At 46.4% G+C, this 106,941-nt stretch overlaps 1 pseudogene; it reads left to right on the forward strand.

The window, feature by feature from the left end:
- The first annotated feature begins 6,583 nt into the window (after positions 1 to 6,583).
- LOC147737785 (protein-L-histidine N-pros-methyltransferase pseudogene) lies at positions 6,584 to 80,333 on the forward strand (annotated as a pseudogene).
- The last annotated feature ends 26,608 nt before the right edge of the window (positions 80,334 to 106,941 follow it).

Here is a 106,941-nt window from a genome sequence, read left to right on the forward strand (position 1 = left end):
AAGTTTGATACTTTGCTCACCATAGCAAAGTGTCTTGTTACAATATTTGCACACGATTTTGTAATTGGCAAACTTAGGTTGAATAGTAGCCAATGTGTCTCTTGCCCCCGGACCCGATGGAGTGGGTTGTTTTGATGTTGAGCGTCTAGAAGTTGATGGGGGTAGCTTACTGCAGAGGTCCCTTAACTCTGCATTAGAATAATTGTTTGGATGCAATCATTGTATGATTCCCGAAGTAATACTTATTGTTAGGGTTCCCCCTGGACAACTCAGCATCACAAATTAAACAAGTCACCTTTGCAGCGTTGACTTTTTTAAAACCCCTTGGGATTTTGTAGAACTCCCAAATAAAGTGCTCTTTTGGTTGGTAGGGCTGTTTATTTTCAGGCGGGAATTCCCTTCTCTGTTCCTCCTCTTCATCATTCTCCTCCTCATCCTCTTGACCGCCAATGTAATCTTCTGGTGGACTTTTAGATGGTGGTGGTGGTGGTGGTGGGGCAGATCCTCCAGCTGCTGCTGCTAATGTAGCCATTTCAAACTAGTAAAGAGTAGAGATAGAACTCCAAAAAGGTCTTCCTCAGTCAAAAGACAAAGTCAGAATAAGGAAAAAAGGTGGGGGCTTTCATCATTTGGAAAACAAAACTGTTCTGGACCAATGAAAAGTGTTATTTTCAAGTCACATGACACAGGCTTTCATCATTTGGAAACCAAAACTGATCTGCACCAATGAAAAGTGTTATTTTCAGATCACATGACCTGACGCGCTTACGCTACGCGCCCCGGGGCACGCGGCGTAAGCGCATCGAGACGTTGCGCGATCGTATGCGATTGCGTGCTTCAGGGTGCGCTTACGCAGTTCGTCATATGGCACATCACGCGACTGCGCGAAACGTCACAATGTTGTTTTCGTTCGCGGGAATAGCGCTAATGGGACGCTCCCCGGTATGCGCCCTGGGGCGCGCTGCAAAATTGCGCTGACCGGGGCGCTCCCCGGTATGCGCCCCGGGAGCGCTCCGGGGCAAATAAAAAAAAAATATATATATATATAAAAAATATTATTACATAATTATACAATATAAAATTTGTTATGAAAAATATTACTTTTCATACCTATAAAGATTTGCTATTAAAAAACCATTGAAATTCACTGAAAAAGCCATAGGTTTCACACCAGTTATAGTTAGGAATTAGCATTTAAAAAACCTATTAAATTCACTGAAAAAAACATAGGTTTCACACCAGTTATAGTTATCTGGAAATTTTACTTGCATAAAACAATTGAAATTCCCACGTTATAGTTATTTGGACTCACTATAACTTGCGCGTGCAATGCACTGCTGATGACGTCACATATTACATCACTCATGACATGGTCAGTGACATCACTCATGACATCACTGATGACACCATCCTTGTGAAAGAGTGACAGACCTCCTTTCACTGTAATGTAACTCTTGAAACACATATTCAAAAATAGAAATTTAAATTTACAAAAAAATAGACATACAGATATCAGTTACAACAACCAATTTAGTAATTCCACCATCTATATACACATCCACTCATTCACCAACAGTTCTATATAATCACTCATACGTATACTCACTCATCATATGTAGTGATACACCTATACATCCTGTTACACACCGACAGTCATCCATAAGTTACTCACACACATACTCACACATGCAACTAAACTATTGAACATCCATTTATTTGCATATAGAGCAATACACACACTACCACCTTACTTCTATGGAAATTTACACATATTTATTCTCTTAAACAATCACTTATAGAAACACATACTTATTTAAACAGGAACTCTTACAATCTCTTACTATCACATATACTCACTTATATGTATCAATATTCACATATTCTAGATTAAAACATATGTAGTTACTGATAAAGACACTAGTGAGACAGTCATCCACTCACTAACATACACATATACACACTATTCCACCATACAGTCCTGCACATATGCCGTCTTCAAAATACATACAAACAGAGAGTCAGTCACTCATGCATCAATGTTGTAAGTAATACCCACACTAAACAATACAGACCCTCATACTGATACTAAAAAAACATCTAATAACTCATATAGATACACATGTAGTTACTCACCAACCCATGCAGCCACGTATATACAAAGTGAAACACTAATACATATATTTAAATATTTAAACATTACTCACTAATATTTATTTTTCAGAAAGACACACATTCACTGGATGGTGTCATCAGTGATGTCATGAGTGATGTCACTGACCATGTCATGAGTGATGTAATATGTGATGTCATCAGCAGTGCATTGCACGCGCAGGTTATAGTGAGTCCAACTAACTATAACGTGGGAATTTCAATGGTTTTATGCGAGTAAAATTTCCAGATAACTATAACTGGTGTCAAACCTATGTTTTTTTTGTGAATTTAATAGGTTTTTTGTAAATGCTAATTCCTAACTATAACTGGTGTGAAACCTATGTTTTTTTCATATATATATTCACTGAAAAAAACATAGGTTTCAGGCCTTATATAGTTAGGATTTAGCATTTAAAAAACCATTGAAATTGCTACTATATAGTTAGTTGTACTAACTATATTTCGCGCACCCGCAATCCACTGCTGATGATGTCACATATTACATCATTCATGACATGGTCAGTGACATCACTGATGACATAATTCATGTGATAATATGATGCACCTCCTTACACTCTAATATAACCTTTGATACACCCATATATATATATATATATATATATATACATTTTAACCTATAAGTCACTCCTATGGCAGGCCTCGAAAATCCTGAAGGCAGAGTGCTTGGTTTTGTGTGAGAGGGTGCCCTAGCATGAGCTGAGCCCCTCTGCAGCTTTCGGAAACCCTTCCTTATAGCTGTTCTATGATACAGCCATGGTCAACAGTCAGAGATGTGCGTTCTATGGAACAGTCATTGACGCCAATTATTTGTAATATAACTAGTGAGGCCTGGGTGAATCATTTTACAACTATTTACTGTGCCCCACCGGAATCTGAATTGACTCCTATCTCTGGCGACCCTAAACCACTAGATATTGACATTGCAGAGGTAACGGAGGCTATAGACCAAAGTCTTGGCAATAAAGCGCCTGGTCCCCACGGGCTGCCGATAGACTTGATTAAGTGGATCCCGGCATTCTGGGCCACCTTACTTTTGAACATTTTTAATAACCTGGATTCCTGATACATGGGCGAGAAGCATATTTGTACCAATTTGTAAAAAAGGCGACAGATCACTACCGTGTAATTATCGCCCAATCTCCCTAATAGACAACACCCTTAAAATATTAGGTCGAGTTCTTTAGTAGAATTCCACCCTTCTAGAGGGAGAAGACATGTACACACTGGTATACCCGGTAAATGTTTAAAAGAGCCTCAGCATCACAAAATGGATCCTGCTGCCACAGACACGTGTCTGACCTCCTGCTGCTGGACAAAACTCCGGCAGGGTAGGCCTGGTCAATAGGTTTCCTGTCCAGGGAGTTGCCTGCACCTCCCCAGACAGGCTTTAGTGTATTTGGGCAGGGTGGGTTGCATTCAGTGAATGCTTTTCAGACACTGCCTGGGGCACACAAAGTGGCCCATGCATTTCCCAGTTCAAACCGGTTGCTGGGGCACTCAGCCCCAGCTCTGGCGTGAAACTGGACAAAGGGGGATGGGAATAGCCACCCCTCCCCAGGTCCTCCCATAGGTGGGACCCTAGAGTTAGTCCAACCCCTAAACTTAGTATAAATATCGGAACCCAGTCACTGAGACTTTAGATTACCCTGGACGAAACTCTGAAACATATATCTTGGATTTGTGACATTCCATATCGACTGGAAGATGGAAGAAATCTCCCTTAGGATCAAGGAGTGACTCCCCTGTTCAAACAGTCACCAAAGAAGCATCTTGCCGGTCTGCATTTTCAAGGCTCCTCACGGATCCCGAAGAATCTGTGACACAGGACACAGACTTCCAGACATTTCCTGAAGTTGTGCATTGGGCTACTTGTAGTCCAAGCCCTGAGCACCTTTTGCTTTGAAGATTGTGGGCCTACACTCCACGAGTGTTCCGTGGGCCCGCTTTCAGCATTTCCGCTCAAGGTGCATTCATGATCCCTAGTCCGTTGGCTAGTGGGTCCCCCTGAAGGAATCTACTTTGTTTCTACGGCTTCCCTGGTTACCCCAGATGTGCCCTGACTCCCCTCCAAAGGGTGAGTTCCTCAGACCTTGCTGGTCTGCACCGAAGCCAATCTTGTCATCTTGTCATCTTGCGTGGGTTGCTGTTGCCAAGGCTTGTTAGGTTCAATCCAGATTTGTTGTTTGTTTCTTTACTCCTGGGTGGAGTAAACCGGAGCAATGAAATTCTGACATTTCAATTTCACTTATAATTGGTGATCATAACTAGCTCACTCTCAATAACTCACTCGCTAACTCTCTCACTCGCACTAACTAAATCTCACTCTCTCTCACTAACTCAATAACTCTCTCTCACTAACTAACTCACTCGCTAACTCTCTCAATCTCACTAACTCTCTCACTCTCTCTCACTAACTTAAAAACTCTTTCTCACTAAGTCACTTGCTAACTCTCTCACTCTCACTAACTAAATCTCACTCTCTCTCACTCAATAACTCTCTCTCACTAACTAACTCACTCACTAACTCTCTCATTAACTCTCTCACTAATTTTATCACTCTTACTAACTCTCTCAATTTCTCACTATCTCTCACTAATTAACTCACTAAATCTATCACTCTCACTAATTAACTAACTTTCTCTCTCCTGTTATTTATACCCACCCCTTTAACAATAAACACCATAAAAAGCAACGATTGGAACAGGCAGATACAAGTTGCCAGCATTCAAACATAAAAAAAAACCTCAAATCATTACTTCTAATTAATAGTTTTTTATTATATTCATTTTGTGTCATAACTAAAATAACAAAAATGCTTTTCACACGTCTTTATTATAACATTTCAGCATACTGCAGACTTCTGCACATCACAACTTAAATACAAACACAAGCTCAATATCTCTGCCTTAACACTTATTAGTTCCCAAAGGCAAGACCTATTGGCTATGCCAATGCTTGTTTTCTTTATTCCAGCAGCATTACTTCTAGTGGGTCTTCTAGTGTCACCTTTTGTCACTATTGAATTAGCTTCACACATTCCCTTTATTGCTGGATTTTGAGACTCTTCTCAGCCTGGATCCAGAGCACAAGTCACCATGGGGCTGCTGCAGGAGCCTTGCTGTCACTGAGGGGGCGTGCCTAAGCACCATCATTTGCATACCCAGAAGCCTCTGCGGCAAACTCCCGATTAATTACTACAGGCGACACAGGCGTCTGTTTAACAGGAGAAGGAGCGCGTGTAGCTGTGCACCAAGAAACATTCATGAGAGCGACTGACACGTCACCGGTGTAAAGTCACCCTACTAGTAGTAAGTTATATTTTTTGTCATGATTGCGCGAACCAACCTCAAATGTAATGTTTCAAATGAACTCGTTTTCGCTGGTCACGCGCACTTCGAGGGGCCGTGAGAAGCGGAGCTTTCATCAATTTTTAGAGGGTTTCTTTACAAGAAACTCCGTACTTTGTTAACATGTGAGTTTACTGGGACAATTGGGCCTCCTCGGCAGCTGACAGGAGCTAGAACCCGCAGGCGCTACCGGAAGGCGTCACATGGTCACGTGACGCAGTACGAGGCGCCTGCGCGAAGGAGCGGGAGGTGCAACGCTCCCTCCTGTCGCTATAGGTCGGGAGGCTCGAAGGAAAGAGTCAGCGCATCATTCCTAATCTGCATACCCACAATCCTGTGCGCGCCTCATAATGCTGCTTTACTCTCATTCTAAATGCAGGGCTCTTTGTGGCATTTGAAACGATAAAGAGCGGACATTTAAGAACGAAGAGGCCAGAGTATCAGTCTTCTAGTGGGAAGGCATGAATCATAGTCAGGCACACTACTCTTCTAAGGGAAGTTAATGGGTAATTAGCTTCTTTCAATAAGCATCGGTCATATTAGTTAAGTTAGTCAATGGCATAATGTGTAAGTTTCGTGCAATAGGGCGGATCGGCTGCCTGCTCGGGATGTCGCCCAGCTCCTGCCCTTCATTGAACAGATGAGATTGCTCCTGGGCCGGTTGCTCGGCTGTTCCTGGGCCGGTTGCTCGGTTGTTCTGTTCCTGGGCTGGTTGCTTGGTTGTTCCTGGCTGGTTGCTCGGTTGTTCCTGGGCTGGTTGCTCGGTTGTTCCTGGGCCGGTTGCTCGGTTGACCCTGGGCCGGTTGCTCGGTTGTTCCTGGGCTGTTCCTGGGCTGGTTGCTTGGTTGTTCCTGGGCTGGTTGCTCGGTTGTTCCTGGGCCGGTTGCTCGGTTGTTCTGTTCCTGGGCTGGTTGCTTGGTTGTTCCTGGGCTGGTTGCTCGGTTGTTCCTGGCTGGTTGCTCGGTTGTTCCTGGGCTGGTTGCTCTGTTGCTCCTGGGCTGGTTGCTCGGTTGTTCCTGGGCTGGTTGCTCGGCTGTGTTGTACCGCTGCTGGCCCTGAAAAGGATGTGGACCACCGGAGGAGCCCTGTTAAACTCCCGCTGGCCGTCCATACAACTATATCACTCTTTCATGCCATCTGTTTGTAGCATGTTTCTTTCTAGGACTTCAATCAATGGGTTGCTTGGAAGTGGCTCCATGTTTGTGTTTTCGCCAGAACAGTTTCAAAGACTTCTTAAAATAAATCCAGGCTGGAAATCTTACAGGCTTCTTGATTTAGGAGATGGAGAAGTTACGAAAGTCATGGGCCCTCATTTCGAAGAAATCTACGTAACAGAGATGTCGCAAACTATGATATGGCAACTTCAGAAAAAAAAGTACAGGGTACTTGAAATAGACGAATGGCAGAACACAGGATTCCAATATGAATCTTCTCGATCGCTGCGATCGACCTGTGACTTTATTGAAAGAAATCCCAAATGTACTGGAGCCAACTAGGGGCCGAGTCATTCTGGCACTGGTTCTTCCCTTTCACCCATATGTGGAAAAGGATCTACCGCAAGCTGGAGACAGAACACCGCCCACATGTGAGGCACCTGAAACAGCAGAGGATGAAGATGCGGATGAAGCAGCGCTCTCATTCACTTGCACGTGGGTCATCTCCAAATTCAAGTGTCCGAAGTTATGGAAGTCAACGGGAAGGTTTGGGAGGAGCAGGTGAACAGCCTGACTGAAGTTTTCCATGAGGCAGTATTCCCCATCGAGGCAATAAAGATGTGTTTCCTCTTAGTGTGCCTGAAGGACATTGGGGCATATTATCAAGGGGGTTTATCTCCGCTTTTTTGGCTTTAAAAGCCAAGAAAGCGGAGATAAAATTATCTCCCTATTACCTAGCTGCCGTTAACACCAGTTAGAGACAGCTAGTAGGAGATAGCGACCATCTTGGGCCCCACTTTGCATGTCAGTGATATTTATCACTAATGAGATGCAAAGTGGGCGTGCCAAGATGTTAGAGACTGAAAACAGTCGCTAACATCGCTATCTCCTATTACCAACTTTTGGAGATATTCGCGCTATGCGGGAATATCTCCAAAAGCTAACACCTGCCCTGAGCAGTTCTTAGCCATGTTATCCAATGGGAGGTGGATAACATGGCAAAGAGCATTAGCTCGCTCATGCATGAATATCGCGGACTTTTCAGCGATATTCATGCTTTGCGGCGATTTTTACCGCATTTGCGTTAAACCTTGGTAATACCAGTGTTTATTTGCGGTAAAAATCGCCTCAGCGCTGCGGTAAATTTTTGTCTCTAACCAAGCAATAGCGATAATTATCGCTATTGCTTGGTAATATGCCCCATTGTTTTATACGGAATCATCATTTTTATCAGCTCGCACCCCGACAGTGCAGACTGCGCTCCCGACAATAGTGGACATATTTTTTATACTTAACTGCACTATAGACCGTAACCAAACAGAATCAATACAGTTGATACAGTGTGACAGATTGCTTTTTGCTTTCTTTTTTTTTTTATTATGGAAAACAAGTGAAGACTGGCACTTACTTCAAAGCATTGTTGAATATATAGGGGCAGATTTATGAGGCCCTTGCGCCACGTTTACGCCGCTGTTGCGTCACGCAAGGCGGCGTAAACGTGGCGCATCCCTACGAACGATTTACAACGCGACGCATCTAGGCAGATGCGTCACGTTGTAAAGCCCTGCGCCGCTTGTGGGCGTTCCGGCGCAGGGTGGGCGTTCCGGGGCAGGTGCGCCTCACAAAAGTGGCTCAGTGAAATCTATGAGATTTCACTCAGTCACTTTTAAGCCAACGCTGCGTCAAAAGCCTGCGCCTGCTTGAAGCAGGCGTAGGTCTTGACGCAGCATTGTTAAAATGGGGCACCCCCGAGCCTTGCTGGAGCTGCGTCGCGCTTGCGACGCAACTCCAGCAATGCGCCACATTTGCGGCACAGATGCGTCACGCATCTGTGCCGTTTTTGCACCATGGTGCGCCGCATTATAAATGCGGCGCACCATGGCTGGTGGAGCTGTGGCGCATGTTAACTGGCGCATCCCTGGGGATGCGCCAGTTAACATAAATCTGCCCCATAGCGTTTTGGCAAATGTTCTTCTATGTTACAAAGTAGTATTTCTGATCTTCATTCTCAAGCACATGTTTTTAATTATGCCAATAAATGTTTTGGAGACGAGAAAAAAAAAATTGTATCCATTTAGGAATGTTTGGACGCCGCCTCGCTATTCACTGGGCAATAAAAACAACAACAGAAAAGTGGGGAAGAAGGGATGGAAATCGATTGGCCCCGCTCCACGTCTGCTGGAAAGCGTATTTCAGAGATCTGGGGGCAGATTTACAATAACTGCTCCATCCCTTTATGTTCGCAGGGGTGCGCCAGTTATTGTGCGCCACGGCTTCGCCACCATGAATGCGCTGCCACGGGGCAAAAACGGCACAGATGCGTGACGCATCTGTGACGCGTCTTTGCCATAAAGGCGGCTCATTGCTGGAGTCACGTCACAAGCGTGACGCAGCTCCAGCAATGCTCTGGGGGCCCTATCTGTCCAATGCTGCGTCAATCCTTTACGCCTGCTTCAAACAGGTGCAGGCTTTTGGCGCAGCATGGACGTAAAAGTGACTCAGTATTTCACTCAGCCACTTTTAGGAGGCGTGCCTGCACCAGAACGCCCCCCCACCCCCTTGCGCCGGAACGGCTCTTTCTGGCGCAGGGCTTTACAATGTGGCGCATCTCCCAGATGCGTCACGTTGTAAATACCCAGCACCATGGTGCATCTTTTGCGCCGCCGCTGTGTCACAAAAGTTACGCAACGGCGGCGTAAAAGAGGCGCAAGGGGCTTGTAAATCTGCCCCTTACTCTACAAGGTGGAAATGTAACTTTTTTTGTATAAATGAGGAGGCATATAATCAAGGGCTTATCGCCAAGTTAGCAGCCAAAGTAGCATGCTAACATCCGATAGCACCAATTTCTCTGCAATAGCAATCGCAAAAAGCTTCGCCAAAGATGAAAACCGTCAACTTGCTAATGAGATGCAGAGTAGGCGTTCCCGTGCAAAAAGACGTGACAACACCACTTCATAACATTCTCAACGACCAGCCAAATCCGCCATAAGAACACAAAACATATGATAAGGTGCGATAGCAGCAGGAATTTAACATCTGCTCTTACCTGGTGTAATGTCAGACGACAACCTGAACAAGACAGGGAGCGAGAGAGAGAGAGAAAGAGGGAGAGAGGGAGAGAGAAAGAGAGGGAGAGAGAGAAAGAGAGGGAGAGGGAGATAGAGAGAGAGAGAGAGAAAGAGCGAGAGAGGGAGAGAAAGAGGGAGAGATAGAAAGAGGGAGAGAGGAAGAGAGAAAGAGAGGGAGAGAGAGAAAGAGAGGGAGAGGGAGAGAGAAAGAGGGAGAGAGAAAGAGAGGAAGAGAGAGAAAGAGGGAGAGGGAGAAAGAGAGGGAGAGAGAGCCAACACTGAGGACCCAGGCCTCACTGCTCACCTGCTACCACCGGTGCGTGTCCAACCACGTGCCGGTTTAGACTGCAGTCCACCAGGTCCCTTATCTGAAACAGAGTCCAGAGTCATGAATGGCAGAGTCCATACAGTTGCACATGCCATCATCGCTTGCCCGCCCCTGCGCACACTGGCTGCTGCACCCCAGCCCCTCCCACCGCCCAGCGACAATTGCACGCCCTTGCGCATCCAGGCCTCACTGCTCACCTTCCGACACCGGCGGGTGTCCAAGAGGGCCCACCACGCGCCGGTGCAAGCTTCAAGCCTGAGGCCCGTGCCCATGGCAGCCTCAGCATCATCACCCCGCACCACAGGCCACCAAGGCACCCACTTGAGTCTGGGTCTTGATTTCGCAATGGCAGAGATCATATCAGTGCACACGGCATCATCGCAGGCTGCACACCTGCTCAGCCCTTTAGGTGCCACTACCTCTGTTTGCCCGAGAGGCAATGCCACGTGGCAGTAGACCCTCACTGCCCGCTGGCTCAGGCCTACACTGCAGTCCAGCAGGGCTCACCAAATCCTTACCAGTCCAGACCGCCAGGATGGGGTATCATCGCAGGATGCACACCCGCTTAGCTCTTTAGGTGCCCCTACCTCAGTGCACTGAAAGTCACCATCCTGAAGCGGTGGGCCTGTGCCAGCCGCAGTGTATCCAGTGCCACCAAGTCTGTGCCCCACAAGTCATGGACCCTTTATGATTGAGTCTTGTGGTGCGGACACCATCATGTCACCTCCGGCACTAGGGAATGTGATGTGGTAGGGCCCTAGTCCCTCATGCATAAATAATAACCACACGGATACGCCCAGATAGAGAGTGGAAATGGTGTCCAGCACGTGTGCCCTGCCCTTTTAATTGGCAGGGCCACATGTCCTGTGAAGCATGTCCCGGATGGGTGTGGGGTGGGTGTAAACCAGCCATGAGGGAGTGGCTTTGACATGCTGACAACTAGACCTGTGATCAGCAGATCACTACAGGGAAGACCTGGGACATGAAGCGTTGTTGCCACGCCTGTGAGCGTAAGAGGAGTGGGCTGGCCTAGCGTATGCCAGTCCAACGCAAGGGTGTGAACAATGACCCCGGGGCTCTGGACGTGGTTCCATCCTGGGCTGAACAAGGAAGTAATTAATGCGTGTATCTCTGTTTTAGTGTCGCGCCACCCGGACCGCAATTGGCAATGTATCTCCCTGTGACCCAAGTCCCACAACATGAGTAACATGGACGTAAGGGGGAACCACTGACCCTACATCATCCGTACTTCCACACGTGAAAGATCATAGACATGACACATCTGTTTGAATATGAATGTTTAATGCACATTCAGTGGAGTGTTGCAGCTGGAGCAAGACAGGGCGATGCAAACCCCACTTTACATTTTTGGCCCGTGGAGGGCCAGCCAGAGTCATTTAGGGAATGTCAAGTTCATCAGAAGAGAAAGAGTACAGTCCGCAGTCTGAATGCAGTGTCATTGGTGACCAAACAGAAAATGGCAGTCCATGTCAAAGGTCCACGTTGAGTGTTGCAGAGTGTATCGGGGGACAGTGGAAGGTGATGATGACGAGGGCAGAACCAAGCACAATCCAGCCATATGGCGGAGATGAATGCTACTGCGTCCTGCTTACCACGAAGGCAGATCATCCGCATCTTCATCCTCTGCTGTTTCAGGTGCCTCACATGTGGGTGGTGCTCTGTCTCCAGCACTGGGTGGCAGTGATACCTCAGGGGCTGGAGGTGGAATGTCTGCCACGCTGCGTGGCACGGACACTTCAGGGGGCGGAGATGTGGATGTAGTCGTAGCAGCAGCATATATTATCGCAAGGCCTTGAGGCAGCAATGTCATGAGGAGGGTGTTTAGTGTAATGAGGATCCCAGATACCTCTCGCTGGTGTGCAGCCATGGCAGCCGCTCTTTTCCCCTGCATCCGCTTCATGGTCTCCATTATCCTCCGCATGTGTGCCAACTCCCGGTTGACATCGCTAGATCCACTTTGACTAGACAGTTGTTCTTGTCTCTGAGTGAGGACTCCAGCGATGTCAGCCATGGATCATTGGAGGACATGGAGGGGGCTGGGGGTGTCCGTTAGGGACTGTGAGTGGTCCCTGATGGGACTTAGATACCCACGTATGGTATCTAGTTTGGCTGTCATGCGGTCGAACCCCGCCCACACCTGGTCAGCCCGTTTCTCCTGGTACCCCAATACACGGCGTTGGAAGGCCAGGTGTTCCTCGTGGGGGTCCTGGGAGGCAGCTGTGGTGGTGCCTGCTGTGTGGTCTGTGCAGGGGGTGGGGTCTCCTAGATGCAGCTGGGCTGCCCTGCTCCTGGAGGTGGGGTGCGGGGGCTGTCAATGAACTCTTGGATGGCGTCTGTGTCGAAGGGTTGGTGGTCCTCTTCATCATCAGAGAACAGAGGTTCTGCCTGCTCTGCAGAGGTGTTGGTTTGCCCTCTGCAATGTGAAGGGGAGATGTAGTTTAACATTGTGTTCACATGTATGTTGATGCATGGTGATGTGCTCTGCATGTTATGTGTTTGTGCTGCATTTTTTTTGATAGTCACCCCTGAAGCTCTGATTTTGCTGCCCCTTCTCTCTTTCATGCGGTGTGCCTTTCACTTCTCTGCTTATACAGTGCTGAGATGTTGCAGACTTGGGTACATTGGTCTCTTGCTGGGAGTTGGGGGTCTGGGACATGGTTTGTCTGTAGATGTGCTATACTTAGTTGTGCATTTGTGCCCATCTCTAACATCCCCCCAGTCTCTGGTTGTTACTCATCCTGGTGCTGTTGTGTCAGGTCATGTTGAGCGGTGTCCGGTCCCCCAACTCCTGCCACCGTCTCCCCACTGATGACGGTGGACACCATTTCCTCTATCTCGTCCAGCTCTTCCTGTGGCATTGGACTCCCAACTCCAGTCTGCATTGCTGCCTTCTGGTTGTTAGCGAGTTTCTGCTGCGTTTTGCGCTTCACATTTTTCCAGCGCCTCTTAACCTCTTCCATTGTCCTCTTCAGCACTCCGACTGCATTCACCTTGTCCACGATGGACTGCCATATTCCATTTTTTGTTGCCAATGACGCAGTGGAGGTGACAAAAAGTTGTTGATGGTGTTCTACCACCTCCGTTATCAGGATCCTGTTTGCCTGCGGACTGAACTGCGTCTTCCTCTTCTTCTTGTCCTTGGCCTTCCCTGACCTCAAGGTCCCAGGCTGGTCCTCCGCGGGGCTTGTGGGGCTCTGGTTTTTCTCTGTACTTGCTCCGGCTACCTCGATTGTGCTTCGCTGATGTTTTGCTTTTGTTTGTATGTTTTTTTTCTACTTTTATAGTGATTTTTCCCACCTGCCGTGTGTGACTTGCAGGCCCGGTGAAGATTATTGCTGATTTATTTATCGCGGTTGAACCCATCGCAACTTCATTTGCATTGGGGTTTACATTTTTATCGCCGTCCTGGAGACTTTATCGCGGACATTTGACACGTTATCGGGAACATATTGCATGTAATCGCCGTGTTGGAAATAGAACGTTAACACAGAGTTATTTTCCCATGAAGGACCGCGATAGGAAACATTGCGATAACCGATTTCGCCGATGATTATCACACGTTTTTTAGAAGATCCCCCTGAGATGCGAAGAGATAAGCCCTATACCAAGAAAATGGACGAGTACATGAAGTGGGGTGGGCAAATCAAAGACCTACCTAACCCAACTGATAGAGTACCAAAGCGAGTGACTATCATGAACGCAGCCAACGTGGATGCAGGGGACAGAGGCAGGAGGGACCAACCTCTGGCTCTAATGAAGATAATGAATGAATACAGTAAACAAATGCACAGCTCGAACTGGGCTCCCCTGCTGCACCTCGGTTAGACAACATAAAGTATGCACTCTTCACACTCTTACAACTCTCAGAGTTTCAAGATTTATTGCCAGTCACGTAAGGAAAAAACATTTTACTTTAACATTTGATCTAAGCCCGGCCTTTAAAGTGTTAGAGGTTAAAGTGTGCAAAACATGTTGGCAGAAGTCAGTGGATGTCCTTAGCAGACTAACACCAGCTGGACAGGGCATGGAAAGGAACAATGTGCAGCACAGAAAGTCCTGAAATGTGTGTTGCTGCCCCACAGACATCCCTGAGTGCACGCACAAATAGCTAAAAAGACTGGGCTTCATTTATGTGTCTGTGCGTCACTTTTACGCCACTGGTGCGTCACTTATTGTGACGCACCAGTGATGTAAAAAATGCACCTTGTTGCGCCATATTTACAAAGTGACGCATCTAAGTAGATGCGTCACTTTGTAAACCCCTGCGCCACATTATACCTGCACCAGGTATAATGTATGCATGGGGTCGTATTGACGCAAGAAAGGGTCGTAGAAGTGATGCAGTGAAATCTATGAGATTTCACTGCGCCACTTCTAGGACACAAATGCGTCAATTTCTTGAGCCTGCCTCACAGCAGGCGTAAGACTGACGCAGGCCCTTTCACATGGGGCTTGTCCCATGTAAAAGGACACATTAATTGTGGGTTTGTAATGCGCTAGAATCGACTCCCGAAGGAGTATCTCTGCGCAGTAGACCGCTGGGGAACCCGTCCTGGCTTTCCCTGTGAGATGGTCCCTACTGGGTATCTCCAAGGTGAAACCAGGCATCCCTGGCGTATGTGGGGGGCCGTTGTGGAGATGAGGCAAGCTAATGCCCAGAGTTGCCGAGTGTGATCCCTGGTTAGAGTAGGCACCGAGATGAGAATTATCGAGTCCGCTGACCCTGGTCCACGATCCTGCTGCGTCGGGAATTGAACCCTGGTCCCGGGCCGTCCTCTGCTGTCGGGTCTGCCGCCTCTAACCAGTGAGCCACACCACTCCACATTGCTGGAGTTGCGTCACTTTTGTGACACACTCCATCAATGCGTCACTTTTGCACCCTACAGATATGTCAGAAATTCGGACGTATCTGTAACTCCTTGCGACATGATGCGGCATATTATAAATATGACGCATCCAGCATGTCGCAAGTAGGACGCAATGAAAAGGGACGCATCGCTGTTTTCACGCAGTGATGCGTCACTTTTCATAAATGAGGCCCACTGTACATTTGAAGGAACAGTTTGCACAAAATGTATCTTATTGTGGTAGGCGGGTGGATTGGTAGGGCAAATGATCTTGACAGTAGGGGAGATGTGGCCACCACTATGGCTCAGCAATCCTTGCTGCTGACTCAGGGAGCTGTAATCCGTCCGTGTAACTTTTTCATTAGTAGATTCACACACACTGAGCTTTGGAGATTCAGGAGTGATCCACTGACTGCCAGTGGCTAGGATTTTCTGGATTAAAATGCGCAAAAACTAATGTCAGATATTACACCTTTAGATAACAGAAGCGTTTCCGAAGCCATTAAAAAAATACTGTTCAGGGATTAGTATGCCAATTAGGGATGGACTGAACTGGGACGCCAATGGCACAGAACTGGATGGTGCCTCGGGCCCCAACTGTGCCACATATCACTTTGAAAAATGCATTTTTGTGCATTTTCAATGCATGTGCAAATTACCATCAACTTGAAGTTGAAGGTAATCAGCGAATTCTAAATGCACAGTTCGCATTTAGGCTACGCGCATCGGCATTAGGGAATGACCAATTGCAATTTCCTGAATGCATTCGCCATATAGGTAATTTTAAAAAAAGCAATTACCTAATTTGCAAATACAAAGCCTTTCATGCTTCAGAAAAGTCCTTTTTGCCCTCGCGAGGGCAAAGATGCTTGATGCATGTGGCTCTTGGTCCCCTAAAGCTATAAGTCTGGAGGTGACCTGTGTGATTTCCGACATGTCCATTGAGAGTGTTTTAAGTAGCATCAAAGGTAAATATCCACAACATGATGTTCAGAAAAGCAGTAAACTGAATGTTTTCATATGTGCTTGAAGTGAAATTCCCAAAACGTGCGCACAGAAAATAACAAGAGACAAAAAGGGGTTCCAAATCCCCAAATAGCAAAGAAAGCTTTGGGGATTTATGGCTAGGTTAACAATAAAACACTTTAAAATATAAGCTCTTCGTAAGGAAGAAAGAAAGGAAAGAGGATAAAAGCATTCAAGCAGCATGCACAGGGCTGCTCGATCCAGAGGCAATACTCCATGAGAGTTAACTTGGCCCTGCCAGGTAGGCCGCTCCCCCTCCGCACAGCACCGCCTGTGTGTCCCTGCCCCAGCTGCCGCTGCTGAGTACGTTTGAGGCCTTCCTCAACCCGCAGGCAACCACCTGTGCCTCATTCCTGGTGGCCAGTGGTAGGTCATAGGTTTGTTCATCTCTGCTATTTTTCCGCTATTTATTGTATTGTATTTACTGTATTGCCTTTATTATCATTTTTTTGTGTGCCTGTGACTGCTGTTCTCTTTCTTCCCCTGCTGCCGGTACTTGATCTGTGCCATTTTTTCCTTCTGTTCGCCTCGATATCCCAGTGTCTCTCTGCCCGGTTATACCTTCTGTACCCCTCGCTGTCTCTGTGTCTCTCTGCCCGTCTTTGCCTTTTGTTCCTTAAGCTGCCCCTGTAACCCTCTGCCCATTTTTGCCTTCTGTTCCATTTGTTGCCCCTGCATTTCCATGCCCTTTTGCCTCCTGTTCCACTCGTTGCCCCTCTATTTTGTGCCCTTTGCCTTCCGTTCCTTTAGTCGCCCCTCACCGCTCCTGCTGCTGCGCCCCCTGCAGCCCGCCCCCTGACTGCTCCCGCCTCCTGCCTCCCAGCTTCTCCTTCCTCCCACCTCGCCCTATATGCAGCCGCTGCCCGGTGAGGAGAACGACCCTTGACCCTACAATCAACGTCTCGACCAGCACCGATGACACTCTCAGCACCACCAAACACATGCATTTCCAGAACCACACAGACCCCTACTCCACCCTCAGAGGCCCCCTCATCTATCGACCCCCACGACTCCGCCCCCAGTTCAGCGACTCCATCGCCGACTTTATTAGCACGCACACCCTGACCTCCTCAGACTACATCCTCCTCGGAGACCTGAACTTATGCTTGAGAACAACAAAGACAGCAACTCCACAACCCTGATCGATAACCTCACCAACCTCGGGCTGAGACAACTCGTCACAATGCCCACCCACTACGCCGGCCACACGTTCGACCCCGTCTTCTCCTCTAGCCTGCACGTCTCCTTCAACCACAACACCAAACTCCTCTGGACCGATCACCACTGTATCCATTTCACCTTACAGAAACCCACCACTCACCACCGCATCCAACAGATCCCCCACCGCTGCTGGAGCAATATTACCGAAGACCAACTACATGCAAACCTTACTCTCAGCCCACTCACTGTACAATCCAACACCGACGATGCTGCCCACAGCCTCAGGCGCTGGATTGAGGACTGCGCCAACACCCTCGCCCTGCTGAAGAAACCCCCCCCACAGAGACACCAACAAGAGGGCCAGCTGGTTCACCCCAGAACTCGGCAAAGACACCTGTCTCTCTCTCTTTGACCACCTCTTCCCCTCCCTACTCCCCTCCTCTGCGACTGTGTTTTCCCCTGACTCTCCATCTAGCTCCACCCATTACTCCCTTTCTCCTCCCCTGACCCTCCACACTCCAATAGGCTACACCCTCAGGGGGCTCATGTCGGCCCTCTTCCATCCCCCTCCCTTGTGCCCTCCTCTCCCTTTCCTCACACTTCACAGTATGCCCCCCTTCATCACGTCATCCGTACCACTAGCTAATACGCTCCTCGTCCAATATGCACCGTCCCGGTACTCCAATCTCATCTTCTCCCCCCTATTCCTACCTGCTACTCCCTTTTTTAGTCTACCCCTCCTCCAACCTCCTCCCAAGCTAACTTTCCTTATGCTCCCCTTATTCCTCCCTCTCCCCCTCTTCTCTACCCCCTCCTCCCCTCGCTTCTTACACTGATTTCTCCACATTCCTACTGCATCTCTCTCCTTCCCCCCACTCTGCCAGCAATGCTGTGCTACCCCCTCTCCCCCCTTGGTAACCCTTTCCCTCTCCACCCATCGGGCCCAGCAGAACCATTTCCTTTCTTCAACTTCCCCCTCTCCCAACCCCCTCACTCAGCCAGATGCCCATTCCCTCCCAGCCAGCTCTCCTAGCCAACAGGACCTCTCCAACCACCTCCCCTCTTTCCCCCCAAACCTCCTACACTCCTATGACACCTCACAGTCCTCCCGTCTCCCTCTCCTTCTATCCCACCGCCTTGATCCACACCCATCTCCCCCTAAATATGTCCTTAATTAATTTCCTTCGTGCAACGCCAACAAAGACAACTCTCCCTTGACCTCTGATACCCCAACCCCCGCTCTCAACCTCCACCTTTCCCCACCTTTGAACCCTATACCCCAACTCTCCTCCTGTCCCCCATCTCTTCCTGCCTTCCGCAACCAATTTCACCCCCTCCTTTTGCCATCGAGACACCCAAACTTCCGTGCTCGGCCCTACTCTCTCTTGAAAATAAGCTTGGCTCTCTTATCTCCTCCATCTCCCAGCTTGTAGCTTCCATTTCAGTTTTAAGCTCCAAGATTTCCACTTGGGACGCCAAGGGACCCTACGGGTAAGTAGTGCGCTATATAAATGCCTATACATACATACATACTTTCCAATTCACCTCAACTCCTTTGGAAAACTCTCATCGGTCCTTGAGATGCACCTCACCCCCTCACCCCACAATAGCCAAGCATAACCTGTCGTCTGCAAACATCGTTCACTCACACAAGCCCTTGAACGCCACCCTTCCTCAACTTGCATCCCTGAGTAACCCAACTATCTACACTATTCCGACCATCTCCTCTGTCAGAACCAAGCATCCACCTAAACCCTCCCGTGCACCCCGTATAAGAACAACATCCCTATCCCCCTTCTTAGCCCATGTGCCCCGTCACCAAAACAGTCTCGACAGAGCTGCGATGTTTGCTCCACAACTGCAGATCTGCAATAAAACACAAACTCAAAATCTCTGATGTCATCACCCATCACAATATTGACATGTTCTTCCTAACAGAGACCTGGTTCAATGATACCTCTCACTCTATGTTTGATCTCCTATTACCCACAGGCTATTCTATTTTTAGGAATGACAGAACTGACAACATTGGGGGAGGTGTTGCAGTCATCTTTAGAAACTTCCTTCAACTTAAGTCTTCTCCCATCAGCGCCTTCCACACTTTTGAATGTCTATCTCTTGAGCTTCAACTACAACACCGCTCACCCCTCAGATTCCATGTCATTTACCGCCCACCTGTCAGCGGCCCTTTGCTTATGGAGGAACTCACAGACTTCATCAGCCACCAATACTCGCAAAGTGACAATCAGACCTTCGTGGGTGACTTCAATCACCACTAGGGCTCTCCGCAAGTCTCTTCCGCGAATTTGCTGGCCACCTTCCTCTCTACAGACGATCTTATCCAACACAGCACAGAATCAACACACTCTAAGGGCTCAATAATGGCCCTTGGTATTTCTAAAGCAAGCATGCTTTCTATCGCTACCCCTATTCATGTAGACTGGTCTGACCACCTCCTCATCCCATTCTCTCTTCACCTATCACACTCTATAACTCTTGGCCAACCTAAGAGGGCTACCTCCTGGTTCCGTGACACTAAAAATATTGACGTTGGTTCCCTCTGTGAATCAGCTTTGCTGTCACTTCCAAGGCTAGACCCAAACCTAGATGTTGACATCCTCACCTCCCAATGCCTCTCAGTCCTTGCAGTCGAAATCAATAACGTCGCTCCTCTCCAAAGCAAAAAGAAAAGGCCCATTCCCTCAGCACCTTGGTTCAACAAATCCCTCTATGAAGAAAGGAAGCACCTAAGACTCCTGGAGAAACAATGGAGACAAGCGCCCTCCACCGATAATTTGGCCACGCTTCGCTCAGCAAGATCCAAGTACCACAACCACAACTTCCTTGGGAAAGCGTCGGACTTCAGAACCCTCCTTGACTCAGCCAAAAATAGACCCAAAAACGTTTTGATCTCATCAAGAATACTAACTGCTCTCCCCAAACTCCAAGTTGGAGGAATCTACAAAGAAAGCTGCGGATTTCACTGTATTCTTTGATGAAAAAGTGAAATCACTTGTGGATCAGGTCGCTCATCCTACCCCTCCAGAGGAGCGCAAATCACTAACTATTTGGCAAAACTTCGACCCCATCTCTGAAGTTGTCCTCCTCAAGTGCATCCTAGAAACAAAGCCCTCCAACCATTCTCTTGACCCCATCCCCAGTGCCATTGCCATTGACTTCTATACCCTTTCTCTTCCCTATTGGACCGCTCTGGTCAACCTGTCCCTCTGTCAAGGATCCCTTCCTCTTCCCTTCAAAACTGGGCAGGTCACCCCTTTGCTTAAAAAACCCACTGCTTATGCGAATTACCTCAACAACTTCCGCCCATCACTAACCTACCCTTTCTTGCGAAGATCACAGAAAGATGTGTTGCGAAACAGCTCTCTCGTCATATCAAGGACAATGATCTTCTTGACAATTTTCAGTCCGGCTTCATCCAAAACTGCAGCACTGAAACAGCCCTGCTGCAAGTGATTGATGACGCAATGCGGATACTCGATTTGCGGTGGTCCTATCTTCTAATTCTCCTTGACCTTTCTGCAGCCTTTGACACTGTCAATCACAACACCCTCCTTAACACTCTTCAACAGAGAATGGGCTTGGAGGGCACTGTACTTAAATGGTTTGCTTCCTTCCTCTCTGATAGATCCCAAATGATCAAAATAGCGGACAGTCTTTCATCGCCTTTGGCGGGTGGTCAAGGTGTTCCTCAAGGCTCTATACTTGCACCCACACTGTTCAATCTCTATTTGGAACAACTGGGAAATCTCCTAAGTAAATCTGGGGTCCACTATAATCTCTACGCAGACGACACTCAAATTTACCTCAAGGTTACCTCCACTCACGATCTCTCCGTCCTAAGCTCTACTCTGGACTCGATTCAAAACTGGATGTCAACACAGCAAATGATTCTGAAGCCCTCCAAAACGGAATTCCTCCTCCTCTCTGTAGGAAGGTGGATATCTGACTATGGTTACCCCCAAACGTTTTGCCTGGTGTTTAGCTGGTTTTTGACTTAGTTGGCCTGGGATCCTGCCATTCAGGGCCCCAGGCTAATTGCTCTCTCCTTAAAATGGACTCCATGTGCCTTAGGTGCATAACACAATTGGAATTGGTTCACCTTATAGGCCCCTGTAACAGTGTACCATAGGTACCCAGGGCATAGGTGTTTCCAAGGCCTACCAGGGGCTGCAGCATGTATTGTGCCACCCCTGGCCTGGCCTCCATATTTGACACAACTGGCTGATCACTCAGCTGGGGTAAGTTGGTGTAATCACCTCTTACTTAGGTATAGTATCCCTATATCTACCCTTAAACTGGACACATATGTTCCTATCAGCCACTCCTATGGAAGGCCTCTTCAACCCTGGAGGCAGAGTGCTTGGAAATATGTGAGATGGTGCTCTAGCATGAGCTGAGCCGGTCTGCAGCTGTCGGGAACCACTCCCTAAGCTGTTCCGGGATATTGCCATACCATATACTCTTAAGTGCAGTATAATCCTCGCGGTTATATGCTATCTTTGGTTTGGCTTTATCAAAACATGTCGAGTAAGGTGTCATACGAATTGGAATACTATCCCCTCGACAGTTCTGTAGACGGGGATAGCATTTCACCCTTCTAGAGGGACACGACATGTGTGTAGCCTTAACCCCGGTTAAAGTTAACCAGAGCCTCAGCATCACAAAATGAATGCTGCCACCACAGACACGAGTCTGACCTCCTGCTGCTAGGAGTCCTTCCAGCGAGGGAGGCTTGGACAAAGGGTTTCCTGCCTTGGGAGGTGCGAGCACCACCCCAGACAGGGTTTTGTGTATTGGGTAGGACAGGGCTGAATAGATTGAGACATGCCCGGGGCACACAAGGTGTCCCCGTGCGTAAGCCAGTCCAAACCGGTCCTGGGACTTTCCAGACCCAGGCCTGGCGAGGAGCTGGACAAAGGAAAGGGGGTGTAACCGCCCCCCTTCCTGGTTCCTCCCAGAGGAGGGACCTAGTAGGTGATCCACCCCTCAGATTTGGAATAAGAGTGGGAGCAGCGCCATTGCACAGCAGATCATCCTGAATCAACTTTAAACAAGAAGAAGACTGGACTTCGACATTCTGCTGCACAGAAGACTGAAGAGAATCTCCCTTGTGGCCTAGGAGTTGCCACCCTGTGAATACAGGCACCAACCAGCAACTCGAAGTCTGCTTTGCCGCCGCCTCCCGCCGGAGCCCGAGCCCAGAGCCCAATAAGAACCAGACTCCCAGACCTCTCAAAGCCCGATCCACAGTCCGTGCAAAGAAGGGACCCGTGGAGGCACCGAGTGACGTGGGACCGGACCTCTTGGAAGACACTCGAAAAGCTGACTGCGCAGCATCTGAGGCATCCTCGATGTTGTGCTTTGGGGACTGAGAACCCTCACCACCGAGCAGCCCTTGCACCGAAGATCAGCCCCCCAGCATCTCCACGTTCTGCGTGGGGCCCTTTTGCATTGTGCCACTTGACGCGCCATCCCGGCCACTAGCCACGTGGTCAGCGGCCATCTTGGCAACAAAACCGACGAACTACACAGCGGGTCTGGTTGCTCCAGACTCACCCAAGCTCCTGTGAAAAGGAGCACTCGCTCTGACCTTGCTGGTCCGAGTGTTAAGCATCTTTCAATTCCTGCGTGGCTTGCATTAGCCAAGGCCTGTTTGCTCCGATCAAGTTGCCGACACCGCCAACAGTGAGAAGCCTGCATGGAACAGCTTGTGACCGACTCCTGAACGTCCTCGACCCCCGGTGTCCACGTGGCTGCAGAGAGAAGCTACACAACAACGCCTGTTTGCACCCGACATCGCCTGGTTCCAATCTGGTTCCACGGTAGTCACTGGCTAGTGACTTTGAACATTGTCCCCTCTGCTTTCAGGTCTTCACATCTTCAGATCCACCCTTGGATCCACCGGAACTCTTCACATCAAGCCGCCTGCAGCATCTTCAGCTCCAAGCACCATCGACCAGCGTGACGAAACCCGACACTACTTCGACCCTGTGCACCCGCTTCCTGTGGGTGAGGTAACTCAGCTCCGCCGGTGTTCCTACACTGGTACACATCTCTAGGGCCTGTGTCTCAAGTTTCAGCTTTCTAGGTCACTCGGAAGGTTCCGAACTAACTAACTTTGTACTTTTTACGCACCATAGACTTTACATTGGAAAGTGCGTGCACTTTGAACACTGCACCCGAGTCCCGCGGGCCTTTCCCGACTTAGTATGTATGTATGTATGTATAGGCATTTATATAGCGCACTACTTACCCGGAGGGTCCCAAGGCGCTTCGACCGCTGCGAAACCCTTCCTGGCTTCCCTGGGAGATGGTCCCTTAATGGGTATCTCCAGGGTGAGACCAGGCATCCCCGGCGGTCTGGTGGGGCCGTTAGTGAAGATGAGGCAAGCTAATGCCCAGAGTTGCCGAGTGTGATCGCTGATCAGAGTGGGCACCGAGGCGAGAGAATTATCGAGTCCGCTGACCCTGGTCCAGAAACCTGCCGCGCCGGGAATCGAACCCTGGTCCCGGGCCGTCCTCTGCTCTCGGGTCTGCCGCCTCTAACCAGTGAGCCACACTACTTCACTAGTCACTGCTAGTCTCGAATAGCTCCAGCGATTCCCAAGGCCCTAGGCCTGTTCCCATTCCGATTGGTATCTCTTATACCACTTTCTTAGTATATGGTTTAGGTGGCCCCTAGGGCTCATCCATATTGTGCAACTTTTGTGTATTTTAAACTGTCTTGTGATTTAACGCTTGTGCTTCTGTGCTCATAAAGAGTCCAGGGGATTTTATAGTTAATAAATCAATATATATTTTCAATATATATCTGTGTGGTGTCCTTTCATTTGGTATTCAAGGGGGTTGTGTATGGTAATACAGCTGGCTTCACATGCCTTTCAGAGTTTAGCCTAAGACTGCTTTGTCCACGTTACCACTAGGATAACTGGTCTACAAGGTTGAATTACAACCAATCATCATAAGGGTTGCTTGGCATGGTACAAAGTGATCACTAAGAATTAGTGAGCATTATATACCAGGCCAACTTCTCACACTCTCCTCCTCACTTTCTCCTCCCCCGGTTCAATCATGGATGGACCAGATGAATTTACTGAACAATAAACCCATCATTGTGTAGTGTAGTTCCTATATTCCCAATAGGCTCTGCGCATTGGAATAATATAAACAGCAGTGTAGACGTAGGACTGAGGTCGACTAGGTATCTACTGACTATATTAGACTTAATTAGTTTTGCCAGGTAGTTCAGAGGTCACTAGAAACTTTCTCGAATGTTCAGGAAAGAGTTAACTCTCTGGATTTAGACAAGAAGGGATTAGCTTCTGACAACCATACAAACATGACACCTTTGCTCCCTCAGAAAAGAGTGTATACCTTGAGTCGTGTGAAAACAATAGGCAGCTATTTCACTCAGTCAACCGTGCATACTTAGTTTCACCAGAGTGCAGAGAAATAGAGAGACGGGCGTTTTCAATAAAAGGTGGTATTTATTGAGCAGTCTTCTTTCTCATGCAAGAGAAATGAATTGCCACAATTGCAATACTTATCATAAAGTTAAGTGCGTACAGTAAAAGTAGTATTATGAAATAATACTGTAAAAGCATTGATATGGTTTCTTAGCCATATGATACTTTAAAATGGATAAAATACATACATACATAAAATTATTGACTAGCGTACTCAACTGGTGCTTCTAACTACGCCTACCCCGGTGTACCTGACCTAAGCCTAATACTTGGGAAGGAGTAAGTAAGTAGCAGTTTAAGTTAAGTTAGTTAAGATTGTTTTGCCAAGAATCTGAATCAAGAATTCTCTTAAGGGTTTAGTCAGCCCCGTACCTTGGTAATAGAATGTGGGAGGTCTGGTATCTCTTTCTTCAGGACTCGATCTCCCAGCAACCCGCGAGGGTGACTCGGGAACACCGGAGCTGGATTTTCTCGGCGTGATAAAAAGCAGCTTCTCCAGCGCGTCAAAGGGGAGGGGCGGCTTCCGTGGGCTCTCGCATCAGCTGGGCTCTCGGGCAAGTAGATAGCCGCTCTGCTCCAAACCACCGTGTGTTTGCTTAAAGCAACTGTTGGTATATTTATACCTGAAAGGTGCCGGGTTTGACGTAAGGTTGGACATAAGACGTCACTAAGAACTAACAGTTCTTTCTGGACTCCAGTTCTTGTTCAAATCAAATCAAAAGCAGGGGGGGAATTCCCGGGCTGCTGGAGGCTTGGTTTGTTTAAAGAACGCGTTGTGCTTTCTAGGAGTTGATGGGAGTAGCCGAGCTGTGCTTTGGACTGCATGGGCTACTACTGAATATGGATATGATTCTTATGCCTTTATAAGGATATTATTACTTATAACCACATAAGGGCATGAATCAGGAATATCGAATTAGGGTCCTAGATAGAAATACAACAATTGTCGACAGCGCAAAATCCCTTGGTGTCATACTCGACACAAAACTCAATCTAATCTCCCACATTGATTCAATTGCAAAGTCTGCTCGATACCAACTGCGCCTTCTTTGGGGGATTCGTCCCTTCTTCCCGGAGCAAGACCTTAAAACCCTGGTCCAATCGCTGGTCCTCTCCAGACTGGACTACTGCAAGTCTCTTCCCACCTGTCCCCCCTTAAGTCTGTTCTCCATTCAGCAGCTCGTTTCATTTATGGGGCCAAAAGAAGCGACCACATCACCCCCCTGTTATCCACCCTCCGCTGGCTTCCCATCGAGGCAAGATCTATCTACAAGACTGCCTGCATCACCCACAAAGCCTTGCACTCCTCCTCTCTTCGCTATCTGGCTAATAAACTGAAACTCTCTGGAGGCTCTAGACCATCACGTAAAGCGGAAAATCTACTGCTTGAACCTCCCACGTTCAAGAAGGAAAGATCGATGGCCCAATCCTTTTCAGGCAACGCAGTGAGAATCTGGAATTCACTTCCGCCTCAGCTCCAGACCACCACCTCCTCTCAGGCCTTCAAAAATGACCTCAAAGTTCTCCTCCTTCAAAGACACTTCCAAAGTTAATTCATGGCCTCTCTATTATCTGAAGGAAGACCTTTTAGTATAGAAAATCTCTATTCTCCATGACTATGGAAGTGCCTTCCCAGTGTGTTGTTGTGGTTTGAGAGACTGCCATTAATTGCAGTATTACCCTTTTACCTGTGTTTGGTACTCTTTTGTAACATACACATGTCTCTTTTCTCTTGTAACACACTGTTTGCTACCTCTTACATTTTGTTTGCTTTCGATACTTTCACAAGTGCCGCCATTGCCTTCGTAAGGTTTGTTCTTGTGTTTGAGTGTCCTCCATTTATTGCAGTATTATACCTCTACTTGTACTTTGTACTCTTTTGTAACCTGCACACATGTCACTTTTTCCTCCTGTAATGCACCGTTTGCTACCTCTTGTATTATGTTTGCCCACGATTGTCAATTTTGACTCATGTAATGTAACGTTTGCTTTTGTAATTTGTTCACTTGTAATGTTCTATTGTATCAGTTCTATTCCTATTGTGAAGCGCTCTGACACCTTCGGGTAAAGTCTGCGCTATATAAAAACGCATACATAAATAAATAGCCTCCAAGCGAGCTTGCCAGAAACTAGAGAAGAAATGGCACAGTCAACAGACACGAACAGCCACGCAGCACACAAGGACACCATCTGCAACCACCATCATCTCATCAGGGATGCCAAGTGGACCACCTTCAAAGACCGAGTCGACAACACTGCACACGATAGCAAAGAGCTCTTCAACATCGTGAAGGAACGCTTTAACCCCAGCTCCAACACCGACATACCACCGTTGCAAGCCCTGTGTGACTCCCTTGCCACTTTCTTCCGCCGCAAGATATTAGACATCCACGACAGCTTCATCACCCAGACAGCCCCAACAGACAGCAACACAACAGACTCTCAGCACATCATCGACCATGACCCCATGCTAGCCTGGGCCAGCGTGAGCACTGATGACACCATCAAGACCATGAGCACTATCCACTCGGCTCTCCATTAGACCCATTCCCGCACCACGTCTTCAACAAAGCATGCAGCTTCATCACACCCCACCTGCGCAATGTCATAAACCTCTCCCTCAAGACCGTGACCTTCCCAGAGAGCTGGAAACATGCCAAGATCAACGCCCTACTCAAAAAACCCAAGGCAGACCCAACAGACCTCAAGAACTTCCGGCAAATCTCTCTGCTCCCATTCCTGGCCAAGGTCATCGAGAAGATCGTCAACAGACAGCTAACTCGATACCTCGAAGAAAACAGAATCCTGGACCCTTCCCAGTCAGGGTTCCACAGCAACCACAGCACTGAGACCACCCTCATCGCCACCACCGACGACATCAGGACCATGCTGGACAAACGTGAGACTGCAGCACTCATCCTCTTAGACCTCTCCCCTGTCTTCGACACCGTCTGCCACCGCACGCCTCCACGCCGCAGGGATCCAAGACAAGACTCTGGAATAGACCACCTCCTTCCTCTCCAGCAGAACCCAGAGCGTCTGCCTCCTCAATTCTGATCCGCAGCCTCTGAGATTATCTGCGGCGTACCCCATGGATTCTCCCTCAGCCCGACACTGTTCAACGTTAACATGGCCCAGCTCGCAGACGTCACCCGACAGCACGACCTCAACATGATCTCCTACACCATCGACACTCAGCTGATCCTCTCCCTCACCAAGGACCCCATCACCACCAAAGCCAACCTCCACGAAGGAATGAAGGCCGTCGCCGACTGGATGAAGATCAGCCGCCTGAAGCTGAACTCAGGCAAAACGGAGGTCCTCATCCTCGGCTTCAACCCTTCAGCCTGGGATGACTCCTGGTGGCCGACGGCACTGGGGGCAGCCCGACACCCACCAACAATGCACGCAACTTGGGAATCATCCTCGACTTAACGCTCTCAATGATCAAGCAAGTCAATGCCATCTCCTTCTCCTGCTTCAACACCCTCTGCGAGCTCCACAATATCTACAGATGGATCCCGACAGATACAAGAAAGACAATCACCCAGGCTCTCTTCAGCAGCAGACTCGACTACGGACACACCCTCTTCGCAGGAGCCCCCACCAAGCTCATCAAACAACTACAACGCATTCAAAATGCCTTGGCACGACTGATCCTCGACGTACCATGCCACAGCCACATCACCCCCCACCTGAGAGACCTGCACTGGCTCCCCATCACGAGGAGGATATCCTTCAAGCTCCTCATCCACGCACACAGGGCACTCCACAAAACCGGTCCAGCCTACCTCAACAGACGACTTTTCTTCTATACCCCCAACCGCCAGCTACGCTCTGCCGACCTCTCACTCGCCACTGTCCCGCGCGTCCGAAGAGCAACCACCGGCAGGAGATCCTTCTCCCACCTCGCCGCCAAGACATGGAATACCCTCCCACTGAGCCTACGTCAGACCCAAGACCTGCTGACCTTCGGGAGGGCACTGCCTGTTCGATCAGTAGTGGCCCTCCCAGTGCCTTGAGACCCTCGCGGGTATGTAGTGCGCTTAACATATTACTGATTGATTGATTGATTGATTGAACTTGCAAGAAAAGGTTGGACATGTGCCAACCATTAACCAATTGTAGGCTATGATTTTGGAATGACACAGACATAAACCAATCCGAACCAGTGGGATGAGTCAGCCCCCAAAAGGTACATACAGCAGATCACCTGGCAGCTGCGCTGCCTAGGCTTGACCTAAGAAAAGAAGGCGGTATGGCAATAACTCACAGCCGAGACAAAATAGTAATCTTCACAAGAAGCACCGCCGCCTAGGGAGACAAGCATTTAGCATGCAATAGGTCAATCGTTTGCAAGAGTTTGAGCTATAGGAATTGTAAATGACAATACTTTTTTATTTATGTGTTGGTTTTTAAAACATAAATTAAAGGCATTGTCGTTTATAATGCTAGTACCTTAAACTCTCGCAAATGCAAGACCTATTGCATTGCAAATGCTTGTTTTTAGTGTTGGAGTCCACCAGTGCCGGTATCAGTGGGTTATTGATTATCAAAATGGAGCGAGCGTAAAGGCATGGGAGCAATGCCTGACGTCTTAGGCCGTCCTATACCCATCGCACACAATCAGTCGTGGTAACATCTGTCCTTCTGTAAGGGTGATATAGTGCCGTGGACAGGGGGGTGCGATGTACCAGGTCTCCCTCCACCACCACATGCGGTTGAAATTTGATGGGATATGTCCAGTAGTGGGCATATAGAGCCTGTGCACATAGTGCATATAATAATAATAATAAAATCATTTGTAAAGTGCCTGGCTACACCGACTGGTGTGTAACAGCACTATAGAAATGGTTATAAGCAGTGTCTGTTCCTCCGAGCGCGCAGTGCTTCATGTGGAGCGCGCACCCACAGCACATCCCAGTAGATCATTCGTGCCACCGTTTTTATAACGTAAGCGGTGCGAAAAATGATAATTTCCTGGTTGTGGCGGCTCCTGCACTTGTTGTATTTCCTCCTTCATGAAGTGCGGCTGGGGGCTGTTGGTGGGCGATTGTGAAAATATTTGTAAATTGTAGCGCCGTAATGAGCTGCAATTAACATGAATATTTTCACAATGGCCCACAATCAGCCCGCAGCTGTGCTCCTTTAAGAGAAGAAATGCAGCCAAAAGCACGACTTGTGATGCCTTTCTTCTCTGAAAGGAGCACGGCTGTGGGATGATTGCGGGCCATAGTGAAAAAATTGATGTTAATTGCGGTGCATTACAGTGCTGCAATTAATAAATATTTTCACAATTGCCCGCAATCAGCCCACTAAAAAGGTACTTGGAAAGCTTTTAACCTTGAATGGAAAGTTGCACTGTCACACATCACTACGTGATACAAGCTTTGGTGGGTGGTATTTGCCTTTCGCAAAATGTGGCGAAACGGCAAAAAATCTCCGCGAACACGTGGAATTTCGCGTGCTCGCAGAGATTTCGGGGGCAGGGCTTTTTTTCGAGTTAACATGCCTCTCTTGTGTTTATAAAAGGTCAGAGACCGATCAGAGCTGCAGATGAGGAGAAAGAAGATCCTGGTCACAGGAACTGCACGGGATTGTGCTCGTGAAATTCAAGGTTGCAAAGGCCTCCATCAAGCACCCCTGCTAATTTTTGAGGATAGATATGAAGAGAAAAAATACATGCCCAGCCTCGACAAAGCTCATCATTTTTTTGGCCTGATTAATGAGTTACTGAATTTGAGCTTAAATTCGGGCACCTGCTTTATTTATATCTGTAAGTGCTTCCTTTTGAGCTTTAATTTTTGTGACAGGAGCACTGTGCCAGAGTTACTGAATTGGAGCTTAAACTCGGGCACCTGCTTTCTTATATCTTAACTGTAAGTGATTCCTGTTGACCATTAATTTTTGTGACAGCAGCATCGTGCCATAATGAATCCTGCCCTTCATATTTATCCAAGAAGACGCCACAGTTTTGTGCGATACCTCTACTCAACTGGAGTACTTTCTACTGGCTAATCAGTAAGTGCTACCTCGGTAAATGTATAGTGCTTTTCCTAAACTATAGCTGCGTAAAGGGCCAGAAGAGTTGTCTCCAGTGACCATGTGTGTGTGTAACTTTGCCAACGCGCCGAAGGGCGCCGGGCTCCCTTGAGTAAAGTGGGTAAAGGGCAGGAAAATGGTGCACACTACTAGTGTGTGTGGCGGGGCCAAACGGGCGGGTTTCTTTGCGAGTTCACATGCCTCTCTTGTGTTTATAAATGTCAGAGACTGATCAGAGCAGCAGATGAGGATAAAGAAACTCCCAGTCACAGGAACTGCACGGGGAATGCGCTCGTGAAAGTCAAGGATGCAAAGGCCTCCATCAAGCATCTCAGCTAATTTTCGAGGGTAGATATGGGGAGAAAGCACACCTGCCCAGCCTCGACAAAGCTCACGATGTTTTTGGGCTGATTAATGAGTTACAGAATTTGAGCTTAAATTCGGGCACCTGCTTTATTTATATGTGTAAGTGCTTCCTGTTGAGCTTTAATTTTTGTGACAGGAGCACTGTGCCAGAAAGAATCTTGTCATTCATATTATCAATGAAGATGCTTCCGTTCCACCACGGATTGCAGAAGTTTTGACATTTTTGTGTTCCGAGCGCGGAACGGAATTTGCGCCCACCCCTACTTTGTTGTACTGATGTGTACGTCTACTACGTTGCTTCTCATCGGTATTCTAATGGATCACCTGTGACTGCTTGGCTTTCAGGAGAATATTGAGTTTGTAGTTTTTCCAAAGAAAAGAGGAAACATACGAGCGCAATAGAAAGAATACTATTGGTTTTTTGAGAGTAAGCAAACTGGGGTGAATATTTTAGACTAATGTCTTAAGGAAGAGTTTTGTTACTGTAACAAATACTGCTTTTTGCCATCTTTACACATTGTTTTCATTTAGCCCCATAAAAGGTGTCCAAATCAAGATGGTTCGATTCTTAGGGTGAACCAACATTCTTTGCACAATTTAAACATGCACAGTTTTGGTTGCGAGCTTTCAGCGTCACACCGATAGGCAGCCCAAAAATATGCCTTGTTCCATATCCTATTAGGTTATCATCGTATTCACCTGAGGCTGTATATAGTCCTTATAAGAATCAATCTCAGTGCTGTAGAGGCACTTTTTATCATCGATTGATTCTGCGCAGTGAAGTACAGGCATTGAAATTTGACCAGGTGCATGCCACGTTTTCGTTTGAGAGAGATAAAGCAATGTCTTGGGTTTCTGGAGAGTGGAACACTTTATAGGGCCACAATGAACGGTCTATGCTCAGATTGTTTCACAAGCCTTTAACTCTTGTATTCGCTTTTACTTATGACTATTCGTCGGATTTGGCATTGTGACTCCACTACGAATCACCTCAACAGAGGCGGTCCCACTGTATGGCTGCACCTTGATTGTTTTCATGCTTTCAAGATGTAAAACCAATAAAGAATTTTTTTTAAACTCTTGTATTCGCTGGGAGGAAACTGATATGACAAGCAGCTGAGGTAAATGCGGTGACTCATGGTGGTTTTCACTCCATATACCAGAAATGTCCTTATTCAGCGCTACACAGGGCCGGTCTGGCATATTGAGGCAGTGTTTTAGTTCACACCCAGAAAGCATACGCCCCACCTTCTGCCCCCTCCTTTAGGCTGCTGCTGCTGTGCACTCATGATAGTTTAAGATAGGAGATGCCTTACAAAATCAGTGAACCTTTACACCCCACCCCCGCCTGCACTGGAAAAATAAAGCCTGTGTCTTTTCCACTTTAGAGAAGTGCGCACAGCATGCACAGTGCTGAGTCTTGTATAAGTTTACAAAAAACAATAGAGTTGCCAACCTTCACTTCTGTTCTTACATATGATAGGTCTGAGAGCGGAAACTTATCTGGTGTATTAGAATAATGACAAACAGGATTGGGACCGTATAGGGACATTGTGAGGATGAATGCTAGAGAGCAATGGAATGGGACGTGGAAGGAGGACAAAAGAGACCCAAGGGAAGTGTATGGGACGTCACATGACTGACACACACCTAAAACCAGCCAAGACTTCTGGTTGGTTTAAAATAAATTAGTAATAGCAATTATTTTGTTCTCTATAATTAATATTGGAAATATTTCAATCCTGAAATTGTGAGATTGAATTAAACATTACTGAGGACTGTGGAAGGGGTAGTGGTCGTCAGAGTGAGTCTCTTCTGTTCTGTTCACTGTGTGTTGGAGGTGTATGCCCTTTTTCCACCACAGCTCCTTCATCTGCATATCTTACTCCCCATCTATTTTCTCTTCATCACCCTCTTTTCACTCTTAACTAAAGGCACTTCCTCGCATCTTCTTCACTTCACCACCCCAAACACAACGCACCCAACTCACCTGGAAACACTGCAATTTCTTTTACTTTCACCATATGCAATATTTTAACAACTGTATGCCTCCATCACACACATTTGGACTGAATCACAATTACAACTAAAATATGTGACCATTGTCTGTGTGCCCTGCAGAGGGGCCAAGGATTGGATGACCACGCATTATGAACACCTGTTTAACCCACTGATGAGCACCATCAAAACAAGCACTGCATTCAGCCTCCAATCCAGACTCATGAGCACATGGAGAACTCTGTTTAAAGTAGGAACTATAGAAGAGTAATCGGCTACACTGAAAAAATAAAAAAAAACAACACCCTGAAATTAGATAGCACTCTTACGGAATGCAAGATTAAGTAAAATACATAAAATAAAAGAAGCATTGGCATAGCCAAAAGGTCTCGCCTTTGGAACCTTATAAGTATTTAGTTATGCAGAACAATATCCTTGGTGCAACAACATCAACTGTTGCATGGCTAAACACTTGTAAGGTCCCAAAGGCGAGACCTATTGGCTATGCCAATGCTTGTTCTCTAGGGCAGCTGTGCCCCCGCGGTGGGCATTTCTTTTCACCGCCCAGTGGTTTCTGGGAGCTGTAGTTCTAGGTCAGCTCATTGGAACTCGCTTCTGATGACTTAGTTGGTGATGCTTTGGATGTAGAAACATAGAATTGAGGGGACAGTAGAGAAACTCGTAAGAGGCATGACCGTAAAGGGACACGTTAACATGTTATGGCTGGGGAGCTGGACGATGGGCATTGGAGGGAAATGAGCTCAGTGGTATGAGGGGAAAGACGTAAGGTAGCTCGGAGAGGAAGAAAACTCTACTGTGGGGAGGGAGCCAAAAGGGTGGCTATAAGTCAATATACGTTTTGGAGAATGGAGAGAGAGATCCGAAGCGGAATAGGTAAGAAGTGAGGTGAGGGTGTATGGAGGAGGTCTGGTGGACAGAAGAAGTGAAGAGGATGGTAGATAACCACAGCGAGAGTAACTAGGCTTCCACAAAAATGAGCATTTACGATATTGTAAGAACCCTTCCTTATAAAGCCAAACTCAAAGTTAAGGGGGAGGGGGTTTTCTGACGTGTCACTTGACGAGGGTGCATAATGCTGCCCCCATAGACGAAGGATGGCAGGATGTTCCTCCCAGTACGTACTATCAAGGGAGCAAGCATCGATTACTAGAGAACTTAGTCTAAGTTATGTTATTGATCTCTGGGTCTGGTGCTTCCTTCCAGTCTCCTGCTGTGGAGCTTCAACATGGGGGCTGTTGGCAAAAGGATAGGAGAGAGGCTCGTTATAGCATTCACACGTTCAGGGCCTCATTGTGAGTGTTCCACTATTTTAACTGTTAATGTCACATCTGGCAAACACTGGTTTTAGGAAGCCATGGGTTTCTCAGTTAAAGCCCTACAAGATTTACCATGAAATATTTCTTTTGAGTCTGCTGTTTGCCAAGACCATTTGTTTTTAATAATCTGTATATAATGCACAACAAGATAAATAATGTATTTAGTTGTAGGGGCCTCATTAATCCGGCCCTCTTCATCCATTCAAATTCCATATTCCACTATATTAATTCACCACTAATCCTTTATGGGTTCCAGAGAAGCGTGCCACTCACCAATAAAGTGCATCAACACCCCAACAGGGTTACAAGCGCTATATAAATGCAAACCTTTTTCCCTTTCAACCCCTCCCCAACCTTCTCAATCCAAATAACTGACTAACATATCCACCACTCAAACTACTTTCATTTTTCACTATACTATTTCAACGCTAATCCTTATGCGTTTCCAAGTAGCATGCTACTTGCCAAAAAAAGTGCTTCAACACCCCATTAGGGGTTTCAGGCGCTATATAAATGCAAACCTCTTTCCCTCTTCTATCCCACCACCTACCCTTCTGTAGCCAAATAACTGAATAACATATCCACCACCCAAATTACTGGCACTGTGGAAGGAGGCCGGTGGCCCCAGTTTCCTAACATATATCAGCGCAGCTTTGCTGTGGTTGCAGATGCCTGCACTGCACTTTCTTATTTTGAACATGACACAACCCCCCCCCCCCCCTCCCCAGCTGGACTGACCTTAGCAGGCATCAAGCGTTTGCCTGGTCGGCTAGAAGGGTGGGCTCCGTTTTGGAGCAGTGGGGGCCAGTTTTGTTACTGGGGTCAGTTTTGCATGAGTGAATGAACTGTCTATATGTATAAACATCACTGTGGACTTCGATGCGCGTTTCACAATCACTAACAGCCTGATTCATGAACGGGCCGTTTTGCGAGCCCCTAATAGCGAATCATAGCGATTCGCTATTAAGGACTCGCAAATCGGTAATCATGTAGGAATCGCATAATAAAATGCGATTCCTACTGATTCCTTATTTGCGATTAGCAAATTGCTAATCGCAAATAAGGAATAACTCGCCATTCATTCCTATGGGCCAAAAGGCCCATAGGAATGAATAGGGAGTATTCCTTATTTGCGATTAGCAATTAGCTAATCGCAAATAAGATTGCGATTTGAAGGGTGCCAAGGGTGTCCACAGGACACCCTGTAGCACCCCTCAAATGAAATTTCACACAGGTGTTGCACACACACATGTCCAAAGGACATGTGTGTGTGTAACATGCAACTCAGAAAAATGCATTTAAATGCATTTTTCTGAGTTTTCGCAATTTACCGCGAGGTCTGACCTCGCGGTAAATTGCGGCAAGAAATTGCGAATTCGCAAATTTAAATTGGATGTTGAATTGCATTTAAGGAATCTCTAATAGAGATTCCTTAAATGTAATTCCTCGCACATTTGCGAGATCGCAATTAGCGATTTTTGCATTTGGGATGCTGAATCCCAAATGCAAAAATCGCACTCGCAAAGGGCCGGATTCTCAGAATCCGGTCCTTTGCGAACCGATTTAGCCTTCATGAATAAGGCTGTAAGAGTGTTGAATATGCAAAGTGTTGACGAGCAAACAAAATTAATTTTTTTTGCATATGAATCAAGGTATAGTTAGAGAAGAGGGTGGGGTATGCTGCTCGAGAGAGGGTAGTTTGGGCATTGTCGACAGCGCATGGGAGCACGGCTGGAGGGAAAATATTGATTACGAGTTAATGATTAGAACTTAGCACAAATTTGTGAATAAAATGTTGAATAGTTCTGTGTTAGTCTTTAAGGATAGATCACACAGTCTAAATGTTGTTGTTTTTAATATCTGCAGTAAACCCCCGACGAAGAGCTAAAAAAAGCTCGAAATGCATTGGGAACATGATTTACTAGTACTGAGGATGTTTCATGCAAACTTCGTGCCTCAGAAAAAGGCTCGGAATAGCATATCTGACGCATCAGAAACTTTCCTTGCATAAACAATCGTCTCCCTTGTGACAGGAGAAGGATTTTGTAATCGAATGAAATTATGGAATATGAACGATTAAAACACTCTTGAACATGAAGCATTTTTGTGGTATATTGGAGAGCGTCATCGTGAATCAGCTGTGCGTCCGGTTAGAGTGGTACTCTGCTCTAAGTTCATTATTCTTATAACTGGTAAAGCCAGGTTTTTAGGCCTCTGCGGAAGATGTTCTCCTTGTTTTATGCACGCAGCAAAGGTAGCAGAGTGTTGCAATCCAAATAAACTTTATTCGGCTACACAAAGGCAGCCATGAAAGTTAAAAATTTACAATACATAGAAAGATTCAGACATATTAAAAAACTGTATAAAAAATGAACAAACTCCAAAATACTACTCGATATAAAGTGCGAGATGCCAAAAATATCAAAATATACAAAGCTACTAATTCATAAAAGTTAAAAAAAAAGGTAAAAATGGGCCTGCTTTTCTTTTACACCTTAAAGAAAGCCAGGGTAACATACTGTGAAATGCCCGTGGACCAACGGCCCACACATTATACATCCATACAAGCCCTTGATTTCATTGCAGATTTCAGAAACCCCTCAACAAAGAACAAACGGTCATCATTCAACAGTTGCAGGTACAAGAGGGCTGGGTGGATTTTTATGCACGCAGCAATGGTAGCAGAGTGTTCCAATACAAATAAACTTTATTCGGTTACACAAAGGCAGCCATAAAAGTTAAAATTTTACAATACATAGAAAGATTCAGACATATTAAAAAACAGCATAAAAAACGAGCCCACTCCAAAATACTACTCGATATAAAGTGCGAGATGCCAAAAATATCAGAATATACAAAGCTACTAATTCATAAAGAGCAGACGCCCCATAAAACATCATAAAAGTTAAAGACTTGGCCTGCTTTCCTTTTACACCTTAAAGAAAGCTAGGGTAACATACTGTGAAATGCCCGTGGACCAACGGCCCACACATTATACATCCATACAAGCCCTTGATTTCATTGTAGATTTTAGAAAACCCACAACAAAGAACAAACCGTCATCATTCAACAGTTGTAGGTACAAGAAGGCTGGGTGAACTTTTCTGAAATTCAACTTTTTCAAGAGAGGTACCAGGAAATGTTTCCGTGGAACAGAGTCAAATTTGCAGAAGAACATAAAGTGCAGCAAATCCTGTGGAGACAAGCCGTCGCAGCCACAGGACGCTACCACTTGACCTCTGTGACAACCCTTGGGTCTAGCCAGCAAAAAATGAAACAAATTCATCCTGAACCTGGTTGGAAGAAACTTCTCGTGAGTGGACAGGGACCCCAGGAGGTCGGGCTCCGTAAGTGGGTTGTTTTGAGCATTATAAACCTGCGGACACTTACTTTCTTGAGTTCCTGCTCGTCCCTATCTAGTTTCTTTAAAGACAAATAGCATAACTTTACTGACTCCACATCCCTCCTGGTGATTGTTTCAGGCTTATGACACAGCTCTACACGTCCTATCTCTTCCAGGCTTCCTTTGATGAAATTAAGCCATGGAATCTGGAGGGCTTTATCCAGAGTCAAACACTCCCTCAATATAATGTGAGTGAGATTTAGCTCAGGATTCAGCCAGCATTTAAACCAAAATACAATAGGGCGCGAGGCTAGAGTATCACACAAAACAGAACCCCAAGTTCTTCGCGGGCCGACAAATTAGAAAGGCTTTGTGGGGCGCACATCAGGCGCTTTAAAAATGTGTTCTCTGCCACCTGTAAGGGGCTCACCATAGTGTGACCCCAGATTTCACTCCCGTAACTGGCTATAGCTGTGGTAATTTAGTAATAATTAGATTAAGCATTAGCAGAAGACATCTCGAGTTTAGACGTTATCTTGTCCGTTTACGGAATCCATTTTTTATTTCTGTCGGTCATTTTGGCTGCCATGTGTTTAGTCCTACTTTCCTGACAAGATATTTTTATCCTCCACTACTTTGCGCATGCCCTGTTCAGTCTGCAACTGTTACTGATATGTAACTGTCAAGATGTGTCCACGAGAATAGGCTAACAGATAGCCCTTCCCACTTGTTGCTAGCACACTCGCTGAATGACCTTATATGTTCTGTAACCAACACTCTGTGCCTTGTACCGCCTTCAGATGAGACCCTATGTTGGTAGAAAAGTACCAAGTTCCTTCAGTCAGTGTGCTACCTCATACTTTACCAAAGGGTGCTGTGTGAATGTAGTTCCACCTCTTGAGGTTTAATTCACCCTGTCTTTTCTATTCCAGTTTCTGTGCCAACTTCTTACTATTGGTCTAAAGGACTTTATGCAGAGAAGGGCAAATCCCTTGCATTAGTGGGCCTGGCTGAGGCTGGCTACAACATAGCCAGGCTTTTTGCCTGATATACCTTTAACAAGGCACCTATTGGTTTCCTCGCTATCTTTGTGGAAAAATTAAATTGCCGCATTAGCCCTGATCAGAGCCCCCCTGTTCTTAATGATTTGGGGCCCCCATTGTAACGGACCATCCAGAAGAACGCGTAGATATGAGAAAACATTCATATGGGGGATGGGGGAAGAACCAACCCTAAATTAAAAGATTTCTTTTGGACGCAGTCGCACTAGCATAACATATGATTTCGAGTGGTTGATAGCCAGATCCCAGTCGGACATAAAGCTAGAAAAAGCCTCAGTAGAACAGGAAGTCCACGACACCCTACATATGGGAAATCTACCTCAAGGTTTAACTTAGGACTTTGTCCAAATCATTTATATATAAGCTGAATAAGAATGGGGCCATTATACAACCCTGTCTAACTCCCCTTTTAATGCCAGGTCCCTGGTAACCCTGAGGTCCTGCGAGGACCTGACACTGGCCTTAGATGACCTGTGCAGATCTTCCTAGCAGAGTGTTCCAATTTTTGGCTGCCAGATAGTCAAATGAGCCTGCACACATCCTTGCCCTTTTGATTTTCGGAACTTTGAGTAGATGTGCTCCTGAGTAGGTTTTTTAGGGGGTCAGGAGATCAACAGGTAGCTAGGACCTTTTCCCTGTAGATTCTGGTGCCAGAACATAAAGCTTTAAAGAGAATTATTTTACTGATTGGCATACAGTGAAGGGAGTCCGGGGCTTTCGTCGCTGAAGCCCGTCTGGGTAGATTGAGAACTAGGTGTACCGCTGCATTCTGAATGCGTTGCAGGAGTGCAGGCTTCATTTGGATGCTCCCAAATATAGGACAGTCCCATATTCCAGCTGCGAGGTCACCAGAGTGTGGACTACAGTTTTCCTTGCCGAGGCGGGAAGGATGTCCAAAGTTTCCCTTAGCATTTGAAGGGTGACAAAACATATAATGTCATATCTGGGGCGTTTAATCCACCCTGCCGGAGGGGCAGGGTGAGGACTTCTCATGCTATCATGGGCTGTTTCCCAGACCACGCAAGTGTTATTAATAGTGATCTTAGGCGCTTTGGGAATTTGGAGGATAGAGTCAGGTTGACAAGTTGACTTGAATTTTGGCAGAACCACCATCCTGGTCATTGCAAACAGTCCCGAGAGGGGGATCGGTAGACGGTTTCATATTGGGAGTCTGTCCTCTAGACAGGTGATTGCCCTACCGTAGTTTGCTGTCCAGAGGTCTCCGCTGTCGTGGCTAAGCCATACCCTCAGATATTTGACTGGTTCTCTCACCCATATTAATGAGTATTCCGATTCAATTTGTGGGGTGTTTTCCGTGAGGGGGAAGATAATGGACTTAGTCCAGTTCATTTTGACGCCCGACAATTCCCAGAAGTGTATGACCTCCCAGATAACCGCATCAAGTTTAATATGGGGTTCTAGAATGTAAAGTGCTATTTCATCTGCATACATCGAGACCAGCGGAGTCTGAAGTTAAGCCCTCTGTGCGCGTTGTGTTGTCGTAGTAGGGCTGCTAGTGGTTCCATTGCCGTGGCGAACAGAATCAGTGAAGGGTTAGTCCAAGTACTGTCACCACACATTTCCTCAGGTATCTCTTCCGTAGTATGGTAGAGATTAGAGTAGAAGGAGGTCATCGTGTCGAGTAAGGCCTGTGGGGAAGTCTGGTTTGTTGATTGCTCATCCTGGAGTTCTGTAATATAGTGTTGAGTTTTTGCCCTGCGCAGCTTATCCCCCAGGATTTTGCTGCATGTTTGCCTTTCCTAAACTGTCTTTCTTGGAATTCACGGGTTAAATAGTAAAGTTAGCAGTTTGCTAACTTCCTCATATTCGGTGATTTTCTCTCGTATTGACGCTAGTGTACCAGGGGATCTCATGTCACAGAGTAGCATCTCGAGTTCCCGCAGATCTTTTTCCAGCAAGTCAGGAATGGATTGCTTTTAGCACCCCAGTCTGCTTTGCGATACAAGCCCCTCTTACCACTGCCTTGAAGGCCTCCCATAGTATCTGGGGGGAGCTGACTGAGCCCTGCAAAATGTTCTGTGATGGCCTGGTGTATTTCAGCCTAGAATACCTGATCACGCAGTGCGCCGTTGAGGATGGTGCCATGTAAAAGCACATGTGGTGGTCGAGGGAAAGGTGAGCCCTAAAAGTACTGGAGCATGGTCAGACATTGTCCAATGGTGGTGTGTCATGGCTGTTGCTGTTGACCATGTAGTCATGTCTCTGGTGGTCAGCCAGTAGTCTATGCGCGACCACGCTTCATTTGCTAATGTCACTCATGATCCCTACCTACGTGTCCCGTTCTTATATCTAAATACATAATTTATGTTGAAATCTTGTATTAAAGCATGGAGTTGTGCCACTGCTTTAGGATGGGGCCGCCGAGCAGCTCCTGATCTGTCTAGTTCAGATCTAGGATTACATTAAAATCTCCCCCCAAGGTTATAGTTCCGTGGCCCATTTTCACTATTTGCTGCCACAGCTCAGTGTAAAACTCTAGGTCATCTATGTTAGGACCATATATGCAAACAAGTATGAGGGATTGCTGTTGGAGTTGTCCTGCTGCTATATCATACCGCCCCTCAGTATCCTTTTTAACCCTTTCGATGCTGATGACAAGCTCAGCTCGTCATCACCCACAGGTGGTGTGTGCTGATGACGAGTTGAGCTCGTCATGTAAGGCGGCTTTTTAAAAAAAGCCGCACAGCGTGAAAATCGCCGCAGCATCGATGCGGTTAATCTGACTGAGCATCCATGAGATACCTTTCCTTATAAGTATTGCAGTGCCCCTGGCATAGTTGGAATTCAGGCAGTGGTGTACCTCTGAACACCAGCGCACATCTAGGCGAGTGGAGGTGGGTGGGGTCAAGTTTATTTCCTGAAGGAAGCAGATATCTGTGTGGTGTCTATTGGGGTATGTGTGAACAAGGCGAGATTTCCTGGGGTTGTTGAGCCGTCTAACATTCCGCGTTAGGAGCCTATGTCCTCTGGGTGCCATTGGTATGTTATGAGTATTAGGGTGATGGTATGTAGGGTCTTCGCGTACACACCAGCCTTCCTCCACGTTCGTGGGTGAAACAGTGGCTCATGCCTTGTGGATGGCTCCCTCCACGGTAGATCATACAAAATGTGATAAGGAACCCTGAAGTGGGCTCTGCACAGGTCTTTCCCGCCAGTTACGGTGCTGCTTTGTATCTGGGTGCTGGTATGCAGGTTCATCTTCTAGGTGCGCCATCTACTTGGTTGGGGTCGTTGTGAGCTCAGTCTGGTGTCTACCGTGTTACAGTAGGGCAGTAGTATGGGATCTGTCCTATAGATTGTCTGCTTCAGTGTCTTACCTATGTGTTTTTGACAGGGGCCTCCTCTAAAAAGTAGACAAAATCTAACACTCTCAAAACAGTAGAATAATGATCATGTTTGTTACGTATTTTTCCATATTGTCAATGGCCGTGGACTTCTGGACTCCAATCATTCTCAGGTTATTTTGTTTAGCTTGTGCCTCTAGGTCTTCGTTTTTGGCTCTTATTATTTCAAGTATTTTCTCCATCTTGAGTAGTTGTTCATTCCCCTTTGTTTGGTCATTCTCTTCGTCAGAGACTCTAGGTTCAATGTGGTCTAGTCTATTATTGTATTTATCCACCTGTTCCTTTATTCTGTTGAGGTGACTGGCCATGAGGTCTAGTTTGGCATCTATGTTGCAGAGACTGAACTTAACTTCCACCAAGATTTCTTTGATGTCAACATCTTAGGCGTCTTCCTCCTGGGGGTTGTCTAGGCTGGTAACGGGCTGTGGTGTGTCCACTTGGCTTTTAATTTTTTCCCTTTTGAAAGGGAGTTTGGTCTGTCTAGTGTCAGGTTTGCCCAATGTAATTTAAGATTCTAGTTATTGCTTTCACTTTCCAGACGCAGCAGGTATCACCTCTTCTGAAAGAAGATCAGCAGGGGGCTCCCACGGACACTCACAGTGCAGGTTTCGCAGGTTGAGTTTTGTGTGCTAGCGCCATTGTTCTGAGCGACCTCTGTCTCATCCGGGGGCCGTCCCAGAGTCCCACTGGGCCTGCGCTCCCAGGGAGGGAGTCAGAGGAAAGCGTATACTCTCTGCCCCGGGTTTTGGGTGCAATGGAGGGTCAGCTTTTCCTCAAGTGCAGCCCCATCACGGTGAGCTGCCGAACCGCCGTCCCTTCCAACAGATGTTGTGTCGTAGAAGGAGGGTATAAGGGGCCTTGCCTGTCCTAGCTTGGCTTCCGCTTCAGCCGGTCTCTGGTCTTTCCGAGACCCAACCTCTTCAGGTCTGTTGCTCATCCTCAGCTTCAAAGCCCCCTCTTGTGCACTTTTTGTGGTGGGCCAGCTTGTTTATTTGTATAGCAGATCGTCTTCCCGGCATCAGTGTCAGGGGGTATTCATTGGGTTCTCAATAGAATGGGGTGGGCAGCAGCAGCATCTATCTGCAACACTGAGGGGAACATTCTCAAGGAGCTATCGTGGAGTTAACTGCACTTTATCGCAGCCAAAGTAGTGATAAATGTATCTACCCATTCACAAGCAGGTGTTACCAGCCCACAGCACCAGTTCAACCACGATAGCAGCTGCAAAAAACATTGCCACAAATGACTCCCGCAACTATCGCTAATGAGATGCAGAGTAGGCGTTCCCGTGCCAAAAGCTGCGATAACACCACTCCACAACATTCACAATGACCAGACAGAACTGCAATAAGAACACAAAACAGGTGATAAGGCACATTAGCACCAGGAAAATAACACCTTCTCTGACCTGGTTCAAATTCGGACCACAGCCTGCACCACAAAAAGGAGCACAGCCCACAGCCACATCTGAAGGGCAATAGATGCCATGGAGCCACTGGTCATGCGGCACAGATACCCAAGAGAGCCACAACACCCACCGCCACCACCCCAGGACCCCAACCCCCCACCCAAAACACCCCCCGCTACCCGGAAAACCACAGAGGCAGCCCAGACAAAGACAGCAGACCCCCAGGAACCACACCAGCCTCACAGAACTAACACCTGACAATGTAGTTGCCCACAACAGGCCCAAAAGGACAACCATCCTATTCATCTTGACCAACAAGGCCAAACAGGCCGACTGAACCAACACAGCAGACAACCAACATCACACCCCACACAAAGCTGCGGGCTGAGCTGCACATGTTGGCCCCTGGTACACCCAACCAACACTCGCCAGAGTACGAGAAGTCATACAGCCAGCCACATCCAAGTCCATCACACCTGTCCTGGACATCACCACAGCCTGGTACCCCAGTCCCTATACGCAGGATCTGATGGCCACCAAGCAGGGACCATACGCCATAGCTGGATGCAAGCACGTCTTGGGGGCAATCCACAGCACACATGTCATACCTGTGCCCCCTGTCGACACAGCACACAATCACCGCAACAGAAAGCACACGTCTCACATCAATGTGCAGGCAACAACAGAACACCGTGGAACCTCCACCAATGTCGCCTTCAAATACCCAGCAAGTGTGCATGATTCCTCCATCCTCCGACAGTCCATCAGCAAACAGGATTCCCAGGATGGCACCAAGGGAAATGCACAGATTGTTCAGAACGCAGCGGCCAGGTTGATCGATAACATCCCATATCGCCACTCGATTTCTCCTACCTGAAGAAGCTTCACTGGCTTTCAGTGACCAGGCATATTCAGTTTAAGTCACTGGTTTTGGCTTATAGAGCAATGCAGGGTCAGGCCCCAGCCTACGATAGAGCCTGACTTAAGCATGCTCAGTCTAACCCAGTGTTCTTCAATCTTTTGGGGGGTCGCCCCCCTGGGGGGCACGACACCTTCCAAGGGGGTCGCGCACTCCCACTTCAATCTGACCTTTGTTCCCTGCGCCCTGGCCCTCCCTCCGTCCGTTTGTGCAAGCCTTCTTGTATGTGGAAGGGGGTGGGAGGGGAGATCGATGGGGCAGAAGGTACCTGTTCTTTTGTCATGTTAACTCTCCCAGGGGGGGTTAATTCACAAAGCTGACAGCTTCAGCTGCAGTGGGAGGCAAGGAGTCTCCTCTGCTAAACCCGAAAGCAAACAAAAAGACACACTTTTGGTTTTAGCAGAGGAGACCCCTTGCCTCCCACTGCACCTGAAGCATGTCAGCTCTATCAATTAACCCCCTCCTGGGAGAGTTAGCTCTTCCCAGAACTGAGACAAAGTTTAAAGAGAAGTTTAAGGCATGGGTAAAGTGGAATCTGGCCCAGGGCCCCAGCCTTTCAAAGGGGGTGGTAGCTGGGGGGGATGGAAGTTTGGTTGAAAGAGCCAGCTCTATTCTACAGAGTCTTGCCCTCATGACCTTGAATCATTTTAAAACACAATGTTGTAAACAGCATTTTTCTTTTTTTTAATAGTTTTTATTGACAACATGAAAAGGAGGAATACAATTTGATAAAACAAAACCAAATGGGGAGAGAAAAGACAAAATAGCAGCATGAAAATTAAAACAGTTACATTACAATTCAAGACATTAAAGAAAATATGACGTTGCGGTTAATTTTCCCAAAATATGTACCAAAATTGAAAAGGATGTTTAAATAATAAAGGTGCCCCAAATTTTATCACAGTTCAATAATGAGCAAATACCTCTCAGCGTGCTCCATAGAATCAATTTCATTGACCAATGACCATCATTCCATGATATGTAGGGGTTTTGGGGAAATCCAGGCACGTGTAACAACTAATTTAGAGCATGACTATACGATAAGTACTAAAGCTGGTGGTACGTATATCTAGTAATACTGAAGATGCCGTAAGAGAGGGCGAGCAGACCAGTTTTAATTTCAATATCTTGTCCATATCTGACCAGAACTTGGATAGTACTGGGCAAGAAAACAGCATATGTTCCAAATCCGCCGCAATTAGACCGCATTTGGGATTTGGTTCGATCACTGAACGAAATATTCGTAGACCACTTAGATATCCTTTCAGGTGTGTAGTATAACATACAAGTGATTTTAAATTGCTGGAGTCTTAAGCTTGAAGATTGAACACGATTGTTGATGTTACAGAGAGAGGAAGCAATCTTATTAGGGGTTATATTAAGCCCCAACTTAGTACTCAATTTTCCTACGTTTCCTCAGAAATGTTACTTTCTACGAGCTCAAACATTGCTTCCTAATCTTGGCAGAGACTTTCTCTTCCTGTCTTTGGGCCTTCTTTCCGTGAGCACATTTTATTCAAGCAAAAGTCTTTTCAATTGTTAATGTTTATGCAGCAAAAATCTCCATTGCGTAAATGCAAGGCTCCACTCTGGACAAGATTTCACGTCTGTGTCTCGGTCAGCCATATTTTTCCAAACTACTTTCAGGCCTCACTTTGGAAACTATTATTAAACAAACACAAAACATCAATTAATTAAAGAATTGAGACCCATTCTGTTACCCTCCCCCTTTACTAATTAACGGGGTTAATTATGTTACCTAGCAGAAGCACATAAATGCAGCTTTTTATATTTACTAATTTTCCAGGAACCACACGAACTCCAAAGGCTTTTGTCACAATAAGACATAACATAAGCACACAAAATAAGCACATGCCATTAGTTAAACAGCCGCATTTAATACTGACAAAGACAACAGACAAGGTTAATTTATTATTTTCTTCTTTGCGGCGGCAACATAAAGCACATTAATTAATCCTGCGTGTAATGGTTGCAATTTTAAACTAAGTTGATTAATAATTTCACCACATACTTATTAGTATAATTAATCATTATGGGAGATTAACTTCACAGGTTAGAACAAAATTTTGCTCTTCACCCTGCTCCATCAAATACAAACCTGACCTCCAAATTTCTTCTTAAACCTTCCTCCTCATGCTTGACATCCACCAATGGCCTTCATGTCCTAACTTGATAATGTTCTCGCGCTTCCCAATAGGCGGTACAAACCGATCTCCTCTTAGGACAATACCATTACAAAAGGATAATTCCTCCTTTACCTTCCAAAAATTGCTAAATTCAGCTTGCAATTCCCAGTCCAATGGCCACCTATTTACATTTATTTTTTTTTACATCCAACAGCACCACATCTTTTTTCGTTTCTTCTATCCATTTCACCTCAGGCAACTCCAACTTATTCGCCACATCTCTGTTCCTACAACACATCACATCTTCATACATGTACCTCACATCACGTCCACTCTCATCCATTTCCTGTGCGTTGCATGATTCCACTGATAACTGTGACAACCTATCAGCACCACAAGTATTTTTGTCTGGAACACCTACAATATCATAATAATACATTTGCAACTTTGAAGCCAATCGTGCTAACTGTGCTCTTATATTTTTCCAACCTCCTGTTTTTGAAATATTCACTAAAGAGTTTTGGTCTGCACAGATTTTGAATTTCCTACCCCGAACATACACCCTGAAACTCTCTACAGCCCAAGTTGGAGCCAGTAATTCTTTCCCTATCATTGAAAATCCTCTGCCCACTTGTGTCGGGGTGCGTGATGCATATGCAACCACCCACTCATTGCCATCCTTCTTTAGTGATAGAGCAGCTCCTACTCGGTAACCACTGGCACCCCCAGATTAATTTAGTTGTAAAAATATATCTTTATTTATAAAGATTTTGGTGCACGATACATTTTAACCAATCCCTTGTAGGGTGGTGAACTTTTTACCAGTCGAGTGTGGAGCTCGCAGACATGTACTTTGGTGGTTTCCATCAAGATTCATTAATATATTAAGACTTACCCCATGTTGGGGGGTCTTTTATGACGCTTTTATTAGCCATTTGGCCCACTCTTTATATTTCCATGTTTGGCTAGCTTCCACCTGGCCTAAATTTTTAATGTCATACATTACATATATCATTGCTTTATTGAAACACAACTTTAATCATTCAATTGTGGTCAGTTGTTTGTGTGAGAAAAGTAATAGGTTCGTGGAGATACCCAGGTTTCTTTCCCCGCGTTGATTATTTTCCATGCGGTCTCTTTGTCTGCGGAGGGTAGATCCAGGCCGTAGAGAATGTTCTCATGTTGTCGGTTTGTCATGGAGGTAAAGTGTTTTAGGAGCTTGCCCAGTTTCTTCTATAGTTTATGTGCATAGGGGCAGTTCCACATCAGATGAGTTGTGGTTTCTTCGTGTAGGCAGCTTTGTCTGGGGCATTTTTGTGTTCTCGCCATCCCTCTGCGGTGTTGGAACTGTCTGGTGGGGGGGCATTCGTGTACAACCATCCAGGCTAAGTCTCTTTGCTCATTGGTCAGCCGTTTCCAGCTTACTCGTTTCCACGTTTCAGCTGTCTTTTTTTCCGGGCAGTTGACGATAGTGTTCATTGTTGTTTGATTTTCAATGTCTGTGGTCAGTTGTCTTGCCGTAGTTTTCTCCCCAATGTCTTGTAGTAGAGCTTTGTTTTTCACCATGAGGGGTTCTAGTCATATATACATTGGGGTGGGATGAGGTCAAAGACTTTGTTTGCTACTGAGTGGAGTTTGAAATGGTGGAACAAAAAGCCTGCGTGAAATTTGATGTACGCTGCACTTGTAGTGTAGTTCCTAGTTTCCCACTAGGCCCTGCGCATTGGAATAACATAAACAGTAGTATCGACGTAGAAGTGCGGATCTTCCAGGCCTCTACTGACTATGGTAAACTTAATTGGGTTTGTTACCAACTAGCTCAGAGGTCACTGGAAACTTTCTTGACTGCATAGGAAGTGATCAGCTTCCCTGGCACAGACAAGAAGGGATTCAGTTTTCCAACAACCGTGCAACATGACAACTTTGCTCCTCAGATCAAGAGTCAATCTCTAGGGTTGTGTGAAACAATAGACAGTTATTTTACTCAGTCAGGTTGGTGCAGTTTACTTTCACAATATGTAGAGAATAGAGAGACGGGCGTTTGTCAATAAAGGGTTAACATTTATTGAACAGTCTTTCTTCTCGTACAAGAGAAATGTATTGCCACAATTGCAAGACTTGTTATTATAAAAAGTACGTACAGTAAGATAAGTATTGCGAGATAATACTGTAAAAGCATTGATATGGTTTCTTAGCCATACAATGGTTTAAAAGTAATAAAACATATATACAGTCATATATACATTAGGCTAAAATACTCAACTGGTGCTTCTAACTACGCCTACCCCAGTGTACCTGACCTAAGCCTAATACGTGGGGGGGGAGTAAGTAAGTAGCTTTAAGTTAAGTTGGTTTTGCCAAGGTTTGCTTCAAGAATTCTCACTAAGGGTTTAGTCAACACCATACCTCTGAATAGAATGATGGAGGTCTGGTATCTCCTTCAGGGGGAACTCGGTATCCCAGTCACCCGCAAGGGTAGACCAGAAACGCTGGAGCTGGATTTCTCGGCAGGAGAAAGGCAGCGTCTCTTCTTCAGCGCGTCGAGGAGGAGAAGGAGGGGGGACAGCGTCCGCGGGCAGCTGGCATCTGTTGGGCTCTTCGCAGAGGGACGGCTGTTCAGCTCCTAGTTTCACCACACCATCGTTCGCGCTTTGGCAGCGATAATGGTATCAGCAGCTTCAGGCGACGGGCAGCAGGCTGCAGCAACAGGGGGCCACAGCTAACAACGTCAGCAGCAACACAGCATTTGCTTAAGGCAACGTTGGTAATATTTATACCTGAAAGGTGCCATGTTTGATGTAAGTTTGCTGGACATAAGAGGTCAATAAAGATGTCACTTAGGAAGTGATCGCTATCAGTTGCTCATTAGAGTTCTATTACTAATCAAAACACAGCAAGCGGGGATTTCCAGGTTTGCTGAGTTTTTATCTTGTTGAAGAACTCGGAGTGTTAATCTAGGAATCTCAAATAGTGACTTCTGCTCTGTCATTGCACTAATTGTTTGCAAAGGAAGTGGCAGAGAAAACTGTTCTGGAATGTGGCTCTGTTCGTGTGAGGCCAGAGATGACTTTCTGAATATCGCACTTGAACGGTTATGCCAATATAGGGAATAAATGGATTTATAGCCGAATAGGGGCATAAGGTCACAGTATCGATCAGGATCCTAGATAAGTACGCAACACCCACTCCACGGGTTCATGTCCATCAAATTACTAAAACTAGAGCAATAAGATGCATGTGTAACATTGCCCACCCCAAAATACATAAATGCATTCGAAATAGGCGTATAATGTAATACGTGAAAAATATAGGTACTGTACGTTTTTGAAGCATAGAAATCATTCAAAAATTATTGCATATGAAATCAATGAACGATTATGCAAAAAGAATTACACATGAAATATCTCTGAAACAGAAGAAGGGCGAGATAAATCATCACATAAAAATGCATTGCAATAAATGTGCTAGAGGCTGGTGTAAGGTTGTTATGTCTCTAGATGTGTTTAGAAATAGAAGTTGAATCTTCTGTTCTCTAAGAATAGTTTTTACTTTAAGCAAAGAATTGTTCGTGCCAAAAAAGGATCAATATTAAAAAGTGTTCAATTCAAAAGAATTAATGCTTGAACGGGAAAATAGAGTTCCAACGCTTTTAGCAGTTTCTGTTGATCAAAAGTGAAGGCCGAATTCAGAGTTCATGGGAACGCTGTGTGTCGGAAAGCTTCTCCAAAGTTATTATTTCTGTTCGGGTGAGAACATCATATCAGACAGGCTCTCAAAGAATTGGTCTACAAAATCAGGTGACAGTTCAACCATATTCGATAGTGCTGTAACTTGGCAGGTGTGAGAATGATTGCTGTCATCATAGTCGGGATCAGCAATGCTCACAGAAGGTCGTACCTGGGTGATGTCGCTTTTGTCACTTGCTCCACTGTTACCACCTAGTCGTAGCACAGGAGTCTCAATGAATGCCGTCATCAGGATTGGTAGCCGCTGGGGACAACACAATGTGTGAGCCGTTATTGGACTGAGCAAAGTATCGACGTCCATTGGTACTGCTGATGGAAGTGAAAGACAGATGTCCAACACGCACTCATCTCCACATAGCATACATCGAAGTACCGGTAAGATACAGTTCTGCCATATAGGTCTGAATAAAAGGAACCAGGTCATGTTTAGATCTCTCAGCCTGGCCAATCCAAGGACGTTAGTTATCCTGTCCCGGTAGCGCAGTGCTAGGATTGTCTCTTCCATTCCCATGGGAGCTATGTCTGAGCTTTGGCTTGCCATAACGAAGCAGGACGGTCAAAAATAAAATCCCTGCTACAAGTCCCAAAAATAAGGGTATGCCGCCAAAAACAGAGTGTACAAAATTAGGAACGATTCCCAAAATTGCTTGAAATGGTGTTAGCAGTCCCGTAAAAATCGTCTTAAATATGCCTGGGATGCCTGTGGCACTAGACATGTTAAGGAGTTGGCTAAGCATTTCTACGAAATGCACGGGGCAATTTGTTGATAAAAGTTCATGAACTTCAGTAGCTGTCCTTGCAACTAGAAGATCATACGTCTCTTTTGATGACGTTATGGGCACTGTTGTCTGCAAAAGCACAGACTTAATTTTGCTTAAAGTATCAATTCGTATAGAATAGAGATTCAGACGAGGCCAGATGGGAGTCACTGTGTCTGCAGGCCCATTCGGGAACAATGCCTGCATACAGCATTTGACCATGGATGTTACTCTTACTAGATAACTTTTCCCTGGCACAAGGCCACAACATCTGTGATCCGTTCTAAGAATGTAACTCCCGTTTGCAAGTTGCATAAAGAAGGGCTCTATCTGAGTTGCAGGTGTGACAAGCTGGTGGCATGAAAGGTTGTTAGAATTTCCATCACAAGCTCCGTGTAAATTAATACCCTGGCACAAAAGTATACCGCTAAGTGAATGTACAATTTTCACCACTAAGAAATACATTTTTGTCGCTGTCACTGTAGCATGAATGTATGGTAATTTCCATTCAGATTTTACATATCCTTTACCCAATCGTTCATACTGGCCAGTAGGTATGTATTCAAGGCACTTTTTAAATCGGAAAGTTGTTATCGGAATAGTGATAATTCCGTGTATTATCCATTCAATGACAGGACTCTCTGACATTGTCAATGGTAATCTCTCCAGTTTTTCGATGCTCAGGATTGTATAGTCTGCTCCTTTCTGTGCCAAACTGATTTGTTTATCAGTAAGGTTAAAAATGGAAAATAATGATGTCGTGTTTATTAAACACCAAGGCACATAGCCTGAACGAAGATTTTGCAGCGTCCAGCCCAATTGTACAATACAACGTAATTGAGATTGGCCATGTTGTAACATTAGCAAGTCTCTGTCTATTATGTCAAATGCAGAAGATACAATATTGTCCAACGAATATATTCTGGAGGACAGAGTCATTAACCCATTGTCCACTACAGAAAGTGATTTTTCCAAATTAATACGATCAATTTCTCGTATTTTTTCAGCTGTTTCAATTTGTGTGACTTTCCAAGCCTCGTTGTACGCAGCATAGATACTGGTCGCTATGAAACGCTTTTGACGCTGTTTGCGTGGTCCAAGAATGAAATCGCGCAAATCAGCACCATCTTTTAGTAAAGACAAGTGTTGCTTAATTTCAGCCAGTGTGGATGATGTTAGCCATTCGAGGCAGAGTTTCCCTACACTGTATGTTGTTACTATCCCTGGATGTTGTCTCTGGGAGTATCTAGGGTCTAGTCTGGTCCTTTTTAACCCCTGTGTTTTGTTCAGGAATCTATCTTGACAGTTGTTTGTGTCAGTAGGCCAGATTAACCACTTTTTCCAATCAGGATGTGTTCTGTTAAAATGTAAAATTTGTGAGACGTCTAACTCAATATCTGTAGTTGTATTTTCAGGTATTGGCTTTGGAATAGACGGTGTTTTAAGGTCTTTGATCTTAGCTAGGCCAAGACAAGATGTTTGGTGTATTGTGTCATTTAAAAACATCATTTGTTCTGGTATCATGCAGGTCCTGAATAGTGCTTCAAGACCTTGTACCTGCCAATCTTTTGTACCCCAAATGGTTTTCGTTTCAATGTTATTTTTCCAATAATCAAAACCAAATGTCATCATTTTTTCATAAAATGCTTCTGAATATATCAATTTAGAATTTGTCAGCATTGTTTTCATTCCTGTTTTATCTAACAGTTTGTAATAAAACGTTTCTGCATCACTGGTGTTAAACCCTGAGAAGTATTTGAATTTCTCAAAAAATGTTTTAGAACTGCTTTTAGGTGGTGTAGCACAATGTTCCCATTGATTATACTTAAAAACATTTCTAGGCTGTGCAGATTTATGCAAGTAATGATCCCCATAATGGGTGTAGCAGAATAATTGCTCATAACTAGATGAACCTTGTAAATAATCATGTTCTGTGAATCTAGCTGACATTACTAAATCAGACATCATGTCATTAATACTGTTAAAGTCCCAATCATCAGAGAATGTACTAGGTGTCACAAAGTCACTTAAGGAAACCTTTAGTTGATGAGGATACTTCAGGATTTCGACCGGACCATAGATCTCATAGTCAGTTTTCTCCCATACTACCCCACCGGGTATTGGAATTGCTGTGACATTTACTGTTGACAGTTCTCTTTTCTTCACGTGGGATGATCTGTGTGGTTTGAGGACTAGGTTGATGTTCTGACTTGCTGTGTCTATTCAATTGTAATAAACTTTCCTAAAATTAAAACTAAAATTAGGCATAGTAGGAGTATGAATACCCCTGAAATAATCCAATGCTCAATCAACGGTGAATCCAGATATAATTCTTTGATTTGTTGAAGGAGTCCTGTTGTATTTTCTTTAGAATACTTTTTAGTTTCTGGCATCACTTCGTGGTCGTTTTGATCTTCAGAGAAGTTGTCGAAGTTGATGAAATAACCAGAGGCAGTTCTGTCAATTGTTGGGATTGTTCTTTCAATCTGTCTCTCGGTAGCACTTTCTGAAGCCACATTATTGTAGACTGGTGTTTCTTGACGAACTGTTTCAATCTGCGTCTCAAGAGGCACGAGTTCCATGGCATTATTGCATAGTCCTTCTCTGTGCACTGCAGGCTGATCGAATGTGATTAGTCTTTCAGTTTGAACCTCTTGGATTGTTGCAAGTTTGGGTATTCTGTTGTTTCTTGGGAGTCCACTGGGCCTACTGTTGATTATAGGCCACATGGTTGTGGTTTTACCAGGTCGATAGACATGACTCTGTTCTCCTTTTTACCAGCAAGGGGCGGTAGTACAACTGATCTTGTTCCGGTGACTGCCAAGACAGGTACTGCTTTTCTGTAAGAAGGCCCAAATTCCTTCTTCACCGCGATTTTTTCTCTGACTAGATCCCCAATCTTTGGAATCCAGACAGGCCTTGCTGGGGCTGTTGCTTGTGGTGCCTCGTCAGTGGTAGATGGCTGTTGCTTTAATTTTATGTTGCTTAAGGATTTTCTTGTTTCATTCAGTTCCTGTAAAACAGCCAAACGATCTTTGATGTCAAAGTCTGTTGTTTTTTCTTGTACCACTGATATCTGACTATCGAGGTCCTGAATGTTCATTCTAATTCCGAACAATAGTTCGTATGGGCTGAAACCTTTTAGAGAATTTCTTGGCAAGTTATTAAGACTAGTCTGGACACTTATTAGATGTTTGACCCACCCAGCGCCTGAACCTAATACCTTCGCTGTTATAGATCGCTTTATGTCCCGGTTTTTTCTTTCAACCACACTATTCCCTTCGGGGTGCGACGGACAAGAATACTGCAACCCAATTCCCAAGCTGGCCATGGCCTCCTTATAAGCTCGAGAGCTAAAAGCAGGACCCTGGTCAGAATGGAACGTGGTAATTGCGTATGTGCCGATAAAGACTCGCAGATCTTTTATAACCGTTCTAGCGTCAGCCGAGCGCTGGGGCCACATCCATATGAACCTCGTACAGGAATGCACTGCTACCATGATATATCTATAGTTGCCATCCCTTTGTAGGGGACCACAGTGGTCCAGGTAAACACATGCAAATGGTTTATCCAAGATGAGAAGGGGTGTCTGCGCTGGTCGTTTTACTGTTGATACTTTTATCCTTTGGCATATATCGCATTCCAATACATACTTTTTAGTTTGTATTCTCAAGCGAGGCCACCAATATCTCTGTTTTAATAGTGATATTGTTGCTGAAACGCCAGCGTGTGCAGAGGCAAGCCCTTCATGTGCCGCTTTGATTAGTCCTAACCTGTGTTCCCTGTTTGGAATTACCCTATCCCCCACTCCAGGGATTCGAGCAAAAGGAACATTATTCGTATCTGTTGAATATAAGTACTTTTCTGGAAAGCCTTTTGGGAGTGTTTTCTTATCATTTTTTACTGACGCACTGACAGCTTGTAGAATATCGCTGTCTATTTTTGTTTGTGACCGAGTTATCGCAGCTACGGAAGCCGTTTTCACAGCTGCCTTCGCGGCTTCATCAGCCAATGAATTCCCTGCAACGTGAACGCCATCACGTTGATGACTCAGTGTATGTATCACGTGAGTCTTTTGTAGTTCTTTCTGTAAAAGAACTACCTGTTCCCAAAGCATTTTATGCTTTATTGTGCCACCTTTTGCATCTTTGAAACCATTTTCCACCCAATTCTGCAAGTATTCATTATAAGATTGTACGCAATAAAAAGAATTGCACACTATTAGTGTGGGGAATTCGCGATCGGTATTTTCTAGCGCCATCTTAAAAGCTACCAATTCAGCTCGTTGAGCCGAGCAATCTCCTAGAGATTGTGTTTTAGTGACCAGTGGTCTAAATTTGCCTTTGTGCCAGCGACCTTTTACAATCGAGCACGCAGCACTGTAAGCTTGCTTACCCCCAACTGCGGGTTGTGCTGATCCGTCAGTATATATAATACTTCCGTATTCTTCAAGAGGCAGGATTTCAATTGGCAGAGGACATTCATATTCATATTGTAAAAATTCCTGTGTTTTTAAGTTAGGATCAAATTCGTAAACTACGTCTGTTGCAGCAAGAGAATTAACCCACTGGATCCATCTCGGATGCAAAGCCTTAGCATTTGGAATGCTTGCTTTAGTTACCGCTTCTAAAGCCGGTGTAGGTGTTACGATTATTATTCGTTTACCTTGTGCTAGGGGCCTTTCTTTTGCTACAGCAGTCTGAACCGCAGTTGAATTTTCTCAGTTGAACTGAATTTTATTTCAGCCTTTGTGTACAAATGTGATTTGTATGCTATTGGTACCTTTTCTCCCTCATTAGAGGTTAGGTACGTGAATCCGCATCTTCCTGGGATGACTCGGATTACAAGATCGCGTGTGTTGTCACGTGTATCTAATTTAGTTTTAGCTAACATGTCTGTTTGCAATGATCTCAAAATTTCTGTGTGTTTTTGAGTCCAATTGATTTGTTTAAAATCAGGTTTAATTAGTTCGTAGAGAGGTTTAACCCTCTCTGCGTAATTTAGAATATAAGTTCTTCCGAAATTCAGAAAACCTAGAATGGATTGTAAATTCTTCAGCGTTTTTTGGAGCTTGGAGTACAGCGCACTTCTCTAAGAAGTTGTCTGCCAGGCTTTTTCCTTCACTTGATAATTCTTACCCTAAGAATAGTACTGTCAGATGGGCAATTCGAGACTTTTTAAAGTTGAATTTGTAACCCTCTGCTGCGAACCCAAGTATAATGGTGTTCACTCTTTTCAGGTGAGTATCCAAGTCGTCGTCTGTGAGATAGATATCATCTACGTAAGATAATGCCTCATCATCATATATTTGTAGTAACTCTGTTACTCTAGCTGAGAATAGTCCTGGGTTGTTCTTGAACCCCTGTGGGAGTCGACAGAATTTTCCTGCGACCCAAATGCAGAGAAAGCGGTCAAATATCTGCTTTCTGGTGCAATGTTTTGACAAAAGAAACCATTAGATATGTCTAATGTCGTTTTATATTTTTTCCTAACTATGTTATTCATTAGGGCTGCACTATGCGAGTTTTGTACTGCAAAAGTTTTGCAACATGTATTAAGGTGTCTGTAGTCCAAAACTAGACGATATGAATTGTCTGGCTTAGAGACAGGAAACAAAGGATTGTTCATTTGAGAGGTGCATGTTTCAATCACCCCCTGGTATTCAAGTTGATCTAAGATCTCCCTGACTTGTTTTTTAGCTTCTTGCTTAATGGGATACTGCCGTTGGGCAGTTGGTTCACTTTTTAACTGGATTTTGTGGGGAGGAGAGTCCTCATCCCATCCTACATGATTTTTATATAATGCTGGTGCCTGGGCTACTGCCCATTTCCTTGCATATGTATATTTTTTGTGAATCGGAATGTGATTCGAGAAGGCAGGCATAATCACTTCTTCGCCACGAGGGCACTCCCTGACAAACTCTGGTGGCCAATCTTTTTCAGCTAACAGAATATCATAGCCTTTTGAGAGTTTATCCCAAAATAGACCTCTTATTTTCCTAGTCTTATCACCCTCTATACGCAATGTAATTTCGTATATTTTATGGGGCTCGCTAAGTCTGGTGTCGGCAGTTTCAACCTGAATGTATTCATTCGTGTCCACTGTCTCCAGATGACTCATCAAAATCTTGCGCGCTATACTGATTTCTGCTGCACTGTCCAACATTGTCAATGCCCACTCCCCGTTTTTCAACTGTGTCCTCAGTATTCTCGGCATGGTTGATTACTCTAATACTGGCTACCTTCTTTTTCTGAAATTGAGATTTTTTACTCTGAGCAGGTTTCTTGTCTTTGGACTTGGTGTGCTCTCCTGGGTCTGACAGTCCTCTTCTTTCCGAATTCTGTGGAAAAGATCGAGAGGGACGTGTATCAATACTTTGATATCTATCAGGCTTTTTCAGATTATCCCTATTTCTAAGGTTATAACTTTTCTCAGAGGGCTCCCTCTGGGGAGACTGGTGTTCTCGAGTCGGAGTTCTTTCCCTCCGTCGAGGAGACCTTCCTCTGGACTGGAAAACTTTTTCCTTGGGAGTGGATTGTTTATTTCCATCCCAGCTCTTTTTAGGAGTGTTTAAATTATTTTTAATAAATAATTTTACTAACTCTCTATATGCTTTTGTTAATTCTCTTATGTTAACTGAGAGTTCTTCTTTTGACATTTTTACAATGTCCGGATGTGGTGTGTAGCTGGCTAGAACCGGCCACGTTGCTCCTGGTCTACCTAGTGGACCAAGCCTAGTTATGTGATCATTATGTTTTAGGGCGCCATTAAACCAGAGCAGGTGCTCTTGGAATTTTAGTGGGATTTCAGTCTCCTCGAAAGGAACAAACTCTTCCGGAGGTTCCTCTATTTTGTAATAGTGAAACTCTTTTGTTGTAGCGTTTGCCGCTGGAAAGTTTATCCATGAATAGAATACCTCTGTCTGCCGATATTCGTGTGCCTCTATCACGAAAATTACTGTACCACCTTGTGGTGTCAGTCCGTTTTCTATAAGTTTTAAAGTTATAGATTTTCTTAAGTGGACCGGGATGATAATAGCATCCGGGTCAGTGTGTTCGGGACCCTGCTGAGTCGCATCTGCTGCGGCCCGAGTGGTTCCGTTTTCTCCTGGCATTGTATAAATGCAGGTTTTGCAGAGTAGGTCTCCAAGGAGACAAAGATTAGGTGCACAATATTTTGGAACACTGTATCCTTCAACGTTGAATAAACCAGAGCTTTACATAGGAATCTCTTCCTACTAAGGTCGGGCGGATTTTAACCTTTCACCCACTCCAGACGTCTATTGGAGTATTTACGGGAGAAAGGGGTCTGTGTGAAATATGCACGACTGAGTTACTCTAACGTCTTGCGTTAGTTTATCGCCTTACCAAACGTTGGGCGCCATGTAGTGTAGTTCCTAGTTTCCCACTAGGCCCTGCGCATTGGAATAACATAAACAGTAGTATCGACGTAGAAGTGCGGATCTTCCAGGCCTCTACTGACTATGGTAAACTTAATTGGGTTTGTTACCAACTAGCTCAGAGGTCACTGGAAACTTTCTTGACTGCATAGGAAGTGATCAGCTTCCCTGGCACAGACAAGAAGGGATTCAGTTTTCCAACAACCGTGCAACATGACAACTTTGCTCCTCAGATCAAGAGTCAATCTCTAGGGTTGTGTGAAACAATAGACAGTTATTTTACTCAGTCAGGTTGGTGCAGTTTACTTTCACAATATGTAGAGAATAGAGAGACGGGCGTTTGTCAATAAAGGGTTAACATTTATTGAACAGTCTTTCTTCTCGTACAAGAGAAATGTATTGCCACAATTGCAAGACTTGTTATTATAAAAAGTACGTACAGTAAGATAAGTATTGCGAGATAATACTGTAAAAGCATTGATATGGTTTCTTAGCCATACAATGGTTTAAAAGTAATAAAACATATATACAGTCATATATACTTTAGGCTAAAATACGCAACTGGTGCTTCTAACTACGCCTACCCCAGTGTACCTGACCTAAGCCTAATACGTGGGAGGGGAGTAAGTAAGTAGCTTTAAGTTAAGTTGGTTTTGCCAAGGTTTGCTTCAAGAATTCTCACTAAGGGTTTAGTCAACACCATACCTCTGAATAGAATGATGGAGGTCTGGTATCTCCTTCAGGGGGAACTCGGTATCCCAGTCACCCGCAAGGATCATACTCGATACAAAGGTGAGAATACGCACACTCAGTCACCTCATTTCCCCTTCTTTAAGTAGAAACCTTAATAGCAATGGTCTCCACAGCGAAATGAATTTGGAGGGAATATGGTCCAATATATACAAATGTTTTAATTGTGAGCATTGCATTAAGAGACAAAGTAGGACACTGGTACTGAATGACATTGCACCACAACAGAAAAACCAGCTATACTGCAGTAATATAGACTGTCTCCATAATTATAGGGTCACAGACAGAGGGTAGAAACCTCATATAGTAATGTACGGTGTTGATATCGTGTCGATATATAAATCTCCTTAGCAAAGGAGAAACCTAGGCAACGTAGACAACTTCTGAACAGTGAATAGCATAAAATTTGAGAGGATGGATACTGATACATTACTATTTTGCTCCCTAAAAAGAAAATTGAAAATCTGAAATCTTCTTGACACAGGAAACCCCTATCAAGAAGTCCTGAGGAAGGTGCCACAGAATTAATTGTATTGCACCGAAACGCGTCGACGCTTTTCCTAATGAAGAATCTAAGTGAAGCCTAGTACACACTGGATGTACATACATTTTTGTCACAGTTGTGTGCGGTAGTCTATACAATTCCAGGCTGTTGGATCTAGTAATCAACAGTGGTGAGAATATCCAGGAGCCACAGTCATAATAGGGGTTTATTGTTTTATAGGTTGTATATGTAAAACCTTTTTTAATGTTTATGAATTGCAAATGTGTTATATATGTATTTCTTTGCTTTGCATTTTTATTACTGTATTGTCTAACTGTGCATATGAGATAGATTGATTTAATGTATTTTTACTTTTCAAGGAATATTTCTTTGAAATTTTAAATGCTGTGTCTTTTTTTATTGTAAGAAAAATCTTTTATTAAAAATAGATTGTTAACAAATTTCATTTTTCTGTGGAAATCATTATTAAATTTCACCCCATAGCATAGTGAGACATAGTAGTCTGCTATTTAACTGTTCAAGTGTAACTGAAATGCTGTAGATACTTTAAGTAAACGAGCACACTCCAGGGATTTCCCTCTGACTTACCCACAAGGGTAGACCAGAAACGCTGGAGCTGGATTTCTCGGCAGGAGAAAGGCAGCGTCTCTTCTTCAGCACGTCGAGGAGAAGAAGGAGGGGGGACAGCGTCCGCGGGCAGCTGGCATCTGCTGGGCTCTTCGCAGAGGGACGGCTGTTCAGCTCCTAGTTTCACCACACCATCGTTCGCGCTTTGGCAGCGATAATGGTATCAGCAGCTTCAGGCGACGGGCAGCAAGCTGCAGCAACAGGGGGCCACAGCTAACAACGTCAGCAGCAACACAGCATTTGCTTAAGGCAACGTTGGTAATATTTATACCTGAAAGGTGCCATGTTTGACGTAAGTTTGCTGGACATAAGACGTCAATAAAGATGTCACTTAGGAAGTGATCGCTATCAGTTGCTCATTAGAGTTCTATTACTAATCAAAACACAGCAAGCGGGGATTTCCAGGTTTGCTGAGTTTTTATCTTGTTGAAGAACTCGGAGTGTTAATCTAGGAATCTCAGATAGTGACTTCTGCTGTCATTGCACTAATTGGTTGCAAAGGAAGTGGCAGAGAAAACTATTCTGGAATGTGGCTCTGTTCGTGTGAGGCCAGAGATGACTTTCTGAATATCGCACTTGAACGGTTATGCCAATATAGGGAATAAATGGAAAGGGGCGACCATTCGGTCCCCCCGAACGTATGGCGGAGTACCACGATCCCCCCGGGAAGCCATCTTGGGCGGGAGGCGAGTCTCGGCTGGTATGCCCGAAGCGGCGTAGCCGGGGCGCGCCTTTTCCCGCCCTGGAGTGGGTTGTCCTAGACAGTGACGCGACCGGCCACGCCCATGGAGGCAGGCGGGGGCGGGTGTTCGCCCGCCCTGAAGACGGATAAAAGGAGCAACAAGCTAAGAAGACATCCTCTTGTTCTTGTGCTCGGAAGCTGCACCTCCCCGCTGCACGTGAGCTCGAGACGGAACGAAGAGCCAATTTTGAGCGTTGTAATCCTTTCTTTTGTATTACAGATATCCGGTCGGAGAATGCCCAAGAAAGTCGGAAAGCGGGTCGGTACCGATTAGATGCTGCGGATGCTCATGAAAGAAGTAGCCGATTTAAAGAAGCAGATGGCGGCTAAGAACGGGGAAGAGGGGCCGAAGCGGCCTTTACCGGGAGTAGTCCCCGAAGGGAGAGCCAAGAGGGCCAGAAAGGGGGCGCTTGGGGGAGAGACCCCGGCTCCCGATGCTCCACTTGAGGAGCCAGTTCCTGTGCCGATGGGGGGGAACCCGATCCCTGTAGTGGTCACTCCCGTGACCGGGGAGGATATGCCTCCCGAGTTAGCGGCACAATTGACAGCGTGGTTGGGAAAGGATAGCGAGGGCACCACGGCTGTAATGAGACAACTGCGGGAATCTAGGGAGGCTGTGAAGGCATCAGCTCCTGTTACCTCGCCGATTCCAGCGGCAGTAAATACAACAGGCCCAGGTTTAGCGGCAAATACAGCTTCTGGTTCAGGTAAGCAGCCATTGCCGATCGCAGGGGAGGGGTCTGTACCTTCACGAAGGGAGAAGGTGGCGCAGCATGTTCCACTGGATGTTAAAGAAAAAATTTGGGCTAACAAGTATGTTAATATTTTTTCTTTGCTTACTGATCATTACGAGATGGAGCATGTTAAGACCCAGAAGGAGCTCATGCATCCGAGTGTTTGGCGCGCAAAAATGGCCGCCTTTAAGGTTAACGAAAACATTGGTACTTGGGGCAGGGCATGGGGCATTTTTACCTCCATCATGGGCGAGTGCAGGCCCGAGTTGCTGACTGAGTTACCCATTTATCAAGCACGTATTATGGAATATTCCGTGGCGTATGGGGGCAATCAGTGGTTCTGCTATGATAATCTGTTCAGAAAGGCTAAGGAGCACGACCCAGTTCTGACTTGGGATTGTTACGACTCCGTGTCGTGGCAGAAAATGGAGAGTATAGGAATGTTAAACGTACCATTGCTAGGGAATAGCGGGGCGAGTCTTCCCGCCAATACTCTGGGGCGCCCTTTCGGACGGGGGCGGGTAACGAATACCACGCGAAGCCGAGTGGCAACTCAGGTAAAAAGGGAATTTGCTGGAACTTTAACAAAGGAAAATGTACGAGGCCCCAGGGGTCATGTAAGTTCAGACATGAATGTGGCGGTTGTGGGCAGCCGTCCCATCCTGAGTCCATGTGCCGAGCCAAAACGGGTGATAACGGCGGTAGGGGAGGCGCCAAACAGGTCTGAAATAGTCCGAGGGGCGCCTTTACCTACTCCGATTGATACCATGGCGATGATCCCTTGGCTCAGTGAATACCCGGATCATGCTTCCGCTGGGGTGTTGCGAAACGGGTTTTCGTATGGTTTCCGCATCCCAGTGGGGGATTTTCAGGGTGTAGCAATCTGTAAGAACCAACTATCGGTCTTACAGCATACGGCTGTGGTACACGATAAATTAGGAAGGAGGTGACTCGAGGGCGGGTTGCCGGCCCATTCAATGTTCCACTGGTTGCTAACTTTGTTTGTTCCCCATTAGGGGTGGTCCCCAAGAAGGACCCGGGTGAGTTTAGGCTAATACATAATTTGTCAGCCCCACGTGGTCTTTCCGTAAATGATGCGATTGACCCGGAAGTGTGTTCGGTACGGTACGCATCTTTCGATGAGGCCGTCACCATGTTGAATCGCCTGGGGCCCGGGGCGCTGATGGCAAAGTCAGACATCGAGTCAGCGTTCCGGTTGCTCCCGGTACACCCAGAAGATCAGCGTCTCCTTGGTTTCAGGTTTCAGGGTAGCTATTACATGGACAGATGTATGCCAATGGGATGTTCTATATCATGTGCCTATTTTGAAATGTTTAGTTGTTTTTGCAATGGGTCTTCACAAGGAAGACTGGTTTTCAACATGTGATGCATTATCTCAATGACTTTCTGTTCCTGGGGGCAGCCGGGGATCCAGAATGTGGACAGGCTTTAAAGGAATTTTGTGTCTTGATGAACCAATTTGGTGTGCCATTGGCACCGGGTAAGACCGTGGGTGCCTCGACTTCCCTCGAGTTTCTGGGAATCGAACTCGACTCGGTAGAGGGTTGTTTTCGATTACTAAGAGAAAAGATTTTGAAATTCAGGGCATCCCTTGAAACCTGTATTAGTGAGACTAAGGTAAAACTGCGTCAATTACAGCAGGTGGTGGGCCAGTTGAATTTCGCCCTAAGAGTAATGCCGATGGCCCGCCCCTTTTCCCGCTCGATTGCACAAGCCATGGTCGGCCTAAAGGAGGGTCATCACCACACGAGGCTCTCGGCAGAGGTTCGTCAGGACATGCGCATTTGGTTGGCATTTCTGGCAGATTTCAATGGTCGAATAGTCTGGAATAAACCAGCGGTGTCCTCAGAGGAGCTGGGGCTGTGGACGGATTCGGCGGGGAGTATAGGTTTTGGGGCCATATTCGGCACACAATGGTCGGCTCAAAAATGGCCGTCATGGTGGCACGAGGGCGGCTTGACAAAGAACATTGCATTTCTTGAACTTTTTCCTATTTTGGTGGCCCTGAAAGCTTGGCCTGAGGGGTTCCGGGATCACTCTGTGGTTTTTTGGTCTGACAACATGACCGTGGTTGAGTGTATCAATAGCCAGGCAGCACGCTGCAAATGGATGCTGAGACTGCTTAAAGAAATTGTGTTACTATGCATGCAGTTGAATGTGCTCTTTAGGGCAAGACATGTCCCGCGGGTACAGAATCAAGCGGCTGATGCGCTTTCTCGTTTCCGTATGCAGGCCTTTTGGGGTTTTCTGCCCACAGCGGACACGGTGGCGGCACCCTTTCCCGAAGCTCTCTGGTCTCTCGGTGCCCCGAACTACAAAACCTTGTGGGAGAGAGTTTAGCGCCCAGGACGAGGAAGGCATACGAAGGGGCGTTCCGTTCCTATTGGTCCTTTTTGGGTTCTGCTAGGGGGGAGCTTTGGGGTCAGGAGGAGCTTGTCGTAAAATTTTTGCTGTCTTTACATCAGGCAGGCAAGTCAGTGGCCACGGCCCAGAGGCATCGGGCCGCCATTTCCTTTATGGCGAGGGCCCATGGGATCCAGGACCCAACAGCGTCTTTCATAGTTCAGAGAGCGCTGCGTGGGTGGCAACGCCTTGAGGGTCGCAGAACAGATTTGAGGCACCCGATAGGTCTGGATAGGTTAGCCCTGTTAGTATCCGTACTCCCTGCGACGTGTTCATCACAGTATGAATCAGTGCTATTCCGAGCCGCTTTTGTGCTAGCATTTCATGGGGCTATGCGGGTGAGCGAGCTGGTGGCAAAGAACAAGCAGGATACGATGGGGGGGCTGTGCCGAGAGCACATACAGGTCAAAGGGGAGACGATGACTGTCTCGTTTGTCAGGTCCAAAACCGATCAGGGGGCCATTGGGGACTGCATAATCATACAAAGGGTCACCGGGTCTTCCATGTGTCCTGTGGTTTGCGTAGAGGAATATTTAGCGCAAAGGGTGGCATCATGGGGAGGGACATTGTTGAGACACGCTGACGCCACCCCACTGACGAGGTTTCAGTTTCAGCGGGTGCTTGCGATGTCGATTGCGGCCGCGGGCTTGAACCCCGGCGAGTTTGGGACCCATTCCTTTAGGATAGGGGCTGCTACAGAGGCTACAGCCAGGGGTCTGAGTGTGGAAAAAGTGAAGCAATTGGGGCGTTGGTCCTCGAATTGTTATAAAAGGTATGTGCGGTTGCACATGTTGTGAAGCTGTAATGATGTACTCACGCTTCCTGTTTTTGTTTGTGTTTTCAGTTGCGCGAGCCTACGAGGCGGGGCGGACTGTGCAGTCGACCCAACACCCGGGGGCCAGCGGTCAGACATCACCGGCTGTGAAAAGGAGGTGTGGGTCGTGGGCCACTCATACGTGAGGCGTGCCGCGGACGTATTCAGAGCAGGTGACATGATTCACGTGGCTGGGGAATACGGGTACAGGGTGACCTTCTACGGAAGGGGCGGGCTCTGTATTGACCAGTTTAAACCATTTTTCGAGGGTTTGTTATGCCAATATAGGGAATAAATGGATTTATAGCCGAATAGGGGCATAAGGTCACAGTATCGATCAGGAACCTAGATAAGCACGCAACACATTTTTTGGGTTCTTGCTGTGCAGGCTTCGGTAGCATAGCATGAAATATTTAGTGAGCAAAAAGTCTGCGACACCTGGCATTTTCCTCCCTCCTTTGTCGTGGGATTTGCCGATGAGTTCTCTTTTCAGTTTTCTGCGGTAGAGTTCCAAAGAAAGGTGAAAAGTAGCCTGTTCAGTTTTTGTGGCATGGCTTTGGTTGGAGGGAAACCACAGCTATGTATAAAGGGATTGGTAGTATAACTGCTTTTGTGACCAAGATCTTCTCTTCCAGGGTTAGCTTTCTTGTGCGCCAGAGGTCTAGTTTTGTTGTGACTTTTTTTGTTGCTTGTTGCCAGTTTTTGTCCCCCTTTGTGTCTTGGGAGAAGTGGATACCTAAGATTTTCGTGGGCTCTGTGGTGGTCTTGACTGGTAGCTTGGTTAGGTTGTCCCATTGGCCCTTGGTGAGAACTGTTGTTTTCTCCTCATTTAGGGTTAGTCCGGATGCTTGGCCGAAGATTTGTACATGCAAAATAGTTCTCCTCACTGCTTGTGGTGTTTTGCAGATTACTGTGAGCAATGCATTTGGCCTCCAGCCCTTTGGCTCCTGGTAATAGTGTCCCTCTGATGAGTTTGTCTTTTCTGATTTGTATCAGTAAAGGTTCCATGGCACATATAAAGAGGGCTGGGGATAGGGGCAGTCTTGACGTCCTCCTGTCTGGATGCAAAAGTGGTTACACAGTGATCCATTTATATTTACACAGCTAGTTGCATTTGTATATAGCATTTCAATTGAGTGTATGAAGACGTAGGGGGAAAGTGTGTGCTGCTCTGTCAAAGGCTTTATTGAAGTCTATTGCAAGGATGCCGACTGCTTCTTTCCTGTCTTTGGCTGACCAGATTGTGTCCCTCAGTGTTATAAGGTTGTCCCAGATTTGTCTGCCTGGGACTGCGCAGGTTTGATCTTCGTGTATTACGGTTTGTAATACTTTCTTCATCCTGTTGGCTAGAACCTTTGTGAAAAGCTTGTAGTCCACCTTTAAAAGGGAGATTGGTCTCCAGTTACCAATGTTTCTTTCTGGTCCTTTTTTGTGTATCAGAGATATTATTCCATGACAAAAACTGTCTGGGGTGGAGTTGTTCCATACACATTTATTAAACATTTCTATTACATCGGTGGCTATGGTAGGCCAGCAAACTTTGTAGAAATCCCATGGAAGCCCATCCACCCAGGGGCTAGATAGCTAGTTACATTTCTGTAGAGCTTGCAAGAACTCTTCCCCTGTGAGCTCTTTCTTCATAAAATCACGTTCATTAGATGACAAACAGTTTTCAATGAGGTCAACATGTTGTGAAATTAAATCCTGGCTTTCATTTCCGTTTTGGTACAGTTTTTCATAAAACATTCTTGCCACTTGTCTACATTTTTCTGTCCCTTCCTGACTTTCCGCTTCCTCGTCTATCAGCTCCTGAATTTCTTTGTGAACTTGTGTTTTTCTCCTAAGCAAAAAGGAGGTGCATTTTTCTCCCTCTTCATAGTGTTTTACTCTGCTCCGATATGGCAAGCCAAGCCACAGACAAGACTCCAGCAACGATGGGAGAAACGATCCTACCTATACGCTATCGAGACCGCATCACTAAAGTCCTCGGATTAGCCCGGCTAAGAAATCTAAGTACAACTTGGTTTCTTTCATGCAGAGCAATCTGGCCAGATTGCATCTTACCTGTGCTTCGATGTCTGCTATGCGGAGAAGAATGCGTGTTGGACGTCTGTCTTACACTACCATCAGCAGTACCAATGGATATCGATACTTTGCTAGGTCCGGTACCGACTCATGCAACGTGTTGTCCCCAGCGGCTACCTATTCTGATGACGACATTCGTTGAGACTTCACCACTACGAGTAGGTGGCGGTGAAGTACGAGAGGAAAGCAGCACCAAACGGGTACAACCTTCTGTGAGCATTGCTGATCCAAACATCGATTATAGCAATCACACTCTCATATGCACTGTTTCAGCATTTTCAAACTTGGTCGATCTTTCACCTGATGTTGTAGACCAATTTTTTGCAAGCCTGTCTGATATGATTTCCCCCCCTGAACAACGAGAATACCTTTTTAAAACAACAAGCACACAGCGTTCCCTGAACTCTGAATTCGGCCTTCAGTTTTTGATAAACACAGCCCCTGAAAAAAATTTGAACTATTTTTTCCCCTGAAAGCGAAATTATTTTTTTTCACTTCCAAAATATTTACCCTTTTTCTGGAACATGGTACTCTGCTTAAAGTAGAACTATTCTTAGAGAACAGAGCTTCTATTTTTAGAGATACTAGAGACAATACTTTACCTCAGCCTCTAGCACATGTACAGTATTGTATATATATGTGATGAAATGGTCTCGACCTTCTTTTCTGTATACAGAGCCGTTTCATGTGTAATTTTCGCAATTCATTCAGCTGATATATATATGCATTTAACTGAATGATACCACTGCTTGAAAGACGTACAGTACCAATACTCATTTTCGTGCATTTACCATATACCATTTCAAATGCAAATTATGTATTTTGGGGTTGGTTGGAAAACACACATGCATCGTTATATGTTTAATATTGCTTAGTTTTTAGTAATGATGGACATTAATACGTGGAGTGGGTGTTGTGTTTCTATTTAGGACCCTAATTCGATATTCCCGATTTATGCCCTTGTATGGTTATAATAAATAATATCCTTATAAAGGCATAAGAATCATATCCATATTTAGTAATAGCCCATGCAGTCCAAATACGGCAAGGCTACTCCCTTAGACTCCTAGAAAGTACAACGCGTTCTTTAAACAAACCAAGCCTCCAGCAGCCCGGGAAATCCCCCTGCTCTTGTTTTGATTTGCACAAGAACTCCTGGAGTCCAGAAAGAACTGTTACTTCTTAGTGACGTCTTATGTCCAACCTTACGTCAAACCCGGCACCTTTCAGGTATAAATATACCAATGTTGCCTTAAGCAAACACACAGTGGTTTGGAGCAGAGCATTTATCTACTTGCCCGAAGCCCAGCTAATGCGAGAGCCGAAGGAAGCCGCCCCTCGCTTTTGACGCACTGAGAAAGACGCTGTCTTTTTCTCCAGCAGAGAAAATCCAGCTCCGGTGTTTCCAGTCACCCTTGCGGGTTGCTGGGAAATCGAGTCCTGAGAGAGAGATACAAGACCTCCTACATTCTATTACCAAGGTACGGAGCTGACTAAACCCTTAAGAGAATTCTTGATTCAGATTCCTTGGCAAAAAAACAACTTAACTTAAACTACAACTTACTTACTCCTTCCCACGTATTAGGCTTAGGTCAGGTACACCGGGTAGGCGTATCTTAGAAGCACCAGTTGAGTACGTTAGTCAGTGTTTTTATGTATATATATATTTTATCTGTTTTAAAGTATCATATGGCTAAGAAACCATATCAATGCTTTTACAGTATTATTTTATAATACTCCTTTTACTGTACGCACTTTACTTCATGATGAGTATTGCAATTGTGGCAATTCATTTCTCTTGCATGAGAAAGAAGACTGCTAAATAAATAACAACTTTTATTGAAAACTCCCGTCTCTCTATTTCTCTGCACTCTGGTGAAACTAAGTACGCATGATTGACTGAGTGAAATAAGCGTCTATTGTTTTCACACGACTCTAGAGATACATTCTTTATTCTGAGGGGGCAAAGTTGTCATGTTTATGCGGTTGTCAGAAACTAATCCCTTCTTGTCTAAATCAAGAGAGTTAACTTTTTCCTGAACATTCGAGAAAGTGGCTAGTGACCTCCGAGCTAGCTGGCAAAACTAATTAAGTCTAATATAGTCAGTAGAGACCTAGTCGACCTCAGTCCTACGTCTACACTGCTGTTTATATTATTCCAATGCGCAGAGCCTATTGAAAATATAGGAACTACACTACAGGGGGGCCGGACAGTTCTTCCAGGCATTGTCAGCCAGCAACAGTTCTAGACAAAATAGCGCTGGGAATACAGCCTAGGCCCAGTCAAGTCCCAGTTTTGTAGGTTCCACCTCTAGGCCCAACCGCCTGTACTCCTGCAGAGGTTCCCCCAGGTCCAGTGGTGCCCCAACGGACAGTTAGGTTTACCTCCTTTACTCTTATACCCCTAGGTCAGGTGACCCTCTAAAGGCGGCAAAGCGTAACCCCTCCCATGGCTGGAAGGTCCAGGAGCTTCCACATATTAAGCTATGGAACAAAAAGGCAGGATGGCAGTGATACTGTAACATGATGTCCCAGCCTGCTCCTAACTACTAGTGCGTGTCTACAGAGGCCACTCCGCAGTAGCAGGGGCCTGTGGCAGCCATGTTGTTGGGAGAGAGCACCTGTACCTCAACACTGTTTGGCAGTGGTAAGGTGCCCAGAGACCTAGGTCCAACAAAAGACTGTGGCAAAAATAAAGCAAAAGGGACAAAATAAAACTGGGTAACACCACCTTAGCGCTGACAGGTCTAACACGCTCCATGCTGGTGCCATCTCCCAGGGAGAAATAGTTTCCTGTGTATGTGCTTGTTTGGCCAGCCACTGCACAGCCATCATTGTTAAGAGTGAGGGAGAGAGAGAAGGTGCCCGGCTAGGAATGGTGAAATAAGAAACCCCCGTTCAATTCGGTAGCACTCGGTCTGTTGTCCCGACACTCACTGTTGAGCTCCTGGTCGTGTGGAGCTCGGGTGGGAGGCAACGGACGGGCACTCGATTTTACAGTGGGGGGGGAATCCGGCGATGGAGCGCTATTCTTCCGACACTGGGCAGTCTAGTCCTGCGGGTGTAGGGCAGTAGGGGCCCGAGGTGGAGTCGTCGCAGCAGGCAGGGGTGGCGGGCGGGTGGACGTGCGTCACACGGGTTCCAGGCTCAGGTGCGAGATTCCCTCAGAGGTGGGGGAGCCCAGCCGGCCGTCGGGCTCCTGATTGCGGTAAAATTGGAGCCGCCCTCGGTCCTTTCGTCGCTACAGCTATGTGCAGTGACCAGTCGTCCGGATGATGCAGGTGCCCCTCAAGTTTGGCTTTCCCCGGTAGCGCAGCCTCACCAGATACGAGTCCCAGCCCCTTAGTTGGCCTTCCCCGAGTTCTCCCTGGACCCCTCCTCCCTCCACTCGTCGGTGCGCAGCCTGGTCTCAGACAAGCCAAGGAGTGCAGTCCCAGCATCTTCAAGTGTTGGGGATCGGAGTCAGTCCTCCCAGCTAGACCCCAGACTAGGTGAACCTACCTAAATCCACCCCTATTACAAACAACTTCAAACATGGCGCATTTACAACCTTATTCTTGATTGCTACAAACTTCTCCTTGTGTTCTTGCCAACAACGAAATGTCGCATTTTTCTTTAATAACGCTTATTAATTATCCAACATATATGGAACGAAGCTTTTGGATCATCAATGCCCCAACAATGACACCTATAGATTATACCAATGCTTTTTAGGTCTCGCGTATAGCGCTACTGTGCAACGCACTGCCATCGCTCTGTGAGGCATGCTGTATACACTATATTGGGTAAGCTTAGTTTAAGCTCCACCCACTCTACACCCATGTTTTGATTGGGTTACATCATAAATGCAGTGTTCTCGTTTTTTTCCCATTCTTAGTCCCTCCTCTTAACGGTCATGTTGCCATTTGTAGCCTTCCAGGGCTATCAGTCCCTTTACCGTAATGCAATTTTTCCCTGTTTTCCCCCCTCTCCTGCAGTCCGTCACTTTTCAACCTCCTGTACCCCTCCCCTCGCCCCTCCTGTTTGTGCCTTTTTCGACTCCCAAACTTTTTTTAAAAAATGAAATAGGGCTTGTGTAAATATGAGTCCTATTGCATTTATAAATGCTTATTTTTCCTGGGATTGGCTGACTCAATTAGCACACTATTTTGCCTGACTTCCTCCCGGCCTGCCCCTCACTTCCGTTTCTCTTGTCCTTCCTCCGTTTGTCATCACTCTGCCGACTCGTGAAGTACTTCGACGCACTTCTTCAAAACATGATAATCAATGCCTTGATCCTGTTAGTTATTTTGAAAACGTGTGGTGTTTGTTCTTCCAATATTCATGGTGCGGTTTAGAGGAAGGCTGTGAGAGGTTAGAAAGAGAAACCAGGGACGGCTTTTGGAACTTGGTGGCTTTGGTAAGCCTTGCAAGACGCCGAGCTAAAAGCTGAAAGTGGCAGTGGTTGGAGAGGTGAATCTATTTGGGGAACGACTTGAAGAGCCTTTTTCTAATTTTACATAAACAGTTCCCCCCACTTTTTGCTTTAATAAAACAACCAGCACGACTCCTAAACAGTTAGTGCCGACCTTGAGGTGCCGATAAGGTGCCGCCAGTATTTCGACGCCATGATGTGGGAGGCAGGGAGAAACAAGCCAGGGTGTCTGCGCCCTGAAAGAAATGTAAATGTAAAAGTGCCGTCCTTCTGATAGAAACTTATATTTTAAAAAAGGTTTGCACTAGGTCTGATTTTATATCACAAAACACAAAATTTGGAAATACTTGTTTTATTTGACACTAAGGGCCCGATGTAGGTAGCCCTTTACCGATCCGAATCGGCCGAAAATACCGATTTTCGGCCGTTTCCGATCGGTAAAGGGCTACCGAGATGTAGGGGCACATTTTCGGTAATTTTACCGAATCGGTATCATTACCGAATCGGTATATTTACCGATTCGGTAATATGTACCGAATCGGTAAAATAATTACCGAATCGGTAATATTTACCGATTCGTTAAAATTACCGAAAAAGCAATGTAGGTAGAAAATTTACCTTTGGCACATGGCTTACAGAATCGGTATTTTACCATGGAATACAAATCCATGGTAAAATACCGATTCCTGTGTACATGCACATCTGTGCATGTACACATGTGCCATGTGACAGACAGACGTGCCCTTAGGGCATGTCTGTGTGCCACATTGCACACATGCCCGTTTTGGGGGTGCTAGAGGGTGTCAAAGTGACACCCCCTGCACCCTTGTGAATTCTTTAATTACCGATTCGGTAAATACCGAATCGGTAATGCCTAATCATTCCTATGGGCTTCAAAGCCCATAGGAATGAATGGGCATTACCGATTCGGTATTTACCGAATCGGTAATTAAAGAATTGTTAAGGATTCGGTAACGAATCCAGATGTTGGGACCTACATCCCATTTACCGATTTTGAAATACCGAATCGGTAAGATTCGGTATTTCTAAATCGGTAAATGGGATTTACCTACATCGGGCCCTAAATCTCTTTGCGCATATTCTTTATTATCGTTTGTAATACAATTTTTAAAGGTATACTTTGGATATTCACAGCTCTTTCAATTTGGGACTTTATACAACTGTGAATTAAAATGAAGATTGCTCCAGCCAGCATTCATTTCTGCAGACTGCTGCCTTTTCCCTGCCCTCTCCCAACTCGTCACAGGGTGGGACCGACCCTGTGACGAGTTGGGAAAGGGTGGCGGTGACTGTGCTCTCACTTCCCTGAGTGACATGAAGCCCTAGCACTGCGGGGCTTCAATCTAAAACGCCCGGGGGAAATTTGACTTGGACGTCCTCGGGGGGTGGAGCCCGGCCCTCAATGCTATGTGTTTACCGAGCTGATGACCTCACAGGCCTCAGGGCTGCGAAACCATCCGCCCGGCAACTAGTGGAAATTGCGACCGCCCAGGCACGAAGTGTCATTCAGCGTGATTAACGGTGAATTGAAAATTAGAAGTGTGCAGCAGTCCCGGCTCCTGGCCCCAGAAAGAAAAAAAATGAATGCTTTTTGTAAATGAATGCAGCGTGGAAAGCCCAAAAATAAATTAACAATGAGTTTGGTTTCAAATTAATTTGGAGATAGTGATGGGGGCGAAAGTAAAGGGGGCGGAGCCCCAACGCCCTAGACGAGAAACCGCCACTGGATACCCGGTTCGGGTCAAGTTCGCGCTATATTAAACTCTGAAAAAAAATATAAGATAGTCCAGAGAATCTTATTGTCTTTTGCAGAGATCTTTGTGAAACCCAGAAGCCAAAAGTTACCATCCTCCTAAATGGTTCATTTTTAATAGGCTTGCTGCAATCATCTTAATATAACTAGCAAGACGAAAGCGTGCATCTTTGTATTGTTACAGTGTTTTCCTCCCAACACTACAAACGTACTAAAGCGTTAATGTTTCTGGAGTCGATAATATGAGCAGAGGTGGACGAGCCAACAAATTAAGGACCGTAGAACCTGTGAACGAGCCAAGCCCTGAAATTATTTGCTATGCAAAATACAAACCACGTAAAATATAATACATTCTATTTAAAATTAAACAAGCACTAGCAAAGGCAATATGTCTTACTGACGCAAGAGCTTTTGGCTTTGCCAATATATTTTAGCCATGTTATACACCAGTGTGCTTACTGTTCAGCATGACTAAAAGTTAGGGGCATATTATCAAGGTGGGCGATATGAAATTATTGCCGCTTTTGCAGCCAATTCAGCCGCAAAGCAGCGATAATTTCATCACCCTATTAGCAAGCTGTCGCTAGCATCAGTTAGCGACAGTTTTGAGGCGATAGCTAGTGGTTTGGGGCTCGCTTTGCATGTCAGCGATATTTATCGCTAATGACATGCAAAGTGGGCGTACCCAACCTGTTAGAGACTGAAACCAGTCGCTAACATCACTATCGCCTATTATCAACGCAGGCGTAGCGATGAAAAAATGTGCGCTAAGCGCGAATATCGTTGAAAACTAACACCTGCTCAGACCACTTCTTAACCTGTTTATTCAATGGGAGTTGGATTTTCAGGTTAAGTCCCTATTGCCGTTAATGCCTGAATATCGCTGGATTTCCAGCGATATTCACGCATTAAGCAGCTATCGCCGGATATTTTATCGCATTTGAGATAAACGTTGCTAATAGCACGTTATCTCTGCGATAAAATCCAACGATGCAACGCGATAAAAAAACAACCACTAAGCTCAGTTAGCGATAAATATCGCTAGTTGTTGATAATATGCCCCTTAGTGCGACAGAGAAAGCGGAGTCTGAGCGTATGTTTGTGTCCTTTAGTGAACAAGAACAGCTGTAGTCCTTTCTCTCTTTCGCATGTATCTGCTCTCTGCTAATTAGCTGTACTGGCGACACTGGACCCCAGAGAGATGTTCGGTTGGGCTGGAGGCAGCTGACATGGCAGACCTCTATAGCATCCACACCCTGTGGCACTACGGCTCTCTGGGACTCCCAGCCTCCATCTCAGGGGTGAGGGGGTCACAGTAATGCAGCCTCCGTCACAGGTGTGAGGGGGTGTCACAGTAATGCAGCCTCCGTCACAGGTGTGAGGGGGTCACAGTAATGCAGCCTCCATCTCAGTGGTGAGGCGGTGTCACAGTAATGCAGCCTCCATCACAGGTGTGAGGGGGTATCACAGTAATGCAGCCTCCATCACAGGTGTGAGGGGGTCACAGTAATGCAGCCTCCATCACAGGTGTGAGGGGGTCACAGTAATGCAGCCTCCGTCAAAGGTGTGAGGGGGTCACAGTAATGCAGCCTCCGTCACAGGTGTGAGGGGGTCACAGTAATTCAGCCTCCGTCACAGGTGTGAGGGGGGTCACAGTAATTCAGCCTCCGTCACAGGTGTGAGGGGGGTCACAGTAATGCAGCCTCCGTCACAGGTGTGAGGGGGGTCACAGTAATGCAGCCTCCGTCACAGGTGTGAGGGGGTCACAAAAATGTAGCCTCCGTCACAGGTGTGAGGGGGGTCACAGTAATTCAGCCCCCATCACAGGTGTGAGGGGGTCACAGTAATGCAGCCTCCATCACAGGTGTGAGGGGGTCACAGTAATGCAGCCTCCATCACAGGTGTGATGGGGGTCACAGTAATGCAGCCTCCGTCACAGGTGTGAGGGGGTCACAGTAATACAGCCTCCGTCACAGGTGTGAGGGGGTTCACAGTAATGCAGCCTCCATCACAGGTGTGAGGGGGGTCACAGTAATTCAGCCTCCGTCACAGGTGTGAGGGGGTCACAGTAATGCAGCCTCCATCACAGGTGTGAGGGGGGTCACAGTAATTCAGCCTCTGTCACAGGTGTGAGGGGGTCACAGTAATGCAGCTTCCGTCACAGGTGTGAGGGGGTCACAGTAATGCAGCCTCCATCACAGGTGTGAGGGGGTCACAGTAATGCAGCCTCCGTCACAGGTGTGAGGGGGTCACAGTAATGCAGCCTCCGTCACAGGTATGAGGGGGTGTCATAAAAATGCAGCCTCCATCACAGGTGTGAGGGGGTCACAGTAATGCAGCCTCCGTCACAGGTGTGAGGGGGGTCACAGTAATGCAGCCTCCATCTCAGGGGTGAGGAGGTCACAGTAATGCAGCCTCCGTCACAGGTGTGAGGGGGGTCACAGTAATGCAGCCTCCATCACAGGTGTGAGGTGGGTCACAGTACTGCAGCCTCCATCACAGGTGTGAGGGGCGTCACAGTAATGCAGCCTCCGTCACAGGTGTGAGGGGTTCACAGTAATGCAGCCTCCATCACAGGTGTGAGGGGGGTCACAGTAATGCAGCCTCCATCACAGGTGTGAGGGGGGTCACAGTAATGCAGCCTTAGTCACAGGTGTGAGGGGGTCACAGTAATGCAGCCTCCATCACAGGTGTGAGGGTGGTCACAGTAATGCAGCCTCTGTCAGGTGTGAGGGGGTCACAGTAATGCAGCCTCTGTCAGAGGTGTGAGGGGGGTCACAGTAATGCAGCCTCCGTCACAGGTGTGAGGGGGTCACAGTAATGCAGCCTCCGTCACAGGTGTGAGGGGGTCACAGTAATGCAGCCTCCATCACAGGTGTGAGGGGGTCACAGTAATGCAGCCTCCGTCACAGGTGTGAGGAGGTCACAGTAATGCAGCCTCCGTCACAGGTGTGAGGGGGTCACAGTAATGCAGCCTCCATCACAGGTGTGAGGGGGTGTCATAGTAATGCAGCCTCTGTCACAGGTGTGAAGGGGTCACAGTAATGCAGCCTCCGTCACAGGTGTGAGGGGGTCACAGTAATGCCGCCTCCATCACAGGTGTGAGGGGGGTCACAGTAATTCAGCCTCCGTCACAGGTGTGAGGGGGTCACAGTAATGCAGCCTCCGTCACAGGTGTGAGGGGGTCACAGTAATGCAGCCTCCATCACAGGTGTGAGGGGGTGTCATAGTAATACAGCCTCCGTCACAGGTGTGAGGGGGTCACAGTAATGCAGCCTCCGTCACAGGTATGAGGGGGTCACAGTAATGCAGCCTCCGTCACTGGTTTGAGGGGGGGTCACAGTAATACAGCCTCCGTCACAGGTGTGAGGGGGTCACAGTAATGCAGCCTCCGTCACAGGTGTGAGGTGGTCACAGTAATGCAGCCTCCGTCACAGGTGTGAGGGGGTCACAGTAATGCAGCCTCCGTCACTGGTGTGAGGGGGTCACAGTAATGCAGCCTCCGTCACAGGTGTGAGGGGGTCACAGTAATGCAGCCTCCATCACAGGTGTGAGGGGGTGTCATAGTAATGCAGCCTCTGTCACAGGTGTGAAGGGGTCACAGTAATGCAGCCTCCGTCACAGGTGTGAGGGGGTCACAGTAATGCCGCCTCCGTCACACCTGTGACGGAGGCTGCATTACTGCAGGTGTGAGGGGGGTCACAGTAATTCAGCCTCCGTCACAGGTGTGAGGGGGTCACAGTAATGCAGCCTCCGTCACAGGTGTGAGGGGGTCACAGTAATGCAGCCTCCATCACAGGTGTGAGGGGGTCACAGTAATGCAGCCTCCATCACAGGTGTGAGGGGGTGTCATAGTAATGCAGCCTCCGTCACAGGTGTGAGGGGGTCACAGTAATGCAGCCTCCATCACAGGTGTGAGGGGGTCACAGTAATGCAGCCTCCATCACAGGTGTGAGGGGGTGTCATAGTAATGCAGCCTCTGTCACAGGCGTGAGGGGGATCACAGTAATGCAGCCTCCGTCACAGGTGTGAGGGGGTCACAGTAATGCAGCCTCAATCACAGGTGTGAGGGGGGTCACAGTACTGCAGCCTCCATCACAGGTGTGAGGGGGGTCACAGTAATGCAGCCTCCGTCACAGGTGTGAGGGGTCACAGTAATGCAGCCTCCATCACAGGTGTGAGTGGGGTCACAGTAATGCAGCCTCGTCACAGGTGTGAGGGGGGTCGCAGTAATGCAGCCTTCATCAAAGGTGTGAGGGGGGTCACAGTAATGCAGCCTCCGTCACAGGTGTGAGGGGGTCACAGTAATGCAGCCTCCATCACAGGTGTGAGGGGGTCACAGTAATGCAGCCTCCGTCACAGGTGTGAGGGGGTCACAGTAATGCAGCCTCCGTCACAGGTGTGAGGGGGTCACAGTAATGCAGCCTCCGTCACAGGTGTGAGGGGGGTCACAGTAATGCAGCCTCCATCACAGGTGTGAGGTGGGGTCACAGTAATGCAGCCTCCGTCACAGGTGTGAGGGGGTCACCGTAATGCAGCCTCCGTCACAGGTGTGAGGGGGTCACAGTAATTCAGCCTCCATCACAGGTGTGAGGGGGTCACAGTAATGCAGCCTCCGTCACAGGTGTGAGGGGGTCACAGTAATGCAGCCTCCATCACAGGTGTGAGGGGGGTCACAGTAATGCAGCCTCCGTCACAGGTGTGAGGGGGTCACAGTAATACAGCCTCCGTCACAGGTGTGAGGGGGGTCACAGTAATGCAGCCTCCGTCACAGGTGTGAGGGGGTCACAGTAATGCAGCCTCCGTCACAGGTTTGAGGGGGTCACAGTAATGCAGCCTCCATCACAGGTGTGAGGGGGTGTCATAGTAATGCAGCCTTTGTCACAGGTGTGAAGGGGTCACAGTAATGCAGCCTCCGTCACAGGTGTGAGGGGGTCACAGTAATGCCGCCTCCATCACAGATGTGAGGGGGGTCACAGTAATTCAGCCTCCGTCACAGGTGTGAGGGGGTCACAGTAATGCAGCCTCCGTCACAGGTGTGAGGGGGTCACAGTAATGCAGCCTCCATCACAGGTGTGAGGGGGTGTCATAGTAATGCAGCCTCCGTCACAGGTGTGAGGGGTCACAGTAATGCAGCCTCCGTCACAGGTGTGAGGGGGTCACAGTAATGCAGCCTCCGTCACTGGTTTGAGGGGGGGTCACAGTAATACAGCCTCCGTCACAGGTGTGAGGGGGTCACAGTAATGCAGCCTCCGTCACCGGTGTGAGGGGGTCACAGTAATGCAGCCTCCGTCACAGGTGTGAGGGGGTCACAGTAATGCAGCCTCCCTCACAGGTGTGAGGGGGCACAGTAATGCAGCCTCCGTCACAGGTGTGAGGGGGTCACAGTAATGCAGCCTCCATCACAGGTGTGAGGGGGGTCACAGTAATGCAGCCTCCATCACAGGTGTGAGGGGGTCACAGTAATATAGCCTCCATCACAGGTGTGAGGGGGTCACAGTAATGCAGCCTCCGTCACAGGTGTGAGGGGGGTCACAGTAATTCAGCCTCCATCACAGGTGTGAGGGGGGTCACAGTAAAGCAGCCTCAGTCACAGGTGTGAGGGGGTCACAGTAATGCAGCCTCTGTCACAGGTGTGAGGGGGGTCACAGTAATGCAGCCTCCGTCACAGGTGTGAGGGGGGGCACAGTAATGCAGCCTCCGTCACTGGTGTGAGGGGGGTCACAGTAATGCAGCCTCCGTCACAGGTGTGAGGGGGGTCACAGTAATGCAGCCTCCGTCACAGGTGTGAGGGGGGTCACAGTAATGCAGCCTCCGTCACAGGTGTGAGGGGGGTCACAGTAATGCAGCCTCCATCACAGGTGTGAGGGGGTCACAGTAATGCAGCCTCCGTCACAGGTGTGAGGGGGGTCACAGAAATTCAGCCTCCATCAGAGGTGTGAGGGTGGTCACAGTAATGCAGCCTCCGTCACAGGTGTGAGGGGGTCACAGTATTGCAGCCGGCAGCCACAGACAGACCTTCTCTGAGAAGGGGGTTCTGAGGCAGAGATATTGATACGAGCAACAAGTGTGTGAGTGGGTTAACACAACATATAAAGTATAGGTAAAGGGGCGTTGATGATCTCAAAGATCTAATAATCCCAATTCACTTGTTCGTTCATTTACGAAGCCGACTCTCTTTATAGCATTAGCGTGAATAAAAACTGTATGTGAAGCTTTAGTAGGATTCTTCATTTAAGTGTTTCTAAATTCATCAGTCCGGTGGCGGTTCAAAGGCTGAGTTCGAATACGAGATTCAGATGGTGCATTATCAGCGAGCTGCTTCCCCTTTCATCTCCAATCAAAGGACATCCGCGTCCCATAAACTTAAATCTGGATAAAACAATTGTTATTCGAAGAAACACATTAATTTATGTGACTTCATCTTTTTGATGCGATCCCCTAAATAATAACAACGGGGTGGGTCTCTGGGCGCGTAGTATATTGCTGCAGTTATTATGTTTATTTGATCTACCTACCATGAATGCACAGCTGGGTTAATTGATGAAGTGGAGATGAAAGGGGAGGCCTCATGCCGGTTTCTCTCCCTCACACATTCTTCAGTTCCATTGCCCTGCCAGGCCTCCCTGCCCTCTCTGTTTGTTTTTAATTCTTTTTTGCCCCCCATGCAATTGCACAAGCTGAGACCGTCCCGGCTCTCACTGCCATTGTGCTTTGCACGCGATGCACTGGGAAAAAGTGAACTTTGGTGCAGTGTTAGCTGCAGAACACGGCCTCCACCTCTCCCTGCAGCCTGCATGTTCAAAGAGCCTCTGGCCGCCCGCCTCTTGATTAGTTAATTAAATATTCATTAAATACTAACATTTTGTATTTTCCCCTATTACAGCAAGTTATAACAAACATCTGGCTACAGTATGAAGCCAGCCCATTCTACAGAGAGAGCCCCGGGTGCTTAATTTTGTGAGGCGAAGCTTATCCGTATTATATTATAAACTACTCCGGGTGTGGTGGGACCGGCTGACTCACTCCGTTGCTGTATCTGAAGAGGAACAGCCAGATGCCCTGTGCATAGAAACAGCTGCCTCTGCCCGCTTTCACTCCACCATGTGCATAGAAACAGCTGCCTCTGCCCGCTTTCACTCCACCCTATGCATAGAAACAGCTGCCTCTGCCCGCTTTCACTCCACCCTGTGCATAGAAACAGCTGCCTCTGCCCGCTTTCACTCCACCCTGTGCATAGAAACAGCTGCCTCTGCCCGCTTTCACTCCACCCTGTGCATAGAAACAGCTGCCTCTGCCCGCTTTCACTCCACCCTGTGCATAGAAACAGCTGCCTCTGCCCGCTTTCACTCCACCCTGTGCATAGAAACAGCTGCCTCTGCCCGCTTTCACTCCACCCTGTGCATAGAAACAGCTGCCTCTGCCCGCTTTCACTCCACCCTGTGCATAGAAACAGCTGCCTCTGCCCGCTTTCACTCCACCCTGTGCATAGAAACAGCTGCCTCTGCCCGCTTTCACTCCACCCTGTGCATAGAAACAGCTGCCTCTGCCCGCTTTCACTCCACCTTGTGCATAGAAATCAATCAATCAATCAGTGACACTTATAAAGCGCGCTACATACCCGTGGGGTCTCAAGGCGCTGGGGGGGGGGGAGCCGCTACTGCTCGAACAGCCAGGTCTTCAGCTTCTTCCTGAAGGAGAGGTGGTCTTGGGTCAGGCGCAGGTCGGTCGGGAGGGAGTTCCAGGTCTTGGCGGCCAGGTGGGAGAAGGACCTTCCTCCTGTAGTCGCTCTTCGGATGCGGGGGACGGCGGCGAGGGCGTGGTTGGCTGATCGGAGGTGGCGTTTGGGAGCGTAGAAGTTGACTCAGCTGTTGAGGTAGCTCGGGCCTTGGTCGTGTAGGGCTTTGTGTGCGTGGGTGAGGAGGCGGAAGGTGATTCTTTTGTTGACGGGGAGCCAGTGAAGGTCTCGCAGATGTCCGGAGATGTGGCTGGTTCGTGGGATGTCGAGGATGAGTCTGGCTGAGGCGTTCTGGATCCGCTGGAGTCTCTTCTGGAGCTTGGCGGTGGTCCCGGCGTAGAGGGCGTTGCCGTAGTCCAGTCGGCTGGTGATGAGGGCCTGGGTGACGGTCTTCCTGGTCTCGGTGGGGATCCACCAGAAGATCTTCCGTAGCATGCGTAGGATGTTGAAGCATCCTCTGCCTCTGCCCGCTTTCACTCCACCCTGTGCATAGAAACAGCTGCCTCTGCCCGCTTTCACTCCACCCTGTGCATAGAAACAGCTGCCTCTGCCCGCTTTCACTCCACCCTGTCCCCTGCTGACTCTCTCTATGTGCCCACCTCCCTCACTGTGCCCACCTCCCTCACTGTGCCCACCTCCCTCTCTGTGCCCACCTCTCTCTCTGTGCCCACCTCCCTCCCACCTCCCTCTCTGTCACCTCCCTCCCATCTCCCTCTCTGTGCCCACCTCCCTCTCTGTGCCCACCTCTCTCTCTGTGCCCACCTCACTCTCTGTGCCCACCTCTCTCTGTGCCCACCTCCCTCCCACCTCTCTCTCTGTGCCCACCTCCCTCTCTGTGCCCTCCTCTCTCTCTGTGCCACCTCCCTCTCTGTGCCCTCCTCCCTCTCTGTGCCCACCTCTCTCTCTTGTGCCCACCTCTCTCTGTGCCCACCTCCCTCCCACCTCTCTCTCTGTGCCCACCTCCCTCTCTGTGCCCTCCTCTCTCTCTGTGCCCACCTCTCTCTCTGTGCCCACCTCCCTCTCTGTGCCCACCTCCCTCCCACCCTTCTCTCTGTGCCCACCTCTCTTTGTGCCACCTCCCTCTCTGTGCCCACCTCCCTCTCTGTGTCAACCTCTCTCTCTTGTGCCCACCTCTTTGTGCCACCTCCCTCTCTGTGCCCACCTCCCTCTCTGTGCCCACCTCCCTCTCTGTGCCCACCTCTCTCTCTGTGCCCACCTCTCTTTGTGCCACCTCTCTCTCTGTGCCCACCTCCCTCTCTGTGCCCACCTCCCTCTCTGTGCCCACCTCCCTCCCACCTCTCTCTCTGTGCCCACCTCTCTTTGTGCCACCTCCCTCTCTGTGCCCACCTCCCTCTCTGTGTCAACCTCTCTCTCTTGTGCCCACCTCTCTTTGTGCCACCTCCCTCTCTGTGCCCACCTCCCTCTGTGCCCACCTCCCTCTCTGTGCCCACCTCCCTCTCTGTGCCCACCTCTCCCTCTCTGTGCCCACCTCTCTCTCTGCCCCTTTCATTGTTATCACATCTCTCAACTCCCATGCTCATTCAAAAGGATGGTGGAGTGCACACATAGACATGGAACCAAATGATAATTATAGTTTAATATCTACAAAGTTCGTAACAATACAGTATGTTCACAATACAAAGCAATTACACTGTCCTTCCTTGTCAGGGGTCATTTCTACATCAGTTGCACCGACATCTCTAAAGTGGGTTCTATTGGATTTGCCAATGCTTCATGACTATTACCTTCTAGCACATCACTGTCATAACACGACGATAATCTCACACAAGAAGCAAATTACCCATTAACTTCCCTTAGAAAAGTAGTGTGCCTAACTACGGTTCCTGCCTTCCTTCTAGCGGGCTGATACTCTGGCCTCTTCGTTCTTAAATGTCCGCTCTTTATCGTTTTCAATGCCACAAAGAGCCCTGCATTTATATGAAAGTAAAGCAGCTTTATGAGGCGCGCACAGGATTGTGGGTATGCAGAGTGATGGTGACGCGCTACTTCTTCCTCTGGAGCCTCCCGACCTCTAGCGACAGGAGGGAGCGTTGCACCTCCCGCTCCTTCGCGCAGGCGCCTCGTAAAGCGTCACGTGACCCTGTGGCACCTTCTGGTGGCGGCTGCGAGAGCCTTCTCTCCTCAGCGGCCGAGGAGGCACGACACCCATGAAGCTCTCATTTCAACCAATCACGGAGCTTCTTGAAAAGAAACCCTTCAAAAATTGAGATTGTTTCCGCGTCTCACGGCCCCTCGGAGTGCGCGTGATCAGCGGAAGCGTAAAACAAATGAGAGTAACGCTCTAATCGTTCGCGCAATCACAATTAAAATATCACCTTCTACTAGTAGGGCGACTTTACAGCCGTGACGTGTTGGTCACTTTCATGAATGCCTCTGTGTGCACAGCTACCCGCGCTCCTTCTCCTATTAAACAGACGCCTGTGTCGCCTGTAGTAATGAATCGGGAGTTTGCCGCAGAGGCTTCTGGGTATGCAAATGTTTGTGCCTGGCCACGCCCCCTCCAGTGACAGCAAGGCTCCTGCAGCAGCCCCATGGTTTCTTGAGCTCTGGATCCAGGCTGTGAAGAGTCTCAAAATCCAGCAATAAAGGGAATGTGTGAAGCTAATTTAATAGTGACAAAAAGTGACACTAGAAGTCCCACCAGAAGTAATGCTGCTGAAATAAACAAAACAAGCATTGGCATAACCAATAGGTCTTGCCTTTGGGAACTAATAAGTGTTAAGGTAGAGATATTGAGTTTGTGTTTGCTTTTAAGCTGTGTTGTGCAGCAGTCTGCAGTTTGCTGAAATGTTATAATAAAGAAGTGTGAGAAGCATTTTTGTTAGTTTAGTTATGATACAAAATGACGATGATAAAAAACTATTAATTAGAAGTAATGATTTGAGGTTTTTTTATGTTTGAATGCTGGCAACTTGTATCTGCCTGTTCCAATCGTTGCTTTTTATGGTGTTTATTGTGAAAGGAGTGGTATAAATAACAGGAGAGTGAAGGTTAGTTAGTTAGTGAGAGTGATAGATTTAGTGAGTGACTAAGTGAGAGATAGTGAGAAATTAACAGAGTTACTAAGAGTGATAAAATTAGTGAGAGAGTGAGTTAGTGAGAGTGAGAGAGTTAGCGAGTGAGTAAGTTAGTGAGAGAGAGTTATTAAGTTAGTGAGAGTGAGTGAGATTTAGTTAGTGAGAGTGAGAGAGTTAGTGAGTGAGTTATTGAGACTGAGTTAGTTATGATCATCAATTATAAGTGAAATGGAAATGTCAGAATTTCATTGCTCCGGTTTACTCCACCCAGGAGTAAAGAAAAAAAACAACTCCAGTAACCCATGTCATACACTAACTTTAATAGATGACTGACTGAGAAGAGGGGTGCAGAGAAGGATCTGGTTTATTCCAAGCCCCATCCAGTGAAGATGTAGTGGCAAGAAGGGGAATTTGCCTTTCTGCCCTGCAACGGACACTAGAGCTCGACGCCCTGGCAGTGGAGGGCAGGTAGGGGCAGTGCAAGGATTTCAGTGGTGCAGGCGCGTAGTGCAAACAGTATGCATGGGAGGGGGTGGGCCAGGTGGTTAGAAGGGACACCAGCAGGTAGCCACTCCACTCAAAAACAGCCGGTGTGGAAGGAAAAAGCAGGATGCACCGCACAGCACACACGGACTACAACTCCCACTCCACTCAAAAGCAGCCGGTGTGGAAGGAAAAAGCAGGATGCACCGCACAGCACACACGGACTACAACTCCCACTCCACTCAAAAGCAGCTAGTGTGGAAGGAAAAAGCAGGATGCACCGCACAGCGCACACTGACTACAACTCCCACTCCACTCAAAAGCAGCCGGTGTGGAAGGAAAAAGCAGGATGCACCGCACAGCACACACGGCCTACAACCCCACTGTACATGTCGAAGTGGCCGGTCACCTGTGAACTGCGGCAGCACAAGCAAGCAGCATCTCGCCAACCTCTTAAGACACAGCAGAAGCCTTTCATGATCGTGGCCTCCCCCTAGCATGCACCTCACCCGACGAACAGCGCCTAGACACCGGCGCAGCACTTCATAAAGGTTATTATTGTAGCAGACGAGACAGCTCTCGTGGTCTCACTTCACCAGATGGTGAATAGTGAGACTAGTACAATATAAGGCGAGGGAGACACTTCTAGGCGTGGCTGGTCCAAACAGATACTCTTGAAGTTGAGGCTCAGTCTGCTGCCGGTGCTCGCCAGAGGTGCAGGACGAGACATTCGTGTCACAGGTTCATGCAATCGTGGTTGCTTGGTAATATGCCCGTCTATGTTTGATGTTATGAAGGACCGTCCTTGTTTCTGCCTTTATGGTGCAATCACCCATATGAAGGTTTACACGGGAGTGGTGCAGCCGTTTGAGCGTACTAGGCAGTCACCTACGACACAAGCTAACTGGGTCGCCAATATATATCTAAAGAACCCGGGGGCATATTATCAAGGGGGTTTTTCTCCGCTTTTTTGGCTTTAAAAGCCAAGAAAGCGGAGATAAAATTATCTCCCTAATACCTAGCTGTCGCTAACACCAGTTAGCGACAGCTAGTAGGAGATAACGACCATCTTGGGCCCCACTTTGCATGTCAGTGATATTTATCACTAATGGCATGCAAAGTGGGCGTGCCAAGATGTTAGCGACTGGAAACAGTCGCTAACATCGCTATCTCCTATTACCAACTTATGGAGATATTCGCGCTTTCATGGTACTTTCCTGAACGATAATTTTGGCTCATTCCCTAAGATTTTCTTTAAATCAGCATCTTGTTGTAGTATTGGCCAATATTTTTGTACACATCCTCGTATTTTCTGCGCCTCTTTGCTGTAGTTTAAGATCAGTCTTGGTGTATCATCTGTATTTTTCTTAGATTGTGGTTTTTGTATTAAGATCTCTGATCTTTTTTTAAACTTGATCTTGTCTACATTTTTGTTTAGCTCTCTCTTTCTGTATCCTCTTCCTTCTAGTCTGGAGGCACATTTGGCAATCTGTTCATTTGCTTCTTCTTCTTTGGAGCAGTTTCTTTTCATTCTCACAAATTCTCCAAATGGAATGTTATTTATTACAGACCTCGGATGAAAACTCTTAGCGTGTAGGATGCTGTTGGTGGCAATACTTTTTCTGTAAAGTGTTGTATTGATTTCATCATTCTCAATGTAGACTGTTATGTCCAAATAATCAATCCTGCTTTTGCTTGTGTTACATGTAAATGATAATCCTACATCATTGTTGTTCAATTTGGAAAAATATTGCATGAATTCTGTTTTCGTTCCGTTCCATATGAGGAATAGATCTTCGCTATATCTCGACCAAAGCATTATTTTTTCCAATTCATCTTTATTGCCAGGTCCCCATACCATCTCCTTCTCCCACCAACCCATTGTGAGGTTTGCATAATGGGGGGAGAAGGAAACTCCCATTGCGCATCCGCACAATTGTTGGTAAATATTGTGATTGAAGAGGAAAATGTTACTGTTCAAGCAGGTTTTGATTAGGGTTAACAACATGGCTGAGTGTTCCAGTTGTGATATGTTCCTTTGTTTCAAAAAGTAAGCGCAAGCATCCCATCCTGTTGTGTGTCGATTGATGTATATAGAGATACAACGTCTATTGTGACCAGTAGGAAGGCAGGATTCCAGGAAATTCCAGATAGTATGCGTAAGAAATCCCCAGTATCTTGAACATATGAGGTTAGATTTTTTACCATAGGAGCTAAATATTGGTCCACATAATAGGAGATGTTTTCGTATATGGAATCACATGAGGACACGATTGGCCTACCTGGCGGATCAATCAGAGTCTTGTGCACCTTTGGCAGAAAATATATTGTTGGCATAGTGGGATTTTCTTTCCAAAGGTATTTTAATTCCTCAGTGCCCAAAAGATTTTGTTCCTGCCATTCATCCAGCATGTTTTTCAATTCCTTTTGCATATTTTTGATTGGATTGGATGTACATTTTTTATACTTGGTCCCATCATCTAGCTGTCGATGATATATATATCAGCTCCAAAAGGTCGGCTTGGGATCACCAGTACCTCAGCGATCAAACACAAAAGACCAACGAATCCCAGATGATGCAAAGGATATTTTTATTCCTGAGAGTACAGCAGCGTGGCAGACGACGCGTTTCAGACAGTTGCCCTTGATCACATCAGAAATTTTCCCACAATGCCCTCTTTTTAACTGAACGTGTACACACCATGTGACAAATAAAAATAAACAAAATACTAGTAGGCAAAGTCAGAATGTGAACATCGGGGGTTTGCAGCCATTACACATTAGTAAATATAATGGTCATTTGGAACATATCATAGAATTTCAATACCTGCATCAATGCTTGTTATACGGTTCTATAGAAGCAAAGTCTTTAAAGTGCGTTTCAGTCGTGCAGTTACACGTCTACAAAATATATATATACATCGCAGTTGTAAATATGACACTATAAATATACATATAAATATAAAAAATATATATATATGTATATAGAATATGAATCATTTCATGGTTTAAAAAGTAATAATGTACATCCTTAAAACCATCCTAAAAAAAGATTTTTATACATTTCATCATTATAATGGTCCCATTGGGATTTGCAATACAATAGCAATGTAAACTTCACTGACCAATGTGCAACTCTACGCATAAGATTAAAGTGCTGCTAGGAACTCAGTCTATGTCAATAAAAACACAATTCACATCTAATATATTTACAAATTAGCCAACATTGGGGACATCGAATTCTGATGGCAATCCCTTGTGCAATGACTTTGTGTATCCTACTTGTGGGAGGAAAACAATTCCTCTCCCCCATGGGTTTAAAGTGCAACCTGTGTGGTGCATGAGAATCATGGATCCATCACTGCAAAAAGTTAAGAAAAGGAAATGAATTAAGTAAGTATTGGGTGTTGGACAGAAACTGAACATGGATAGATTGTGTCACAGGAGGGCTTAAACAGGAGCACTTTCCAAAATTCTGCCAATAGTATGGGGTGACTGGGCTGTAATATAACCGAGTACCTATACCAAGTAGGATTCTTTCCTTACAGGAAGTGGTACAGGTCTTCCGTAGTGTTCAGCCCATTTGGTACCTTGGAATCTAATTCTAAAATCCTTTTCGATTCCAATTGCCGACGCATCCTATCCCTGTCCCCTCCCCTTCTAGGTCTTGGAACTGAGGAAAGGACAAAGTAGCTAAGACACTGTAGATCATTCCCATGTACACTATTAAAGTGTCTAGCCACGGGTTGGAGCTGTCGTTATTAACGATTGCCCGAATGTGCTGCAATATCCTGGCATGCATCAGAAGCCTGGTACTTCCCACGTACCTCAGGCCACAGGTGCATGCCAGAACATAAACAGCATACTCTGTTTTGCAACCGTAGTTTCCTTTAATTGGCAATGGTGTAGGGCTAAATGGAGTGGTATAATATTGGGTGTTAACCCCAAATTTGCATGCCCTGCAACTGGTACATTTATAAAACCCCAGCCGGGGTGGGAACCAAGACTTCTTTTTAGACAGTTCTGGGAAAGGATTGGAAATATGAGTACATAGGGAGGGTCTCCTCCGAAACGTAATATTAGGTGAATCTGGCAGATGATATGATAACACTGCATCTGTTTTTAATATAGGCCAACTTTTGGTTAAGATGGACCGGATCTTCCTGTCCTGGCAACTATATGCAGTGACGAACCTGATGGTAGATTCAGCCGAATCTTCCATGGTCCCCATATTTGGGATCACTGGTTTGAACAGTGTTTCTCTGGGTCTCAGTTTCATTTTAATGACCGCTCTTTTCAATATATTTTCCTTATATCCTCGCTCTCTGAATCTGTCTAGTGCTTCAGTAGTGCAGACCGCCAATTTCTCATCGCTACTGCATATTCTTTTCAGGCGGAGTAACTCCCCATAGGGGATATTGTCTATGACATGACAGGGATAGGCACTTGTGGCATGCAGGGTTGTGTTCCCCGATGTGTCTTTTCTATGAAGGGTGGTGGCCAGTTTACCTGCTTTGTGAAAAACCTTGACGTCTAAGAAGTCCACTGCTGTTTTACTCATGTGATATGTGAACATGAGATTTTCCTCATTGTTATTTAGCGTCATAATGAATTCTTTCACACTTTTTTCAACACCCCTCCAAATTAAAAACACATTGTCAATAAAACAAACCCACATTTCCACATGTTTTGCGAACACTGTGTGGTGTTTCCCCATGAGGACCCGCTTTTCCCACCAGCCAACGTGTAAACACGCGTAGCTGGGAGAAAAGCAGGCCACCATGGCAACACCTCTTTTTTGCACGTAGACATCAATATATATATGTACGTTTTATTATACAGGTAAATGAATGGTTATTTTCTTTTTCTAAGGCAGATTTGATTTAAAGTAAATAAACATGTTACTTTTCTTAGATATTACAAGTATTTCTTTATTATATTTGTTTTTTAAAGTAGCATTTCTTGTAGAGTTTGTTTATTGCATCTATTAGTATATATGATGTCACAGGTTGCAGGCCAATATTCCATCAAATCATCTATCAAGTCTTCTGTAGGCATGAGCAGTAATTTCATTCCACGAAGCAGAAACAGTTATTAACCTGCACCCACAAATGCTTGAATAATCCAACTTTACATGCTTATAAACATACATTTAATTCACAATGCTGGACTAATAACTTCAGCCAATGAGAGGAGTGATGATTTTGGGGTCCCCTCTAACCTAGGAGGAGGACCAAGCAGATGCCTTGAGCACAAAGAGCATATCATTCTGAACAATTCCGTGGTGGTCCCATTCTTTTAAAACCACCCCAAGCACAGTTATGGGCAAAGATACAATGAAAAGCCCATGCAAAGCATTATGGGATAAGATTAGCATCATTATTAGCATTCATGAAAGGGTTTCAATGTTTTTGAATTTTACTTATCAGGGACATCTTGGGACGAAGAGGTGAACAGCAGCTTGATGTGTGATATTTTAAATGCTATTGCATTTGCCTCATCAGCGACATCTAGGGACGACGAGGTGAACTGCAGCTTGATGTGTGATATTTTAAATGCTATTGCATTTGCCTCATCAGGGACATCTAGGGACAACGAGGTGAACTGCAGCTTGATATGTGATATTTTAAACGCTATTGCATTTGCCTCTTCACGGACCTCTAGAGATGACGAGGTGAACTGCAGCTCTTTGAGGGTGCTGTGAGTGTGCTCAAGAGTGAGGTTTAAAATACTGTCCTAGGGGTCCCAATGACTGTTTTAATGGTGGGCCCCAGGCAGTCAATAAAAACAAAGGCTTTTGGACGTGCACGGTGGGCTTCTGGCCTCTGACGTCCTGTGCTGTCAACTAGTTTCAGCCAGGCATTTTCTTCTACTGGCTTTCTTCTGGACCTTATATGTATTGGGTGTTACAGGGGTTTGTATGAGTTTGTCAGTGCCCTGTGTGTAAAGCACACGCTACGGTGCTTATATGTGCAAGAGGTGTTTCCTCTTGAGTTGTACCTGTGGGGGTAAAGAAAACAGACATAACATTTAAGTAAAGGCTCTTTGTAGCAGGCTAAAAGCATTCAGTGAGGCCGCGCTGGGGGCCTAGAGGTGATCACGGACAAGGCGGTTGTGTTGGCGTCAGTGGCGGGTAGTGAAAGTGTGGCCGATCTCACAATATGCGTTAATGTATGTGAAATTAATCCTAAGTACCGTAACCGAAGTAAACAGTGGTGAAGGAATAAAACATTAAAGGGGGAGTTGCTTACATCAGATTTTAGCGAACAACTCAGCATGGAGCTCACCTGGGGGCCAGGCCATGTGCACTCTAAATTGGGGGAAGAAAAGGAAAAAGGCTGTTGGGGGAGGGGGGTAGTCTGGACCCAACAATGTAACGGTAAAAGAATGCACACACAAACACGGCCGGGGGCAGCATGAATGGTGGCTCTACCGTTAACAAAGTCGAGCTCAGGTACTTACTGCGTGATGTCGCTGGGCCCACAATGAACCTGTTGTCCGGGCAGAGGCTCCGTGAGAAATGAGCTTCAGTGTGGAGAGCGCTTAAATACCAGGAGAAAGTGCCAGGTGTTGCTTGTTAGCAGTGTCAGGTGTTCTGGCCTGGGCACTTGTAACGGGGCGTGTTCAGCTTCCTGTTATCTTGAGGAGGTGCCTGTTGTAGAGGATATGTATGTATGTATGTATACTTGTAAACCGCACTGTTACCTCATCCCTCTGGGCGTCCTGGCGCTGTATGCCGCTGGGGAACCCTTCCTAGCTTTCCCTGTGAGAGGGCATCCACAAGGTGAAGCCAGGCATCGCCGGCGCTGCTAGGGCCGTTGTTGAGATTAAGCAAGCTATTGTTAGGAGTTGCAGAGTGGGACCCATGGTTAGCGTAGGCACCTAGGCGAGAATTATCGAGTCCGCGGACGTTGACCCAAGACCCTGCCGCGTCGGGAATTGAACCCTGGTCCCGGGCCGACCTCTGCTTCAGGGTATGCCGCTTCTAACCAGTGAGCCTCACTTCTCCACTTCTCCAGAAGAGAGACCCGCAATAGAGGAAATAGAAGAAAAATAGAAGAAAGGCGTGCATGCTGGTGTATGTAGCGCTTTTTCTAATTTTTCTCATTGGCGCTACTAGGCAGGGTTACAAAAGCCTAGATCGTTTATATGCGAGTGCAAGTGTGCGGTCATGTAGGAGAGTGCTAATCCATATTGGGGCAGTCGCGCTCCATCTGTGCACTGTAATGGAGGGACGCCCTCTCTATTTATGCATATTGCAGCAGCTAGGCGGGACAAAGATGGTAACTGGCGCTAGTATGCAGTGATATTGATGCATAATGGTTCTCCCATGAAGGGAGGTGATGAACCCACTGTGTGGGGGCTCATGGGGATGTGCGGGGGGATTACACCTGTGGTATTTCACTGCTCCTTCAAATCCGCCACCTTCCCGGAAAGCTGGAAACACGCTGAACTCTGCGCCCTTCTGAAAAAACCCACAGCTGACCCCACCGAACTCAAAAACTACCGCCCTATCTCGCTCCTTCCTTTCCCGGCCAAAGTCATTGAGAAAGCTGTCAACAACCAGCTCGCCGCCTTCCTCGAAGCCAACAAATCCCTCGACTCCTCACAGTCCGGCTTCCGAGCAAAACACAGCACTGAGACCGCCCTCATCGCAGCAACAGACGACATTCGAACCCTACTGGACAATGGAGATACAGTCGCCCTCATCCTCCTCGACCTCTCTGCAGCCTTCGACACAGTCTGCCATAGCACCCTTCTACAGCGACTCAGAAATATCGGAATCCAAGGAAAAGCACTGAACTGGATCACCTCGTTCCTCACCGGAAGAACCCAGAAAGTCCGCCTCCCACCATTCAAGTCAGAAGCCACTGAAGTCATCTGCGGCGTACCACAAGGATCTTCACTCAGCCCCACCCTCTTCAACGTATACATGAGCCCTCTCGCGGCCATCGCCCGCCAACACAACCTAAACATCATCTCCTACGCGGATGACACTCAACTGATCCTATCACTCACCAATGACCCTAGCACCGCCAAAACCAACCTACATGAAGGAATGAAAGAAGTAGCCGAATGGATGAAACACAGCCGTCTGAAACTGAACTCTGATAAAACAGAAGTCCTCATCTTAGGCTCCTCCCCCTCCACATGGGACGACTCTTGGTGGCCAGAAGCCCTTGGAAAAGCACCCATCCCGACGGACCACGCACGGAACATGGGCATCATCCTGGATTCCTCACTTTCAATGAACAGACAAGTCAACGCCGTCTCCTCTTCCTGCTTCAACATTCTTCGCATGCTCAAAAAAACATTTCGTTGGATCCCCACCGAAACTAGGAAAACGGTCACCCACGCACTGGTCACGAGCCGCCTGGACTACGGAAACACCCTATACGCCGGCACTACCGCTAAACTCCAGAAAAAACTCCAACGAATCCAAAACGCCTCTGCAAGGCTCATATTAGACATCCCGCGTAAAGAACATATCTCTGGTCACCTGAAAAACCTCCACTGGCTTCCCGTCAATAAGAGGATCACTTTCCGGCTCCTAACCCACGCACACAAAGCACTCTACGAAATCGGACCAGAATGCCTCAACACACGACTGTCCTTCTACACCCCCTCCCGCCAGCTTCGATCTTCCAACCAAGCCCTTGCCACGGTACCTCGCATCAACAGGACCACCATGGGAGGCAGATCCTTCTCCTACCTGGCAGCTAAAACCTGAAACTCTCTTCCCACTTACCTTCGCCTTACCCAGAACCACCTAGCATTCAGAAAGCAACTTAAAACATGGATATTTGACAAGTAACTCCCCACCCCTTCTCAAGCGCCTTGAGACCCTCTGGGTATGTAGTGCGCTATATAAATCCTTGACTTGACTTAACTTGACTTGACTTGGAAGGGACATTGCGGGGTCGTGATGGTCCCGTGTGGGTGTATACCCTGGCACGGTGTAGTAAGTCGGGCCGTGGAGGCTCAGTGCCCTGTCGGTGGAGTAAGGTTCGGGGAGCATCAGTGGGCGAGATCTAGTGTCGTCTCACAGAGTGTTGGGTTAGCGCATTCTAAGAAGGAACTGTGAGTGAGTTGGTCACAACCTAGGTGTTAGATCCAGTACTTCTCACTGTGGACGTTTGGCATTGGAACATGTGGCAGGGCAGGGACATTCCAGGCCCAGCAAGGGCGCTGTTGGTGAGATGGCACTGGGAGAGTGTGATGTGTCAGGTATTGACAGGGGGGAGGCCTTATCTACTGAGGCTGTTCCACGGAATATTATCATTCAAACCCTCCGTGTGGGTTGACAATTTGTAGATCCAGCATTGTTCTTTGGACAGTAGGTGCTTCTCGTTGTCTGTGGGGTGGACAGGGATCTGCTCGATGGCTGTCCATCTAAGGTCGTTGATGGTATGTCCATGCCTTAAGAAGTGCTCTGTGAGTTTGCTGATAGTCTTCTTGCACCGAACCGTACTTCTGTTTTCAGTGATTCTGGTGCGTTCTTTTCTCGTGGTCATCCCCACGTATCGGAGCTGGCATGGGCACTCAATCAAGTACTCTAGGTTGGTAGAGTTGCAGTTCGTGTGCTTGCCTTGGTGCCATGTTTTACCCGTTTCCAGACTGAGGGTTTTGGTATGTTATGTTAAAATAGCTTATATAGCGCTCAGCTGCCCCAGCAAAGGGGCGTCCCGGCGCTTTGTAGCAGATAGATAACTGACTCCGATGAGATTCCGCAGGGCATAATTCCAGAAAAGCTTAGTTTAAGGGGAAGAGATGGGTTTTGCTTGCCTTTCAGAAGTCCAACAGGCCTTCCAGTTCTCGTATGTGGGCTGGTAATGAGTTCCACAATTTTGCTGCTAAGTAGCGGAAGGAGCGTCCTCCCGCTCGGCAGCGCTTAATCCGGGGTACCCTGACCAGATGTTGACCTGCAGAGCGTAATACGCAAGTTGGAACATACGGGGTCAAAAGGTTGCAGAGCATTTTAGGAGTAGCAAGTTTTAAGATTTTGAAAGACAGGCATAGAGTCTTAAACTGAATTCGCTGAGCCATAGGGAGCCAATGAAGCCTCCAGATGGTATCAGAGATGAATCAGAATCGGGGAAGGCCTACTAAGGCTCTAGCAGCCGCATTTTGGGTGCGCTGCATCCGAGAGATCTCTGCTCAATTGGCTCCCAGCAGCAGGGAATAGGTGTAGTCCAATCGGGAAAGAACCGTGGACTGGACTATCAGCTGCCTTGTAGATGAGTCAAAGACCTTTAAAATGGGTCTTAGACCTCGTAGAATGCCAAAGCATGTAGCAGCGACTCTTTTTTGGTCTGCAAGCAAACATTAAGGGAGGAATCCAGCCAGACCCCCAAGTTTTTGACTTCTGTTTTGTGTACTGGGGCTTTACCCAGAGAATTGGGCCACCAGTGATCAACCCATAGGTCTACGTTTTTTCCAACCAGTAGAATCCTCTGTCTTATTTGCATTTAGTTGCAGACAGTTAGATGTCATCCAGTCTGCCACGGCAGTCAGGCCGCTTTTAAACCTGGAGACATTTGGGGCTGAGCCTTCCGTTAAGGCAACCACTAGCTGCATGTCATCAGCGTATAAGACGATGGCAAGGTCCCATTGTTTGGCGACAGCAGCTAGCGGCTGAACATAAAGATTAAATAATATGGGGCTCAATGCCGAGCCTTGGGGGACACCCTGCTCAATAGGATGTGCCTGAGATAGGAAAGGAGGGGTGAAAACACGAAATGACCTCTCAGTCAGAAAAGATCTGAACCAGGCAAGGGCCATATCAGTGATCCCTGCCTCCTCAAGCCGGTGGAGCAGAATCTTGGAAACAGTGTCAAAGGCGGCACTAAGATCTAACAGGATCAGTGCCGCCGTTTGACCATGGTCAAGGATAGATCACAGGTGTTCCGTCATGGCCAAGAGAGCGATCTCGGTACTATGACCAGCGCGGAAACCATGTTGTGTTTCATCCAGAATGTTATTGGAGCTCAGAACGTTGGTAAGTATAGTATTAACATGTGATTCTGCCACCTTCGCTATCCAGGGGAGAAGAGAGATAGGCCTGACATTTTTAGGCTTCATAGGGTCTAAATTAGGTTTTTTAAGGATGGGAGAGACCCACGCCTGTTTTCATTTCACTGGAACAATGGCGGATGAGAAAGAGGCATTAATCAGCTGGTGTAGCGGGGCCATACAGGGCAGAGAGGATTCTCGGAACTGGGCAGCTTTGAGTGGATCAGCCGGACTTTATTTTCACAGTCAATTTGCTAAATTCTTCCCAGGAAATCTCAGGAATAGCCGTCAGATCAGAGGCTAAGGCTGGTCTAATGAAAGGAGATGGACCGGGCATAGTCATGGAAGAAAAAGATTGATAAATAGCCCGTATTTTCTCCACGAAGAAGGAGGCCAATTCTTCACATTGGGATTCTGACGCGGGAATAGACGCTGGAGATTTTTTGGCACTGAGATCTTTGAGAATTTTGAAGATGACTTTAGCGGGGTTGGAGCTCAATTTAATCTCAGAAGCATAGTTCTCCGCTCGAGCCCGGCATACAGCTCAATGATATGTTTTAGGTTCGGCTAGATACTAAGCTTTTTTTACGGGAGCATAGTCTTTCCTCCACTTGAGCTCATACCTTTTGCATGTCTTCAGGGAAGTCAAGGTGTCATTATACCAGGGGTTAGAATCCTGTGTGCGACCCTTAATCCAGGTTGCCGGTATAAGAGTGTCAAGTGCCCGGGTGATCCAGGCACAGAATGAATCATATCCTGTCTCAACAAGTACTAAAAGGGCCTAAAGGGTCCGCTCCTAGGAGTGCGTGGAAATCTTCAAGTCGAAACTTGCGCTACGGTCTTTTAAATACCGAACGTTGAGTATTGTTGTGTGAAGATGCAGGTGTGGGAATGGTCATTTCAACTAGGAGATGGTCGGACCAGGCCATAGGAGTAGGGGTAATCACAGTGGCCATCTCAATGTTTGTAAATATGGGGTCTGACAGATGACCTCCTTTATGTATAAGGCTTTTAACTATTTGATGGAGCAGAAATGCGGCTAAATCGGCAAGCATAGTGCGAATAGTCTGATCCTGGTCCAGACCAAAGTGGAGGTTAAGAACGCTAAAAATGCTAAAATTAGCCGATTCCACGGCAAATGCTCCAACTGCCTCAAAGAGAGCATTGTAAAAACCGGAGGCAGGTCCGGGAGGCATAAATATTAATAGACCGGAAGCACATTCACCTCGCTCAATATTAACTTTATCAAAAAGACAGGAGTAGCTAGACCTGGTGATCACAGCGATACCACCTTCCCTAGTCGCTCTATTCACCAAAGAAATCGAGTATTCAGAGGGTAGCGCCAGATTCGGTGTGGCCGTCATATCACCACTCAGCCAAGTCTCAGTCAGAAAGAAAATATCAGGAGTTTCATCAATGATACGGTCATATATTTCCGCATGGTGTTTATCTAATGATCTTACATTTAACTGTAGTATTTTAAGCCGATGTTGAGGGAGTATGACAGGAGAAACAGATAAAGGCATAGGTTTAGAAAGTACAAAAGTGCAAAACGGACAGCATAACGGGCCACTCAGGGAATGAAGTGGGGGAATGCTACAATGGTGAGATGGAGGTCGCAGCTTTAATAAAACCTCTCTGGAGTAAAGATAGCTACCTGGCAGATTTTGGCCAGCGTTTCTGTCGAGAGGCGACCTACTGGCGCGGACGGGCGCAGACGGGCTTGCCATTGGCGCGTCGCCGGTGCTCCCGTGCCATATTGGATATAAATAGTTGACAGGGGGCATGTAGTAACTAAGGCGCCGACCAAAATGGCGTGCTCCCGGAAGTAAGTGGTTCCGGTCTTTGCTCTTGTCTATGCCCTCCACATCAATCAGCCACAGGGCTGTGGTGCACCGGGGCGCAAGAGTGTATAATAAGTCAGGTAGGTGTTCAGCGTTATTCACACTATTTTTAAAACAATGACGAAGTAAAATTGATCTTCCCTCCACGCACTGAACCTGAAGCCAAAATGCAGGAAATAGCCTTAACGATGTTTCCCCATGTCAGCAGGATCGGACAACTTCACAAACAGTATGCCCTCGCCGCCTCTAAGCTTTAAATAGGAAAATGCGGCGTGCAGCAACTAGAGCGCAAACCAAAATGGCGTGCTCCCGGAAGTGAGTGGATCCGGTCTTTGCTCTTGTCTATGCCCTCCACATCAATCAGCCACAGGGCTGCGGTGGACCGGGGCGCAAGAGTGTATAATAAGTCAGGTAGGTTTTCAGGGGTATTCACACTATTTTTAAAACAATGACGAAGTAAAATTGATCTTCCCTCCACCCACTGAACCTGAAGCCTAAATGCAGGAAATAGCCTTAACGATGTTTCCCCATGTCAGCAGGATCGGAGAACTGTGTCGTGAGATGGCAAATGCTGCAACCGCCACCGGGGTAGTGACCCGTGACTTTGGGGAGGTTCCATACTAAATGTAGTGTAGGGTTGGTGGTGGTTTCCGTGGTTCTAGGCCGTGTAGAGATGAGTTGATCCCGTTATAGGCTGTTTGATTTTTTGTAGGCAAAGAGGGGCAGGTCCCAGTCTTGTTTTCCTGTGTTGATGATTCTCCAATTTTTCTTGATGATTTTACCCACTGAATTGGAGTTAGGGTTGTTCGTGGTGACACAGGTCAATGGTGTTATTGTTTCTTGACGGGTCGGTGTTTCCAGGAGGGCATCTCTATTTCGTTTTTTTGCCCGTTTCTTGGTCCTGTCGATGATCCTTCTTGGATAGCCTTGTTGTTGTAGTCTGTGGGAAGAGTCTGTGGCCTGTGTGCTGTAGTCCTCCTTATTGCTGCAATTGTGCCTTATGCGTAGAAATTGGCCATAGGGCAGGTTCTCCCTTAGTGGTCGTGGGTGGAAACTTTCAAAGGCCAGTAGTGAATTTCTTGCTGTGGGTTTGTAGTACGTGGTGGTTGATAGTTTGCCATTGGTGGCCTTGATCAGTAGGTCCAGGAAAGGTAACTGGTTTTTGCTGCTGGTGTACTTGAAGCGTAGGTAGGGATCACGTGAGTTGAGCCAGGTCAGGAAGTTCTTCAAGGACTCCTCCGAGCCTTCCCAAATCATGAAGACGTCATCAATGTATCAGCGCCAGAAAAGTATTGATTCCGTGAAAGGGTTGTTGGGTTCGAGGATATGTGACTGTTCCAGGTGGTGGACGTATAGCCCCGCCACACTGGGCGCAAAAATACTGACCATGGATGTTCCGTTTGTTTGGAGGTAGTATGTGCCCTCAAATTCAAAAAAGTTCTCTTTAATGCCAATCTTGCGCAGTCTAGGACAAATTCCCTTGGTGTGGTGTGTTCCCATTGTGAGTTGGTCAGGGTTTCTTCTAGGACCTTGAGGGTGACATCTTGGGGCAGGCTTGTGTACAGGCTTTCAATGTCCAGTCCCACAAGTAACTGGGTTGTGGGGTCAAAATCCAGGTCTAGAAGGAGGGACAGGAGATGTTTGGTGTCCTTGATGTAAGTGGTCGCTGCCTGTACTAGAGGGTTAAGAAAAAAGTCACAGAACCTTGAGAAGGGTTCAAGGAGTGAGTTGCAGCCTGAGACAATCGGTCGTCCTGGGGGTGGTCTCGTTTCCTTGTGTACTTTTGGTACTGTGTAAAAGTACGGTATCCAGGCTTGTGTGTTGCAGATGAAGGTAGCCTCCTCTTTGGAGATGTGGTTGTTGTCTGCCGCTGTGGTCACCAGGTTGGTGATTGCTAGCTTGAGCTGATTAGAAGGGTCGCCATTGAGGCGTCTGTAATTGCGGTTGTCATCAAGGACTCTCTGGCACTCCGCTCAGTAAGCCTCGGTGTCTTGTATCTCAATCCCACCGCCTTTGTCGGCGGGTTTAATGGTAATGTTGTTGTTGTCTCGGAGGGTTTTCAGTGCTGCCCGTTCTTCTTTTGATAGGTTGTTGTAAGTCTCTGATTGATTGGTTTTCTCTACTTCATTGTAGACGGCCTGCTGGAAGGCAATGATCTCTACAGGTATACTGAAAGGTGGAGGCTTGAATGTAGATTTGGGTCGTAGACCAGTCTCATTGGTTTCCCTTGTGTCATTATTGGTGTCTTGTCTTTCAAAAAAGACGCGGAGCTTCAACTTCCGGAAGAATTCGGCTAGTTCGGTATGCAGGAGGAATTTGTCAACTCTCTTGGTAGGGACAAATATTTTGGTACATCAGTATGTGCGAGTGAGGAAACCAGGCCTAGTGGAAAAGGGGGCACCTCGTTGGTCTGATCCATTGAGGATCATAAAGGTGTTGGAAGGTGCAGTGAAACTTAAAGATGGGAGAGTGCGGAATTTATGCCATGTGAGTGAGTGCAAGGAGGTTAGCGGATGTAGGAGTGTAGGGTCTGCTTCCTATGGTTACCCCCACTTTTTGCTGTGTTTCGCTGGTTTAGCTACTTTAGTCTTGCTGTGGCCCTGCTAATCAGGACCACAGCCTAGCTGTTCCCTCTCTAAATTGGTTACATGTACTTTAGGTACACTCCAGATTGGTTACTGGGTTACCCTTGTGAGTCCCTAGTATATTGTACCTTAGGTACCAAGGTCATAGGTACCCCAGAGGCCTACCAGGGGCTGAAGCATGTGTTATGCCACCCCTGGGAAGACTTCAATAATGGCACCACAGGTCAGCACGTGCAGCCTGGGTAAGGTGGTGTAAGCACCCCTTACTTAGATATAGTATACCTATATCAATATTACCTACTGGCGGTCGCCAGTAGGTAGTTATAGTTAGGATCTACTTTCCATAGGAAATCCGCAACATTCTATTGGGAATAACTTTGGCGCCGGTGGATGAATCTTCGCGAATTTCTCAAAGTTCCTGGCCCGCTCTGCTCCGCTTCTTCCCTGAAAATGTGGGGGGGATTCGTCAAGCGGGGGCCGAGATAAAAGGGGGGTCCCAAAATGTGTTTTCTCCATGTTAATTTCCATAGGGCGGTCAAACTCACTTTTAGCCCGAACGGCTGAATGGATTTCCACCAAACTTGGCAAAATTGTAGGGACTGGTAGCCGGATGTGCCTTTGCTGTGTCTCAAGATATGTGCTCCAGTGGATTTTGAGTAATTTAGGTTCAAAAAAATATATAGATCTATAAGCGCGCCCCGGTACGCGCACCGGGCGTGCTACGCGACTTGTGCACGGAAAACTGATTGGCTCTCGGGTGTCTGTAAACATTCCAAACAGTCCGGAGCGGCCGCCATCTTGTGTCTCGGTAAAATTGAGACACAAGAGGTGGCAAAAACAAAGGGGGAAATGGCCATAAGGGGGCTGAGTAAACCCCCCCTGCCCTCCTAGGTTTGATGTGGGGGCCATAAAAGGGCCCCGCGGGGCGAAAGAAATTTTTATTTTTTTCAATTTGCGCGGGGGGAGCGCCCGGTATGCGCACCGGGGAGCGTACCGGGGAGCGTACCATAGGGAAAAAAGAATGACAGAGTTTTCAAAAAATGTAGCATTTTTTTTATAAAATGGAGGTAGTTCTAAAAAGAACTGATTTTTTTCTTCTTTTTGTTGTTTTATATTTTTTTATTGTTTTTTGGAACATTTTTTACTTTTTTTGGCTTTTCTGAACACTTTTATTTTTTTTGTATTTTTTATGGGGAGAAACAAAAAACAGGGAATTGTAAATGGCTCAACTGGAGCAAAAAAAAAATCAGGAACATTTAGGGTTTTCTTGGACACTTATGGTTATCACCAGCAACCATGATAAGTTTGATACTTTGCTCACCATAGCAAAGTGTCTTGTTACAATATTTGCACACGATTTTGTAATTGGCAAACTTAGGTTGAATAGTAGCCAATGTGTCTCTTGCCCCCGGACCCGATGGAGTGGGTTGTTTTGATGTTGAGCGTCTAGAAGTTGATGGGGGTAGCTTACTGCAGAGGTCCCTTAACTCTGCATTAGAATAATTGTTTGGATGCAATCATTGTATGATTCCCGAAGTAATACTTATTGTTAGGGTTCCCCCTGGACAACTCAGCATCACAAATTAAACAAGTCACCTTTGCAGCGTTGACTTTTTTAAAACCCCTTGGGATTTTGTAGAACTCCCAAATAAAGTGCTCTTTTGGTTGGTAGGGCTGTTTATTTTCAGGCAGGAATTCCCTTCTCTGTTCCTCCTCTTCATCATTCTCCTCCTCATCCTCTTGACCGCCAATGTAATCTTCTGGTGGACTTTTAGATGGTGGTGGTGGTGGTGGTGGGGCAGATCCTCCAGCTGCTGCTGCTAATGTAGCCATTTCAAACTAGTAAAGAGTAGAGATAGAACTCCAAAAAGGTCTTCCTCAGTCAAAAGACAAAGTCAGAATAAGGAAAAAAGGTGGGGGCTTTCATCATTTGGAAAACAAAACTGTTCTGGACCAATGAAAAGTGTTATTTTCAAGTCACATGACACAGGCTTTCATCATTTGGAAACCAAAACTGATCTGCACCAATGAAAAGTGTTATTTTCAGATCACATGACCTGACGCGCTTACGCTACGCGCCCCGGGGCACGCGGCGTAAGCGCATCGAGACGTTGCGCGATCGTATGCGATTGCGTGCTTCAGGGTGCGCTTACGCAGTTCGTCATATGGCACATCACGCGACTGCGCGAAACGTCACAATGTTGTTTTCGTTCGCGGGAATAGCGCTAATGGGACGCTCCCCGGTATGCGCCCTGGGGCGCGCTGCAAAATTGCGCTGACCGGGGCGCTCCCCGGTATGCGCCCCGGGAGCGCTCCGGGGCAAATAAAAAAAATATATATATATATATAAAAAATATTATTACATAATTATACAATATAAAATTTGTTATGAAAAATATTACTTTTCATACCTATAAAGATTTGCTATTAAAAAACCATTGAAATTCACTGAAAAAGCCATAGGTTTCACACCAGTTATAGTTAGGAATTAGCATTTAAAAAACCTATTAAATTCACTGAAAAAAACATAGGTTTCACACCAGTTATAGTTATCTGGAAATTTTACTTGCATAAAACAATTGAAATTCCCACGTTATAGTTATTTGGACTCACTATAACTTGCGCGTGCAATGCACTGCTGATGACGTCACATATTACATCACTCATGACATGGTCAGTGACATCACTCATGACATCACTGATGACACCATCCTTGTGAAAGAGTGACAGACCTCCTTTCACTGTAATGTAACTCTTGAAACACATATTCAAAAATAGAAATTTAAATTTACAAAAAAATAGACATACAGATATCAGTTACAACAACCAATTTAGTAATTCCACCATCTATATACACATCCACTCATTCACCAACAGTTCTATATAATCACTCATACGTATACTCACTCATCATATGTAGTGATACACCTATACATCCTGTTACACACCGACAGTCATCCATAAGTTACTCACACACATACTCACACATGCAACTAAACTATTGAACATCCATTTATTTGCATATAGAGCAATACACACACTACCACCTTACTTCTATGGAAATTTACACATATTTATTCTCTTAAACAATCACTTATAGAAACACATACTTATTTAAACAGGAACTCTTACAATCTCTTACTATCACATATACTCACTTATATGTATCAATATTCACATATTCTAGATTAAAACATATGTAGTTACTGATAAAGACACTAGTGAGACAGTCATCCACTCACTAACATACACATATACACACTATTCCACCATACAGTCCTGCACATATGCCGTCTTCAAAATACATACAAACAGAGAGTCAGTCACTCATGCATCAATGTTGTAAGTAATACCCACACTAAACAATACAGACCCTCATACTGATACTAAAAAAACATCTAATAACTCATATAGATACACATGTAGTTACTCACCAACCCATGCAGCCACGTATATACAAAGTGAAACACTAATACATATATTTAAATATTTAAACATTACTCACTAATATTTATTTTTCAGAAAGACACACATTCACTGGATGGTGTCATCAGTGATGTCATGAGTGATGTCACTGACCATGTCATGAGTGATGTAATATGTGATGTCATCAGCAGTGCATTGCACGCGCAGGTTATAGTGAGTCCAACTAACTATAACGTGGGAATTTCAATGGTTTTATGCGAGTAAAATTTCCAGATAACTATAACTGGTGTCAAACCTATGTTTTTTTTGTGAATTTAATAGGTTTTTTAAATGCTAATTCCTAACTATAACTGGTGTGAAACCTATGTTTTTTTCATATATATATTCACTGAAAAAAACATAGGTTTCAGGCCTTATATAGTTAGGATTTAGCATTTAAAAAACCATTGAAATTGCTCCTATATAGTTAGTTGTACTAACTATATTTCGCGCACCCGCAATCCACTGCTGATGATGTCACATATTACATCATTCATGACATGGTCAGTGACATCACTGATGACATAATTCATGTGATAATATGATGCACCTCCTTACACTCTAATATAACCTTTGATACACCCATATATATATATATATATATATATATACATTTTAACCTATAAGTCACTCCTATGGCAGGCCTCGAAAATCCTGAAGGCAGAGTGCTTGGTTTTGTGTGAGAGGGTGCCCTAGCATGAGCTGAGCCCCTCTGCAGCTTTCGGAAACCCTTCCTTATAGCTGTTCTATGATACAGCCATGGTCAACAGTCAGAGATGTGCGTTCTATGGAACAGTCATTGACGCCAATTATTTGTAATATAACTAGTGAGGCCTGGGTGAATCATTTTACAACTATTTACTGTGCCCCACCGGAATCTGAATTGACTCCTATCTCTGGCGACCCTAAACCACTAGATATTGACATTGCAGAGGTAACGGAGGCTATAGACCAAAGTCTTGGCAATAAAGCGCCTGGTCCCCACGGGCTGCCGATAGACTTGATTAAGTGGATCCCGGCATTCTGGGCCACCTTACTTTTGAACATTTTTAATAACCTGATTTAGTAAGGATTCCTGATACATGGGCGAGAAGCATATTTGTACCAATTTGTAAAAAAGGCGACAGATCACTACCGTGTAATTATCGCCCAATCTCCCTAATAGACAACACCCTTAAAATATTAGGTCGAGTTCTTTAGTAGAATTCCACCCTTCTAGAGGGAGAAGACATGTACACACTGGTATACCCGGTAAATGTTTAAAAGAGCCTCAGCATCACAAAATGGATCCTGCTGCCACAGACACGTGTCTGACCTCCTGCTGCTGGACAAAACTCCGGCAGGGTAGGCCTGGTCAATAGGTTTCCTGTCCAGGGAGTTGCCTGCACCTCCCCAGACAGGCTTTAGTGTATTTGGGCAGGGTGGGTTGCATTCAGTGAATGCTTTTCAGACACTGCCTGGGGCACACAAAGTGGCCCATGCATTTCCCAGTTCAAACCGGTTGCTGGGGCACTCAGCCCCAGCTCTGGCGTGAAACTGGACAAAGGGGGATGGGAATAGCCACCCCTCCCCAGGTCCTCCCATAGGTGGGACCCTAGAGTTAGTCCAACCCCTAAACTTAGTATAAATATCGGAACCCAGTCACTGAGACTTTAGATTACCCTGGACGAAACTCTGAAACATATATCTTGGATTTGTGACATTCCATATCGACTGGAAGATGGAAGAAATCTCCCTTAGGATCAAGGAGTGACTCCCCTGTTCAAACAGTCACCAAAGAAGCATCTTGCCGGTCTGCATTTTCAAGGCTCCTCACGGATCCCGAAGAATCTGTGACACAGGACACAGACTTCCAGACATTTCCTGAAGTTGTGCATTGGGCTACTTGTAGTCCAAGCCCTGAGCACCTTTTGCTTTGAAGATTGTGGGCCTACACTCCACGAGTGTTCCGTGGGCCCGCTTTCAGCATTTCCGCTCAAGGTGCATTCATGATCCCTAGTCCGTTGGCTAGTGGGTCCCCCTGAAGGAATCTACTTTGTTTCTACGGCTTCCCTGGTTACCCCAGATGTGCCCTGACTCCCCTCCAAAGGGTGAGTTCCTCAGACCTTGCTGGTCTGCACCGAAGCCAATCTTGTCATCTTGTCATCTTGCGTGGGTTGCTGTTGCCAAGGCTTGTTAGGTTCAATCCAGATTTGTTGTTTGTTTCTTTACTCCTGGGTGGAGTAAACCGGAGCAATGAAATTCTGACATTTCAATTTCACTTATAATTGGTGATCATAACTAGCTCACTCTCAATAACTCACTCGCTAACTCTCTCACTCGCACTAACTAAATCTCACTCTCTCTCACTAACTCAATAACTCTCTCTCACTAACTAACTCACTCGCTAACTCTCTCAATCTCACTAACTCTCTCACTCTCTCTCACTAACTTAAAAACTCTTTCTCACTAAGTCACTTGCTAACTCTCTCACTCTCACTAACTAAATCTCACTCTCTCTCACTCAATAACTCTCTCTCACTAACTAACTCACTCACTAACTCTCTCATTAACTCTCTCACTAATTTTATCACTCTTACTAACTCTCTCAATTTCTCACTATCTCTCACTAATTAACTCACTAAATCTATCACTCTCACTAATTAACTAACTTTCTCTCTCCTGTTATTTATACCCACCCCTTTAACAATAAACACCATAAAAAGCAACGATTGGAACAGGCAGATACAAGTTGCCAGCATTCAAACATAAAAAAAAACCTCAAATCATTACTTCTAATTAATAGTTTTTTATTATATTCATTTTTTGTCATAACTAAAATAACAAAAATGCTTTTCACACGTCTTTATTATAACATTTCAGCATACTGCAGACTTCTGCACATCACAACTTAAATACAAACACAAGCTCAATATCTCTGCCTTAACACTTATTAGTTCCCAAAGGCAAGACCTATTGGCTATGCCAATGCTTGTTTTCTTTATTCCAGCAGCATTACTTCTAGTGGGTCTTCTAGTGTCACCTTTTGTCACTATTGAATTAGCTTCACACATTCCCTTTATTGCTGGATTTTGAGACTCTTCTCAGCCTGGATCCAGAGCACAAGTCACCATGGGGCTGCTGCAGGAGCCTTGCTGTCACTGAGGGGGCGTGCCTAAGCACCATCATTTGCATACCCAGAAGCCTCTGCGGCAAACTCCCGATTAATTACTACAGGCGACACAGGCGTCTGTTTAACAGGAGAAGGAGCGCGTGTAGCTGTGCACCAAGAAACATTCATGAGAGCGACTGACACGTCACCGGTGTAAAGTCACCCTACTAGTAGTAAGTTATATTTTTTGTCATGATTGCGCGAACCAACCTCAAATGTAATGTTTCAAATGAACTCGTTTTCGCTGGTCACGCG

The sequence above is a fragment of the Lissotriton vulgaris genome, chromosome 1_1 (genome assembly GCF_964263255.1).
Source record: "Lissotriton vulgaris chromosome 1_1, aLisVul1.2, whole genome shotgun sequence".
NCBI classification, from domain to species: domain Eukaryota; kingdom Metazoa; phylum Chordata; class Amphibia; order Caudata; family Salamandridae; genus Lissotriton; species Lissotriton vulgaris.